The following is a 108,004-nucleotide window of genomic DNA, read 5'->3' on the forward strand; positions in this document are numbered from 1 at the left end:
TATGAGTTTGCAAGCAACCCCAGCGCCTGCAATGAAGAATTCCATGTGCAGGCTACTGAAGGTATAATCAGCTGCGTAGCCGAGTGGTGAGATCTCTGGTTTGAAAGGGAGCCGGTTCGACACCGCATAAAAGCTTGTTTGTCTTTGGCAAGAAACTTGAAGGCATGCTGTGGAGTGTAGCCTTCGACTACTATAGCCCTTGATTTTTCTCATGATTATGAACAGTTTGCTGCTTTAAAGAGAGATGTCTACGGCCCTCCTGAAGGCAATAGCGTACTGAAATGAAAGCACAATTGATTATAACCTCGAACAAACCACAATCCATTGAGCTATTTAACCAGACAATTTATGGAACATATAGAGTAACGTAAGTATGACTCCACAAAAAGCTTTTTGTGGTGACGTTGTGTGTTCTTCAATTCCCCACCTCACTTGTATTTTAAACGCTAAGAACGAGAGACGAAGCCTCCCTGGACAAAGCTATCAAATGTTTTGGAGATGGTCTTAGTTTTGATTTCAGATTTTATTGAAGCTGAACAATTAAGCGACTGATTCAGGGTCAGGGATTCGTAGTAGGCTATATCCCTGGACTGATCTAATGCACTCACGCATTGAACCAAAGCTTCAATTATTTCATTAAAACTAACTGCTTTTATTTAAACGAAGTTGTTTTCAATTTTGATTTTGTTCATTTTTTGACCAAATCTTTTAGTTGAAAACACAGTTGCGAAAGCTCGTGAAAACCCGTTAGGCCTATTAGGCCTACACAGTGAATCGCAGCATTAGGCTGAAAAAAGTTTAACCTGTACTTGTAAAATACCCTGATATTGTTAATCCTGTACAAATGACGTAGGCCTAAATATCAGTCATATCCATGCTGCTGCTACATGAATGGATTATCTCCCCGCAATCAAATGCATTTCAATGGCAATCGGGAAGCAATAGAAAGAAGGTATTTTTACAGAACGACTTTGTTGTTATCTTGTGGTGGCAATGGTGGTGTTAGATTTTTTGAAGTTTTTGGGTATGTCCTCGTTGCCATATTTCCAAGTTGTAATGCCCACTAATTGGATTTCGGGAGGGGGGGAGGAGGGAGATGGTGCTCACACGGCTCTATCTACACGAATACTCTTATGGAAAGTGAGTCTAGAGTCTAGACCTATTGTGAAATACTGAAATTATTACTCAACAACTTGTTACTTTGGTCACTGTAGGTCCTATAATTGGCCTACGTCTCGCCTCTGCAACCGCCAACCAGAGTCAATATACGTTGTCGTTGTGTGTGTGTGTGTGTGTGTGTGTGTGTGTGTGTGTGTGTGTATGGGAGAAGGGAGGGAAGGAAGCTTGCGAGCGCGAGAAATCTGTCAGGCAAACAAGGTCATGAAACTTCCACACCTGATTTGACTACATAGGGGAGCTGCTCGTTGACTAGCCTACATAGAAGACGACAGTGGTAGCTTATTGATCTAACGTTTAAGCAATTTACTTATATAGGCTAATAGTTAATTTTCGGTTTTCTATAACGCGAAAGCAAATGTTTTCTTCTGAATTACTTTGATAATTTGCAGCTTTGCACTCGGGCTGCAATAGTCGAATCACCACACTTTGTTTTTTGTTTCACACTTGCGACGCTCATCTCGCGGGATGGCCGATCACGGCGATCAGTGTGCCGTGCCGTTGCATACACTTTAGGAAACTTTGGTCAAGATCAAGATTGATTTACTTCAGGCATCGTACCAAAGCTCGTACTACTGTACTGCGCAGCTATTATGATTGTTTATTTTTGTGAGCAAGTAAACTACGTATTTTTGTAAACCATCAGTCAACAACAATATTAATCAATGAAGCTTTACCTTGATTTTCATCACAAGATGCCGCTACAAATCTGGCTTAGATTTAAAAGGCGGGAATCCAGGTCCATCAGGGGTCAAAGAGGGGTCATTCATGCCAGTGTTGCCAAGTTGAAGTTAAATTAAATATCAAAATCAATAGACTTTATTGTCATTACAATGTCATCACTCATCAATCATCACACGATTGTTGAAGTGTTGTTGCCGGGGAATAAATTTCATCCATTATGTGTTGCTAAATGGAAAGCAGTTTCTAGAATGCGTTGCTCAAGCGTACACCCCGAAAGTCGAACCAGCGCAGCTTGATCTTGAAGCTTTTTTTTCACGAAGTCACGAGCTAACTAACTGAGTTATCGGGGCAGAGAATCAGGTTATAAACACGTGGTTACAAAGTTACTCTATTTCAATAATTTAAACCATATTACGAGCTTTATAGATTTTGAGCTACTTTGTACCCTTGTCACCACTCACCATACAAAAATACTGAACTAGACTTTGGCGTTTGTGCTTGTAATCTAAATAGTCTCTGGCAACACTGGTTTTAAGAAAATGTTTGTTGAGAAGAAACGATCATCTTCCTGGCGCCGGTCCTGCCTGACCACTCACTATCACTAGTCACTAATCACTATAGAACAGCGAGCAAGAAACGCGAAGAAAAAAAAAAACAGCGAGCATTGTGTTTCGCTAACCATACCGGTGTAGCCTCTCCAGTCTCCACACTAGCCATCAAGACTTTTCCAAAACACATGTGTTTCTCGGCAGTCGAGAAAAGATTTGTTGTATTTTAACCTAACAATTAACACGAGGACAGGAGTTTCACATACTTGCAGTGATTTGAGATTCAGTGATCACACTTTGACAATTTGAATTCTCAAAACTATCATTTCAAAGAGATATAGAGTATATTTAGCTTAGAGTGCAAAATCAAAGCTACATCGACCTCCAGTTTGCACGTTGACAAGGCGTTGCTGTAAACTTAGATGTAGTACGTAGTTTAGTTTTGATTGATTGAATCTTTATCCTCGGACTGGGAAAGTTTCTTGCAGAGCTTAATCCTGGCAGTTTCTCATACTTGTAGAGGCTTTGAATTACTGACACAGGCCCGGTTACCGAGATTGGCAGAGTGAAGTTTCCGATTGTTGAAGTCTTGTTGAAGTTTTTGTGAAATACTATAGCTTTCATGTACTTTGCACTAGCAGTGAGTAACCTAGCGCATTTTTAGCAAAACTATGTTAAGTGTTTTATTTGTAAATCTAATATAAAGGCTGCATTTTTTTTCACATTGATATTGCATTTTTTTGCAGTCTTCACGTGAATCAAATTCACATATCCTTTTGTTTTAGTTCTATTTTGGTTGAAAGTTGTATGCACAGAAGAGTGCAAAAGTATGAGATTAATATGGTTGCATGCAACTAACTATTTTCTCAGTGCTTTAAATGCATTTTTTTGTAAATTACCGGTACTATTTTGGTGCCTTTTTTCAGACGACTTTTACTACTATGCAGTAAAATAGAATTTAAAGTGTTTTCTACATGTTGAGAAAGTGTCACTTCCAATTACCTTGCAAATGGAAACATTTACTCTGCACCCAATTCTGCCTGACGTTGAAGTTGCTATTGGTCTATACAAGAATGTGAAAAACAGTGATAAATTAAAACAGATGTCGATTGATAGAAAAGTAAAAGCAGCATTAATAAAAGCGGAAGTGATTGTTGATGTGTTTCAACTACTGGTTGCTACAAACAAAGCGTTTTATCAGCAATCTATAAACAAACTTAAAACCAAGAGTGTATTTTCCGAAGTTTTGTTTGCTCTTTCTCCAAGCAATAGAATATCTGATTGTTATCAACTATTTGGTCTTGATAATGTATCAACAAATGTTGTGGTTGTGTGCCACAAAGTCGATGGCGCAACAGTTAATGATATTGTTGATGGCGAACCTGTAGATTTATCAATGTTGCATCAAGGTTATAGTGAAGAATTTTTGAAAAAATTGTATAAAATTACTGACTCAGAATTGAATACAACTTCTTTAGTAAATTGCATTGTTAGTCAAATGGCATCTAAAGAAATAAAGTAACATGCTAAAATGGAGTTTCCTAATTGACCATAATCTTTGTTAAACTGTTATGCATTTTTCAACGTTTTGTACGCCTTGTACGGTAGGCTATATAATAGACCTCCCCAATCCCCGGACTTTCTTTTGTTTTCATCTATATTGTGACTTTTCTGCATGGGTTTTCAATGCTGATTTCAAAAATATGCATAAAAATTTTTTTCGATCAACGTCTGGGAAGTTAATTACTTGAAACAAACCAACCAGCATCTCTTGGACCCTTTGATAGAAAGAGGTTGAAACGCTTCAAGAATTATGCATTGAAGAATCGAATAAAGTATGATGTATGTTTGTTCCCAGTATGTTTAACAGCCCAATGATTTTTAAAGTAACATACCTATTAATTTTTGATGCGGATGCATAAACAAGACATTTTTTACAGATAAATGCAGATTCTCAGCCATCTACCTCAGGATTTAATTTACTCTCCTCGTCATCTTCTGATATCATCTTCCCAATAAATTAAGTCGAATCTGCACTGAGAATCTAAAATGTTTTAAAGGCTGCAAATTACCAAGCAAACCACCATTGTTCATTTTACTCTTCCTCAGCTCTATGATGGATACATGAATACACATGGAATATTAGACAGTAGAAGTGTATACAATACGTTATATAATCATACAAGATACAAGTAGAAAATGCTAACTGATCAATAGTGAAACCTGAAATGCATTACAGAAGGTTATCGTTAAGTTCAGCTGACTTAATCCATTTTTTGCCACATGATTTAGATACATAGACTACATTATGCTGGGTAAGAGATGCTATTGAAATTGTGGCGGACCGTGACCATCTTGCACTTGATCAGAGCTCTTTCCGAGCAATGAAGCGTGTATTTTAACATCAAGTGCAATGGGTACCCAGATGTTAGCTACATTGAGATGATCGGTTCCACGTTATACTGTATATGACTCCAGGCATTTAACGTTTGTGGTGCCTAAGGAATACATCTCGTTGCAGGAATGAAGCGACAGCAACAAAATCATTCATGCATGACTGTTCGTATTAATTTTTTAATAACTTTTTTCTGTTGCTCTGAGACACTTTTTAATATATTTTTTGAACTCCTTACCCCCAAAAACCCCTTGACAGCAACTTTCACCATTTTTCTAGTATCATTTGGCAATAAATTAACAAAAATCAGTCATGCGTGACTGCATAATCTGGGTACTTACACGGTTATAACTCTGGTACCGATTGTCCAATTTTAATAATTTTTTTTTTTAGTTCTTCAGCAGAAGAAATGCTTTCAGATAATCTAGATATCAGCATACTAGGTTAAAAGTAAAGGGGTTTTAAAGGGGATTTTTGTAATTTTTTTGAAAAGTTGTTGCTAAGCAACAGCGAATAACTTCCCAGACGTTGATCGAAAAAAATTTTTATGCATATTTTTAAAATCAGCATTGAAAATCCATGCAGAAAAGTCACAATATAGATGAAAACAAAAGAAAGTCCGGGGATTGGGGAGGTCTACTATATAATATATTTTTCATATTTTGTTCAAAACTCATTGGTGTTTAGGTTAAAGCATTGTTGCTTTTGCATTGATTTATCCAATCCATTCATTTATGAAAGGCATAAATAGAGTGACATATTTCAGTGTAAAATGTCAATTGAATATGTCAGAACTTTTGTTGCATATCAATTCTTGCACCTCTGACTAGAACGTAACTTGCTGTAAACGTTTACTGCTATTTGACCATAAAACATGCAATAGATCCATTCTATGCTTACCAGCCACGGGAACAACTATCAGCACAATTGTGCCAAAATCTAGTCTGTTATTTGAATTGTAGCAATACGATAGCATGAAAGAAACTCAAAATCATGCAAAATACACACAAAGACTATAGGCTAGTTATTAACTAATATTGAAACCATCAACTTATACTAGCGATTTTGGCTACTAACAGATCGACCTTGAGTCAAATTTTAAGCTGCATGTTGTCATATTCTGTGTACAAAGGGCGCCATGATGTAATGCTTGCTAGTGTTATGTTTGATCAAATATATATAATTGAGTTTTTGTGAAAAAAGTACTGCAACTTTTAGTCATTTGATCGTTATTTTACCACAAATTTGCTTTTGTGGGACATAGTATGATACAAATAATATTAATGATGTATATAACGATTCACTTATCAACAGAAGTGAATATCTGGTAATTAATTCTGTTCATGTACCATCAAGGTTTCTTTGTTTACTTTGCTTGTTTTTAGTTTCGGCATATGTAACATAAAACAAATTGCAAACCTTGATTATGACTAGCACTCCAACTGCTGTTAATAATGGGCAACAACGGCCCCCTCTTGAAGTTCTGGTGTCACCCCAATCCGGTCATCACAGAAGAATTCAAAAACGTTTGAGCAGTGGATTTACTGCACTGCGTCAGTCACCTAACCTTCCTGAGGTGGTGGAAAATGATTCAAAGTCTGCTCGTCAAAGAAGACATTCTCGAAACTTTACTGCTATTTTGCATTCGTCTAAAACTCCATCAAAATCTTCTACGGTAAACTACAACTTTAGTAGTCTATATTGGATAGAAAGAAACGGTCATGCCAAATTAAAGCTTATTCTTACGATTAAAAGAATTGAATACGTAAATTTAAGAAGAGCCCAATTCCAAGAAAGGTGTTTTTTAGATAAATAATTTTTAATTAGTTTGGCCATTCACTTTTGTGGAAGTATTTCCGTTGTGATTATATATATGCCTAGCTAGATATACCGTTAAGTAGTATTATGCTTGAAAATGTCACTCAGTAAAGATTTTGTGAAAAAACTATGGAAAAGCTGAAGCTCAATTGCTAGAATTTAGCCTTTCTTAAAATCAACGGAAATATTGAGGCAGGTGTTTTTCATGTTTAGACTTGAAACATTTTGCATTTTTAATATTTTTCATCTTACTGTCATCATAGTTGTTTATTGTTGGTTTTTAGAATGATGATGCCTCAGAAGCAAGATCTGGTTTTCGCTGGTCGAAAGATCAGTTGCTTCAGCATTACTCTCAATGTATGAAGCTTTCCCAGGAGAACAAAATCAATGTAAATCATCCGTTCTTCTGACTGTTCTGTGGTTTGTCATTATTTGGATTTAAATTTGTTTGGATATAGTCTGGATTTAAGTCATTATTTGCATTTAAATCTGTTTGGATATAGTCTGCATGTTGGTGGGTTGCTATTTTCTTATCCATGTGGTTAAGTATGTTCGATAAAACATTCAGCTTTAATGCTATTGGTATGCAAAATTGAGTGTTTTATTTTTCTACTTTTTACAGCATAAGAATGCATTTGACCTCCAGTTGATTGAGCATATGGGTGAGATGATTCGTCAAGATGGTGCTCTCAACTTTCGAGTAGCTGGTGGGACCATTTTTGCTGGTGCCAAAATTTATGCGTCTCGTGTAGACGCGATTCACTCGGAAATATACAGGTAATCAACTTAATAAGCTGTCTATTCAATCTATTTCAATGAACTGTAAAAACCAACCGGCAATAATAGTTTTTTTATATAAAATTTCACCTTTTTACGTTAGTTCAAGAACTAGTGAGATCCTTCTGAAGATCACAATTTAAGGTGAAATTGGCTGCCGAGATTTCGTTACTTGATGTTGATTGTTGAATGAATATATAAATGAGCTAATTTGGCAGTTGAATTGTGTCTTCTCTGTTTCTAAGAACATCAATACACTCATTACTAGAGATGTACCGATATATCGGTATCGGTAATATCGGCCATTTTTTGAGTATCGGTATCGGCATCGGCAAAATTTGGCCGGTACTGTGGCCGATACTAAACATGTAAAAAGAACATTTTCTGCAGAAGCAAAGATATAGATTTTTTAAAGTTCTAACTAACGTCACATTGATCAAAAGTGAGAAAAACTAACTGGTAAAGGTGATCAGGTACTATGACACTTCCTCAAATGGGCGATCAACCTAACACAGAAAGCAATCATTAAGAAAATAAATCAATAGTTTTTTTTTCAAGTCTAAACCTTAAACCATTTGACCAGGTTAACACTCACAATAGTATTTCAAAATTTTTCTTAGTATAATTTATGTTGTGGAACCGGTTTTCTTCCTGTAGGATTCATCAGCACAACTGGATAGAAACAAAAAAAAAATTTTTCGAAAAAAAAATTTTTTTCTGGAAATAAACGAAAAAAAAATTTTTTTCGTTTCGATCCAGTTGTGCTGATGAATCCTATAGGAAGAAAACCGGTTCCACAACATAAATTATACTAAGAAAATTTTTGAAATACTATTGTGAGTGTTAACCTGGTCAAATGGTTTAAGGTTTAGACTTGAAAAAAAACTATTGATTTATTTTCTTAACGTCACATTGATGTAGAAAAATAAAAACTTGTTCAAATTTTTGATACCTCACACTCCCATGACTTCATGGGCGCACCTTTTGGCATTGGTTGCTTACAGTGATTCTTTCACTCAAACAAAACGTTTTGTTTCAGCAGTTTTTGCGTTATTTGATTCTTAAGTTGTTAAGGAGACTCAATTTCTCCAATATTTATCATTTGTGTTTCTCTTTTACTCTTAACAGAGGATAAAACCAGGCCAGGACTGCCCAGGTGGCGGAAATGTGTAATTTTGCACCATTTTTGCGTTGCTGGACGTTCGGGGGACCCGTGTAACTTGGTTGTTTTTGGTGGTCTGGTTCTGTCGGTTTGTGATTTGGTTTCCACCTTTCGTTGTGATGGAGTGGGTGGGCTCAGGGTGGGAGCTGTGGGTCCTCACTGGGCTGGTCAATAAGTGGTCTTGTTGCGCCTGGGATGGCAGCCTCGTTGTGGGGGGGAGCGTTCTTCCCGGCTGTCGGCGCTCACTGGTGCGGCGGGCTGTTGCGGTTCGCTGGCCATAGCGGTGTGGCTTCCACGCTAGCCATTTAGACCATCCAATCAACTATATGTTTCTCGGCAGCCGTTTTGTAGCAAGAATTGACATCGACATAAATTGAAATGGCTAGTGTGGAAGCTGCACCGTTGTGGTTGGCGGTCGCGGCTGCTTGCTGTGCTGGTGGATGCTCGGCCTTGTGCTGGTGGCCGGGAGGGTTGCTCCTTTCTTCGCAATGGGGTTGTCGTATTGGGTGCGGCAGGATCGTTTTGATCGGTTTGGTGAGGATTTGTGGTCCCATTGCTTTCGTTTTGGACCTGCTTGTTCTGCCGTGGCATTGTTTGAGGTTGGTGGGTTTGTTGCAGCGAGGGGGGAAAGTTGGGTCGCGGACTGGTGAAGCCGGGTTGCACAAGTTTTTTTTGACCTTTAGCAGCGGGGGGCGATGCGGGATTGTGCATTTTTGATGCCTGGGTGGTCTTGGCCTGGCAAAAGCTTTTTAACCAAACGACAAGCGCCCTTAGGTTGCACATTACTTGTCGAATAGTTTTTGTACGACTACACAAATCGCTTGGTTTACATTTTACATCTTATTATCAATTATGATAGCCTATTTGGAGAGTTTGTGCAAACACTTTATTTAATTTTTCAGAAACCCCAATTATGATGTAATGCTTCTTCCCTTATACCCCAGTCCTCAATTATGGTGGCCTTTCATTACTAAAACCTACTATTATGACACAAAATGTGCGGTTGAGATTGGATTCTTGAATCTTTAATAAATTATGCCAATTGAAAGCATTTTTAATAGTTTTATGCAAATAAGGTAAAACTTAGCATTTGATATATATAATTCCTTGCGATGACCAAAATTGCTTCTTTTTGTAACACCAAACTATCGGCCAAAATATCGGTATCGGCCTAAAAAAGTGATATCGGTATCGGCCAAAATATTGGTATCGGTACATCTCTACTCATTACTGCGTTTATGTGCGGAATGGCCCGTTTCGGTGAGTCCGATCCCTTAACGGGAGATTTTTTCAATTTTTTTTTTTAAATTATCGGGTACCGTAGCCTAATTATCATTGCCGTTTTAGGGTTAGGGGTTAGAAGTTAGGAACTCACCGAATAGTAGCAGACCCGTTTATGTGGTGTTTGTTGTAGTTTCCTTTTGAGAATCGTCACGTGATTACGCCCAGTGTGTTATTTTTCTTCTGCAGAGTCTTGAGCAGCCTTGGAAGTGGAGATAATGATGGCAATGCACTTGGTCAGGAACAAGATAACGAGGATCCAGAAAAAAAGACAAGGAAGCGAAAGAAAGCATCAAAGGTTTGTTTGATACTCCATGTTTTCATGACGCATTGCTCCATTCAATTCAATAACTAATATTGTTATTGACTTGTTATTGCATTACAAACCAAGTGAGCTAAACTGCATGAGTTGATGTTGTCCAACATTGCATTGCTATTAAAATGCTTTTCATGCTTTCCTTTCCATGCTACAATGTGATATGAAGCTCCTATGAGAGACAGTTGTGCCGAAATAGACACACAGATTTGTGAAATGGGTCAAAAGTTGCCCATATTCGTTATTCTTCAGTAAAAATATTATTTTATAGTGGGGTCATTCCATGCCAAATGAGCAAATTTTTTGGAAAAATTACACCACATGTCATAGCTTTTATTGAAATTTGGCATACTTGTAGATGTCGAAGAAATATAAAGAATGCAAAAAAAATTTTTGAAAAATTTCAAACATTGGTGGAGTTATGGGCATTGGAAAAATCACCATTTTTGCCTGTTTTACTTCAGTGATTTTGTCCAATTTCTTGTCATATTTCTAATTTCTTATCCTATGATCATACAATATGGCTGAAAATTGCTAAACAGACATTTTAAGATCCAAGGAATCCAAAAATGTAAACTAAAAAGTTGACAGAGAACTTCTTGATATGATTATAAAGGTTTCAACTTGCTACATGCATTTTTCGGAGGCCAAACTTTGGGGGCCTACAAAAAAAATGAGTATAAAAATTAAGAACTGAAATTCACATGTTTTATACTTATACCAATACACTTTCATGTCAAATAAAAAAATTGAATTAATTTTGATAACTACTATAATAAAAGTTAGATTTTCTGACTTGCAAATTTTGACCTTTTTTACACTCATTGTTTAAGATTTTTGTCTATGACATCACAATTTACATTATTGCTTGTTGATGACATCACAATTTACATATTGTTTGTCATGACAATTGTTATGTAGCTCATGAATGAATTGAATACTGGTAATACACTAAGGTTTAGTGCAGTAGGCCATGCACCATAGTAGTGGTAACTTGTAGAGTTATTGAGTTAATTACTCTTTTAACTGTGATTTCAATTTTAGGTTGTCCTATTAGCAATGTATTATTCCTAACATGCTCCACAGATCTTGCAACCAGAAAAGATACTTTTCCCACTGTTCAAGTGTTCAAAGCCCGTCTACCTGCTTGAAGCAGAGAAATGTCAAGGTTCATAATAAACATGTTCATCTGTTTCTGCAAGTCCACCAATGTCCAAAAACCCAATGCTTCTAGCCATGGGCTCTATCCAAGGGGGGGTGAGGGGGGTGATCACCCCCCCACTAATTGGAGTGGGGGGGTGATCAATGCAAAATCACCCCCCCACTCATTTGGCTCTGAAAAGGTTTTGTGATATTTTATTGATCAAATTTTGAAAAATATATTTTCGCTGTTAGCACATTTTGAATTTTTTATTAATATGAATATATATTTCATTTCAATATGATTTTTTGGTTTGGCAACCCTGAACTACGAGCCAGGCGTTTACACTGTGTTCTTAGTTTGCTTGGCAGTCACTTTAACAAGAAAAAATTCTGCCACTGCAAATGACTAGAATGACACCGCCAACCAATCAGAACATGTTATAAGAGGCTACCGTCCAATTGTGACCTTTCTCGCACTTAGCCAGAGAGTTAATCTTTGTTTTGAACTTTATTTGGTAAATACAGAAGAAAAAAGAGCAATAGCAGTTGTGAGAATCGAACCCACGTCAATGAAATAACTACTTTCTAACCCTAACCCCTAAACAGCCAACTAGCTGCCAACTTAGTCGGCAGCAGTGGCAGAGTGGTTAGCGCGTTGGGCTCGCAGTCGAGAGCCTGCATGTTCGACTCCACCCCCCCGCACTTGCTGTTGTTTCTCTGGGGAAAAAACTTCACTATGAGTATAATTGCCTCTACTCAGTGATCGATTTCGAGTAATGGGTAGTACCAAATTTAAGTCATAAGTAGAGTAGACAACCGGAAACAGACATTGTCGTCGGCTGCAGCGTGGGTCAGGTGTACGTCGGAAGGCGTACACCGATGCATAGCGTTCAAGTCCGCTTTCTCGCAATGCAGGGTAAAAATATGAAAAACAAATAAACAAACAAACAAACAGCTGATAGAAAATCCAGCACTTGATTTGCTTTGTATCATCTTCTTTTCGCCCTTTTTCACGTCACGGAAAACGTAGTTTATAATTGGTTCGAGTTTTCATTTGCAGTGCCAGAAATATTTCTTGTTAAGTGACTACCAGTTTGCTTACCCAAAAATGCGCTTTCCGAAACATACTTTGTGAAACGACTTGGAAACCCTATGCTTCGATCAGAAAGAAGCTGATGCAGCAATGGGGGGTCTGGGGGGCGCAGCCCCCCAGAAGTTGAAATGACTATGACGATTTTAGCCCACTGTCCAAAAATCACCCCCCCGAATTCTAAAAGTGGATAGAGCCCCTGCTTCTAGCAAAGTGAATTTTTATGGTACAATACCTTATTTTTTTCCAATGTCATAATGCTGTGATGAATCCATAACAATTGTGTTATTGTAAAACTAATGTAGTATATACTAATAATATGATAACTACTATAGTGCATGGCCTACAACGTTAAACCTTAGTGTATTACCAGTATTCAATTCATTCATGAGCTGCATTATGACAAACAATATGTACATTGTGATGTCATCCACAAGCAATAATGTAAATTGTGATGTCATAGACAAAAATCTTGAACAATGAGTGTAAAAAAGGTCAAAATTTGCAAGTCAGAAAATCTAGCTTTTATCATAGTAGTTATCAAAATTAATTCAATTTTTTTATTTGACATGAAAGAGTATTGGTATAAGTCCAATACATGTGAATTTCAGTTCTTAATTTTTATACCCATTTTTTTTGTAGGCCCTCAAAGTTTGGCCTCCGAAAAATGCATGTAGCAAGTTGAAACCTTTATAATCATATCAAGAAGTTCTCTGTCAACTTTTTAATTTACATTTTTGGTTTCCTTGGATCTTAAAATGTCTGTCTAGCAATTTTCAGCCATTTTGTTTGATCATAGGTTAAGAAATTAGAAATACTATAGGAAATTGGACAACATCACTGAAGCGGAACAGGCAAAAATGGTGATTTTACTAATGACCATAACTCTGCTAATATTTAAACTTTTTCAAAATTTTTTTTTGTATTCTTCATATTTCTTTGACATCTACAAGTATGCCAAATTTCAAAAAAATGTATGACATGTGGTGTAACCCATTTGCTCATTTGGCATGGAATGACCCAGTGGCATCTTTATGTCTTCAGTTATTCATTCTTTCTAGCATATATATATATTTGCTCATACTGTGTTCGGAAAACTATTACAAGATGCATTTCTGTAGTGTGCAAATGTACAGTACATGTATGTGTTTGCTCAGATAAGGCTGCATTTACTCATTGTACTCAGATTGTTTCGATCTCAGCAACAGCCTGCCAATCACGTGATCATCATATTCATCAACCACTGACGTTTGAAGTGAAATGTTTTCTCTCCGCTACAGATTCTTGAAACTAATGAAGCCTCTCTTCGTGTGCCCCTCATTAACTCGTATGGCCCCATGGACTCGGCTGGGAGGTCACGTGGGAATGCGATAGACGCAGCGAGCTGCGACAGCGTCATGGCGAATCAAATCGAATTATGCGACAACGAAGCAATTCTGCAGCACGATTCAAACTTAAAGCTTAAACAAGTATCTGGTAATTGAAGACACCTTGCTCTGTCGACATTTTGAATTACACAGTGGTTTTGATTCTGGTAACTTTTCATTCTAGTTTAACTTACTAACTATCATATTTATAACATTTGATGTTAGTTTTACACTTGCAAAATGTTTTTATAAGTTCCGGCTATTTCGTCTTAATAACGCTAGAAAGATATTGCTTGGAATTTTCGATGAGTTTTCATCTTTAAATGATAAAGCCATTGTCACCACTACCAGCACAGGATGTGTCTGATCCAGAGGGTCCTCATCCCACGCCATGACAGCATCCAAAGATACAGATCCTGAGAGTACTGTAGTACTGTACTGTACATAGGGCAGCTAAACTCATATCCAGAACTGCTCGTTGCAAAAGGAATTTCAAACGCAAACCTACACTCCCTTCCACTGGCAATTTTACTGTTATGACATAGTGCGATTTGCAAGTCATACTTTGTGACATGTGTGTCTAATGTAAAGTTGCCTAATTGGTTTAATGTTACCTAAAATTTGTGACCTTGTGAATCCATTGATTGTTTGTAGACAGCAAAAGTGGAGAGACTTCGGAATTTCACAGCATGTCCTCTGCTTACAAAACCGGGAGAAAATCCTCGTCATCCAAGTTGATATGTGATGCTTTCAACGATTTGTGCTTTGATGTAGTAAGTTGTTCTAGTCTTAGCAAATTTATTGTTAATGTTATTCACTGAGATAAACGTTTAATGTTACGAAAGAGATTGCTGTGTCTTTATTTTGATTCCAAGCTTGTAACCAAAGTTCTTGATTCCGCTGAAAAACACGATCTTGTCTCAGTCAGTGAAACAGTTCTCGTAAACTTTTTTTGCTTACTCGTCACAGAACTCCTCGGAGTTAGATTTTGTCGACGCAGCATCCTCTTCAGAAGAAGCATCCCCATTGCAAACTGAACCAATAATTCGAAATTTAGAAGAAGCTTTTGAAGACACTATCCCTGATAACGGTGAGAAGAGTGTATCTTACCTGTGTAATGTGTATTCTTATTATTAGTTTCATGTCATTATTTTTGAGCTAAACGTAAAATGACAGCAGTGTGTTTCAACTTGCAGTAGTTTTACTAACTTATTTTGTAGGTTCAATAATTTCGTCCTTTTGTTGCTTTCATAGAAGATCTTCCTGATTGCGACATTCCCACCTGTGATGTTGATGACGACTCGGCTTTTTGCGCTCTCCCTGGACCCGCCTCGCATCCTGCTATGAACTTAGATATGTCCCATGCTCTAGACATTGCCCAGTTGGTTGCCGCAGCCCCCCACGGGGAATATTCTTACTTCAAACCCGGCGTGTTATCTGTATGTGATGGTCCCGGCCATTGGCTGAGGCACAAAAGTGCAAGAACAGTGTCATCCGTTTGTCAAACTCAAGGTATATACTTTGTTACATTTTCTAATCGGTGAAAGTAGCCTCTTTCATATCATCCAGACTTTAAATTAAGGTAAAAAGAGACTAATTTTTCCCCTTCAAGTAATGTTTTTGTCTAAGGTGGCGATTTTCTTCGTCGAATTTCGGTGAGCAATGGTGCTGACAAAAATTACTATAAATGATGATGTTGACAACATCAAAAAGATGTTCGCAACGGGTTCATCAAATTAAATTTAGGACAGATCAGTTTAGTACTTATTGTTTCTTTAATTTGAAGTTCGTTTTGTTTGTTTGTTTGTTTTTCATATCTTTATCCTGCATTGCGGGAAAGCGGACTTGAGCGCTATGCATCGGTGTACGTCTTCTGACGTACACCTGACCCACGCTGCAGCCGACGGCAATGTCTGTTTCCGGTTGTCTACTCTACTTATGACTTAAATTTGGTACTACCCATTACTCGAAATCGATCACTGGGTAGAGTATGGTTACCATATTTGAAAAAGCAAAATTCCGGATAGTGCATGACTATTTTCATGAGACCATATATATGCGCTACCGAAATGCTAAAGCTGCAAACGTTGTACAATACTCATGCTAAAGCGCCAGCTACCGAAATGAAAAGTATTGTCTTCTGTCACGAGCAGAATCTCACACCAGGCAGGGTAAGCACTCTCTAAATATAGCTACGGACCGTCACTGAAAAAAATCTCAACTTCAGAGTGAAAAATAATAATGAGAATTAGGTTGTGCCGAAAAAGGAAGAACAGCAATTACATGCAACAAATTAAAGACACGCTTGTAAGTCAAGTCACTACAAATTTACTCTTCTGACCATGCATATTTTTCTGAAGATCTAATTCTTTTCAATAGGGCCTTGTGTGATTTCAAAAATGAGAAAAATTCATTACAGCACATATCTTTGAAATTATATTGAAGAGTCAATATGCCTTTCATAGTCGCAACGCTCAACTTGTTTCTTTCTTTAGTCCACTGACTTTGCATCAGTGAAAAGAGTCTCTCTACATTGGCATTGTGGGATGTAACAGCAAAGAAAAACTGAACAATCCTTAAAATTTCTGAGTGGCATGTGATGTTCATAGACTGATCGAAATATTTGCACCATTTCTTATGCGTTGACAATTTAATAAATTCTTCGTCCTGTAGGTAACTTTCCACAAACTGCTTCAAGTTGCAGATTTGGTCGAAGCACTTTGCATCGTCCACATCAACCCCTTTACCAATCAGATATTCCAGGCAAGGCTCTACATCCTTCCAACTTGGTATCTCGTTCAAGGTCATTCATTTGAAACAAGCAAACTCTTCCATTGGTTTCATCCATTTGCACAGGTACTCCAAGCATCTCTCATAGAGGTTTGCAACTTCGGAAAGAAAATTGTTACATTCATCTTCATATCCCTCTTCTCTTTTTTCAACTAAAAGCCTTTTAACTTTCAAGGACATAAAGCTTTCATTCTTCCTTTCCACAAGCACCTTATGAACCAGCTCCAAATTTTCTAGCACTTCTGCAACGGAATTGTTTTCTCTCTCAACTACTTGAATACGTCCATGAAACACGGACATTAGTGAGTGCATATGCCAAAGGTATAACTCGCTCATTTCATTCTCAAAGAACCGTTTAATAACTATTGGTGGATGTTTTTGTGACAAAAAGTAGGACTTCAGGGGTGAAAACATTTCTAACAATCTTGGAATTCCAGGAAACAAGGAGAGCCAGCGAGTCTTGCTATGAGAGAGAAGTCTCTTGTATTCACAATTTGCAAATTCACAGTATTCTTTCAGTTGTTCAGTTCTAATTGTGTAAATAGAAAAATATTGATATATCTTATTGATATTATTTTTAATATCGATGTTTATTCTTTCAGCCCCATGATGGATACAATTGTTCAAAACGTGTGCTGAACAGTCAACCCCAATCAATGATGGGTTTAACATTTTCTTCAACTTTGCAAACACATTGTTTCCTTGCTCATTACGCCGAAGTCCTCCAAACATAGGATTGCAGTTGTCTCCTGTAAATGCCACACATTTTTTCAAAAGCATCCTTTTTTCTAAGGTGTCTTTTACATAAGTGGCTATTGTGTCGGCAGTCTCGTTTGCCTTGTTTGTAAACTCAATCAATTTTGATTGCAAACCACCTTTCCTCCAGTCAAAATATTGAATAACTATAGGAAATACTTTCAGTTCATTGTGATTGCTGCCATCTGTTGCAACGCCAAAATACGCGATATCGTTTTCTTCAAAACTTTTCAGAACAGCATCAATAGAATCATTGACATCATTGATAAGGAAAACGCTCTGTTACATCATAATTACGTACAACTTCGTAGTAAAAAAAATGCACACGGTACGAAATAACAATGTTCTGGATTGGCAGTGTGCACAGTACGATTGCAGATGCAGTAAAATGAGCTGGCTGAGCGAATTTTCTGGGACACCCCTAATTTACAGGATTATTCCCGCAATTTTAATTTCCCCAAAACGCCCATCATAAAATTCCGGACATTTCAGCATTTTTTTAAATTCCTCCCGGACGCAAAATTTAACCCTAAATTCCGGACATGTCCGGACGGTATGGCAACCCTAGTAGAGGCAATTATCGTAAAGTTTCTTGCCCAGAGAAACAACAGCAAGTGCGGATGGCTGGAGTCGAACATTCAGGCTCTCGACTGCGAGTCCAACGCGCTAACCACTCGGCCACTAAATTCAAGAATTTAATATCTCGTCTTTTTTCGATCATTCAATAAACCCGTTATGGTTTAAATCACTGGCCGTATTTCATTCACCACTTCAGTAGTGAAATGCAAACTTCAAACAAATCACTGCGCTCTGTGCGAATATCTGCTGGAAGTTCTGAGCTAGCCTACTTTGAAAGCAAAATTGGCGTTTTGTTTATTAATTTCCGTTTTTTTGTGGCCAGCAGATCCTCAGAATGCCGAAGAATCGCAGCCGAAGAAAAGAAAAACTGCAGAAAAGAGCAAGAAGCTTAAGGCCGAAAAATTGGCAAAGGACAAGAAAGTGCAGCCTCAGAAAATGTCAAAAGCGAAGATTGAATCCCTCAGACTTTGCGTCCAGGATCAGTTGTTCTTGGAAGGCAGTAGCCTCAGCTCTGAAGCGATCCAACGGTGCGTCAAGAAGCCATTTCTTATATTATAAGTTTTCGGTACAAACTGTGATGCTTCATTAGTACATTAGTAGAGTTCCTAAGTTGTACTGCCGCTGCAAGTATACAAAACGAAATAATTCCTCAAAATTTGTCATTTCAATTTAACACAAAGCAAAAAACTACCTGGTGGCCATTACACTGTTCCATGGTGGGATTTCCATCGCACGTCAGTTGGTCGCTGATTAGAAGCCAAACGTGAATAGTTTGTGGTGTGATTAGAGTCAAGCGCACAACTGTTAAAGAATGTTCTACTTAGCTGCACAACATGATTATTAATCTTATGTGATTACTAGAGCAAGTTTTTATTGACCTAAAAATCCAAAAAAATAATTTTCTTAACCTAACGAAAATTTAACTTAGTGAACCGTTGTTTCTTGTCTTTTATTTTAAAAAGAAGGCTACATCAACGAAAAACAGACATTTTAAACCAACGAATAAACATTGAAACCTTCAACAGAACATATTAGGGTCTCCTGAAGGCAATATTAGCAGGCAACTACTGTAACTCCACAATGAACATCACAAGAAACATCGTTCACTGACAACAAGAGTTGAAATGTGACATAATGCCGTAGGAAGCACCGTAGTCATTTCTCCTTAGAGCAGCTTACTATTGATAATCACGAGAAAAATCAAGAGCTATGATCGAAGGGACGCCACTGCGCAATCCACGGCACGCCTTTCAGTGTCTTGCCAAAGACACATCCACAATCCACATGCTCTTGAGCGGTGTTGAACGGGCGCCTGATTAACTTTCTGATCTTTCAATGTTCGTTATTTTAGAAATGTCGTCATTGTTATGCAGTGTTTTTAATTTTAAGATGCTGAACGAAGCACAAATGGAGATTGATGAACAAGAAGTTGTTAAAATATCATTTTTTCTCAGCATTTAAATGAAAACATTTGAACTGAACATGTTAATTACATAAACTTGGCTGTATTGATCTAACATTGACCAAACGATAAAAACTTGACTTTTTATTGACCTATCAAATTAAGATTTGAAACCTATTCCTTATGTCCAGAGCAGAACTAACTACTTAAAACCGCAACGCAATAAGTTACTGAAAAAACTTAACTTTATTGACTTTACTTGCCCGAGTTATTAATGTGGTAATAGGAATAATTTTCTAGTCATCCGCTTAATTTGTTATACATTGACCATAGCTTTTTTCTGTTGCTATTTCAAAACTACTAACTAACTTTAAACTTTTCTGAACAGAGCCATGGCGGTAAAAGTTCTCTTGAGGCAGCTGAACTCCGCCTTGATAAAGCAAGCCAGCGTCACTGTCAGCAATGAGCCTGACGTCATGAACTTCAATTACAACAACGATGATTTCTGTCCAGCCAGCAGGGATAGCGATTACGATGATGGTGAGTTGTACAACAGTGCCACGTATTTGTCATCTTAACTTTGAAAGTTTTGCCAGTTAGAGGTTCGAGGGGGTCTGCCTTTTACCCCCTGAAACATCGGCGGTAGTCTGTGGTGGATGTAAGAGCAGTATCGAACAGCGTTTGCATTAGTTTGTTGTCAAACCACGCAAACTACTGCTTCTGGTCGAAATCCGGTGTGGATTCAATTCACCTGACGGAGTAACGCTGATTGTGTTTGCGTTGTTTCTTCTTTATTCTCCGTGACGTGACCCCGCCAGGTGCTTCACTCTGAATTGTCGCTTCTGCCGCGTGCAAGGAACAATTGTGTGTGGAGAGACCACACTTACCTGATGAAATTGAAGTCAGTAAATTGGTAAAACAAGCGAGAAGGATGCCAGGACGTCTTTACGATGTGTGTACTACTTTGGATTAGAGTTTAACCGTTGTGAGGTTCGTAAGTGTGTATACAAAAAAATCAGGTTTTTATACCCACCACTTCAGACACCATAAATTAAAATAAATAAAAGACTGCAAGTTATGGTTGTGGCAGAAAGAAGGGATTGTAGGTAACCAGCTCCTACTTGCAATACAAGAATGCAATGCTCCTATACAATGCACTCAATGCTCCTACTCTTGCAATACAATACAAGATTTGCAATACTTGCAATCCTACTGCAGCAATACAAGAATAAGCTACACAATACACATGTTGCCTGTAACATTGGTCAACCCGCAGCGGCCAAGAAAAAAAAAAAATCAAATTTTTAGATTTTTTTTCAAAAAGGTGTAACCTAGAATAACCAACACAGAATATGTAGCAGTACAACGTGTTGCAAATTTGCAACATTCAGCTGGTAAGGGTCAATTGAAAGTATTTTTTTGTTTCATTGTCTTCACAAACATTCTACTCTCCCAAAGTCATGTAGCCTTCTTCCCAAAGATCTTCGTTGTGCATATTCAACATACGGAGCTACGGGGAATGTAACATTGAAAAAGGATCAAGAAAGTCAGTCGAAAATCTTCAATATCACAAAAACAGTACCCCATCGGGTGTATAGAAAACATTGCCAAGTTTGAAATCTTCCCAAAAGTTTATTTCTGAATGGATCCTTTCAGAGGACCCTAAACAATAAACATTGCCATGAGGCATCTTTTAGAGCACTTGGTGAGAGTGGTGTGCAACCGCACGGTCGGAACATTGATTATATGAAGTAGATATTACCAAAGGCCGGAAGCTCCGGCCGGAGTTGCAATTTTCTGGCCGGAACATCCTGCCTCCGGTGGAAATGTTGCCTCCGGTGCATCACTAGTTACTTTCTATGAGTAGCTTTTGTCAAGGTGTATTCTTGCCTAATTTTCGTACTGTAAACCTAAGGTCTGTAATCTGTATGTATACACTTGACCATCTCACTAGAATCATAGGATTGTGGTCTCTCGCAGACGCTCAGAACGACAACAGTCGAGACATGTTCCAAAGCAGCGGTGGCTTCTTCCCTGACCTCACTCAGAACGTGACTGGGTTGGCTCCTGCTGCCGGTGAAGATGACTACAACGCTATGCTGGAAGGTGACCACCTCATATCACAGCCACGAAAGGTACGTCGTGATTCCGATAGCAACACTTTGCTGATTTGAATTTATTTTACGGTAATTCAACGTTTATAAGCATAGTTAGATACACGTTGTGCGCTTTACAATAATTTTTGCTTGGTTAATTTTTTGATCACTGAAGCACCAAATAATTTTTTTTATAAACTCATTAAAAGGATACAACGAGTGTAACTTTCTTGACATTCAATCTAGTGGAAAAACATCCAATTCTCCTTGACATTCGTGAAACTCTCGTTTCATTTGATACAACCGGTATTGTAAAGCGAGTGTTTGCTAAGTATCAAGTGACTAAAGTAGTGGACTTGAAGTCCTACTGTAAGGAATGCACTCGAGACCGCAGGTGATTTCAAAAAACCTTTCGAAACATTGGCTAAGAGCGACAATGCGACAACTCGTTGCAGCTTCCAATATTCATTATTGAAATGTAATTGTGATCAAAATAAAAATTTTTGATGCAGGTCGAGAAAATCCAAATTCACTTCGCAAAGCACGCCAAGCGCATTGACGTGCGCAAGCTAAAGAGTGCAATGTGGTCTATTATCAAGGTGGATGATGACGTCACCGAGAAAGCCGCCGGTGACGCAAGCGACGAAGCGCAGACGACAGAAGACTCGTCTTGTGGCAGCATGGTAGGCTACATTCAACGTTAGCATTTGTACTGGGCCGGCCTTACCCAGACAGCAAATCAGCCGTTTTTTTACATTGATTCAACGCCCGCAGACATTGTAAAATGTATAAAAAATGGCTAGTTTGCTGTCTGGGTAGTCAGTAATCTTCAAGGTCTGATCTATTACACCATAATATCATGATTTATTCCCTTAAATGCACAACGGTAAAGTCTTCAAGAGGAGCTCACATCATCACTCCAACTTTCAACTAAATAGTAAACAAAATGACCACGCAATTATGAAAATTCTTAAAGTACAGGGTGACCCAAAAAGATTCGTACCCATGAAAATTTCAATTGTGACTTTGATTGAAAAGCTATTTATTTCAAATTACAACCACACATTATTCAGTTTATGGAAGACCATTGACCAGAGTTTTAGCTTTTTCTGTCAATTTTTAGTCAATTTATGGCTTTACCAAGATATGTTACAAATGTGAAAAAATCGAATAAAACGTGGGTTCAAATCTTTTTGGGTCACCCTGTATGATGCTTTCTGCCCCGATAGTTCATTTGGTTAGCACGTGACTTAGTAAACGAAGAAGCTTCAAGATCAAGCGGCGCAGGTTCGACTCTCAGGGTGTGCGCTTGAGCAACGCATTCTAAGAACTGCTCTCCATTCAGCAGCACCTAATGGATGGAACAATTCCTCGGCAACAACACTTCAACAATCAGAAAACTTTACTCTGTCAATATCGGTAACCGCCCTGCGTCAAACCTACTTGAAACCTACTTATGGGGGCTTTTGAGGCAGGGCCGGTTACCGATATTGACAGAGTAAAGTTTTCCGATTGTTGAAGTGTTGTTGCCGAGGAATTGTTCCATCCATTAGGTGCCGCTGAATGGAGAGCAGTTCTTAGAATGTGTTGCTCAAGCGCACACCCTGAGAGTCGAACCTGCGCCGCTTGATCTTGAAGATTCTTTGTTTACGAAGTCATGCGCTAACCAAATGAGCTATCGGGGCAGAAAGCATCATACAGGGTGATCCAAAAAGATTTGAACCCATGTTTTATTCGATTTTTTCACATTTGGAACACATCTTGGGAAAGCTATAAATTGACTAAAAATTGACAGAAAAAGCTAAAACTCTGGTCAATGGTCTTCCCTAAACTGAATAATGTGTGGATGTAATTTGAAATAAATAGCTTTTCAATCAAAGTCACAATTGAAATTTTCATGGGTACGAATCTTTTTGGGTCACCCTGTACATGGCCTAAGCCACCGCAACACATTCCACTTCGACTGCATAGCCGAGTGGTGAGAGCCTTGGAACGGCAATCGAAAAGGCGCCGGTTCGACACCGCTCAAAAGCATGCGGCTGTGTATTTGGCAGGACACTTAAAGGCATGCCTGAAGGTGGACACGAAGATTGGCTTCCTTGCCTTTCAGTCTACTTAATCTAAATCATCAACCACCGGGTGTAAGCCTGGATACGACAAACAACGAAACAAACATTCCACTGCTTGAAGTTTCAGTCAAATTTGTTGCTGATTAACCACGCTCAAAGATGTTTACAGCACACTGATGCTCTTTTCAATGAAATTGAGTAACTCTCAGAGACTTTAGCGCTGCAATTAGTTCAATGTTAGTATTTTCCTCTTGATTTCGATTTCGCATCTTTGTCTAGTCCGGCAATGCCATGCGCTGAAGATTGAGGCCGTTTTGATCTACTACATTCTCTGTGTTTTTTGTTCAGAATGACGGCATGAATGAAGATCAGGGCAAAAGCTCCGACATTCCTGCTGGCAAAGAACCTCAACTGTTCTCCGACATGTACCAGACATTACCAAACAACATATCGAAGAACATGTGGAACAATATGTCTGTTCCTCTCGCATTCACTTGCCTTCTGCATTTAGCCAATGAAAAACAGCTAAAAATAGAAGGGACATCCACACTAAATGACTTGAAGATATCTCAAGGCTTGTAAAAGCAGTGGTGCCATTAAAGCTTGTGAGCTTTTCTTGTGTGGATCATTTAGCCTTTTAGATATTGTTCTTGTTTTATGTTTTTTTATTGTTAATCAATGAAAATTGCTTGATAGCAGGGTTAAATTTCTTGTCGTGACCGGAACTCGAACCTTAATCAGGCAATTTTTAAAGTTCCTATAATTTACTTGCTGGATCTGGCTAAGAATACACCGACTATTTAGCAACTGTCCAGTTGTTTAAAAGTTTTATTGTTAGAAGCCAAACACGGCTGAGTTCCATGTTTAGTTGACCATCAGTTGCATCGAGACAAGTCTACATTTTATTATAGTATATTTTCTTATCCGATTTTAGCTGATGAATATTGTAGCCTCTTTAGTCTTTACAAAATAAATTTGGAAAAATGGCGACTATTTTTTTTTCTTGTCATTGTTGATAGGGTATGAGTCACCTTTTCGCGTTGGTGTAAACTGCCATATAAATAGTTTATCACAAGCTAAAAGTGCTTTGCAATAGATTGAGTTTCGCTTTCAGCAGCATGATCGTTGCTTACTTCACAATGTAGTTATTAACGACCTGTTTATGCCTGATGCTGCGTGTTCGCTGCACATGGTAATGGCGAATTGCACTAGCTTTCGGAACACAGTTCCCTAGTCATGAGATAACGAATGGTGTTAAAGTCAGTGAGTCGTTGTTTGATGGGGCACCTTTGTTTGGCTTGAGGCTACTGAGTTTCCGCGCTGCCAGTTGCCATTGGTGTGAAATTTTGTTGAATCAGTTGATTAATAGATTAGGTGACGCAGTTCTCCCCCTTCAGCACGGCCGCTGATCCTTGTACTTTGTCTACCAATGAAAATGGCCTCTTTGAAGGGCAACTGTACCGCACCGCCCTCTCCGGCAACGATTGTAAATTCGAAGTAGGCGAGGCACTGCCGCCGATGATCAAAGACTGAACTTTCATCCCAGCCAAGGCGTTCCTCCATGTGGGAGTGGAACGGGCGGATCCGCCTACGATGTAGCTCCCGAAACGTCCTTCAGAAACGATGGAAATCCGAGCCTTGCCGGCTGCTGCCCACTGCGGAGCAATGACGTGTGTGCCACCACTGCATGGGTGGCGCTACGGGTATTCGCTATTACCACAGCGAACTCGCAGCATCAGGCTAAAACAGGCCGTTAATATCTACATTGTGAAGTAAAAGCGCTTTTATCAATGTTCATAATTTGTTTGTTTTGTTGGTTGTGCCAGCTAACAGACATCACCTTATCAGTACCACCAAATCAAATGTTTTGTCACTGTTCATGCACGTTTCAAACATTGCAAGTCTTTCCCTTCTTATCGGTGTGTTGTTGTATCAAATATTGCCGTTGGTGCGGTAGTTTTTATTTGAGACACGTTATTACTGTACTATTACTTACTAGTACGTTTTTACTGTACCACTGGATGCGAAGACGACTGTACCGGAAGTAAAAATTCTGAACAGCTTGTAAGTTTTAAAACTAATCCACGCTTCAAGTACAAGGCACACAACACTTGCCATTTTGTGAGGACGTCTTTTATGGACAGCCCCTTTCTTGCGTTTGGACACACATCTCTTTTCTCGCTTCTGCTGGCATCTCATGGAGTTCACAAAGATGACATGTCATTCCCCAAACCAGTCGTTTTTTTAGATAACGTTTGCAGACGTTGAATCAATTATTCAAGGAATGACTGATTTGCTGTCTGGGTATGTGTTCGCCTTCAGTATGAGCTAGCTCCTGAACCTCACTTTGCTTGCGACGTTCTGCTCTGCTTCATACGTTTCAGATTTCCTTTTTTGGTAATGCGTTGCTATGTTCGTTTCCAGCTTACGCGTTGTTCTTTTTACTTGGCTAGTAACATTGAATCGATCTAATAAGAGTATTTTCTGAACTGGGCTTGAGTGGAGTATTTAAGATTCTGTTGTCTGAATCTGAGTCGTTTTACTTTGTGTTAGCTTTTGTGTTTCATTCCAGTGCAAAACCAATTCACTGCCACACCTGAAAAAATTAGCTTTTGTGAATTACTGAACTTAGAAAAATGTATTAAACTGGTGTTCTTACGTTATTTTGCTTGGTTGGTTGCCTCAGAGCATGGACTTGTGCCAAAAGCAGTGTCCAAATCCCAGATTCATTTTTATTTGTTTTAGCACTACAGCTCGCATACATCAGTTAAGCTACACAGATATATAAATAAATGCTTTAAATATGGTGCTGGTACTGGGATGTCAACGAAGTCAGTTGCCTCCATAGCAGCTACGATCAGTCATAATAGCGATCCATCGAACAATAGGGCAATCGGTAGCCACTTAAATAGGGCAATTCCCAGTGAGATTCCAATGACGTCACCAACCAATCAGAACTTGTTTAGTGGCTACCTTTATTGTGACTCTTCAAGTACTCAGCCAGAGACTTGATCCTCGCTTTAAACTCTGCTAATTTCAGAAGTAAAAGCGCAATGGCAGGGGTGAGAATCGAATCCACGTCATCGAAATGCCTGTGCTCCCAAAACGGTCACTCAATGACTGCAATCAGCTGATTTCAATCTTGCCTTCTGATTGGTTAATAAATCTCATGTGCTGCAGGGACTTGCTAAGTACATATACGCCAACCAATGTCATGTGATCGGCTTCAGTTACCCCATATGACGCAATATGATTGTTCAAACCAGGGGTGGGCAACGTGCGGCCCTTTTCCATTTTTTGTGCGGCCCTTCATCTTCCAGCTATTTTCCTCTCGATTTACACAATTTCGAAGCTTGAGAAGTGATATGACCGTCTTTTCACTCCCCTGTACCTGTGAAATAAGTTTTGCGCCTGTAGAAATCCAGCTTGAATTGAATTCACTGCAGAAGGATGACATTCTTGTACAAAATTTCAATAAGATAAACTCCATTGCTGAAAATATCAATTAGTGTTTATTTGATGTGTGGCCCTCCTGTAAGCATTACATTTTCCTAAGTGGCCCTTGTGGTAAAAAGGTTGCCCACCCCTGGTTTAAACCAACTTTTCAGAGAGTGTCACAACTGGCTACATGCTCATCGCGCCTTCGATTTCCGACAATTTTTCTTGTCCTTGTTGGTCGGTAGCCTAATCCTGCACTTGAGTCAGCTTCTGCGCCTCTGACTGAAACTATTATCGAATTGTTCTCAGAAAGTCTGTAGGAATCCTGCCAAAGGGGCACACAACGCTGAAGCAATGTTGAGATTTTGCTGCTTTGGCTGAGGAGAGGCTTGAGTTGCCTGGAAGCGATCGAGTAAGCTACAGTACAGTAGAATTCGCCTATAACGGCTTCGTTTATAACGTCAATTCGCCTATTACGTCACATTTCGCTCGGTCCCGGCAGAATTCCTATCTTTTACATACATTGTAGTTCGGCTACAACAGCATCGCCTATAACGTCAATTTGTATGTAACAGCACCCTTTATTGGTCCCCAGACGTCTTTTGTTCGTTTATAACGTCACTTTAAGCCATCACCTTCACGAACGGTCAGTCTTTTAATCCAGATAGCGCTGCTGCTTGCAAAATGTCTTCCCTTTATTTTGCTACGTCGTTCGCAGCAGGGACTTTAACTGAATTAACTTTTTTCCCCTAGTGAAAAACTATCACGTGTAAAAAGCAGCTCTACAGCTGACCTTTAAACAACTCAAAGCAACAGTTGTACAATGTACGTGCAGTACTGTAGCCTATAAACTAATTAACTTTTTTTTCCCGCGTGAAAAACTATCACGTGTAGAAAGCAGCTCTACAGCTGTGTCAAATCCGTGTTAAAACCGAAACAGCTCAAGATCAATGCCTTTTTTGCTAATAAACAATGAACTTTTCTACTACTGTATGTAACGAGCTGTATTGCGTAAATTTCCTGTACCTTTCGCTGTAGGTTATTTTTTTTAAACAATTTTTTTGTTTAGTACTGTATTTTCTGCGTGCCTTTTGTCAGTTTGGTGGTGCACACTGCACAGTAACCCTGATTGGATTATACACCTCTTTCTTTAATCAAAAAACAGTTGTGGAATAGTTTGCGGTAGTTCGTCTATAACGTCAATTCGGCTATAACGTCAGTTTTTGCAAATCCCCTAGAGGTGCCGTTATAGGCGAATTCTACTGTATTTCTAAAAAACACTAAGATTACACTTTCGAGCAACTCTATTTTCTCGAGGAGTCCATTTGCCTGCTGTCGACATTCTGCCTTTTGCTCTTGAAAAGAAAACGTTCTTTAATAACGTTAATGTCATCAGCTCTTGCTGACCATCGTGTTGCGGAGACCTTCTTTAGCACTCCACCACCTGAACACTCCAGGAAGGACCATCGGTGTGATGAAGCAGCAAAGAATACATAGATATTTTCAACGAAGTCAAAGAGCTGAACTGTTTCTGGACACGATTGTGCAGCGCATACATCAACTAAATTCAACGAATGAGCATAGCATGGAACATATTCTGCAACAGCACAATTTTTTTTTGACTAGTGCCTGTCCTCCGTTATATTTCCCGCTCATGTTGGACGCGTTGTCATAACTCTGTCCAAGGCAATCGGCAAGATTGATACTCTTCTCACTGGTGTACAGTACAGTCGAATGTTCTCTCAAACAACTAGGACTAGCATCGTGGGCTCGTAGCACTCAGGCATCAGCCTCCAGTGGAAATTACCGATTTTTAAAGTTTAGAATAGCTAGGAAGGGATAAGGACTAAGTAATTTAATTCTACAACTGTAATATTCTCCCATGCCATTTCAGTTTGCAAACCAAAAATTACTTACCAGTTATGTTCAACATTTTTTTTGCAAAAAAATGTTTTGCTCACAAAGCGCGGGGCCCGTAGCAGCTGCTACTATGTTAATCTGGCGCTGGTTGTGTTCACTATCAAGCGTGTCATGAAGTGTCTTGTGAAAGTCACGCGATTTTAAGCGGTATCGAACCGGCGCCCTTTCGACTCTCACCACTCGGCTATATAGAAGTGGTAGCGTTGGCTAATCTTGCAGATCGGCCTGTTGTTAAGTCAGCCTACTTCTAGAAATTCCTGAGCCAGCCGCTCCTAATTCCGTGTCAAACAGCGTCATGTTAGCTTCCAGTTGGGACCAAAGAAACGAAGCTTGTTCAGATCCTCGTGTCAAGAGCAAATTCAACACCAATCAAAATGAATAATTTATTCGAATTGTGGCAAAAATGAAACGCTGAAATAACATCACACTTACAGTGGTTATATCTGTTCATAACAAAACATTAAAACTGCACTGCAAACGAGTAACTGCCTGAACGGAACACAAAAATTACACTGAAAGATACAGAGAAAGGTGCTACTGCCTGATAAAACACTGGAAATATGCGATGTAAAATACAAGGCATTCGCAAGGAGTTAATTCAATTATGTTTGCACAGTCGGTCGATATTTCAGCTAAACACACCATCTCCAGCGAAACGTATTTAAACAGCACAAATACAGCATTTTTATGTTTGAATACAGCTGACAGCCCTAATACATATAGTAGCCCTAATACAAGAAAGTAGCCCTAATACATATAAATGATATTGTAGTCTAGATTGCATCAGTACGCGTGATTGTTTGCGTCAGTACGCGTGATTGTTTGCGTCAGTACGCGTGATTGTTTGCGCCAGTACGCATGATCATTTGCGTGAGGAACGTGAGCTAGACTGGCGCGCAGCCTTGTGCCTTTCGTATCGAAGCCTTCCTTCTTCAAACAACATATGTTCTAGGTCTGACTTCAACTGCAACACAAAGGATAGAAATGTGGTTATCAAACTTTCGTCGAAGTATTGTCCGTATTAGTCTCGTTTACGCAAAGGACTTAAATCAGAGATAGACAAGGTCGACCCACATTTGTGTATACAAATTGAACGACAGAACAACGGGGAAGTGCTGTATTCCTTGCAGCACCAAACACTAAACAGTACGTTATCAGATAACGGTTATCTCACCTTCAATGGAGGGATAGGCAGCGTTTTCCTATCCGGCGAGAGAGAGACATAAGTGAAAAAGGCTGTGCAGGCGCGATACAGCGACGTAGGCGAGACCTGCAATCAAATTGTGGTCAAATCTTGAATTTCGCCGATAGTTGACAAACATGTATCTTGCCAGATGCCATCCCTCTAATCGACCAAACTCACATGAAAAAAAAACTCTCACCTCGGTTCTGATGAAGCCCTTCATGCACAGGGTTAGTCAAACATAACATGACGCGACCTTATCCTCCTCCTCCTCCCCCGTATGGCGGAAGGCCAACCCACATCATGGAAGTAATTGATTACAATTGTTTCTGAAGTCTCGTTTGTTCAAAAAAAAATATATATGCAGGGGGACAAATGGAAATGATGTAACTTTTCTGTCTATAAAATCTTACACTGGGTACATTTCAATTTATAACTGTTTAGCGCATCTGACCCCGAAAGTACTTCAGTTAAAGCTAACTCATAGGTGGATTGTTTAATGCTATGCCACGGTGAGAAGAGTCCGAGCAACACACATGTTGAGACGAACTTCTTGAAGATTGAGGATGTTAAACAGAGGGCATTGTATCGTAATAATGAATAATATTGTCAAATACAAAACAGTTTAAGCTTTGTGACAAATACCGAGTTTGTTGGCCGTTTCCTGGTGGATTCTACTAAAACAATGACTTGGATCAGCAAAGATTTATGGCTGTTGAATATCGGGCGACCTCGTATATGAAGGAGGCTACCTGCAATGTAGAAAGTAAAGTAATCAGTAAACGAGTAAACAACACTTAGTAACAACAATGAGACAAATAATTCGTTTTGTTGATTTCAGATTGACTTTGTTGTTAGACTTTTATGACATCCCTGCAGCAAATCGGTCATTTTATACATTGGTTTATCTTATGCATCGGTTATTTGCATACGTACGTCCATAGACGTTGGATCGGTGTAAAAAAGTGACTGATTTGCTGACACAGGAATGTGTTAACAACGTTCTACGTTACTGTAGTGAATTGCATGATGAAAAAATCACACTAGTCTCAGTAAATTGATAGTTTTTCGGCTAAAACAATGCTTTGCTGACGCTTTTTTGAATTTATGCGCGTCAGAATGTCGCGTATCCTTCAGCAATGGTATTCAAGAAAAAATTAAAGCATGCGGTGACCTGCTCTGCCTGTTGAGCAAACAAAAGATATGTTGGAACGGAAACCACTTGGCAAAATGACGAAACTAGGCCTAATTCACATGACGCCCAAAATCAAGTTGACCAACAAAGCATCTACGGGACAGAGTACTATTACAAAGTAACGTCTTCAATATCATGGCCGAACCATACGGTGGGAGTCCAGCTCACCTTTGTCGATGCTTTCATGGAAGTCAACAGTATCCAGTGATGCGGTGACAATGTTAGTCTTGCAATGTCTTGCCGCGCATATGCCCGCAACCTATTTACACGTTGAGGTCAGGTGATATACAGTCAAGCGTTTACAGTATTTGTATCAAAAATTTAACTTGTAAATTCCTTTTATGCGCACTTGGAAATGCACTTTCTGAACTGCTTCCACAGTCAGTACGGTATAAGGCCAACTAGTGAAAGGCAAAGACAAGGTTTACATGAAGAAGATTATTGTTTTGTCCAGGGCCAGGCTTAACAAACCAATCATATTGTTGTGCTCGAAAGCTGGAACAGTTGGTTTATAATCACACTACTCGGAAGGCGGATGATCTCAAACGTTCAAGGGACGCATCAACATGCCAAACGAAGAATGCAGTTGCGCAATTACGACTCTACTTTACAGAAACAAAATTAACAACCTACAACTACGGTAACAAGCAACAGTGACAACGTGAATTCAACTCAATTTGTTTAATTAAATCTCCCCACCATTTTAGTCACTACTAAGCGAAAGAAAAAATTGTCTTCGTGTAAAACTAGGTCGTAATTACCTCATCCATCAATTTCATGGTGACACCGCCGGTAGGGCGGCCGTGTGGACCACAGTCCTCAACGCCCACAAGGTGGATCAAAGCGGACTGAGCGCCAGCAACAGTATGCTCTTCGCTGCCTGGAAAAGCAAAAAAAAAAGAGAATTGGTTCGTAGGCCACGGTTCAGATCAATCAGGCAGCAGCTCAACTGTGACACTAGCTAGGCTTGATGGTGATTTGTGATATGTACTTTAAAGCACTGATTCTCAACGTGGTCCAGGTGGACCACTGGTGGTCAACCTGGAATTTCGGTTGGTCCACAGAGAGTTCTATGAATCCTTGATAAAAAAATGATTTATGAATGTCACATGTTATATTTTTTTAGACGCTAAATGAAGTAGGCTACTGTATTCCGCAGTGTTTTCAAATCAATAAAATGTCAGAAACTCCTGTTGCCAAGAAGGCAAAACTGAGACATTACCATTCTATTAAAACAATATGTGCATGATGTTTTGTTAGAATAAAATTTGAAATTAAAATTATGTGTATTCAAGTAGATAAGATTGAGTGTGCAAATTAAGAGGGTTTACTTAATTAGTTAATTACGTATTATTTTATTAAGGACTAAGATTGAACACGCCCTTGAGTTGTCTGACCGATGTGCAATACAGTTTCGAATAGTGGCGTTCATGAGACGTCAACATAGCAAAGTGGTCCATCGGATATTATTTTTAAAAATATGGTCCATGGGCCAAAAAAGGTTGAGAATCACTGCTTTAAAGCACTTAATTCAGCAAAACATAGGCTACACACTACACAGCACAAGAATTGAAGAAAAGTGGAACATAGAGGTGTTTTTTGATAGTGGAACAAGTTGCGCTTTTTACTAGTTGCTAGAGTTGACAATCAAGAAGCCAGGTTAATCCACAAGTCATGAATTGCGACATGCAACCGTACTTCTGACAGGAATATCGATCGATGAAACCCAGTCGTCGTTGAGGCTGGCCACGCCTATCGAATTTTTTCGTTCTTCTTTTTGCTTCATATAGCGCTCCCTAGCGACTACCTCAACCTCCTTTGAAGAGTAGGTCATCGGAGGCACCTTACAGACCTCGCCCCCCTCTTTGACAGGGACGTACCATAAAGTAGCCCGGTTCGTCAAGCGTTTCTCTCCTGTTGAAAATTTAATGATTTGTAGTCGATGTTGATTACTTCAGCAAAGAAAAACACTGTAAAACGCAACTGGTAATTGTAATCCTTGAAATATATATTTCCACATTCGAAAACTTTAGAAATGTATATTACTTATTATATTAAATATTATAAAGTGATATTCAACTGCCAAGTTTGTTTTTTCTAACCATTCATATCTCAACTTAAAAACGCCAATCTAAACTTAGCGCCACCTAACGGTAAAAGCCAATTTGTCGTGTCCTGGGTGAAGCCCCGTTGGTGCTTATTTAAATTAAGTATAATACACAGCAACAAAAGGATGTCAACTTTGGTGTCCACCTTCAAGCCTTTCTTAAAGTGCTTAGCCACAATTCACATGAACAATTGCAGCAGGCATATGCTGTTAATAGATGTCGAATCAAAGTCCTTTCAAACTTCGTACCAACGTGTCGACCATGTGGTATGACTTTGTACAGGTTACCCGACTCACCTGTCAATAAGTTCTCAGCGTTGACGTCTACTTTAACCTCGACTGAATGATCAGAGCAGAACGACACGAAGGCGTGAAGGTGGCCAATCTCTCCAACATACATCGGTTGAATGAAGTCAGTTCTTTCGACCCTGACAAGAGCGCAAATAACTCCATTGTGGTCAGGCTAGAAAGACAATGGTACACATCACCTCTGGTATGAAACTTTGGAGTTTAATACATGAACTTCTTAAGAGTTCAACTGATAGTATGCCAAAGTCCAAAGGTTATCACTGAGTGAACGTGGATTGTTTGTGAAAGGATATGACTTGCCTTAACTCGCCAAGTCGCCAATCTCTATTACCTATGTGGGTCGCAAGCGGCACTATGTAGATTTCAGTGCTAAAACTGCACTGAAAATACATCGGCCATGTGAGAAAATATGTGGTAACATGTAACTTTTAATTAGCAAAATTGTCAACGAAACTAAAAAAAGGTTAACAGACAGCTAATAACAGCAACATTACAAAGTACTATTAATAATTTCATTGCAGATTTGTCCGTTTTTAAGCATATATTGGCGAAAGATTGCGTAATGCCTAGTTTCAACAGTCTTCAGTAGACCGACTCCAACAGCACCAAAGGGTGCAAACTTATCCGTATGCTTTCGTTTTAGCCGTGTGCCATCACCATCAAAACAAAGTAGTAAGCTATTTCAAAATCTCTATATTCTGTATGTTTTGATACGAGCAAGAAAGGAAATGATCCTAGGTGGTAGAAAATGCGCTTATGGGAGAGTATCCGACTCACAATTTATCTGTTGGACATTGCTCCGTTAACTGAAGTATTGAAGTTTTCAGAAGTGATAACATTGAGTTGGATACGGTATAAAGAAACAACAAACTGCATTGGTCATAACAAACTTTAAAAGCAAAACTGTAAATTTGGTTGTCACTAGAAGTTTCTTTCACACGTCCAACAAAAGTGAAATTAGTGCAGCTATTCACACATTATATATTTCTGCCATATTCTACCCTTGAATCAAATAACTATGATGATGAAGTTCAACATAAGGACTAATTTTCACCAACCTGGTTAGTAGTATGATTGCAATGTCTTGTGCTGACGATCAATCCAGCTTCCTCAATCATCTTAAGAATAGTCCCACCATGAACATTTCCGGATATATTGGCATCATTAGGGTTCATTAAACTATAAAAGATAAATAGTATAATTACCGATGCCGCATCAAATATATATATTAAATAAATCAATGCAAATAAAGTTATTTGCATGCGAGACAGCTGAATCCTAGACAGCTAAGCAATCGGTTTTGGTTTGAGGTTGATTGAGTTTAGTGGTTCTTCACAGTGTCATTGGAGAGCATCGGTGAAAAATCTAGAGGGCTCCAGAAGAAAGTCAAGTGCTCTTTCATGATGTGTTGCATGGGGTTGAAAGATAAGAACTATTGCTAGATCACAGCAGACAACAATCGATGTTTTAGCTACCAGTATGTATGTAGGAAGATTAAACTGATTTGCATTACAAGTTACAACCAGAACCAGGTTGAAAGGATTGTTGTAAGTTGGATAAAGCAATCAGATTAATTTAAAAAAATAAAAGATATATATACTAATACATTTCAGTGAGATAGTGGATGACGATAGCTTTCTAAATATTCTGTATAGATTTCAATCATTGCACGACTGACTAAAGTAGCAGCATAACTGGGAACCACTACACTTAAAAAGGTGTTAGTAGGCCAATGCATTTTCTGCTTTCAAAATGAAGTATTTCCTCGAAGAAAAACTTACCGGCAAAGAGTAAGAGAATCTTCCATTCTGAAAGGTAGCTTTTGCTTGTGTGGAAGTGTTTTGAGTGATACGCCAAGCTTTTGTATGGTTGCAAATGTAAATTTATGTATCAAAACAAACGGACGAAAACAAACCATAATACTAACAAGCAATCTTAGTAACAAACATAATCAGAGCTGAGAAAAAATAACTTTACTTGGCATTCAAATAACATTTAGATGTAAATCAGTAATTTGAAGATAAAACCAGTGACCATTGAACCAGCTTTAGCTCATTTTTTGAAAGCGCTTATGAGTTTGGCTAGTATAACATAAATAGACAGACAATCGATAACAACTTAATAACATTGAATTGCATAATTCAAAATTAATACAGAAATGAAATAGATACATAATTTCAAACGTTTTCGGCGTTGAAAACGTTTGAAATTATGTATCTATTTCATTTCTGTATTAATTTTGACTTATGCAATTCAATGTTATTAAGTTGTTATCGATTGTCTGTCTATGGTTTTTAATAAGTACCTCTCTACCAAAGCTATATAACATAAATCTTTCACAAAAACTTATGTGAAATATTAGTAATTATACAAGCAACAAGCACTTCAATTTGCACTGAAATATAGCAACTTTTTGCAATAACACAATTCCAAAACAATTTTCCAATTTTAGGCTACAGTGAGCCTATTTGTATAAACTGTTACACATTGTTTAATACATGCAGGTGTAAATAAAAACTTAATACCATAAATAGTTCAATTAGTTCAGATAAAGTAGCATGGTTAACACAAATCAAGCCGTCGTTGTTCAATTCTACAACTAAAGCGTCAAGTCATCCAATTTTCTATGGAAAAAATTCCTGTGTTTTTCAAAATATATAAACTATTTAAACATATCCTAACCGATCACAAAACTTACGAATGAATTGACTAATTCAAGATCTCGATGTCTGAACATGTAAAAACATAGCATGATCATCAAAAGCTGTATTAAAACATAGAAAACATTCAAGTATATATATAATTTTGACATATTTATTCGTCACATCAACTAATCACTTCTCAAAACTGCCATACAAAGCGATTAAAGCACAGCAGAAGACGTTCCTGGTGCAAACAAATAAAGAGCTTTGTCAGTGACGCGGAATTGCATTTCTTTTTTAGTTAAGGTTTGTTTATAGTCTTTACTCTTCTTGGCTAATAATAAGCTACCATGAACATCTTTGCAGTAACCAGAATCTAAACCCTGGACCATTATTTCATAGGTTAAATACAGCTGGCAGTTTAAATAAAGAGAGGGTTTCACCTTTTGTGATGCAACATCTTGGTGGAAAAGTGTTACAAAGGAGAATTTTTTAGTGTGGCTTAATACTTTCATATAATGAACAAAGTTAGTTAAGTCATTTACACTGAACCCTAAACTTAAAAGCATAGAAGCGTCATCTAAAATTACCACGCTTGAAAAATCAGTACTGATACAACTTTTAATTTTTTCATAAAAATGCTTCATCGAATATTGTTCAAACCCTTGCAATAATGCATCAGTGTTTTTCACATCGTCTGACGTCAAACAAACTTTCAAGTTTGCATCCAGCAAGTCTAGAACATGTAATTTGTTTTCATTCTTGCTTCGTTCCAAGTTGACTCCCAATTTTGAGCAAGCCACATTGTAATGGCTGAAGGACTGTGCGACTGTTAAAAGAACCACATTAGCACCAGCTTTCAAGTACATTGATATAAAGTGATGCAGAAGAAAGGAGCCGTCTGTATTTTTATCTGATATTAAGATCAGTTCATTTTCAGGAAGGCATTTCAGAGACCATCCTATAAATCTATTCAATTCTTCAAACATGATTTCTAATGTGAACTTGCCTGAAAGGAAACATATGTTTAATTTTGACCATACCACAAAATTCATCAAATTATCTTTTAATGAGCTAAGTCAGGCCATATAGTACATCACCCTGTAACTGTAATGTTGCAAGTAATTCAAAACTCTCTTTAAACAAATTCTATTTCGGAACAGCTAAAATGAAATTGAACGAGAAGAAATATCATGCGAAGAACTATTATATACCTAATAAAGACGCCTAAATATGGGATCAGGTACCGATAGCTGAACAAAACTCAACATGAAAAACAAGAAATTGTTGAAGCTTAGAGGAAAGGCAGGGTTAGTTGATATATATATACTTTTTAGTTATAGTCAAAGTGGCAAATGCGCCCGCCGGTCTACTGAGTGGCTAATGCGCGCTTGCCCTCACAGAAATATTTTTCACTATTTTCTCAGCAAATAAAAATCACAACTATTTAATATATACTTCCTTGAATTCCCAAACGAAATTTCTATGCAAATGAACTTACGCTTTTGTCACAATCTGCTTTTTATTTTACGCTACTCAAAACCGCAACGCTAATGCGCGCCACAAACTTTCTAACTGACTTCGGCAATTTTGCTCAAATTTGTTTTAGAAAGACCGCATGAGATTAAATCTTTTTTTTAGTTTAAGGGGAGTTCTTCAGCTACGATTTGAGAGAAATAGAACAAAAAAAATCCATTCCAGCAAAGAGCAAGCCGAGAGTGTGCGCATTGAAGGTGTGATTAGAGGAGAGAGTTCAGTTGGAGCAAAATTATAAAGAATGTGATGTCAATTATTTATACAATAAATCATTATACATGCGACTAATACAGAAAGGAGTGGTAAATATAGGTTGCTAAAAATCACAGGAGATAGCTGGGTCGTATAAGACCGTGAAGTCACGTGATCAGCCACGAGGAAGATGATCAATCAATCAAATGATCTGTTATCTCAGGCAAGTAAAAGTAAAACGCAGTTCCAAACAGAATAATAGCATCAATTACGAATTGCACTTTGGTGAGCGTTTAATTAGGTGCCTTAAGTAACTGGACAGTGAAAGACTACACTGGAGGTCACCGATTCATCTTTTTTTGTAACTTTAAAGTTAAATCATTTTGAGTGCTTTATGTGAAGCTAGGCAGCTAAACAAAACTTTGAGGGTATAAAAATCTGATAAGTCGCTCCCAGCTAGGCGAGTTTTATTATAATTTTTTTTCAACAAACCCAACTTACTTACAATTAGAATGAATTCAATTATTTTTTTATTTGCAGCTTGATATTGTATTATTAATCAAAATTATCATTTTTAATTGCGACTAGCATCAAACAAGATGAGTAGAAACGTAGACTGGAGAATAGAAGACATGGAGAAAGCTTTGAATGAGATAAAAAATGGAAGTATTTCGATTAGAGGTGCTGGAAAAAAATTTGGAATTCCCCAAAATTTGGTCTGAAAAAGTGCTGTTTTTTTGTTAATATTTGATGATAATTAACTGTCAGTGACGTAGCCCAGTAAACCTATAAATTCTAACTTATTTTTAACTGTTTGCCTGTTCTTGTAACTAAAATAATACTGTTTTGAAATGAATGGTTTTTCCCTGTTGCTTACGGCTACGTCTCCGACTCGCAAATTATTTCCTGTGCTATTATGCTTTGCGTTTGTATTCATGCTTGAAATTTCAACACTCAATTAAATGACTGTTTTTATGGTTGTCATGATATAATGTGAAGGCAGCAAGTCAGACTGGGTCAACACAAAAGGGTAAACTAACCTAACGCTTTAACCATCTGAGCTTCACAGGGCCTATAGGCCTATTGGTTGAGCTTTACAGAGTGTTAACTTATGCTTTTAGTTTTTGTTTGTCGTATCCAGGCTTACACCCGGTGGTTGAGGATTTAGATTAAGTGGACAGGAAGGCAAGAAAGCCAATCATCGTGTCCACCTTCAAGCATGTCTTTAAGTGTCCTGCCACAGACACAGCCGCATGCTCTTGAGCGGTGTTGAACCGGTGCCCTTTCGATTGCCGTTCCAGTGTTCTCACCACTCGGCTATGCAGCCGACGCTAATCGTACGAATCACTCTATTTACAAACAAATAACAAGTGTTTGCACGCGGTTAGCTATACTTTTTTACTGTGCCACTCTCAGCCCTGCTGGAGATGCTAACCTGACAAGACCTCAACGATGACACCCTTCACTGGCTGCAACGATTGGAAGGAATCGCATAAACTGCCGTTTCATAAGCAAGAAGCTATACTTTTCATCACTACATCTTTGCTCAAAAAGCACTCAGTATATATATTTTCTATATCATACAATCTTTAATTTTTGAAAAACATAGCTCGCATCTTCCACTGGTATATATCTTGACTAAAAGAACGCTGCAATAGTCTTAGTAGTTATAAATAAGAATGTTGATACTCTGCACTCTTGCGATCGCTTCCATTTAATAAACTGAACAGGATAAAATTGCTTGCACTTCATCTTTCGCTGCAATTCTGGATTCTTGCTTGGAGTGGTCTATAAAAACAAGTTTGTGTAAATGGTGAAACATAATTATACGATGTAATAACAAGCAGGTCAAATTTTATTGTGCTACACACAGCCAACAAACAAATTTCTATAGGTTTGAACACTACGTGTTGCTTTATCTAATTCGGGTGCGCATTGTCTAATGCGAGCGCGCATTATCTAATGCGTTTTTTTCCATTTCCAGAAGCTGATACAATCTGCAGATTTTACTAGGAATAGCACCTAAATGACCGGGCACCACAGTGCTCCGCACCTAAATATCCTGACGCCACAGTGTGCGCGCCTATTTGACCGGCGCCTAGCTGTCTACGCCTAAAAGACGTGGACCCCTAAATAGTAATCCAGGTAGTGGGCTACATGTCTGTAGTTAGCATGGCCACAAAATCATGCGGATTACCCAAAAACATCACACTGACATGGAATTAGTGTTGGGCGATATTGAAGAAAACAAAACAATTAATTGAAAAAACAAACGAATATAACATCCCACTCTGCCTTGGACTAATAGATTATAAAAAAGCGTTTTGACTCTGTTGAAACATCAGCTGTCATTTCAGCACTGGAAAAACAGGGAATTGACCAATCATACACTCAACTTCTCAAAAACATTTACGCGAAAAATACATCTATAATTCGGCTGCACAAAGACTCTGAACCATTTCAGATTCAAAAATGGGTACGTCAAGGTGACACAATATCTCCAAAACTTTTTACAGCAACCTTAGAAGAAATTTTTAAGCAACTTAACTGGGAAGAAAAAGGAATCAAAATTGATGGTGAATAGTTGAATACATAAACCATTTACGTTTTGCTGATGACATTATCCTTATATCTGAGCAACCTAAACAACTACAAACAATGCTAAGTGAACTCAATACAGAAAGCAAAAAGATTGGCCTTCATAAGAACTTTAACAAAACGAAAGTTATGTTTAACAAACTGGCAGACACCGACAGCAATATTCTTTTGGACGGAGCGACTATCGAAAAAGTTGATCACTATATATATCTTGGCCAAAAAATTACAACCAACTCCAATAAAGAAGATGAAATCAAAAGACGAATATCACTTGGATGGCAAGTCTTCGGAAGAGCAAGTTCGATATTTAAGTCAAAACTGCCTCTTTCTCTCAAGAAACAAGTCTACGATCAATGCATCCTTCCAACCGCTACATATGGTGCAGAAACTTGGAATCTTACAAAGAAATTAACACTTAAACTAAGAACTATGCAGAGAGCACATGAACGAATCATGATGGGTTTAACATGGCGAGACAAAAAGACTGCCGAATGGATCAGAAATAAAACAAAATTACGAGATATATTGAGCACAATCAAGAAACTAAAATGGTCCTGGGCAGGTCATATAGCAAGATATCAGGACAGTAGATGGACTAAAAAATTAACAACATGGACACCACGAGAAACCAAAAGAAAGAAAGGAAAACCAAAAGTAAGATGGAGGGACGACATTGACAAACAATGCAATACTGGTACCAACTAGCACATGATCATGTAAATTGGCATGAAAAGGGGAAGGCTTACGCTCTGCAGTGGGCTCTCACAGGCTGAAAATGATGATGATGATATTGAAGAAAACAAAACGATACGATATTTCAAAAAATACTCGATATTTCGATACTTTTCGATATTTTTGTTCTAATTAAGAAAAGAGCTTCTCAGTCTTCGAAATTAGTGTCGGATTGCTGAGGTGATTGCCGGCGCAGATGCATGAGTGGCGCATTAGCGTTGGCAATAAAAATGCCGAGGCCACATGAGCGCTTGTAAAGTTAGGATTAGACAATTAGACATTCCTCCCAGTTGTTATGCCACATCCATAGATTTGCTCCTTAGTCAACACCCAGATGGAGCTCTGCGAAAGAGGCGTGTGAATGGGTATCAAAGCACGAAAGCGGCAAAACGTGGACGCTTCATTGTGAACGGCGAAGACAGTGTAGATTTACAGCCAAGTGATGAGCCTCTTAATTTGTCCGATTCCAGTGATGACACGACAAACTCATCCTCCGATACAGCATCTGATGATTCCGATTCTGACATCTAGTTCTTCATCAAACAGACTTTGTGTTCGCTAGACGTCGAATTAATGTAAAACAAACGTAAAATTCTTATTGGGCATTGTTGTTACGCAATATAACCCGCCGGGAAAATTAAATTGATTTGTGCCGACTCGAACGTTGAATCAACCCAAAATTAACTTACTTTTCCTGCCCGTGAGTTATTCAACGTGAATTACCGTAACAGCGTGCGTATCGCGTTGTTCGGTTTATCGCTACTTTTGATATTATTACATCACAACAAATCAAACAGTGCGGTCGTGATAGACTACTCCAGTATATTTTTCGCTTCTCATTTTACATGTTTTGGTACATTTTTTTTCATAATAAACGTTCACAGCAATTGCCGAGGCAATTTCAACTTTTGCCGTTTGGCCTCGGCAACGTTTTTGTAGGGGTTTGCAGTTACGAGGTAGGGCTGTAATAGTTAAAATATTGAACAATATTGAAATAAATATCGTATCGAAAATTCGATATATTGCCCAACACTACATGGAATCTGATTTTCATGAAAGTTAGTCTCTTCTCACATCAACTTTCATAAACTAGAAAGTTTTATCAAGCCAAGCGAGCTCTGTTAAAGAAGTTCTTCACAGATGTATTCGCCATCTTTGAGGCAATCTCTAAAAAAATGCCTTCACTTGTATATTATATATACAAAGTCATTTTCAAGAACAGTTAAATTTAAACTTACTACATTACAAAGATTATAAGGACATATTCTCAGTGTTCAATTGAATATTAATAAATCCAGACACATCAGAAAATCACTTCCCGCATGCAATTCCAAACCGACATTACTCGCTTAAGGTTTATAAAATTCCCCATCTGGTCTAATTATAACTCAAACTAGTGACATCACGAGAAGGAAAAATCTGTCTGCATAGCAAAAAATCTAGAAGCAATGCAGGGTACTTGCACAAGCACATGACAAATTTAATAGAATTCGGAGCTGGTATACAAGTCCCACCCCCTCCCCCCTTGGTAATTCATGACAAAGACAAAACTCAACCAAACATATAGGTGAAACTACTTTAAATTTGCTTTACTGTTCACATACTTCAATCCACATGTTTTGGTCAATTCTTCTTTGTCATGAGTTGCCAAGAGGGAGAGGGGGAGGGGACTTGTATATATACCAGCTCCTAGAATTCATATAATATATGTAAAAAGCAAATTTTGGACATTTTGGCTATGGTACCAGTACAGGAGTAACTTACAGCCATGGGCTCCGTTAAAGGGGGGCCGTGGGGGTGATTACCCCCCCACCAACTGGAGTGGGGGGTAACTAATGCAAAATTACCCCCCACTAATGTAGAGATAAAAATTCTATTTTTAATATTTTTTAAACTTTTGTGCTTTATTTTCATTTTGTTGCACAACTTTTGAGGTTTTTGCTTGGAAAGTTCAACTCGCAAGACAAAGCCAAACTACATATCCTGTCAAAAATATACGCATTACAATGCGCTATGTGTTGTCATAGTTTTTCACTGCTACAAACTGTTCAATTTCACTTTTACCACTCACGAACAAAACCCACTACAGTTGCGTTGTTTCAATGTTTTTTTATTTTCAGTTGTTGTAAAAGTTTATGCATTTTAGCTTTTATTTCATTTTTTTCTGAGTTGAATGTACCGGTAGGCCTAGACTCCAGATGCTGAAACTTTTCCTTTCACTGTGGATGTTATGGCACAGGTTATCGCGTTGTATTCGTGTAATTGTAAATTACGTAAGTTATAGAAAGCTTTGACCTTGACGCTTTTGACCTTTTAAATTTAACTTTTTAGCGTCTGAAGTGCAAAATTTGGAGGACTTGAGCCAAGGAAGAATAAAAAGAGGAATTTTTATGTACGTCCCTTCTTCCAGACAAAATTGTCTCAAAACCTCAAAAATGTGGCAAATGTTAAAGAGCTTTTGCTTGCGATTTTGGACTCGCTGAAATAAATTTTGATTTTAAATTGTGCTGAAAGGCAAAAATTTTGCGTCTTTGGCGCAAAACGTGCTGCCTAAGACGCTGTATAAGAAATTGAAGCTTTCAGTATTGCGAAAGGGGTCTGGGGGGAGACCTCCCAGAAGTATATGTGATAATTAATCCAATAAGCCCCCTGTCGACGTCAAAACATCGTTCTCGCCCCCTGCTTAAATTACCCCCCCACTCTCAGGAAGTGTCCGGAGCCCTTGCTTGTAGCACTTATTATCCACCTTTGCACAACTCAGTTGACTTGCCTTTTCTTAAATGCCGGGTCCTGTAGCCTACTTCAAATGGAAATGTTTCTCCTTTTGATTAGATATACCGTATGCAGTATGCACATGACAAGCTTTCTACCTTTGAACACCTTACATCACATTTTACACTAAAATTACTGTCATCTAAATTCTAGTATATTCTTGCCTCTAACCTGTACTGTGGGCCTACTAGATTACAGTTACACTAAAAAATTTAATCCATTTGATTGCCCTAAAAAAAATAATAAAAGCTTTGCCTTTGAATGAAATCATGTTGAATAGCCTACAGCTAAAAACTGACACCCTTTTCACAACACTTGCACACTTTGCATCATGAGTCATGAAATAACGGCGTTACCATTACCAGGCAAAAAATAAGTTAACAAAAATAGTGTTGCCAGAAATAATTTTTTTTAATGTTTTGGGCACAGACATCTTATTATAATTATACTGTAGGGTTGCCAGAGGTTAATATAAAAAGAGCCCAAGCTTATGCAAAAAGTAGCCCAAAAGTAGCCCAATTTTTTGGGGGTTCTAAAATGGAGCCCAAATTGGAGCCCAAGCAAAGAGATGGGTTATTATACAAAATTCTTCCAGAGCGCTTGATCATCAGTCTCAAATTATAGGTGTTTTTCCAGTGATTCACATCTTTCAGACAGATTGGCAACCATGCATTCACTCAACTGTTTGTTAAAATAACTACAAACAAGTAGGCTACCGGTACCACACCAAGTAACACAAAAAATGGTTTAATTGCTTTTCGTGATGAACTAAAACCATCAACAGTTTTGAATGTTAATCCACCAATGACCAAGGTCGATCAATGTAGAAACTATCTTTTTTGTCTTTTTTTTTTTACTGATATAAATTGTTAAAAAAAATTCACTAGCCTTTTTTCTCATCTTTCTACATTTGCAAAAACTTTATTAAGGTGTTGCGACCATGCCATAACTGATTGTTTGTTTGTCATATATTTACCCTGCATTGCGGGAAAGCGGACTTGAGCGCTATGCATCGGTGTACGCCTTCCGACGTACACCTGACCCACGCTGCAGCCGACGGCAATGTCTGTTTCCGGTTATCTACTCTACTTATGACTTAAATTTGGTACTACCCATTACTCGAAATCGATCACTGGGTAGAGGCAATTATCGTAAAGTTTCTTGCCCAGAGAAACAACAGCAAGTGCGGGAGGCTGGAGTCGAACATGCAGGCTCTCGACTGCGAGCCCAACGCGCTAACCACTCGGCCACTGCTGCCGACAATGCTTTGGCTTCATGTACGTTGGCTTCACCTGGCCTCACCTTCACCTGCTTGGCTTCATGTACGTTATAGCGTCCGTGTTTTGTCGCTTCTACCTTTTTCTAAACCCCTGCTATATTTGAACTATATTGTTTTTCGTTGTGATGGTCAAAAATAAAAACAAACTGAAGTACTGAACTGATGTCCACTGCATTTTCATGAAAACTTGGATCGCTTAAATTGCCAGGATTGCCAGATATTAAAGCCTAAACATGCATATTTTTGAAAATTGGCATCTTAATACCAAATTGGTAACCCTGCCTGACCAAGGCCTCCAAAACGCTGCTCCTCAATGAAATAACTACGAATTAGGTAAAAATCTTAAACATGATACAATTTTTACATAAAAAGTTACATTATATTTTAAAAAAAAAGTAGCCCAATTGGGCTCCAGCCAAAAAAGCGCGCCCAACGCGAATTTTTGGCGCCTGGAGAAATCAAAAGTAGCCCAATTGGGCGTAAAAGCGCCCAATCTGGCAACCCTACTAGACTGCGGTTCTCGCATCTCGATTGAAGAAATTGAAAAAAGGCGTCGGCCATTGTTAGTGTCTCAAACTCGCGTGAAAGCTGCGCTGTTAACGATAACATTTCTAAGCTGGTTGCGCTTCTGCAGAAAACTAACTTGTTAACTATTATTTAGAACTTTGGTGTAATAGAGGTTTTATTCATCTATGAAATTAATAAAAGCATATGTTAAATTGCACAGAATTACATAGCCTACAGTCTGTAAGATAAAGCAAAAACACTGCGATGCGAGAGCACGTATATATTATGATACACTGAATTCATTATTTCCAGCAGTTCTGCAGAACTCTTATTCAATTTGGCGTTACAGCTGAGCTGATGATTATTGTAAAAATAGCAACAAACAGTTTATTACATCAAACCTAAGCGAATGATACGCTATATTATAGCGGTTATAACGTAGCCTATAGCTCAACAAAATCAAAACAAATTAAATATTCACCAATACTGATGTGATGTCGAAAGGAAGTGGCTTATTGGTGTTTAAAAGTACTGTTTTGTTAAGAGTTTTACGAACCAATTTACCTTGTATTTGCTTGCAGGTTTTCTTACCAATGCGGTAAAACCTAATTTTTAAATAACATTTGGACACAGTTTTGACTAGCGTAAAAATGTGATTATCGGTAACGGTGCATTCAAACACATGATCCGTGAGATTAGTAAATATCTTGGAATGATTTATATTTCCAAGCACAGCTACCGCAATATAGCTTCCACAATGCCTGGACGAAGAGATAATTTCCCAGCTGTGGTAGTTAGGAACCGTTTAATACATAATTCAGTTTCCTCACAAATATAATAGGTTACAACACTGAAAGAAGGTTTAAAAAGTCCACTTCTATGTTTAAACGATAAGAAGCTGGGTTGAACAGGTAAAGTGTGTGAACTCAGTTTAAAGCGGCACCTTGCGCATAACGTTATCTTTACGCACATTTTGGCAGCATAACCAGCAATGTACGAAATTGCAGCTTTTTTGTAAACTGACAAAACGGAAATGTTTGGAATGTCAGCATAATCATGATCCATTTGAGCGGGTGTCCTCTTCTGCAGATCGTACTTTTTCACCAAAGATGTTGTGGTTAAAGAAAGTTCTCCCTGGTCTGTATTGCATGTGTCAGTCAAGCAATACAAAATGTCAGTATTCTCTTGACTGACACAGTTTCCTTTTCCACCTTTAATGACTTCTCACTAGGAGTCGCTTGAAAGCAGCAGTGAATTGCTGGCACGTTGGATTGTTGTTGCAACCACCTGCTGATCGAACTGCACCAAAAAAAAGTTCCAAGTGGTCCTGGCTGAACTTATAAGTCAATAGATATTTTAAGGGTAGCTCGTTGTCCCCAACCAAATCTGCAAAAAGACCTTTCACTGCTTCAATACAAATTAGGAAACCTAAGAAACCTGTTTTTCGACGAAAATTGCACAACGGGGTACCGTTTGCACATTTCAATTGCAGGATGTAGCCTAATTGTAACACTCATAAAAAAATGGAATCCAAATGTTTTTGTTTCCTTTGCGCAAAGGCGATTTAAAACCTTTTGCTATAGGATTGCGGGAGTACAGCATGTCAAATAAAGGTTTTTATTGAAATTTTATTAGCCTAACCCCAGAATTTGAAACACTAATTTTTGAACTAGCGTTTTTTAGAATGAATAGAGTTTTTGAATTTGTAAGTAAGAATTATCGTAATGTTTATAATAATGATGTAAAACTTGTTTGTGCGGAGGCATATAAACAGGCCCGTAGCCAGCCGGGGGCCAGGGGGGGCCTCGCCCCCCCTGGCAAAATCTCAACATTCTCGAGCAACAGCTACAATTATAATGATTTTGCCCATCTTTCCCGTTGCAGAGCTCCAACTTAGGCCCAATTAACTACAATTGTTTTGTTTAGTTAACAGCTGAGATGATTAAACAATTTCGCTCCCCACCCCCTCCTTTGGCAACCTCAACATGTTCAATTCAACCAAGACCAACACGTGTTAGGTTGGTAGAAAAATTGTCAGAAACTGTGCAAAATGAAAATGTTTTGGGAAAGAATGATAACCTAACAAAGAGGGAATGGTTTTCCAGCAGACCTACAAACCGGTACAAATTAGGCTATTTGATATCAGCTGTCGCTATTCTCGGTACCATACCTAATTCTAAGGGTCAGTGATAACCAATTTGTGCAGTGATAAACCAAATTTGTGCAGTGATAAATCGCAAAATGTGCAGTGGTAAAGCAAGTGGTTTTTGAAGACAACGCATACAAAATATAAACCGTAATCTTTTAAGCAGTGTTTATTTTTTCTCTTCAATCCAATCAGTGTAAATAAATTTTGTTTCTACTTTTCTGATCTGTGAAGTGTTCAACCTTGCAGCAGATATTGCTACATTTGGATCTAGCACTGTCGTTTGTAAGTGTGGATTCTCAGTGTTAACAAGGGTTTGTCGTATCCAGGCTTACACCCGGTGGTTGAAGATTTAGATTAAGTGAACGGGAAGGCAAGGAAGCCAATCTTCGTGTCCACCTTCAAGCATGCCTTTAAGTCTCCTGCTACAGACACATGCTCTTGAGCGGTGTCGAACCGGCGCCCTTTCGATTGCCGTTCCAGTGTTCTCACCACTCGGCTATGCAGCCGACCACAAGGGTTGACGCTCAGTGTTTCTTAACCTTTTTAGCGCTCGTACCCTTTGAGCTTTCATGAAATTTTCTCGTACCCCCTGTCTACAATGGCCGACGGAAGCAAATAAAATTGTAATAATAGGAATTAAACTCGGTGTTTTTATAACTTAGCCTACGTGTTAAATGTATGCATTAAAAACAGTCTTGTAAGTTCAACAAGATTTATCAGTCAATCTACGAATGGCTTTTTTGTTGCAGCTTTTCGTCAATGATTGTGTTGAAACGAGGTACTTTCTTTGAGATAGACACACGCATAGGCCTATTATCAGAGGTGGGCAGTAGCGCGCTACTTTTGTAGCGGCGCTACTAGCGGCGCTACTTTTTTGGTAAAAGTAGCGGTAGCGGCGCTACTTTTTAGTTGGATTAGCGGCTGCAGTAGCGGCGCTATTTTTATTCCAAAGTAGCGGTAGCGGGAGAGGCGCTACTTTTTTTCAGTCGCACTCCCGCTACCGCTACTTTTTAATTTAAATTGAAAAAAATGCTTGATTTTTTTGCAATACTGGCGTGGTCAAGCAGCTATATAATCGGCTTGGTTGCAAAGTTTCGGTCTTTTCTAGCTGACGTCAATTTCTTCCGGGAATATCTCCGTGTGATGAAGCCTATCTGCCAGGCTTTAGACATTCTCTAGGGCGAGTCCAAGGCTTATGACGAAGTCTTGCTTCCAACCATTACAATTTGCGCGAAGAAGTTGACCAAGATCAGTGATCTTGTGACCTGTGAGGAGTTGAAAGTGAAAGTCCTTGAAGGGGTGAAGAAACGATTCAATAAGTGCTTCAACAACATGAAATGCGTTATGGCATCATGTCTTCATCCCTCCTTCAAGACATCGTGGCTACAACTACGTTTTCACGGATGATACTGACGCACTGCGAGAAAAAGTCAAGACAGATGCAATTCGACTGTTACGGGAGACATCAAGCCAGGTTGATACCGAGAAGAGTGACATCAACACCAGTCATGACTCGAGAATGTATTTTTTGGAGTGTTTGCGCCATCCCGTGAAACGTCGGTGCAGAAGGAAGCAACAATAATTGTGGACGCCTTTTTTTCGGACAAGAGCAAGTCCTTGAGCTTTTCGAATGCCGAGTTAAAACATCTGTTCATTAAATACAACACCCCCATTCCTTCAAGTGCTGCGGTGGAGAGACTTTTCTCTGTTGGAAAAGATGTGCTTAAGCGAAAGTGCGGGTAGGACTAATACAAGTTTCAGGGAATGCTGGAGTAGCTGACATTGTATAGGTTCCTGTATTTTTACTGATAATATCATATTAAATAATTCAAAAAGAAGAAAATATTGAAATATTTGAACTGCAACATGACTACTGAGGACAAGGCAAAGATGGATGAGATACTGAAAGGAATGGCAGAGATTATGGAAAGTCAAAAAAGGTATGAGAAAAAGTATGATAATGTCCAAACCACTGCTGCACCCCCTGCTGCTGCTGTGTCTTCATCTTTTACAGATGGACTTCAGCAGGCCCAACGCTCGGAGCTGACGGAGCTATCAAAACAAGTTTATGCTCTGCAAGAACAAGTTTGGGAACTCCAGCACTCTGTATACAGAACAGAGCGCAAGCTGGATGACTTGGAGCAGTATGGGCGAAGCAATTGCCTCATACTTCATGGATGTACTGACAGCCCAAACAAGGGAAGTAATGTTGATTACTCTGAATATGTGGTAAATAAAATTAATCAAGTAGTTAAACCAACTAACTGCCTTGCTTTGAGTGACATAGATGCATGCCACCCCCTGCCATCTAAAAAACTAAACAAACCAATAATTATTAAATTTGTTAGAAGGATGACAAGGGATGAAATTTTTTATTCAAAAAGCAAGTTAAAAACTGATGATGGTCCTAAACTATCGATTACAGAGTCCTTGACCAAACGACGTCTGTCATTACTTCGTCAAGCGAGAGATGCTTTTGGTTTCAAGGACGTCTGGACATCCAAAGGAATAGTGTGGTGCTTCTGGAATAACAAAAGGCAAGTGATAGATGATTTTTCAGATATTCCAAAAATTTTAAACCATAAGGCATAAAAATTTTAAACCTAACTGCTTAACTTATTTTGTTAGGCTGTAACATTATGCAGTTTTCATTTATCCTTTTGAAGCTAAACAAACCATCTCACATGATATATTATTACCGATGACAAAAAAAAAAAAAAAAACTCAGGAACCTTTTTACTTTATCCATTCTCTTAATCCTTAGCTTAGCTTTCAACCAACCCTATTTTATACATACCTTTTTGTTTTTCAATTCTACGTTTAAATAATACATGTTATTAAAACCAAAATGTAACTATTGCATGAAAACAATCAGAAAAAATCAAAAATTTATTAAATGTTTAACTTGTCCCATTGAAGTTCATGTTAAATGTTGTAAAAAAAGTGCAAATTATCATGACACACAAAATTGGACATGTACCTTGTGCAGTGACTGGATTCCCCCTTTTGTCCATCTATCCAACACCGAATTAGCTACACTGGTTGGAAGCCACAGTGTATCAAATCTTACCTTCAAGCCTGACTATCTGAATGATATGTTTGCTAGCACATCTTACACAAGCAACAATGACATAGATGACCTTTTTATGCCTAATATATCTGAAACATATGTAGACTCAACAACTGTCAATAAACTAAAAATGGACTGCTCACTAGGGCCAGTCTTCACTTCATTATGTATCAATGCTCGGTCTATTGTTAATGTAAAAAATTTCACCAAACTTGAGGCCCTGTTGATGTCTATAAATATCAGTCCTGATTTAATTTCTGTAGTTGAAACATGGGTTCAGCCTAATTCAAAAGGTCCTTACTTAAACCTACCGGGCTATACATTCATATCAAATGCTCGAATTAACAGTCGCGGTGGAGGAGTAGGAATATACTTAAAAAGTGATATTATGTATACCAAGCGTGATGACCTAACCATTATGAAAGAAAAAGTATTTGAGTCTATTTTTATTGATATTTTTGTTGGTGGTAAACAAGTGACCTGTGGTAGCATTTATCGAGCACCTGCATTGGATGCTAAGTCAAATTTGGAATTTCTTGATATGCTTAGTGAGTGCATGAATAACATAGGTACATCAAAACAATGCTACATAATGGGAGATTTTAATTATAATTTATTGGATTATGAAAACATCAATGTAGGCAATTTTACAGACTTGATGTTCTCAAATTCTTTTTACCCACTAATTAATAAACCTACTAGAATAACTGACACCAGTGCAACAGTCTTAGATCAAATATGGTCCAATGTGCAAACAGGTAATGAAAGTCGGTGTGGAATTCTAATTAATGCAATCTCAGACCACTTTCCAGTTATGCATTGTACAAATATTGGAAAACCCTCAGTTACATGTCATCAATATACCAGATCATTTAATCTCTCAAACATACAAAATTTCTCAAATGCTCTGGAAAATATGGACATCACTTGTTGCTTAAATCAAACTGATGCTGATGAAGCTTATGAGTCATTCATAGGAGAATATACTAGTCAATTTAATAAGCATTTTCCTTTACAAAAAACACCTTTAAAAAAGAATAATTCTTGGTTTGATAGAGAACTACTACATCTATTACGAAGAAAAGAGCGTTTGTTTAAAAAGTACATAGCAAATAAAACTGTTCACTCCAAAAAGAACTACACCTCTGCAAGAAACTTATACTTCCATACAGTTCAACAAAAAAAGAAGGAATTTTATAAATCTAAATTTGAAAAGCAAAAGTTTAATATGAAAGCTACTTGGCAAACAATCAACAATCTATTAGGTAAATCCCAGTCTAAGACTAACCATGGCATCAAAATAAATGATAGTACAGTCATTGACAGATTAACTATTGCAAATCACTTTAATGATCACTTTTCCTGTGCTGCCCATTCCCTTACGAAAAAAATTCCCAAATCAAATACAATATTTTCAACATATCTCGATTCTCCATGCTCTGAGACAATTTATATTTATCAAACTACTTTGAATGAAATTAACAATATTATTCATGCTATGCCAGCAAAAACTAGCAGTGGCATCGATGAAATACCATCCATAGTTGTAAAGTCAACCCCAAACAATATACTGCATGCTTTAACTCATATATTTAACTTATCTTTAACGAGTGGAAAATTCATAAATACATTTAAGTTGGGGAAGGTGATACCTATCTTTAAAAAGGGTAGCTGCAAAGATTCAAACAACTACAGACCAGTCAGCCTACTTCCTGTCTTTTCAAAGATATTAGAAAGAATCATGTACAACAGATTATACTCGTTTTTAATTAGACATAAATTTTTCTATAACAATCAATTTGGTTTCAGAAAAAATCATTCCACAAGCCATGCTGCTTCAATGCTAATAGAAAGTATCACCAGTATACTAAACGACAACCATCTTGCATTAGGAATCTTTCTTGATTTATCTAAAGCATTTGACACCATCGACCATAAAATATTGCTAGCTAAATTATATCATTTCGGAATAAGAGGCGTGGCCTATGATTGGTTCATGAGTTACCTGAGTAATAGAAAACAAAGAGTTGTTTTCAATGGCACACTATCTTCTAACGTTAACAACATATCTTTGGGTGTCCCACAAGGGTCTATCTTAGGCCCTCTTCTATTCCTGATTTATGTAAATGACTTCCCTAACTGCCTTCAACACGGAACTGCAATTATGTTTGCAGATGACACCACCATTATATATAAAAATAAAACCGTTTCTGCTGTATATGATATTGCAAATCAAGAGCTTGTATCCATAGATCAATGGCTATCAACAAATCGATTGTCTCTAAATGTCACCAAAACCAAACATATATTATTTTCAAGTCAAGGAAGCAAGACACTATCAAACAACCCACCCTTAAATATTCGAAAAAACAACATAGAACAAGTTGCCTCAATAAAGTTTCTGGGAATAATTGTAAACGAGCATTTGTCATGGAAATCTCATATGGAAATCTTGCTTCAAAAAATAAGATCAACACTCTGCGTGACAAAAAAAATTAAGCCTTTCCTAAACAAACAAGCACTTCTCTCCATTTACCATTCCTTAGTTGAGAGCCAGATATTATATTGTATCTCAACATGGTGTCATGAAAACAAAACTACATTGCAAAAGCTACAACGTACATGCAATAACTTTCTTCGTACTGTATTTAACATTGACCGCAGAGAAAGCGTAAAAGGTGTGATGGAACTCAATAATTTAAAATCAATTAACCACATGAAAACTACAGAGATTGCAACTTTCATGTTTAAATATTCAAAAAGGCTACTTCCCACAACATTCAATGATATACTTATGTGTAAACAATCAAGTAGCCTAACAACAAGAAGTAATTCTCCTTATATTCCGATATATTGTAGAATTAACACTTGCAAACAATCAATACGGTACATGGGGCCAACAGTTTGGAACAAGCTTCCCCCCACTATAAGAAATGAATGTAAAACTGTAAAAGGCTTTAAATCAAAAATGAACAAGTTAAATCTTTCTTAAAATGATCCTATCTAAGTATTACTTGCACCAAACATACTAATATTTTTTTTTGCCCAGAAATGATAGGCCAATGTGTGTAGATTCATTAGCAAAATAGTATGGTTGTAAGTACTCCTACTGGCCTTCTGGTTCTTGTGTTTTTTGTCCACAGAAGTTCTACAGAGTCTTCAGAAGTTTTTCCATCCTCTTCGACCAATCGCCATCTTTCGGTGAAGCGGTGGCCATGTGCTCCAACCAGTTGCTTTTATATATATCAATATCTTGGACTGGATCGTCATGCTATTGTCTGATTATTTATCTATTTTTCTAACATGCCAAATTGGATTTCTTTATCACTTTTGTTATGGTTTAACGTGTAAAACATATACACGGTAACCCAAATTTATCATATTACTGTGACATGCCACTACTACATCCCAGCTGGCGATCCCTGACGTTTTTGCATTAATTCAACGTTTGCTAACGTTGGATCAGTGTGGAAGTGACGAGTTTAGCTGACTGGGGTTTAAAATTATCGCTTTATCAACGCAACTTTTATCAAAGCACGCTTGATATCTGCAAGACATAACTTCCTTGGGTAAAATTGAATTTCCGCAAGATGATGATGTTGTTTTTGCTAGTTTGTTTTATTTGTTTTTGTCATTGTTTTCAGTGTCGTCAAGTTATAGCCTATCTATTTTGTGAGTCGTGCAAGGCCTATGGTGCGTTGCGCTTGAAATGGCTTTGCCCGTGGTAGGATTTCTTTGTGGGGTTTTCTTTGCCTGCCTTGCTCTTCTTGCTATGAGCTAAACGCATCAAGACGTGTTCCCCTTAAGACCATCAGCACTCTTGATAACGCACCATGGCCGATCTTCATAGCAACTGTCCATACTGATCTTAAATATATCAGCTAAAGCCATGTGGGCTAATAAAGCTATAGCCTAAATTTATTTGTTTTTGTTTTTTTAACATTTTCTTTTTTTTTTATTTTCTTTGTATATCTTAAATTTTTCTGAAGGTGTTGCGACCGTGCCAAATTTTTTTTCAACTCAATAACTTACTTCGGTCACAAGCACGTTTTTAACGTTCGCGTTTTGTCGCTTCTACCTTTTTCTCGACCTTTGCTATGTTGACGTGTATTGTTTTGATATGATGGTCAGAAATAAAAAAACAACTGAACTGAACTGAACTGACTCTCATTTTGAAATGCTCGTATTTTTGAAAGATGCGTAACAATAAATTTCCCTTAGAATGTGTTTTCTATAACGACGTCAAAATGACAGCGTAAACGAATGATAACATTCGTTTTCAAGGTCATTTTTGCGTCACTAGAGACTTGAGTGTTTCCTAGTGTCATTTTAGACAAAAGTAGCGGAAGAAGTAGCGGTAGCGCGCGCTACTTTAGCCCGAGTAGCGGTAGCGGGTAGCGCGCTACTTTTGTAAATTGGTAGCGGGTAGCGGTAGCGCGCGCTACTTTGGCTAAAGTAGCGGTAGCGGGTAGCGCGCTACTTTAAAAGTAGCGGGTGCCCACCTCTGCCTATTATTATCTCTTGGATCATGTTTCACATGGGTAGGTTGTCGCAAAAAGCACAAGGATTTCTAAAGCTTTTTTCTAACCTGGGAAATGTGTTGAGTTGTGCACACCAGAAAGCATCCAACTGCTTTGGATCAAACTCCATTTCGCTTTTACTACTAGCTTTCATTTCAATAAGATAGTCTTTCATTTGGTCATTATCATCCATAGAATGTAGGCTGAAAATAAATGGGTCTTGCATCCATCCCTGAAAAGTAGAAACCTCTCCAGTATATAGACATACGGTATATAAAAGTGACTTGTTACGCATTCTTCACACAATACCTAAATAGCGTATACTTTCACACTGCACGTCGTACCCCCTGCTTTGGTGCTTCGTACCCCCAAGGGGTACATGTACTCCTGGTTAAGAACCACTGCCTAGACGGAGCATGTTACAACCAAGACAGGCAAACTTGGTGCTCATGGCCTTTGAACATTCTGTATCGAAATCTATCGATTAAGACTTGTTTGTGAGACGGTTTGCATCCAAACATCCGCGACTGCAATTGCAATAGACTAGCTCACGGGTGTGTACAGGCGGAATGTAATCATGTATATAAAAATCCTCGGCACTAGCTTCTTCGAGCCAGTTAAACTTTTTGCTCATAACAAGTACCGCTATTTATACAACAAGTCAACAATTGCTGTGTTATGTTGGTCATTGTAATATGGTTGCCTATTTAACTAGCGGATAAAATAAGAGACCAGTGTTGGTCTTAACACTAATCTGATATATTGCAATTTTTGTGGATACGGGTATTTAAAAGTAAAATGCCAAAATTATTTAAATTTTTCGGCCCCCCCTGACAAAAATCTGGCCCCCCCTTGCTCTGCGGTCTGGCTACGGCCCTGCATATAAAGCACTTTTAAAATAAAAGAAAAAACAAGCAATTACGTAATTTAAAATTGGCAAATTCCAACAATATGTTTGCGATTGTAGAACAGCAAAGGTGAAAGATTTCGTCATAGAGGTGAATTGCGAAGATATTTATTAGTTGTTATTTCACAGCAACTTGGAACTGAAGCTATTTGATGTTGATGAAATCACGCCAATTTACGTCATAATGCAACGTTTTGCTACAACAGAGAAAATTGAAAGCAATCAATCTCTATTGAACAGAATCCTGGTAAAAGCTGCGGTTGTGTTGTTGCATAGAAAACTATTTGTTTTGTTAATTATTTGTTCACAACAACTGAGTTTTTTAAGAAACGCAAATATTATGGGAAATTAGATTTGTAGAAAGTTAAGTTGTGTTCAGTCGTGTTCTCATTGCTTTAAGAATTGGCGCTCCAGTTGTTTCAGGAACGAGGAGGCGACTGATTCTTAACTAATTCATCAACTTGTTTTAAAGTATCAGGTTTGGTGGCCGTGCTTAACTACTGTATATTTATCGATTCATATACCGCAATATTAGATCCTTTCATGCACGTCTTAAACCAGCGTTTCTCAAAGTGGGCGAAATCGCCCCCCTGGGGGCGATTTTGAGCGCCAGGGGGGCGAAAAAATCAAAGGGGGCGATCGGGTGGCGAAAACACTCGAAGGGGGCGAATTTATCAAACCACCAATTACAGTCCAACGCGCTAACAACATTCCAACGCGCAAACCATTTAGCCTACTGCAAATAGATGATTCCACCTTGACTGACTATGTATCGCTGCTGCTTGGATATGTGCGTTTTGTTCATAATATGAGAACAAGAAGAAATAATTTTTGCGCTCAGTCTTCCTACAGATATTCGGGCATCAAGCATCTTTAATGCACAGTGAAAAACTTCTACGAAGAGAAGGGGATTTCACTGAAAAATATTCTACAATACGCAACTGATGGTGTTCGGGCAGTGGTTGGAAAGCATCGAGGGTTCATTGCACTGATGAAAAGAGCAATTCCTGGACTTATTGCAATGCATTGTGTAATTCACCGTGAGCATTTGGTTGCCCGCAAGCTCAGTCCTAAACTGCATGAATCACTGATAATTGTGATGAAATGCGTCAACAAGATAAAAGCGCAGGTCAAAATGTCTTAACTCAGTTTCTCAATTGGAGCGATAATATTATTCCAGAAAAACGGAAAAATACTGCTCACATTTACACATGCTTCATAAAGACATGAAACTTCGCTTTCCAGATCTCGTGGACCTCCATGTTCCAAACTGAGTGGAACAACCATTTTCTACCGAACCTACAGACATACCGTAGAAGTGGAACTTTAAGAGCAGTTCATTGATATGCAAACAGATGATGAGTCAAGAGTGAAGTTCAGAAATGATCGATACGATTTGTTTTGGTGCCAGGTTGCTGGCAAATATGAGCTTCTCTGGAAAGAATGTGGATTTTGTCGTTTCCTACTTCATATATGGTTGAAAAGGGGTTTTCAGCTGTGGCACTTATGCTTTCAAAGCAAAGAAATCGCTTGCTAGTTCATAAATGGGATGATCTTCGGCTCTATCTTACGAAGATGTCGCCAAACATTTCAAAACTTTGTAAAAGTCGCCAAGATCATCCATCCCATTGAACAGTAGGCTATCATGTTACTGTCAATTTCGTTGATTAAATTCCCAAAACTAAATTTGTCTATCACTCTATTATCAATGTTTATTTTACTTGACAGAATTAGGGGGGCGAAATTTTATTTCAATAACGAAAAGGGGGCGATGTACTAAAAAAGTTTGAGAAACACTGTCTTAAACCATTATGGTTTTACCACCTTTTCCTTTTGTTGGTTTTGTTACTGTATTTCTTTTTCACAATATCATTTCTTTTGCATTCTGACAAGGAAAAATAAATTGAATTGAAATAAAAACAATGAAAATTCATTACGGGTCCCTACAAAAGCATTGACAAACGCGCGGAATAGGTACACTAACAATGGCTGACGTCTGAACGTGCTTTCTTCAAAAATCGTGAACGAGAGAAGTGCGATGCGCGGTCTAGTTATAAAAAGATGTCTATGGTTTTGGGTCATATTCTTACATTTTTTTCTGCACAATGCGGTTCCAAGAGTGAAAATTTCGCCCCGTTGCATTACCGCGTACACTGCGCGGTTGACATCACTATCTCAAACGTTTTTTTTTTCTCTGTCTGTAAGGAAGTGCTGCCAGTATTGCTCCGAAAAACACAACAACTTCACGTTGGATTGGTATGATTTATGGGTGTTTGCAGGCCAAAACTAACATATTGCAACAGGCACGCGCCATTTAAAAATGCATTTCGGCCATAAGCGTCCGGCAAGTCAAACTTTAAACACTCCTGGTCTACGTAGTCAATCACGAGAAATAACAATAAATGAGCAGTATAGAAGTGGCGATTAGCAATAGCATAGACGGGCAGTTCGATAGAGCCGTCTATCCGATAGACAATGACTGTACGGACGTAAATCAAAGAATGTGGTAAAATCGAATATCAAATGTTGGTTGGATTGTTAGAAAAAGTAAGAACTATTCACATGGAAGCCAATTGCACATTGAAATGAAAAATCATTAAGACAAATAATAGTTTATAGGCTACCAACCAAAAATACAGTATCGGTACTTTCAGTTTATATCACCTTCCCACAAGGACTTCAAAAGACATTCTTCTTTGTATGCTTTGTTAGCACCTTTTAAGCTTTAACAACTGCATAGCTTGAGGCTGTAGCCATGGAAAAACAAAGCTAAAATGAGTCCCGATCAGGTCTTCGATGCAAAACGTATTATTGTCGAAAAATATAAGCGAACAGAGGATTCAGATATATCTTGTCAAAGGGCGTTGACCTTTGCCCTCAACAACCAAATGCTACATTATAGTGTTGGTGCGACGTTCAGGCAAACGACCGCCATCGGTGAGGTTGTGTTGCCGTCAGATATCTCCAGCACAGGAATGCAACTGATACTTGGCAAGATACCGAAATGAGCAGTCAACTTTTGAAGAACATCTGAAAAAGAAGGTTGTAGAAATGGGATCATCAAGAAAGGGGTAGTGTTTGATTGATGAAATCTTTATCCTCGGACTGATAAACAGTCCTAGCAGATAACAACGCTATAATAATGTAATTTGAATTTTGAAAGATCTTAAAACACAATTTTTGTACCATTACAAAGCATTATCAAGCTACAAAAGTAAAAAAAAAAAGTTATTTTAAATTTGAAGCGCAAATACTAAATAGTCTCGCGCCAAGTCGGCCGGGCCAGAATGTGCCGACCCTTTTCACGTTAATCGACGAAACACATACAAACAAATGGGCAAGTTCGCAACGAAGTCTGCGAAATGATAATTTTCACCAAGAAACTTCATTTGAATCAAACAAAACGTCTGCCACTGTGACACCAACCTTGGCAATCCAGAGATGTTATGTTCTTCTTGGTATAAAACAAACGAACCATCAAGATCTCATCCCACTTGGATCCGGATTTCTCCAGCCGGTTCCTCAGTTTCTCAAACAAATCCAACGCAACGTCAGAAATAACCAATTTTCCGGATTTTTCTACGTAAAAGTAACAACATTTAAGATTGTTTATAGGCAGTTGAGTGTAGCAAGAATTGACAACGATAGACTGTCAAAGCTTTCACGTAGTCATAGGTAAGTTATAACAAAGAAGCGGTATAACAAAGAAGCGGTACGGAAAAAAAACAACACTTTCTAAAATATTAGTCTCTCTTTTTTGTAAACCACACTTTTTTTCCTTGTCACTTATGCTTTTCTTTGCTAAATCTTTTATTATGTTAAGCTTTTACCACAATAGACACGATAGTTAGCTCTCTATTCTATGGTGAGCACCCAACCTTATGCTGACGCCAGGTAGACCTTTCTATGTAACGTTTGAGATGGTTCAGATAATGCAAAGATATTACAAATTCCCAGTTAGACAAATCCCAACTGTTGCAGCACATTGTCATTGCCAAATATTGAAGCGATGGACATTGGACAAGTGGCGACTTTCACTGCTTAGTGTGCTTACGGTGATGTGTGGGAAAATCCAACAATGGCAGTTGGAAGGGGCGTGCCACACGTGAAAAACAACCTATCGATAACTGGAACATTTCATTGCAAAAAACAAAGGTCTACACTTGAGTGGCTCAATCTTTTAAGTATAGGCATAATTGCATAGGAAGAAAACGGGGTGTGAAGAAAAGAACACTGCAGAATGTCGTATTGGTCATAACTCATAACCATTGTTAACTATAGCACAGTAGAATATTCTTATGGTTTGGCCATGACATGACAGGTACGACGACAGCTTGAAAATAATTTCCCTCTCTTTGTTTGCCAAAGTACTCTAGCGTAAATACCAAACATTGTTTAGCTCACCTGAACAGAGAGTAAGAGTAGATACAGTTTTAACTCTCGCGCTCTCTTCGTCGTTAGAGACCGTTTGCGCATGCGTCAAGGCGATTGTTTGCCATTCGATCAACGCTGCACGCGGTAGAGCTGGCACAGTGACATATACTATCCTTTCAAGTAACTCTGTAATGACAAAGCTCGTTTTGAAATGAGCAACACTGCAATAAAAAAGCACTTGGCGAGTTGAAGCGTGAATCAGCAATAGTATTCGAAACCTTTAGGCGTAGATTCATTGCCAAACCCTTTGTTTGAATGGTTGTGTGATGAAGACGATCCACCACTTGAACGGAGCAGTGCCATTGACACAATATCATTCTCGATGATATATGAACGACATAAAGTCGGACTCTAAGCCACCAGCGTGGCAAGACAGCAGTGGTGTCAGCACTGAAATATGGTAGAGAGGGCATATAAACGATTGCACATCAAATATAGTTAAACAATAATAAATACTCTTAACACTACAAAAAGTGCTCAATGCCAAGCAAAAAGCCAAGCAGAGCAAATTACATCAAATATAGTATTAGTTACTATTCACTAAAAACCTCTACAGTCTGTTTCACCCTAAAAGGAGGATCATCAAAAGGTCCTTATTCAAATAGAATCTATTTATCATTTGTATATATTTAAATAAGGACCTTGTGATGATCCCTCTTTTAGGGTGAAACATGCTGTGGAGGTTTTTAGTGAATAGTGAAGTAGTAATATATTTGATGTAATTTGCTTTGTTTGGCATTGAGCACTTTTTGTAGTATTAAAAGTATTTTTTGTTTAAACTACTCCAGAAATGCACATGCAGCACCTTTATCACCACCAGTAGCTGACTTCCAAATAGCATGAGCTATTTCAATATTCTTGCTGTCGCTGACATAACAAACACATTGCATTATGTTTTTCATATCAAGTTTGGACCCCATCACGTTGACAATGCTCTGCAACATATAAAAAAGATCACGTTTTTTGCAAAAAGTATATTCTATATTGTAAATGCATGTGATACAAAACAAACAACTAATATCACAGTGTTGATTTTAACGATCTGTTTTAGCCTGATGCTAGCATCAGGATAAAACAGGCGATCAGGCGTCAGTCAAACATCAGGCGATCTGTTTTAGTCTGATGTTAGCATCAGACTAAAACAGGTCGTTAAAATCTACACTGTGAAGTAAGCAACGATCATGCTGCTAAAAGCGAAACTTAATTAAACAACAAATAGTCTTACAAATTGTAGAAATTAAGTGATAAGTACTGAAACAAACATGCAAAAAAATAATGTTTACACTGTATGCATTGAGATAATCCAAATCGGAATTGGTATTTCACATACATTCCAGTCTACTAACACCTTTTAAGCATTTACACCCTTATTCAATTACATTAAAAGACCAAGATTTTTTTTTCACAACGCAAAAAAACATTTCAGTATTGAAAAAGAGACATTCTACTTACTTTAACATGCTTAATGGACAACCTTCCTTCACCGGATATACCTCCTTCAGTTATTAGCATGCTACCGGGCACTAGCGCTATCTGTCCCGCTACAAACGCTGTATCTTTCACCATAATGCACTGACTGTATGGTCCTGAAAACATTATTTTGATGTAAAATCAACAGAAATGATTGAAAGGGGGTTAATTTATAGAGATTAAATTTACATTGAAAGTACGTCTTTGGAACAAACTTAGTAACTTTAAATCCAAAAAAACGAGTTTAAAAATACTCTCAGACGCACATTTCTTGATAAAAGCGTACCAATGTAACCACAATAAGATACAGAGATGTACGATTGTACGTATACGCCGCAAATTCTACGCCGTAGACTTGCGGCGTAGAATTTTTGTTTACGCTAACGCTTACGGCCACATTTTTTTGGATAGTTGTCGCTTGAGGCTACGCCGTAAAGTTTTCGCGGTTTTTTAGCGAATAGCGTCAACGCATACTTTTTAATGTCTTAGCTGTTGTTTGCATTATTTTTGTATCAAACTTTCCAAATTTTGAATAAGTTGAAAGAATGTTTTCAATGGGCAAAAACATATTGAAACCAAAACGTAGCGAAATGTCAGATGAACACTTTCAGATGCTTGTGTTTCTTCGTAGAAATTCAATATAAAACTTGTTTGTTTCGAGTGGTATATACGTGTGACTGTTTGGTACCTAGCAAACAAAACGAGTTTACGCTAGTGTATGCGCTGACGCTGACGCCGCCAAATTTGTTTACAAATTGCGTTGACGCATACGGCGTATGGTTTTTCGAACGTTTGCGTTTACGCTGACGGCGTCAATATTTTTGTATGCGCGTTAGGGTGTTCCATTTTGACAAAAATTTTTGAAATTACACTTGTAATAGTGATTATGAGATGGGATTTTTGGTCAAACGAAGTATCCTTTTTAAATTTTTGACCAACTCCAACTTTTTGAGGTCCCACGACCCCCTTGAAATTTAGAGAAATACCCCCTCGGTAGACATAAATTTCAAATGTTTGAATGATCATAAGTTCTGGTTAGAATGTAGTAGAACCCTTATCTTTTCATAATTCTGCATGGTTTTTCATGCTGAACAAGATTACATGGTTTTTAAGGTGTTAGAGTAATTTTAAAAAATTTTTTTTTTTCAAATTTTCAAAAAAAATTACAATACCGTATTTCGCGGCATATAAGACGACCCCTGACTTTACAAGCAAAAATCTGTGATTTAAGGTACGTTCGCCAGATAAAACGACCCCCCACTTCCATCTGTTGCTATGCCGTAGGTGACACTGCAAGTCACTAGTGATATATACTGCTCCAAGTTGATCGCTTCTTTGCTGTATTTCACGTAATTAATGTTACAATTGCATAACACCGAAATCCTGGCATTGCACTGTTGGACGTGCACCTTCTATTTATCCAATGAAAACTCGGTTATAATCCCTTCGTTAAATAGGTCCTTCCCGCTGTGAACAGCCGCTTACTATTTCCATTATCTGCCCAGCTGAGTTACACGTTGATTTACTGTCTCAAGACGTAGCTCTACCAAGTCCGACTTTGGATTCTCAGTTACAATTGCGCAACGCATACTGGTAGTCTTATTATTCCAATCAGCACCATCAGCAATGACAAGTCATTCAACATGGCATCGCAATGCCATTGCATATAGAAAGAAGATCACTGATGATGGTTTGTTGAAATTGAGGAATGCTGTTATCCATCAGCTTTGTTTCGATGGAAAAAAGCTATTCAATCGGGAAAGACTGGCAGTGGCTGTTATTTCCAATTTTATATATGGTTGCTTTTTCATTGCCCTCAAAATGTTCAGGGAAAAGGAAAGTGCTAGGGGGAGGCAAGTTTTACATCTATAAAATAAAGCTTGTTGCAATCGATGACATGCAAAATATCTTGTGAGTAATTTCTGACAGTACTGCAGTTACCACAGGCTCAAAAAAAGGAATAGTGACAATAATCGTGAAATATTGCAATCTGAAATACGGCCACGATGTAATATCACTTGAATGTTTGTATCATTGCATTGAGCTGCTGTTAGGAGATGTCATAACAGCTATTGATGGCAATACAAAATCACCGGATCTTTTAAGTAATGGAGCTGTGTTTAATTTCATTAGCCAACTAACAAAAAATCACTTAATGGTTGATGAACTGCAAAATTACAGAGATACTTTAATTAAGCCATCAGAGAAAACCAAAAAAATTCTTCTTTGGGAAAGATAGCAACATCAACTCCAGGCAACAAATTCATAAGAGCTGACCAAGCTTTACTCTTAAGGTGCGTCTACACGAGAAAGTGTTCTTGCTTAGAAATTCTTGCTTAAGCTAGTTTTTAAGCTTGTTTCGTCTACACTCACAATCTCAAAAAAAGATTTTGCTTGCTTGAACGCGGTCACGTGAGTATTTCAACCGCAATGACGTCACGTTTCAAAAAGTTCGCGCCAAAGCAAGAAGTAAACCAACTGTTTTTTAACAATTAGTCGGCAGTCGCAGTGAGCTGGCACTTTATAATAAATAAATGTTAACGTGTGTTATTTTTGTTGTGATGATCATGGTCAGAAATAAAAGCAACTGAACTCAACTTGTGTAAAAAATGCTGCAAAAAGATAAGGTTGCAAACACGCAATTTACTTCAGAAAGAAGTGTTCCGACACCTTAGTGAAGTTAAAAAGTTAGAAACAGGCGTGGCCAGAGAACACTGGAAGCATCAACTACAATACAACAACTACAAACTTCCTAGTTGCTTGACTAGCAGCCAGACTACTGAGTGTAGACCTGAGGTTTTGCCGCGAAAAGATTTCTAAGCAAGAGAACTCACTTAAGCGCCCAGTTTTTCGCTCTAGGAGCGTATTTTTTCTCGGGCACTCGCTTACTCGCTCAGTTTCTTAAAAGTAAGCGGCACAAAGTGCGATTAACTTAAACCAGTGGTTCTTAACCTGGGCGCTACCGCCCCCTAGTGGGCGCTGTTAACTTTTAGAGGGGCGGAAATATTCAGGGGGCGTTATAGGGGGCGCTACATTCAGAAGGTGTAACGTTATTTTCCTCACTGCAAATTTGCTTTAGTAGTTCTGCTGGGGGTACGAGAATCCACCGAGGATGAGGAGCTATATACAGTATAGAGATTGTGTTTAACAAGGGAAGTAGTGATTCTCTCTCAGAGCATTCTATGTTGACCTATACAGCACAATGCACAACACCATCCGACAAGCGTGGACGTCGCTATAGGAAGCCAAACGCTAGGCCTCATCTTGGACGGCAAAGAGGATTACAGGAAAACCAAACCGATGATTCATGTTTGTCAGACACTGATCTAGACTGCTATTCCTCTCATCTTCAAGCATTGAAAGAAGATTTGGTGATCAGATTTAAAGATCTCAAAGAATTAAAAATACCAGAGTGGGTTGTGAATCCATTTCAGGCTGATGCAAACAATTCTGATCCAAATCTAGTTGAAGAACTTATAGACTTGCAAAACGACTTTGAAAGTGAAGTGTTGTTTCAGCAGATTGGCTATGAAGCTTTCTGGCCAAAGGAACACGTTAAATATCCTCATCTTTGGGAAAAAATCAAGTTATTGCTGTTAGCGTTTCCTTCATCATACCTGGTAGAGAAGGGATTCAGTTCAGTCTTGCAACTCTTAACTAAGCAGAGAAATAGACTGCAAATATGTAAAAGGGGTGATCTGAGGCTCTGTTTATCAAATATTGAACCTGATATAATTAAGTTAGCAAATTCTCACCAGGCCCAAGGTAGTCATTAAATACAATGTATTTAATACATTTTTCCTGCTTTTTCAAAGTGCATTTTTTTATATATATCTTATTATTAGCCTACGGTTATTATTTTGAGTTTTTTGTTTGGGGCACATGCATGTTGTAAATGAGAACTGAGTGAAATACTGCCCCTATTTCCTTGAAGTAATAATAAATGTGAATGTGTTTCTTTAAGTAAATTTACCATATTCTCACAAGCTAAGTTTTCATTTTCTAATTGCACAGCGCTACAATGCAGAATCCGATATAGCTTCACTGTATCACGCATCATCTTTAGTAGGCTACAGCCCTTATATTATGGTGGGCGCCAGACTATGGAAATCTCTGAAAAGGGGCGCTGGGGAAAAAAAGGTTAAGAACCACTGACTTAAACAAACAAGAAGTTTTGCTAGCTTAAGCAAGAAAACAGTCGTCGTGTAGACGCACCTTTAGTCCCAAGTTGTGCAACATTCCAGGACATTCCTGATGAGTTGAAACAATATAATTGTTCGTTGCACAGGAGGCTGCCCAGTGTCCATCATACTCGCTGTTTGACCAACGGCTATCTTCGTATTCTACTTTTTAAGCCATTTGCACTCAATGTCACCTAACTTGCTGGATTGTCTACCAGCCAATTTATAGTTGATGTGTATGCTCCAATGTTTATTTCAATTTTTTCCCACCTTAGTGCTGTAAACGGACCAGCCATTACACTTCCCAATAGAGATTTGATGGCAGCGTCTGATCATGCTATTGTAAAGTATGCAATTGAATTCCAAGCTTTATAAGGAATGGAAGCTTGTGGGTTTCCCCAAAAATGTCACCCTGGCATCTCATTCTGATAAACCACCAATTTTGCCACAAAACGTCAGCAAGATTGCAACAAAGCCAATAGATACCAAAAAAACTGAGTCAATGCTTGCGCTATCAGGTAAAAAGACACTCATTTCATTTTATGATGTCACCAGTCAGTGTTCTCCATGTCTTTCATTGGGCACACCGGCTGCATGGAGATCGTTCAAAAACAGTCAGATGAACAATGAAAGAGTCATTGGACTGCTGAAACGATGTGTCATCGAAAAACGAGTCAAGGATAGCACAGATGCCAATGATGATGATATACAATTGAAAAGACTGACAATGATATTCGCCAATATGTGGTTGCAATGATGCAATAAGAATGCATGTTTAGTTATGGTTTAGCATGTTACAAGTTTATTACGAAAATTTAGTAGGCTACGTTATCGTGAATGTTTTACATAAACTTTGGTTAGCCTTTTGTGTTTTCCTATCTTGTATTTTCTAAGTTACCTCTGGAGTGTATTGAAATTCTTTGTATTATTTTCTAAGTAGTGAATGCCATTATCAAGTTTTGTTTCAAAAAAAGTATCAAAATCTAATTTTTTTGCAATTTTTAAATTTTTTTTTTATTTTTTATTTTACGATTTTAAAAACCATGTAATCTTGTTTAGCATGAAAAATTATGCAGAATTAATGAAAAGATGATGGTTTTATTACATTCTAACCAGAAGTTATGACCATTCAAACATTTGACTTTAATGTCTAATAGGGGGGTATTTCTCTATTTTTCAAGGGGGGTGTGGGACCTCAAAAAATTGGAGTTGGTCAAAAATTAAAAAAGGATACTTCGTTTGACCAAAAATCCCATCTCATAATCACTATTACAAAAAAACTTTTTTGAAATGGAACACCCTAATGCGCGTACATTACTGCAGAGTTTTAGAAATTCAAACAAATGGCCCAACCAACAACCGATACGATAGGCTTCTTAACAAATTCTTTACATTATATATCAATTTGAAAAAATCTAGCAATGTAAGGCAATGAAATTCAAAGTGATATGTTAGGTTAAACTAGCAACGTGAATGAAGAATAGTCCACACTGTAGTGTAGACTCTACAGACGGTGAATCAGTGATAAAAGACGCTGATCAGTTTTATTCTACTCACCTACATTTGCTGGGGCCCAATGAGATATACCTTGGACGTGTAAATTCTTGACGTCGGTTTTAGACTTTTCGGAATACGACACGCAGTCAAGTTGAAATAGAACAATTTTGTTATCCGAACTGGAAACACTGGCAGGGAATGGAGACGAAATACAGACTCTTGCTGGGGGATTGGTGGGGAAGAATGTCTTGTAAACAGAGTTGATTACTCCAAAATGAGACATGTTGGAAAGAAACAAATGAATATAAACCAGGTCCGATGGTGCATGGCCTTGTTTTTGAAGCAGCCCTGAAACCAAATAAATTTTATTGCAAAACGTAAATGAACAACTCGACGAATTTTAGTAAAACCTCATTGTTGTTGAACAACTTGGGGTATTTTGAAGAAATTAGCACCAAACATCTTAAAATTCAAACAATGCAAATCAAGTCTCCAGTGGGAATCGAACCAGTATCTTCCAAACGTTGGTCAGACGTTGTTGCGACTCCACCACGTTGTGTATTCAGTTAGGAGGAGACTTTTTGTCGTATCCAGGCTTCCCGATGTTGGTGGTTGAAGATTTAAATTGGACGGGAAGGCAAGGAAGCCAATCTTTGTGTCCACCTTCAAGCATGCCTTTAAGTATCCTGCCGAAGACACAGCCGCATACTCATGAGCGGTATCGAACCGGCGTCCTTTCGAGTGCCGCTCCATGGCTCAGCTATGCAGCTGATATATTGAAATCACTTGTATGACAATTATCTTCAACTCAAACGTGTAACGCCTTACCTAGCAGATGAGTGAAAGTGCTTTTTGTGCATGCTTGTATCTCATCGTTTGAAGCGTTGGCACAGGCAAGACATACAAGATTCCCAACGCTGGAATAGAAGCCACGACTGGTTATAGATGCCAACTGAAAAGGAGTGGAAGTCTCTTCTTTTTTCTTCCGGGATGTTTCCTCTAGTATCCATTCAAACGCCGGCTGAAATACAACAGAGTCTCTTACAACAAGAACAACCCAGACACCAAATCAGTCGTTTTTTACATTGATTCAACCTCTGTAGACGTCTACAGACGTTGAATCAATGTAAAAAACGACTGATTTGGTGTCTGGGAAGAAAGCTGGCAGCCAACAATTATCGTCTTGAACTTTATATAAAAGATTAAAAAGTGCTTTGATTGCTCGAAGTCAATGAATTGAGAAAAAGAAACAAAACTCCAAGTACCTGAGAGACACTTTGAATGTCCAAGTCACTGTCATCATGACTTTGTTGCAATGAAGCTACAGCGGAGGCGGGTTTGGTCGGCTTCAATTCAACTGTAGAAGCTGGCTTGTCTTCGAGATGCAACGATTTGAGATGAAGATACGCTACTTGAGTGACTCCATCATTTGAATGCATTACAGTCTCACTGTCATCGCTGAAAATGTTAACCTCAATTAAAATGTTTGGTTTATCATGTACTATTTAGCAATTAAGCTTTTACAAGCTTTGTTCAACGGAGAGTTTTTCACATCACCAAACAAATGAGGACGTACCGAGACATTTTCTACCTTAAAATAAATCTGCAAAAAACATTTGACACAAAGTTATCTTATTTTGTATTTTGGTTAATTTGGATTTTATTTTAACTCCTGACGCTGCTTGAAAAACGCATGAAAAGATTGCAAATAATTAACTTGAATATAAAAAAGGAGAACGCTTTTAAACATCACTAAGCACACGCCCTGTCAAAGCTATAACGACTTATTGGTACAGTAAAAAGTTATGACTTATTGGTACAACAATGTTACAAACATCACAATCTTTTTCTTAAAAAGAGGGCAATCCAAGGTAAACGTTTCATACTCTCCACCTTCTCCACAAACATGGCTCCCGTATTTCTGTTCCTGCAAACAAAAGTATTTTCATCAAACTGAAACCCTCGCGCATGCACCAATTTGAAAGAGCAGTATCTGGCATAAAAAATATCTTGCCTTTTTTTTTTAACAAGGATGATCTTTGTCAAAATTTTATGATGCAGCTTTATTTGCTGTTGGCACTGGCTGTCACAAAAACTATTGTCGCTCTTACCAATGTAAGAAGATGATCTTGTAATTCTTTTATTGTTTTTCCCAAATGCAGTTTTGGAACAAGCCCAAGTGCAGCAGTTTTGATCAATATCGCTTCCACATTGTAGTCAATCATCTCCTGCAAATATCAAAACTGGTTGAAAACATTCAACAGTAAATTAATGGACATAGATACGTATATAGTCAATTTTATGATGAAAAGCTTGTGGTGCTAATTTTATTTGCGAGTCATAAGAGAAAATGAAGAGGGTTTTCGTCACTGGAGCTGTCTTTGAAGATCTATCTGCAGCGTATGACTGTCAACCATCGTCGTCGTCGTCGTCTGAGCTTCTGGGGCCGAGGGTCTATCCTTTTACCACCCCAGATTCACGATGTTCCCGGACTACACTGGAAGGCTGCTAGAGAGCAGCCAGTCTTTAGTTTCATCATCCATGACGCGCAGACCTTCCACTCCGTTAGGTGGCTTGAAGATGGTACAGTCATTGATGATGTGGTCTGCGGTCTGTTCCTCGGCACCACATTCACAGGAGGAGGAAGAAGCCATTCCCCATTGGTGCATGGTTGAGCGGAAAAGCCCGACGCCCGTACGGAGACGGTTGAGGCGCACCCATGCCTGTCTCTGCAGCGTCAGGCCGATGGGGCGTGTGTCGGCGTCGGGGATGAATGAATGGAGTCTGGTGGTGCTTGACCTCCATTCAGAATGCCATTTATGGTCCGCCCAAGTAGCCGCAGAGATGTCTTGTTCGTCAGCTTCGTTGATCAGAAGCCGAGCGGCTGGCACGAATGGGTGTCTTGATTTCAGTCGGCGGGGGTGCCCGTTTGGGAAGGCAGAGATCTTGTGGTGGAGAAGATGATTAGGCTCCAGTGCCCGTCGACCGAGGGACAGAGTGGCTTCTTCGCGACGAAGCTCAGCAGGTTGGATGCCAGCGAGAATAGGGAGATTGTCCAATGGTGTGGGACGCAGGCATCCGGTCACTGTGCGCAGGGCGCTGTTTATGGCAGTGTCGATGTTGTGGCAGTGAGCACTGCGGCACCAGACAGGTGCACAGTACTCTGCTGAAGAGTAGACAAGGGCTAAGGCTGCTATTCGCAAAGTGTCAGCCCTCGCCCCCCAGCTAGAGCCTGCCAGGCGCTTCAGTAATGCAGCGCGGGATGTCAGTTTCTTGCGCAGTGACACCAAATGGTGGCGGTATGTGAGCGATCTGTCTAATGTCACCCCAAGATACCTTGGCTCGGGGCAGAAGGACAGAGGTTTTCCGTTGTTGTGGACATGTAGCTCACGATCAGCTTCCCGATTGTGTAGGTGGAAAGCTGCCGCCACAGTTTTGGTTTCGCTGAGTTTCAGTCGCCAGTTCTGGAGATAAGCTGAGATGGTTTGCATGTCCTGGCTCGAGGTGTCTTCTAGATTTTCCCACGACTTTGTGGAGTGGAGAATTGCCAGATCGTCCGCATAAGCGTATTTTGTGGAGACCGTGGTTGGCAGGTCGTGGGTGTCGTGGCAGGTCGCAGGGTGTCGTGTCGTGGCAGGTGCGACGTGGCAGGTCGCAGGTCAACCATCGTCTCATCATGTCAAAGATCCTCAATATCACCAAAAACTTTTGATTCACTCAGCTGATACAATCGTTGCTTAGCAATCGTCGCTTCTAATGTTTATTTTTGTGGCAAAAATAGTAGAGACAGCAAAAAATGGTCTGCCACAAGGAGGTGTTTTAGCCCTCATCTCGTACAACATTTATACTAACGACCAACCAATCCATCCTGGTACAAGATTCTTTCTATACGCTAGCGATCTGTGTATAAATAAATACGCAACACAAACACTTCACTTTCACAAAGAGAGTACTCAGCGATGCTTTGGACGGGCTGACAACATACTACAAAGAGAACCACATGCATTGCGTACCAGCCCCAATAAACCCAAGATTGGGCATTCCACCTTAGATCCCGAGATCCATCACGCCAACTAAACATTTCCTGAAATGGAACCAAACTTGCACACTGTACCAATCCCACATACCTTGGTGTCAAACTAGACAGGTCCCTCACAAGCAAATCCCATATCAAAAAAGTAAGAGCTAAGGTGGCTTTTCGACATAAAATCTTACACAAACAAGGAAACTCTGATTAGGGTGGTGCCTTACCGGATACAATACGGTCTACTGCTTTAACCTTATGCTATTCAGTTGCAGAAAATGCCTGCCCAGTTTGGGGAACATGCACATTGCACATGCCAAGAGTGTCCACCACATATTGAACCAAAGCTGCTGTTTGATTACAGGCTGTCTCAAACCAACAATTCTGTCAGGAAGTGCTCCTCCCAACATAAGAAGCGTGACCAGCAGAGAGGAAAGATCTTGTCAGGACATGGATTTAAGACACCCACTATATGGCCAAACCCCAGTACGCGGGCGACTGAAGTCAAGAAAAAGTTTCCTTGCGACAGTTGTCCCACTGGGTCGCCCAACTAGAAGGAGGAGCTGCCAGCCGGGTCTACATCAGCCAATATGGAGGTCTCTCCTACAGTAGGCCTACCAGTACCTTCTGGAAAGCGTGAACCCTGGAAGTATTGGAAATGCTTCAACCGGCCAAGAACTGGTGTTGAAAGATGTAAAACGCTGATCAATGTGACACTGGGGTATTCCTTGGGAAGCACAAGCTGTAAAAGTGGACAGGAGCAAACGATACAACATCTACTCGAATGCCCTTTCCTAAAAGCAAAATGCCCTGGGCTACGGCTGTGTGACGCACGACAAACAAAAAGATAAGAAAACACACGTTACAATTGTATTGTCTCACCTTGAGCAGTTCTTTTTGGTCACGACGCCACAGGTAAGATAAACTAACCAAATTTAAACGAGCACAGACGTTTTCGACACGAATTCGTTGGTAATCTGACAACACTGCCCCACATGACACTCCGTTGAAGTCAATCTTGGCCTAAAGTAAACATTATTTTTCCTATTAAGTGTAAAAAAAAATATTTCTTTGCTTTTTTGAAGATAAAATACAAGGTTAATTAATGTACTGACTGTTGTATTGATGTCACTTTTCACATTAAACTGATCCTATGCTTAATCAAAACTTTGAAGTACAGTCAACTATGTTCAATTCGGCCATTTTAATTCCGATAAGTTTGGTCGAATTTAAGCGGAGAAAGTGAGTTGATCAACTTGAGTTAAAATTACATATGATAAAATACATTATCAATATCATATATATATAGTTGAAGTTATGTATTCTACTATATGATTATGCTAAATGAAAACAACACATTAAAAAATGGAGGTTCGAATACCAGGTATAAGCCACCGAATATATATTTCTCCAGTAAGAGCATTCATGAGAGTGCTGGTAACCTTTATTCTCGGACTGAGAAAGCTTCCTTGAGAGCTGGTAGTTTCGTACAGTACTTGTAGAATGTATAGGCTTTGAACCACTGACACCGCCCAAAAATGACAGAGTGAATTTTCGGTTGTTGAATTGTTGTCTAACTGCAATGCTTTGAACAAAAAGCTACATCCGCAAGTTGCAAACCTTACAACTTTTGCTTCATTTCCAGGCGTTACAGGCCAAATAAAGGAATTGTCCAGATCAACCAGTAAGCTGAATTAAGTTGCATTCGTCGTCATTGTGTAAGCTTCTGGGGATGAGGATCTATCCTTTTACCACCTCAGATTCACGATGTTCCCGTACTCAGCTACAAGGCTACTAGAAAGCAGCCAGTCTTGTGTTTCATCATCCGAGACACGCACAGTCACACACCTTTCACTCCATCAGATGGCTTGAAGATGGTGCAATTATAAATGACGTGGTCTGCGGTCTGTTCCTCAGCCACTACATTTACAACTAAAAAAAGAAGCCATTCCTCAGTGGAGCGAAAAATCCTGACTCCCGCACGGAGACGGTTGAGGCACACCAACGTCTGTCTTTGTAGGGTCAGGCTGGTGGGACAAGTGTCGGCGTCGGGGATGAACAAATGGAATCTGGTGGTGTTTGACTTCCATTGAGAGTTCCATTTATGGTCCCCCCATTACAGGGCCATTAGCCACAGAGATGTTTTGTCCATCAGCTTCGTTGATGAAGTTGAGTAGCTAGCAGGCATGGGTGTCTTGATTTCAGTTGATGGGGGTGCTATCTTGGTGGAGCAGAAATCTTGAAATAGAGAAGATGGTTGGGCTTCAATGCCCGTCGACCGAGAGACAGAGTGACTTCTTTGAGACGAAGCTCAGCAAGTTGGGTGCCAGCAAGATGGGAAGATTGTCCAATGGTGTGGGATGCAGACACCTGGTCCCTTTGCGCAGAGTGCTGTTGATGGCAGTGTTGATCTTGTGGTAGTGAGCACTAAGGCACCAAACAGGTGCACAGTACTCTGCTGAGGAGTAGACAAGGGTGAAGGCTGCTATACGCAAAGTATCCAGGATGGCCCGTTTCGGTGAGTCCGATCCCTTAATGGGGGATTTTTTCAATTTTTTTTTAAATTATCGGGTACCATAGCCTAATCATCATTGCCGTTTTCGGGTTAGGGGTTAGAGGTTAGGAACTCACCGAATGGGTCTCACCGAATAGTAGCAGACCCCAAAGTATCAGTACTCGCTCCCCAGCTGGAGCCTGCCGAGCAACAACAGTTTCTTGCGCAGTGACACCAAATGGTGGAAATACATGAGCAATCTGTCTAATATCACCCCGAGGTATTTTACTTCGGAGCAGGAGAATGATTTTTGTTGTTTGGGACATTCAGCCCATGATCAGCCTCCCGGTTATGTTGATGGGTAGCTGCAGCCACAGTTTTGGTTTCGCTGAGTTTCAGTCGCCATTTCTGGAGATTAGCTGAGAGGGTTTTTATGTCTTGACTCAGGGTGTCTTCAAGGTTTCCCCACGACTTTACGGAGTGAAGAATTGCCACGTCGTCTGCATATGTGTATTTTGTGGAGACTGTGCTGGGCAGGTTGTGAGTGAAGAAGAGAAGTGGAGCCAAGAATAATGCCTGTGGGATGCCATTTTTCAGGAGTCTCAGTCTGCTTCGCCGTAAGTTGCCGGTGGTGAGGGTGAAGCTTCGATTTCTGACAAGTTCCATGATCATATAAACCATCTGTCGGTTTGGAAGCAGGTGAAGCTGCTTGCTTGTAAGGCCATGGTGCCATATAGTGTCGTAGGCAGCTGTAAGATCTAAAAAGACAGCGTCGGCCTCCTTTTTTGCCTAAAAACAATCCTTGATGTCTTCGGTCAAGAGTGTGACTTGATCCACAGTGGATTTTCCTTGCCAGAAGCCAGCTTGCTCCTTTGGGAAGAGTGGGTTGATGATTGGATTGAGTTGTTGCGTTGATTGAACATGTTGACAGTTTCTTTATAGTTTCATTGACTTTATTTGTGAAAAACGAGGAAAGCTAAATTACTGAAAACTAACTTTAATACTTTGTAACAGTTGGAATAAATCCTCAACTTCGTCTTCATCGTCTTGAGTGTATGTCATTTGTTTTACTTTTGAATATCCCTTTATTGTTCTGAAATTGCATAAACACACTTGTGAACCGACCTAGATAAAGCAGAAATCCAACAAATACATTCAAACTAACTGGTCTTTGAAATTTTGAGTCTCAAACACTTTGTTTCCAAATAAGCACAACATGGCCCCTTGGTACACTCTAAAGCAGCTTAAAAAGTCACCCTGAGTGGCCACAATTTTTAAGTTCGATATATACATGCAATCTCATCTTCAACTACCACACTTAAACCTGGACACAACAAAAACGTATACAAATTCGTCATTATACACAATACAGTGCAAAAAAGTTACTTGCTTTCGATACAAAGGAAGGTCCATTGCTTGCGAGTACATATCCATAGCTTCACTTCCAACAGTCTGGTACATGTAACTGTCAATCTCACCTGAATCACATAGAATGAGCTTAAGCTTGATACATTCATGTCATTTGGCAAGGCAACTAATGCAAATTCAGTGAGAAAAAAATGTTGAGCTAGTTCAAGCTTGCATTTGAACTTTCTGTCAAAGCGAGAATCAAAATTTATATTATAATGGTTTGAATAGTATCTGGTTGTTCATCAAAGTGAGAGACTTTTGTAACAACAACAATTTAAAATAAATGATTAAACATATTATATATTTAAGAAACAGTTACTAAAAGGAAATAGTGTAGTTACATTTAGAGCATAGGTGTAAAGTTATTAAATGGTAGTTTAAACAAGTTAATAATTCACAATAAAAAATTAAATTGTAAGAGCAACGGAAGTACTTGAAATGTGATTTTTCACAGTGAAACATTAAGATGTTTGTACTACTGTACTAGCAATGATATTCAGGGGAATAATGGCAACAGAAGTACTTCTTGATTGAAGATACTCACCACTTTCTTGAGGCTGCAGATTAGCAAGAGCTACTATCTCGTGGCCCATGGCGACACACTCTGCCATGTTGTAGCAACTATCTTTTCCGCCACTATAAAAATACAAACACATAATTTCATTGCATTAATAAATATTAATAGTAATTATTTTGATGTTGTAAGCACTGAAGTGCTTTTTCATCATTCTGATATACATAACGCATTTGCTGTTAATTAGGTTAACAGCTAGTCTCATAACTAACAACTCTTACCATCAATAACATCTGATAACACAGATAAACCTTTAGAAGAGATATTAGTGGGAGCAGAAAATGAAAAAAATACGGTCATATATAATAAAACACTGGACAGTGGACTGGACACAAATGTGCAAAGACAGACAAAATTATAAAGATATGGGGAAGGCCTTCATCCTGCAGTGGAACAACAATGGCTGATAATGATGATGATATAATAAATACATGAAAAATACATATATACACAATAGTACTGTCATTTAATATATTATAATATATATATACACCATAAGATGATTCCAAGGTAAATTTCAATGGATCACTGCTGCAGTGCTTGTCAAGCCTTGCCTTGAATGCATTACAGCTAGGTGCATTTAAGACTGTTGGTGGTAAATTATTCTACGCATTTACTACACGTACTGTGAAAAAGTTACTTCTCAGCCTTGACATAGTTTGTGGCTTATGCAATTTTAAGTTATGTTCAATTGCATACAGACCATCCTTCTCATGCTTGGAAAAAACGTTTCTTAAAATAAATTCTTTATGCGAGTATTGTGAAAAATGTATATGATACCCTTGTGAGAAACAAACACATAAGGTCTCACCAAGACAGTGAAAAAAAGGCACAAAAATTGTCAACAGAGCAACCTTGAAAATATTTAAATAATATAAATATTTTATCACAGAGCAATAATTGATAAAGTGTAAAAGAATGAAATTTCTGAGATTTTATTAAACAGGCTGATATAAATTCAGCTCACCTGATTAGAGCAACCACCTTCATACCGGACTTATTAGATCTTACATTCAACTTATTAAGAAAATGAAATGGTGCTACCTGCACCAACCTTACACCTTGATATTTCAGCCTGCAAAAGAAAAATATAACTTCTTGATAAAAGCATAAAAGGTTGTTGTTGCTTTGCGAAGTGTAAATTGTGTTGTTAAAATTGCAGTTAATCACAACACATAGGCTCCATTACAAGCTCTTGTCTTCATTCAAAATGGAAAATTGAAAAGAACAACATATAACCAACTTTTGAAAAAAGCAGTTGAAGTGTTAGACCAGTGGTTCTTAACAGAATGCAGCCACATCAAATGCTGCATGTGCAGTGTGCACTGTGCGGTCACATCTTATAACTTTAACACACATGCGGGTTTCTTAACTTTTTTGCAAACCTTTGAATCAATTTTAAGAGATCTTGCTGTTACTGCATTGCTAATTTTCTAAACATGCATTGCATATTAAGATTGCTAAATTAATCTCAATTTCATTACAACCCTTACTACTATCAACTTTGGTTTACAACATCCCAAAACATAAATTAACGATTTAGACACAATTAATTATTCTAAATACATTTAAATAGTCAACAAATCAAAACTGCCTAATTTTAGTTGAAGTGTTAAAAACCCTGCAATGTTCTTACTATTATTACATTGTCAAACAATGCTCTGAGCCATGACCCAAAAAAAAAACTTTGCATGAGCATTTGGGAGCTGGTGTACAAGTCTCCACCCTGGTCATAAATGCTATGACAAAAATACATGTCTAAGATTGGAATCAACCAAGATATATATATAGGGCAAAGTGTGTGAACAGTAAAGCAAAGGTAAAGCAGTTTCACCCTATATTTTTGGTCAATTCCGATGTACAACTGAAAGGTATTTTTAACCAGGGTGGAGACTTGTATAGCATACCAGCTCCAGCTTTTGTTTATGTCAATCTAAATTTTCCAAAACATGATTATTGACACCCAGAGTTCGATCTTAACGCTAGTTAGTCCGCTAGCCAATGGCTAGTGAAAATTTGCGCGGACTAGTAGAAATATTGCAGTACTAGTCCGATTGGCTAGTGAAAATATTCGCCGGTGTCACTATGTAACATTAATACGTCTCCAAGCTTGAACATTTTTACAAACAATATTTTATTTGACTTTTATTTCGTTTTTTTCCCTCTTTGAATTGCTACCTTGTCGTAGTTGAAAAGCTCGTGTGCCTCCGTGACCTAAAGAGTTATGCTGATCCAACAAGCCAGACAGGTCTGACGGTAGGGGCCTAACCAAACGCAATCCATCCAATAGTCCACTTCTTTTGACAGTGAATGAATATTAGCCTATGTATTTACCACCCTGGCGAGTGGCGTGTCATCTCGTACTACAGATGCACACAATGTAATATTACAACATAAATAAATAATAAGCACACACCGCATGCCACATTTATTTTTTATGTTTTAAAATTACATTGTTTGCGTCTGTAGTACGAGAAGGTGTTTTTGTGCGTATTGTTGCTCTCTTGTGTGTACTGAAATCTGAAAGCCTTTACTTTAGTTAGTTTCAGTCTAAGCCAAAACACTTATCTTAATACGTCATCAGACAAGTGAAAAGTCAGTAAACTGGTCGGACTAGTGAAAAATCGTGCGGGCTAGTGAAAACGGGGAGCAACTAGTCCGGTGGGCTAGTGAAAAAAAAAGTTAAGACCGACCCCTGATACCACATAAATTATTCAGTATACAGCATGCTGTTTAATACATGCATGTATTCTTACAATGTAACATCTATCATAGCAATAAGCTGCTTTTCATGGAGACGCCATTTTTAACAAACTTTGGATTGGTATTGTGGGCTATACCAATGATCTTCAAATATCATACAAGCTTCACTCAGTCTAATTTTGCTTGAGTTTATATTTTAGTTAGCTTGCAACCCTATATGGACAAATTTATTGTTTAGTTAAAAAAAAAAATTTTTTTCTATTTTTTGAAAACATTTTAGTCCAGTCAAAAAATGTTGTATTTTAAAATTTTTTTTTTTTCAAGTACTTTAATTTTTTTTCAAACGTAGCAAATCTGTTACGTCAGGCACATTCGCACTACCTACAGAATTTTGAAACGTAGCAGATCTGTAACGTCAGGCGCTCTAGCAACAAAACCACACAATAAACAGTAACAAGCAACTAGTTTATTTTCACTCAAACAGCACAAAATTGTTCATTTTTTGTGGAATTTCAAAACAGTGTTTCGTTTTGTCTATGCAAAGGTGTTCTTCACACTTCTAACAAAAGTATAGGCAGCTTGTCCAGCCAGACATTTTGCATAATCCCCTTTTTTTGTAAATATATATGCAAACTTCTTAGCTGTTTTTCCGAGACGTTTGGAAGGGTCTAACTGGACCAAATACAAATAGGACTGCTCCACAATAGCTTCATCATATAACATTTTGAAGTAATTGGCTGGTGATGAAATGTGGGTCAGCTTGTTCACGCACAGTGGTCATCGAAGGGGTGTTTCTCATGGAAGGACTTTTTCTTACACAGCTCCAAATTGAACAGGATGGTTTGGTTGTCCTTGTTGGTGGATTGATGGATTCCATTATGCCTTCATCTAAAAATAACAAGTTGTAAAAGAGTAAGGAAAAATACTACAAAGCTGCAGTATAAAAGTAAATGACAAGAATCACCATTATTTTCCATTTATGAATTTGACATACATATGCAATTATGCATTGTACAAACATTACCTATTGTGGGACTGAGAAAAAAGTGAGACATTCTCAAACAAATACAAAACTCAATGTGGTTCAAGAGAGCATGGTGGAGAGTCCTTTTTACCATCAGAGTATATATCGAACACATCAGTTTGATAGTAGAGAGGTATGATTTATATTTTTAGTTGTCGTCGCCGTGTGGGCCACTGGTTATCATTACAACATGGAATGGATTTTTTTGCAGTACGTGTAAGTTTCTTTTGTGACAAAGTCCACTAAAGCTGAGTTAATGCTTGGTTATATGGAAGGCCAGCCATTATACGTGTTCACTGATAGTGTTTATTTGTATAAAACTTACCTGAATCACTAAAGCTGTCATCTGGCACATCAACAAAGGTAGAAGGGTCCACTACTGGAACATTCTTAGTGTCAGACTCCAAAATATCAAAACATTCATCTTTTCTTTTTCCACCAACTGGTCTTGTATACCGAGTTTTTCCACAAAAAGATCATGCCTTCATTTTGCACCTATGAAAATAAAACTTTATTGATTACAAATCTAACAAAACAAAAGTTTTGAGGTCAAAAAAACAGTTGCATGATGGACGAAGTCAACAGATTTGTTACGTTTGAACTTAGGATGACTGTAGCATATATAAACATCATTTATGAAATATTTTGTTATCAACTACTCCAACAGTCTTATTTTCAAATAAAACAAAAAATCCAACGCACCTGGGTGATCTGAAAATCCAAAACTTTACGAGAGAACAGCTAGGCTAAGCTGCTGTTGCTATGAACCTGACTCAAAGAACTTTGTGTTCGAAAAAATCAGTGAAGCGAGACCGCAGTGTTTCCAAAATGAAATAGCACTATAGTCAGATGCCACAGAATCAAATTCTTCAAAATTAAAACTTATGAATGCTTTTAAAGTAAAATAAATTGCGATAATTTGAAACGCAACAGATCTGTCACAAATGTCCATATAGGGTTAACGTGATCACTAGTGTAAGTCTGCCTCCAAGTTTGTTTCTTTTTTTGTGTGGTATGTTTTTCTCTCTGCAGTTATGACAACTGCTCACTCTAAGTTATAGCATCATAATAAGTTGTCTTTATCGTTTTTTTTTTTTTTTTAATTTTTTAGGCTGTAGCTATATTTACACTATATAGTGTAAGAATAGCCTCAATAGTAGGGTGGTCCTTATAAACTTTTTTTTCATTTTCACTAACCTGACCCTGCCAAAATGTTCCTTTTGGTTAAAAAACATCATGTGTAAAATTTCATTGAAATGCATTAATGTTTAGAGGTGGCTCAATGGATTTGAAATTTCCCTCAAATAAGGAGTCTCAGGAATATGTAATGATTACATGCCGTCTTTTTCTTCCACATTTGTTATTGATGGCTTATGAAAAACGTAAACATGTGCATTTAATTGAGAATTATGGGGAAGATATTAAAGGTTCCAAACTCCCCTCCAACATACAGGTTTTATGCTTCTTTCTGTATAACCATAACAAGCTGAATGAAACTGTCCATGCTTCTGCTACTAAGACTGTTGAGTGTTGAAAATGTAGAAGGGTTTTGGAATCGGGCAAAGATTCCCATTCGCTACAAGCAGGATAGTATTAAAAAAGTATGGTAACTGGACTTGTTAAAAAGTGGAAAGCTATCAAGAAAAACACCGGAAGACTGACATCAACTCAACAAGATAAGGAAGCAGCTTTCAAAAGTACATTCGGAGATTTATTTGATATTTCCCATGCCGATGCGCTGCAGATGATTTCAATTGAGGAAGAATGAAAGTTTCTGATTGCCCAACGCGAACCTAGATGCCGTGGAGTAATAACATCAATGGATGATACCTTGAAGAAGAAAGAATGCAGAAAAAGGAATATAGAGCAGTGACTTGAAAACCAGAGGAAGAAAGCTGCAGTGGATACGCACTTTCAACATTCTCTGGCGGTACTACAAAGCAGCACAAGTGGCAGTATTACCGAAGAGGAAGAAGATCCAGTCGCAGGCCCCGGTACCAGCTGCATGACACAAATGTCCTGAAAACGTGGGTGTAAACAAGTGGCTACACAAAACCTTGTGGCAACTTTGGACCGAAATAAGGTGTCAGACTGTATCAGCTGTAGCTGCAGACAAATCAGCTGTGATGGTAATTGGCGAAACTGTCCCAAGTCTTGGACAAGAAATCCAACCAATAGCCCTGAACTGATCCAGCATCAGGCGGCAACGACAGCAGCTTTGTAAAGCCATCTCAGAAAAAAATTAAATATCTGTTTGACCTACAGTTCCCAATCATTGTGCATTGGGATGGCAAGCTTAATCCAGATCTCACTGGAACTGAAACCGCGGACAGACTGCCTGTGCTAGTCACAAGTAATGGCCAATCACAGATCCAGGGATGTGCTTCGACATAACCAGCTGTAATACTGGTCGGCACAAAAGAGCCTACAATCCTACATTCTTTTAGAGCAGATGCTTGGCCATGAATTTCTGCATATTGGGTGTCACCACCATGTCTTGGAGCTGATTGTTGCTTGAGCCTTTCCTGAAGTCATGTGGACTTCATTAGCTTCTGATGTTCTCTTGTTCAAACGGTTCAAAACAAGATGGCAGTTTATTGACCAGACTACATTAGAAGACTCGTCAACTGATGATTATACAGCCAATGCTGTGGTTGACATCAACAATGAGATGGTGAAGGTCTTGGAGACGGCCCTATGAAAGTCACTCAGCTAAGAGATCACTACCTAGAACTACTGGAGCTGGCCATTATTTTTCTTTGAGCTGTTACTCCTCAAGGCATCCACTTTGGAGCTCCCAGAGCCATGCATCAATGAATGGAAAAAGTGGTCTACACTTTCAAAGTCTGGATGTTTTGTTCACAGTTCAAATTGACAGGGCGCCAGCATCGAGGATTGCGGAAACTCTACATATTCTTTTCACCCATCTACATAGAAGCAGCATGGGCAACAGCGAGCGTTGCTGTGAATTGCAGAAGTATCAAACGATTAATGCTGACATATCCAACGCTACAGCGAAGAAGATGGCGTTATGGATAATGGCACCAAGGACAAGATGATTGTGGCTAAGAAAGAGAAAGAAGGGGAAGAAGAGCCATTGAAGCATGCAACCATCGACTTAAACCTCATTCAAGAGAAGACTGTAATCGACTTTACGATGAGGAGCACTTCCTTCTAAGAACTTGCATCTTTCGGTTGGTTTCCTTGAATATCCGGCAGCTCCGTGGAAGGATCAGCCTAGCTTCATTGCTGCAAAAAGCTTCATCAGCACATTGGCTGTCACCAACGACCATGCTGAACGTGGCGCTGCCTTAGTTGAGGATTTCTCTGGCCCTCTCACAAAGGTCGAGGAGCAACTGCAGTTTGCATTGAGAGTAGTTGCTGACCACCGCAAAAAAGTTCCCTAACACCTTGAAGCAGACCTTACTGGGCAACAACAAGTGATATTGGTCATCATGACACCCTTTCTGATGAGCATTGAGCAGCTAATACCCACTGTTAAGGAACACAGTGGGGGACCCAGGCATGTGAGTGTTGGGCAAAGAGCATTAAAGCAACTATGGAAGTGCAGGCCTCGAAATTCACGGCGGACACGGCGGTCATGTCCGCCGTCACAGCATGTGATGTCCGCGGGAAGTACCATCTAGATCGGTCATATTTGTCCGCCGAGAAAGAACACAGGAACTAGCGATACAAATCGTCATTGCATACTACGAACAAATGTTGCGAGAATATAATTTCCCTCGCATTCTAGCACGCATCTAGAAAATGTGAATATTGTATCGTAACCCTTAGTTTCCATTCAATCAGGAAAACTTTCGATTTTTACGTTGCTTCAACGATTGATGACATTGAATCAGCGTAACAAAGGTGAATTCGTCGCCAAAAATCGATGGGAGTACGGTACTTCTACACTATTCACGCGCAACTTAGTTCACGTCTTACGTCACAATCTCTGGCTTTGATCTCCGAGTAATATTGACAAGGCAAGGTTGGTTACAAAATTTTTTAAGCTTTGATATTACAGTAAAGAAAAGGCCTAGGGAAAATTCACTTTCGCTCACATGACACGCAAAAATAAACTTAAATAAAAAGCCTAGTGAAACTTTGCACAGCAGAAAATAGTAGCGTTAGTGTAGAAGTTTTCCGATTCGTGCCCAGAGCATTGTGACGCAAAAAGCCACACGACGCTTTAGGGCGCTTTGGGCTCTTCAAGCGCAGGTCGTTGGTCTGATAAAAGCCTTTCAGAGTGACTTCACTGCAATTTTAACAAGCCTTCTAAACCGTAGCTATAGTTCTCAAATGGTGAAGAATTATCAAGATAAAGTGATTAAGCATGACGATCGACGCTAAAACTGGTGTGTCCGCCGTGAGACTTAATTTGTCCGCCGAGATAGCTGCTCAGACCGGACACGTTCGTCTGCCGTCAACAAAAACGAATTTCGAGGCCTGGAAGTGCTTACTACTTATGCATTCTATACTTCGTCTGGGAGGAATTTCGGATCTATTGAGCCACCTCTAAACATTAATGAATATCAATGAAATTTTACACATAGTGTTTTTTAACCAAAAGGAACATTTTGGCAGGGTCAGACCAACCAATTTCTAAAAAAAAATTTTTAGTGTACAACTAAGGACCACCCTACTCAATAGTGTTGCCAGATAAGAAATTCTGCCCTAATTTGAGTAAAGTTTAAAGCTGTTGAAAACAAAAACTTGTATTTGGATTTTTTTTAGTCCTGAGCAAAGATCAAAACCCTAAACTTATTCCTAACTCTAGCCCTTACCTTAACTCTTCCTGATTTTAATCCTAACTCTGGCAACACTTCATTGTGTAAAAATAGCCACTTCCATTTTTTATAGTACGGTAGTGACTGACCTTTGAAATTTAACTCCTAGCTTAATAAGTAAGTTGTAACTATTTTGTGAGTCGTGCAAGGCCTGGTGCGTTGCGCCTGAAATGGCTTTGCCCGTGGTAGGACTTCTTTGTGGGATTTTCTTTGCCTGCCTTGCTCTTCTTTGCTATGAGCTAATTGCATCAAGATGTGTTCCCCTCACGACCATCAGCACTCTTGATAACGTACCATGGCCGATCTTCATAGCAAATGTTTATTTATACAATTCTTGAAAATATCAGCTAAAGCTATAAGATTATTAGCTGTTGTTTTTATTTGTAACATTTTCTTTTATTTTTCTTTCTATCTTAAATTTTTCTGAAGGTGTTGCGACCGTGCCAAATTTCATTCAACTTAATAACTTACTTCCGTCACAAGCACATTATAACGTTCGTGTTTTGTCACTTCTACCTTTTTCTCAACCTTTGCTATGTTGACGTGTATTGTTTTGCTGTGATGGTCAGAAATAAAAACAACTGAACTAAACATTGGCGGCTGTGCAAATTAAAAATATTAATTTCCAAACACTGCTTCAGCGATGCATATTTTAAACCTTTTGGTTTTGTTATCTTTTCCTTTTGTTGGTGTCAAATTCATGTGTTTACTTTTGTCGCTCAGTTCAAACAACTGAACTCTTCGCTCTTTACATTTTCGTGCCAGCAATGAAAATAAAATTGAATAATGAATATGGATTATAAATTTTGCACTTCCATATGAAAAGAACATGCAATATCTCAGCCGATACGTAAACATAGCAAAAAAATTATGAATGCAAAAACTTACAACTGAATGGGGAACATTTGCTTGAAAAGCTAATAAGACTGAAGTTGTCTTTCGCTGGATCATTGGAATGATTGGATGAACATTTCAGAATCAGTTGATCATTTTCATTCTGTCTCTGTCAAGGCTGCCAGATGTTTTAAAAATTTGCATTCAATTTGAAGTTTAACTTGTTCCTATTTCTGACCATCACAAAGAAAAACAATATTAGCAGAGGTCTAGAATGTCAAGATTCTTTCTATCTCTTACCAGAAAAAAGACTTGGAAAGGTTCAATGACGTAGTTTAATGGGATATTACCGAAAGGCAGTCAATTAAATGTCGAATAATTCTACTAGTGAAATGATATATGAAAATTCTTGAAGGACTTTAACAAAGTTCACTCACAGTTTTTCATGTAACTCTAATTTCGATCACAATAGACCTTTTGCATAACAAACCAACAGAGCGTGAAGTTGGAGTCGTGAACGACTAGCCGCTGTTTACAATGCTGTGGGATAGGGTTAGTGGTGTAGTTTGCAGGCGAATTGTTTAACGTTTGCTTGAGCTGTTGTTTTGGGTAGCCACTTTAACAAGTCGAAATTCTGCCACTGCGAATGATTACAATGCAACCGCCAACCAATCAGAATATGTTATAAGAGGCTACTGTCCAATTGTGACCCTTCTAGCACTCATCCAGAGAGTTAATGCTTGTTTTGAACTTTATTTGGTAATTACAGAAGAAAAAGAGCAATAACAGTTGTGGGAATCGAACCTGCGTCAATGAAATGACTACTTTCTAGCCTTAACCCTAACCCATAAGCCAACCAGTTGACAAAAAATCCATCACTTAATTTGCTTTGTATCATCTTCTTTTCGCCATTTTTTACGTCACTTAAACCGTAGCTTATGATTGGTTGGCGGTTTCATTCTAGTCAAGTTTAGTGGCAGAATTTCGACTTCTTAAAGTGGCTCCCGTTGGCAACTTTCTAAAAGGTACCATTAAAAAATCCCCTTTTAGACGAGTCAATATACGGAAAAAAGGCACCTAACCCAAAAAAAATTGATACAAAAGGTTTTTCAACGGATTCTGTTACCAATGGGCATACTAAATAACATACTAAAAGTCTACCAAAATCGGACCCCCAGAAAGGGGTCATTTTCAAGGAAATATACGGCATATTTCTAAATAATTTTGCGTATTGGGTAGATGGTGGTATTCAAGTTGTTATTGTTCTTGTGTTTGTGACATCATAATCACATGAATGCATGCATAGCCGCATCACAATGCAAACGAAGTTATCGTTGTAGAAACGATTTATGCGATCCCTTTCTTATTTTGAATGTTCTTGTTTTGCGTTCATGCTTCAGTGAACTCCAGCCGCATGAATTTTGAATTTTCGTGTTTCATTTATCGAAAAGTTTCTTTTGCGTTTCGACTAGAGCGGTGGTCGGGCATATTTTTTCAATAATTTCTTTCTGATGATGGTTGACTTGTGTGCGGGGATTACAAGTAAGTGTTTTTGTGTACTTGAATAAACATTGGTCGGCTTGAGTCAGATGTGATGAATTGAGGCCTAAATGGTAGCCGTTCCTGTCGAGCAAAACAAGGACAGCTGTTGGATGCAGGGTCCGTTATTGACCTTACAAAAATCGGTTGTTACAATCGTTGTTAAAGTCAAAAAGATTTATTCAGGCAAAGTCACTCAGGGCTGCCAGAGCTTGTTTTTTTAATGCACTTCTGTGGTTTTATTTTTGAGTCTGGGGTTTTTAGACCATAATTTATAGGCTTTCATTTTGCTATTTTTATGATATTTTAGTGCTACAACGCTAATAGTGTTAAGAAAGTTAGTTATGAAAAAAAGCAACAGTTTTTCGCGCCATCGACGCGATATTTGCTGCATAGTTTTATTTTTATCTTCCTGGAGCAACATGCTAGTTGCAAGAGTTCTGCCAGGCGTGCTATTTTCCCGCCGACTTTGGCTAGTTTGGCGTTTTTTGTACAGAATCAAGCGGTATTTTCGGTTGTCGTTCCGTAGTGGGTGTTGTCACTGGTGTTGTAGCCGATGATGGTGTGAACGTGCACGAATATGAGACTGTTGGACAAAAAATGACAGGACAACCTGCATTCGCATACTCATTCAGTAGAAAGGATAAAGCCAGGACCCTTGGGCAAAAATCTGCTATCAAGGTCGCTTCTGATCGAACCATTGATACTGCACTTCTTTTTCAACGCTTCATGGTGGTCTCCCAAGCTGGACATCTATCACTGGAGGAAGTTATGTGTTACGAGATTAGTCCTTTCCCTCCTGCTCTCTTTGAATCGAGACATGTATTCCGAAAAGCTGATAAGCCACAGTTAGCACACACGATCTGTGATCACGCAAGTAATGCAATCCTACATTCTGTGCCAAAAACGGAGTGCCACGTACTTGATGGCGGTTCACTCCTTCACCGCATGCCATGGCAGCCTGGACAAAGCTATGGTGAAATAGCACGGTCATATGTTGATTTCACCATCCCGCAATATGGATCCGGTACGACCATTGTGTTTGACGGCTATGAAGAAGGGCCGACCATTAAAGACAACATGCATCAAAGAAGAGGACGTAATCTTCATCCCGTTGTCAACTTTACAGCTGAGACTATGTTCACAGGCAAGAAGGAGGAGTTCCTTTCACAAGATGCCAATAAACAAAATTTGATTTGGATGATAAGTGGTAAACTTCGGGAACAAAATTGCACCGTGGTAAATGCATCTGGGTATGCTGATGTAGAAATTGCGAAGGCCGCAGTGGAGACATCTCTTCTCCAGACAACAACGCTGATTGGAGAAGATACCGATCTCCTTGTGTTAATTGTTTACTATGCACAAGAAGATAGTAAGGGCCTTTATTTCAGGTCAGACAAGTCCAAAGCTGATGGCAGTACCAAAGTATACAACATCAACCGTTTGAAAAAAATCTTTGGACATGACATGTGTTCTGAGTTGATATTTATCCATGCCATGACTGGTTGTGACACTACGTCTCGGATATTTGGTGTTGGCAAGAAGACTGCTTTTCGGAAACTTGTGCACGGAGATCCTGTTCTTCGGTCTTGTGCTAAATCATTCACTGCCCCAAACCAGACCACAGAGATAATCGATGACCTTGGGTGCCAAGTAATGGCTGTCTTCTTTGATGGCCAGAGCACAGATTCCCTTACGACAATGCGATACAACACCTTCAGCAAGAAAGTTGTCTCTGCTTCATCATTTGTAACGCCCGAGAGTCAACCACCAACTGAATCTGCTACCCAATTTCACTGTCATCGAGTTTACTACCAGATAATAGTCTGGATGGGAAAAGCAGAGAGTATGGATGTCATGAATTGGGAGTAGAACCTGCAAAAGAATCGGCTCATCCTACTTATGTCAAAAATGAAGGCTGCTCCAGACAGTCTCTTGAAGGTCATTCATTGCAACTGCTCCACTGCCTGTAAAACACTCCGCTGCTCCTGTAGAGGATACGGACTACCATGTACCGCTGCATGTGGACCATGCCAACTGCAAGAATGCGACAATCCACATAACAAGTTTCTTCTAGACGAGTCGGAAGATGATGAATAGAGACAGCCTTAGGCAATAAGACAACAAACGGGCTGATCACCCTGGTTTACGATTTACCTTTGTAGCCTACTGTTGTAATTCCAATGATTTTCTGAATGTGTCTGTGTCCAGACTTTAATGGTACGCCATTCTTTAGAACAGATTAATCCCCTGTATTCATCTACTGTAGGAGGCCAAGTATGAGCCTCCTGTTGGTTGCAGTTTTTCTTAGATGCCTGTATTGATAGTAGGCCTACCCGTTATGCCGCATGTAATATGCTGTTATGATAATTCCATCTTATTAGGGGATATTCGAGATTGGGGATACTACGGACGGATTTTCGAGTGTTTTGTTGTCGAAAAAATGTTTTATTTTAAAGTGTACGGTACTGGAAACCGTTTTGCACCAATACATATGGAATTTATTCAGATGAAAAGTGAGGAGTTGTCGCTGAAATTTTTACCACTATTCGGCTTATCAAGCTGGCAAAAGTATAGAAACTGAAATGTTGGAAAACCACTTTTCTCAAGCTCGTGTTACATAATGGAAGTCAAGATGATTTTGTTTGCGGTTTATCTCAAGCCTCAAGTGAATTTGCTAATATCGCGCTCTGCTCTGTCTGATGTTGGCCTATCGCTGCGTCCGAAATGTCCCCGGGCTCCCCCAGGTCGTATATTATATACAAATCATACGTATCTCAGTAGATAATCAGCCTATCGTAATTTAACCTATTTAATTCGATTCATTGACCCCGAAAACCTAGGGATAGACATCTCAACCGCCTTTCTAGCTTAAATAGCAATTGAGATATAGGCAATGTAACATCCCCCCGCACAGCAAACAATGTCGGCTGATCGTTGGCCAACGGTCGCGAACGTCGCGGTCGGCTTTTCGCCGCAAAACAACCATTTGCCAACTAACATTATTTCTTTAACTGGACAAAGAATCAGTAAAAAAGGGTACAACATGTTATAATTTGGTGATATAAACCACATAAAACATTTTTTTTACCAAATATATATTGTGTAAAACTTGGTTGTGGACACAATGCTAAGACAATGGTGGGCCAACGTCGCATTTGTCGTCGTGGGCATTCAGTTGAAAACCAACCTCCAGCCACCGATTGTTTATTTTGATATTCCGGGTGAAATAATCTTACACAATGAAAAGTACCCATTACAATTCTGTGAATTGAAGCTTTTATAAATTTTTATTTCAACAAACGTCAATATCATAAATAGGTTGTTAACACAACGTTGAACCAACGAAGAACCAACGTCACGTACGTCACCGTGGGCATTCGGTTGTCAGCCAACCTTTTGAGAATAAATCTCAATTTTGGTGTTTCTGGCAAACGAATTAAGAGATATGGCAAGTATGTATTATAATTCTGTGAAATGAAGAATTTTTAAAGTTCATTTCAACAAAAATTTAATATGACTAATATAGTTGTTGACGCGACGTTGTGCCAATGGTGGACCCCACAGCGCGTTCGTCGCCGTGGGCATTCGGTTGTGAATCAACCTTTCTACAACAAATATCATTTTTCGTATTCACAACAAAATAATTCGAAGCATTGGCCAGTATATGTTACAATTTGACGAAATTAAAGTGAACAAAGGTTTATTCTAACAAAAACGCTATATAAAAAAATATTTTGTTGAAGCGACGTTGAGCCAATGGTGGGCCCCACAGCGCGTTCGTCGCCGTGGGCATTCGGTTGTGAATCAACCTTTCTACAACAAATATCATTTTTCGTATTCACAACAAAATAATTCGAAGTATTGGCCAGTATATGCTACAATTTGACAAAATTAAAGTGAACAAAGGTTTATTCTAACAAAAACGCTATGTAAAAAATAGTTTGTTGACGCGACGTTGAGCCAATGGTGGCCCCACGGCGCGTTCGTCGCCGTGGGCATTCGGTTGTGAACCAACCTTTCTACAACAAATATCATTTTTCGTATTCACAACAAAATAATTCGAAGTATTGGCCAGTATATGTTACAATTTGACGAAATTAAAGTGAACAAAGGCTTATTCTAACAAAAACGCTATATAAAAAATATTTTGTTGAAGTGACGTTGGGCCAATGGTGGGCCCCACGGCGCGTTCGTCGCCGTCGGCATTCGGTTGTGAATCAACCTTTCTACGACAAATATCATTTTTCGTATTCACAACAAAATAATTCGAAGCATTGGCCAGTATATGCTACAATTTGACGAAATTAAAGTGAACAAAGGTTTATTCTAACAAAAACGCTATATAAAAATATTTTGTTGACGCGGCGTTGAGCCAATGGTGGGCCCCACAGCGCGTTCGTCGCCGTGGGCATTCGGTTGTGAGCAAACCTTTTGCCAAAAAATCTTAATTTTATTTTATTTATTTATTTGCAATCAGACTCAAAGTCCATAGAATTCAAAATGCTTAGCCTACGCAATTGAATCAAATAGTTTTCAATTAGAGAAAACACAAGTCTCACGAAACAAAGTGTTACAATCACTCATACAAATAGCCTATATTAAAATGTTGCATGACCAAATGCTGCATAAATTTGATTAAAGAAATTCATCTTTTGATAAACGTTTTTTCAGCTTTTCAATAGTTTATAAGTCAGTAAATCGGTTGGATATCGGAAATTTTTGAAAATGAAATATAAGCCGTCGCCAAAAATTCATATAAAAATAATATTTTGTTGAAAATACAACCAAGAAAACTCAAAATGCAAAAATTTTGTCTTGTTTGAGGATAAGGATTTTCGTTAGCCTACATCTGCCGTATTTAACGTTTGACTAGAATTAACTACATCAAAATAAAATAATTTAATTTGGACCAAAAAATGATTTCATCATGTTTTTACAGTAACCGCAAATATCCCCCATAAAGTAGCCTACAAATGATCATATGAATGTTTGTGGTGGGCAAAACTATTTCTCAACCATTCAGACTTTTGAGTGTTCAATACAAATTACTTCCTTTAGCCACAAAACTTGTTGTTCTCATCTCGTTTGCTTCGAATTTTCGAAGTATTTCGTTTCGACCTAAAAGTTTCTATTGAAAAGCAAAGTCCAATTTTTTCACATTCATCCAATGTTTGAAGATGTTGAATCAATGTAAAATGCCTGATTTTGTTCGCCAGTGATTTAACCCAAATAGAATTGTGGTTTAATTAAATCCAAAGTTTGATTGAATTGAATTAAGTTTAACTACTAGATTCACCCGGACAACAGAGCAGAAATTGATTTTCATTGATTCAACGTTCACAGATGTTGATACAAAAGCATGCTTTGCTGGCTGGCAATAAACAGCTCTTTGTTAATTAGGTCATGCATTGGTGTTAATTAGGTCATCCTCTTCTTTTTTCATTTTTTTCCCATGCTGCCCTGCTTTCAAATTTATTCACAGTGAGTTGTGACGGCTTGAGGGCTTGTACGAATTACAAAGATAATATTGCGGTGCTTTGGTATGTCAGCAAGGTCCAACCAATGAAATTGCGAAAGATTTTAAGCCTACAAGCTCCAGCCTCGAATACTATCATTAGTCGCCTGGAAAAGCATTGGTGAGTGTATACTAGGTACTGCATATCGCTGTTTTTATTGTTGTTAGCATTTTTGATAAAGCATGAGATGGTTCAATTAGTTCAATGTAGTAGCCTACTATAATTAATTATAATGCAATACCGATACATAATTATTCATAAATTTAGATTTTAGGACACACCTGGGTGTGTACTGTGCAGTGTGCAGTGCATTGATTTTTGTGTTAGTTTCGATAATACTAAATAGCTTATCTCCTGTTTTTTCGATGAAGTCAACTTTTTGTAGCAAGCTTGCGCGGTGCGTTTTTTGTAAGGATTCTGAAAGTAACGAAAAGGTTCCAGATGCTTGTTTAATAGATCAATGAAAAGTCAATTCAATACCATTACTTATTTTAAGTCAGTTTGTTTTAAATGGACACTGGTAAGCAAAATGTTTCCTCCTACATTGATAAAAAAAGCTCACCCTCAATAATTTGTTTATTTTTATGTCGCCAGTTTTGTGGCTCAGACTACTGTCTTGTATCGCAATTTTGCAATTTTGGTACGATCTAATTGATTAAAAGCAATTAGTTTTAACATAAAATTTAAAAAAACACTAAATTATTGGGTCAAGTTTTTGTTAGGTCATTAAGGTCATTTTCACATTTTAAAGTAAATTGTTTTGAATATTCAGGTCGATGAAAACTTGCTCTATTTGTGAGGAATAGGCTGATGATGATGGATGATGGTGATGACGGATGATGATGAGGCTACATCAGATTTCGATAATCCTTTTTCACTACAAGCACAAGCATGGTCAGCTTAAGCATTTACCCCTTTACCTTATGTTCCTTTTTCAACAAACTCTCAGTTTTTAATGAATAATAACTACAGACAAAGCTTCTGTAGTTAATTTAATGCAAGGTTGCATGAAAAAGGTGTTTATTACAGTGACGAAAAATCATAATTTTGTATTTGTAATAGAAGTAATTCGCAAAATCTTTGAAGAAATGATTTCAAAGTTTATTTGTAGCAGGATAATTCTCATTTTCTTTTCCAGACTGTTGTAATCAATGTAATTCTGAGTTTATCCATGGGAGATACTTTCAGAACTTTTTCAGTGTGATTAGTTCATTGCTTTATGGGAAAAAGTTGCTTGTTAGAGTTAGTTACGTGGCTTCAGCAACCAACCTTTTCCACTAGACATATTGGTTTGGACCAGCTATTGGCAATTTATCCCAATGACATTATTATTTTTAGATGGAGTACGAAGAACCCATAACTTGTCCACAGCAACAAATTCAAATATCCATGCCGCTATTTCAGACTGGCTGAAATACGCAAGAGATGAGGACTGAGAAGTTTGAGAAGAGGAAGACAGGAAATTTGATTTAATTTGCCTCATGCCCTTTTCTAGACCGCTGTTATATTTAGCATGTTCTTTGTTTTTGCTGTGATGGTTAGAAATAAAAACAAACTTAACTGCTATCTGTCCTACTCTTTGCTTGTATGAGTGCCTTTTCTAGCAATGTTGTACCGAGTGGAATGCTAGTATGGTAAGTGATAAGGTTTACTGCGAATTGAGGCCTCGATCCCACGTCTTCGTGGTCATCATTTTCAGCACAGATTAACTCGAAAAAAGTGAGTTAACAACACGCCACCATGTGGTCAAAGTTAAGAAACGTTTTCGGTTTGGTGAGGTCGTAATGTCTAACCCTTGTCAGAGCAAAACGTGAGCGTTTGGTCGTAGATTAGCAAATGATGGCCAACGCTAGGCCCACGAGTAACCAAATCGTTTTCGCCAGAGGGGATGATAGTAACTTGTGTCTTCCACGTCGACCCAACGAAAGCGTTTGGTCGTAGGTTGGCCAACAGTGCACTAACGTTGGTTCTACGATTAAACAACTCTTTTTTGCCACAGTGAGGATAGTTGTAGGCTAAATCGCGTCGTGGATCCCACGTCGAACCAACGAAAGCGTTTGGTCGTCAGGTTGGCCAACAGTGCACCAAAGTTGGGTCTACGATTAGCCAAGCATTTTTTTTTCCACAGTGAGGATAGTTGTAAATTGCGTCGTGGATTCCACGTCGAACCGACGAAAGCGTTTGATCGTAGGTGGCAAATGGTCGGGAAAGGGTTGGCCAACAGTGCATCAATGTTGGGTCTACGATTAGCCAAGCCTTTTTTCGCCACAGTGAGGATAGTTGTAAATTGCGTCGTGGATTCCACGTCAAACCGACGAAAGCGTTTGGTCGTCAGGTTGGTCGTAGGTGGCAAATGGTCGGGAAAGGGTTGGCCAACAGTGCATCAACGTTGGGTCTACGATTAGCCAAGCCTTTTTTCGCCACAGTGAGGATAGTTGTAAATTGCGTCGTGGATCCCACGTCGAACCAACGAAAGTGTTTGGTCGCAGGTTGGTCGCAGGTGGCAAATGGTCGGGAAAGGGTTGGCCAACAGTGTGCCACCGGGGGATCGACGTTTAACCAACCGATTTTTGTGACTGACGATTCGCCCAAGGTGGCCCGCTGGCCAAATTTGTTACGCGCCAACGTCGGAAACCAACGGAGGGCCCACGGGACGTTTCCGATGGTCTAACGTTGGACCAACGACACGTTGTTGTGCGGGGCCGGCTGCCATCTTGGACGCCATCTTGAAAATGACCCCTTTCTGGAGGTCCGATTTTGGTAGACTTTTAGTATGTTATTTAGTAGGCCCATAGGTAACAGAATCCGTTGAAAAACCTTTTGTATCAATTTTTTTGGGGTTCAACCTTATATTGACTCGTCTATTTGAGCAACAAACGAAAAAGGCAAATAACAGCATAAATTAACTCATCGGTTTGCCACTGCCTGACTTAGCGCAGAGGGTTAGGGCGGTGGTAGTCATTGCATTGCATTGACGTGGGTTTGATTCCCACCACTGCTATGCTCATTTTTCTTCCGTAATTACCAAACAAACTTCGAAGGGGATTTTTTAATGGTACCTTTTCAAAACGTGCCTACCGTTGTTTTGTGGTCTTTACAGGCGTGTATCAGTGTTTCAGTATAATGTGCCAGAAAATAAAACTCTTTTAAGTTGTAAACTTAGGCTACAGAAGTGTCAACCTTCGACCAGTTCTTTGCTGTATTGGAAGCGATCTTGCCAGGCAAAGATAGGAAGAATTTCTTGTATTATACAGCTTCAAAAGCTATAAGCATGCAAATCAAAATATTGATGCAGAACTTAATGACGAGGCTATTTTCGAAATACCTCAAAATGCTACAGGAGCACTGCATCTACATAGATTAGCGGTGGAAGATTGAATTTTTGCTGGTGTTGAAGCTTTGCCTGGGTTTGTTTTATACAGACTTAAAGCACAAGGTTTGGTATTAGTTCTGCATTCGTACTGTAGCCTACAATGCACCTCATGTATTTAAGGTTGATTAGTTTGAACTATTCCCTCATCGTGACGTTATCATAGCAACCATGAAGCCAGACTTCAAAAAGGACTACCCAAGCACCATGATCATCATCGACTGCACTGAAGTACGTCTCGAAACGAACTATAAAAGTACGAACACTGCAAAGGCATTAGTCATTAGTGGGAGTTGATCCAAATGGGGGTAATATGTTTGTATTTCAGTTGTACACTGGTAATGTGAGTGACAAAGAAATATGTCAGAGGAGTAGATTTTTTCACCTTTTGAAGCAAAAAATAGCTGCTAATGAACTGCACTTCATGATGCTGTTATGGCCGATAAAGGGTTTCTTTTAAGAAAAAGACTTAGCCTACATGGTATTGGTCTACATTTGAATATCTCACCCTTCCTAGGTAGAAGGCCTCAAATGAGTGAGGACGAAGTGTTGAATAAACGAAGTATTGCACGCCATCTCATTCATGTAGAGAGGACCATAAAAAAATTCGTCAATTTCACATCTTCGACAGGAAAATACCAGTGACTTATGCATATCATCAATGAAGTGTGGTTGGTTCGTTGCATATTATGTTATGCAGAATGAAAATAAAATGTTGCAAAACAAGGTGCCACTATCGTGGTCCATAATTCCCGGTCAAAATGCACACGCTTCACAATGGCCGTCCTAAATTGCCTTTCCTAGTCTGTTAGCCAACACTATGATTAAAACGAACAAGAATTGAAGTGTACCGATAACCTACAACAATTCATAAACACAAAAAATTTACTTTCACCTGCCATCGACCTCACGCTTGCTTGCAATAACAAGAAACGCCTTCATAAACCGTAACAAACAAGCGATTCTCAACCCTCAGACTCCGCGTAACTCAAACGTCACGCTCTGGTGATTTTGAATGTGCAAAAGGTCTATTACTTCAACTCTCAATCAACAATAATCTCTGCATCTCTTACCCACTACCACAACAGCAACAAATCATAATGAATCATAATAATACATTTACGCAAATTACACCACTATTTATAGCAGGTTGTTCGGTCTAGTAACTTCGAGAAGGTTATGTAATGTTACATCATAAGAACTCATTGTTCTGTCAAGTTGCACTACACGTGAACAAGCAAGCTAAAGAAGCTTCCAGATTTGCACGTACGGTAAAATGTTCTAGAAATAGTCACATAATAAAGATTTCGCAATCAGAGGTTACTACTGGACAGTAATCGATAATAACATATAACATAAGAATTCCACAATCAAAACAGCACGTTCGGTCAAGATACAAAGCAGCCCGTCGCGAAGCCTTGCACATTGATTGTGACATACGCCCCCCTTATTAGAATATTGTTGCATATAGCCTACAACCCAGCCAGCAAGCCCATATGGGCCCCACATGGGGACCCATATGGGCTGATGTACGGACCCCATGTGAGCTGCCCATATGGGGCCCATACACATAGTGTCCGCGGGCATCACATTGCCCCCATATAGGCTGCTCATATTCATTTATCGGTTTCATGTGGGTTGCTCACACTCAACCTAAAAATCTAATATGGGCTGCCCATATGTAACCCATAAATCAAATACAGGCTGCCCATATGTAGATCAGGTATATATATAACTGCAGACAGATGTCAAAGTGCTCCAACTGCAAGCAGTGAGCTTTGCGCAATGCATAGCAAGGTGCCCCCAGTAATTTTGCTTGTTCAATTTCATTTTGTGTTTGTTTAAAAGATCAATAAAAGTCGTTTGAGACAACTAAAAAATCTCAAAGTCTAGACAAATGCTGATCGAGGTGTATATCATATTAGTATGGGTTGCCCATAAACCTTTGAATCACCGTGTGGGTAGCCCATGGTCTGCCCATAAAAAATGTGGGCAGCCCATGGTCTGCCCATAAAAAATGTGGGCAATCCATGATCTGCCCATGAAAAATGTGGGTAGCCCATGGTCTGCCCATAAAAAATATGGGCAGCCCATGGTCTGCCCATAAAAAATGTGGGCAGCCCATGGCCTGCCCATGAAAAATGTGGGCAGCCCATGGTCTGCCCATAAAAAATGTGGGCAGCCATGGTCTGCCCATAAAAAATGTGGGCAGCCCATGTTCTGCCCATAAAAAATGTGGGAAGCCCATGGTCTGCCCATAAACAAAGTGGGAAACCCATCAATATTTCATGCTTAGCCCATGATCAATAATTTTATGTGGCTAAATTTATTAAAATGCATTTATATGATCACGCATTTGAAGATTGGAAGTTTTATATTCCACCTTGTCATTTAGCAACACATTCTGCAAGAAAGCCCATATTGGGCACATATGGCAAAAACACAAAAACCCACATAGAACCCACATGCCCACAAGCCCATTGAAATAGTATATGGGGCCCATATGGGCTTGCTGGCTGGGAATATTACAACACAATCAATAAAAAACAATTAATTGCTCAATAAAACAGTTCTCATAAGTTATCTCCAACGACTCATTAGTCCATCGTTGCATGATCTACCAACGACAGCGTTTCTCGAAACAATAATTAGGCTATCACGTTTACTGCGAAAGTTTCCACCGTCCTCAATGACTTCAGTGCATCGGCGAGCAAGATGACCCATCTTCTTACATCGGAAACACGTCCTCTCCGGATAGTCCTTGGCCAGATGACCTTCTTTGTGACAGTTGTAGCAAGCCTTTTCATCAAAAGGGCAGCTCCTGGCCAGGGCCGGTTTTAGGCCGATTTTAGGCCGATTTGACCGATTAGATCAAATTGGGCCCCGCACCTTGAAGGGGCCCCGCGCTAGCGGGGGTCTTTCTGTATTACGAGGTTTAAAATACTACTGAAACGTAAAATAAAAATTGAAATAATATTCTTTCTCATAACATCAATTTGTTATGCATCGTAACTAAATCAAAGTTATATTTCTGTGTCTGCCTGTTACGTCATAATGAATATGGTTGCTTGCTTGCAATCATTCGCAGAGTTGCCAGATTGGGCTACTTATCAAGCCATTTTGCTACTTTTTTGCTACTTTTTGTGTCAAAAATCTGGCAGCTCTGATCATTCGTTCTTTTAAAGTGTGTCGTATTAAGACTTGAAGCAAGCTTAATCTTAAATGTAGTTCTTTTGTATGCTTAATCGTTTAACTAAGTTATAGTTGCAGGTCTAGTTGTGTTAAGTCGTACAGTATTAAAGAAATAGTCTCTTTATTTCGGTAAGTGATAGGTGCTACAGTAATTTTAGTAAATTATCGTTATGTCACCATTAGCAATAATAAATAAAAATACTGGTATGGTATGTATATATATAATACTATAAAATACTGGTATGTATTTTATGATATATAAACACCCATAAATTTTGCTATGAAGAGTAGGGGCCCCGTCATCACATTTCTAATTGGGCCCCGCGGTTCCTAGCACCGGGCCTGCTCCTGGCTATGTGTCCAATCTGACAATCTCCCCAGTCCCCACATCGGTAGCCTAGCTAGTGGCGGCTGGTGAGTTGTAGAAATGGGGGTGCTGCGTGTTCGCCGAAGGCTAATTCAACATCGGGAGGCCTCCCCCAGAAAATTTTGAAACATCACATTTGATTAGGTGCATTCTGAGCGTATTTTCAGCTCTAAATTGTGATAAAAGTTTAAGATAAAACTGGCTTATTTAAAAGTTTCACAAATGTGTAGGCTAATATTTTAAAGGGGACGATCAACAAACAAATGTGAATAACACGTTCTAGCTATTGAGCTGTCACATCATCTGAGCACGACAGGGTAATGTAATTCACATGGTGAAACAATGTTAGTATTAGTAAAATATTAATATTCATTACAGTAACAGGCAACAGGCCTGACTGGTCAGTCATAAACAACAGCTGCAAAGCTTAAAACCAAACAAGTGGTAAGTCATGAGAACAACGTTTAAAAGGCCAAATTAAAAAATGCCAAACAAAATTTTCTTGGCAAAAAAACAACAAAAAAGGCCAAAAAACTTCCAAATGTTGAGAAAATGCCAAACAGGATTTTTTCATGCCAAACAGCATAAAAAAATGCCAACCTGGCAACTCTGAATTGTTTTGCTTGTTTCGGTAGCCACTTTAACAAGTCGAAATTCTGCCACTAAAAATGACTAGAATGAAACCGCCAACCAATCATAAGCTACGGTTTAAGTGACGTAAAAAAATGGCGAAAAGAAGATGATACAAAGCAAATTAAGTGATGGATTTTTTGTCAACTGGTTGGCTTATGGGTTAGGGTTAAGGCTAGAAAGTAGTCATTTCATTGACGCAGGTTCGATTCCCACAACTGTTATTGCTCTTTTTCTTCTGTAATTACCAAATAAAGTTCAAAACAAGCATTAACTCTCTGGATGAGTGCTCGAAGGATCACAATTGGACAGTAGCCTCTTATAACATGTTCTGATTGGTTGGCGGTTGCATTGTAGTCATTCGCAGTGGCAGAATTTCGACTTGAGTGGCTACCGTTTGTATCACAGCACAAACGTTTGCTATTCGTTTGCATAGGCAACTCAAGAAAACACGCGGCTTGCTGACGTCACCATCGAGTGTTTGTTTTATTATTGTAACCTTGCGCAAAATATTTCACAGCACACAGAGTTGCCAAATATAATTTACACAGTCAGCAATTCTGTGAACAGAAAACACAAACTACATTTTGGGCAGAAGAAACGCTAAGATATTTGAAAAACTTTTCGTGAAAACTTTTGTGGGAGTGCTGCAGCACCGCAGCACACACTAGCGAGCCGCCCCTGTCGGTAGCAATGGTTACGGCAACGCCTGTTTTCCGAATGTCAGCCGTAGGCTATCCGTGATCGTGAGATCGTCGCTGATTATCTTCAGAACAATCTCGAGCAAAGTGACCATTCTTGCCACAAGAATAACAAGTAGGCTAATATCAGAATCTCTCTCAGTAACATTTCCGATTATATAAGATCAACTAAAGGGTTTTGTAAACATAATGCTTTCACAGTCTCACTACAATACGAAGTTTCGATATATATCCTTGCTAACGGACCTTAGATTGAAGTGTTATTTATCGACATCACATGGCCAGTTTTTCCCGTTAACTGACTTTCTTTAACCAAATCTCTCCGCATCATTATATCCGTAGAACCAGAATCACGTAAAACTTTTACCTTTTTGTTTCCAACTGTCCCAGTCACTACTGACAGGTAATCTTTAGGTATTATTTTTTCGCAAGCATCTTTTTTTTGTCTTCTTTCCCGTTTTCTTCTCCAACTGATCATTTTCATCCGGTCTCTCCTCCTCAAGCGGTGGTTCATATGAATAATTATCGCACAACCGCATTGATAAACGCAGTGATGTACGCGCAGTGCTGTATTCGAGGATATACGGTGGTACACGCAGTATACTCTCTGCTTTTTCGAGCAACTAATAGTAGGCTATACCCTTTGGTTTTCCTAAGAGAGTGCTTATGCTATCCTACTGATTCCTAATGTATGATGTTCTGCAAGAATTATCCATGTTATCCATTGAAATTCAGTTTTGAAGTATAACTTTAACTAGAGCCGAACTTTTAATAAAAAGGACAATACGAATTATTGAGAGTTTCAAGGAAAATCGTTTCAAAAAACACAGTTGGCTTTAGCAGCGAACAATAATTTAATGTTCAAAAATATTCCTCTCATACAGAATTCTAAAATGGTGCCAATTAACGCGAATCCATTCATTCAGAGCATTGTTAGCAGAATGCAAATGAGACTTTGCACTAATGCCGACACTGACAATGGTCAGCTACTGGTTGATATTGCTAACTTGCAACCTGAAAAAATATAGCCTACAAGAAAATTTGCATCATGGAGTAGGCTAGTCATGGAGAAGCAGAAGTGAGAAGAATTTGTAAACGCTTTGACATTGATGCCATGCAGTCAATCCAAGGATTAAGAGGTTTTAGTGAAAAAGTTGAAATTGTGCCCAATAATTTGGAGTCTCTCGACAGCTATTTCAACTTTAGCTTGTTCGACAGCAGAATGTGAATGTGGTTTCAATTTAATGAAAAATATTATCACAGGTTTAAGAGCATTTTTGCTCATTGATAATGTGAGCTGTTTGATGTTTATTAATTGCAATGGACTACCTGTGGCTCAATTTACCGCTAAAAGTATGTAAGATCCTGGCTGCTAAACCACCGATCAGCTAAGGATACTAGATCCCAAATTTGTAAAGAGGATAAAGATGTAGATTCCTTTCGGCAGGTTGTTTGGAATGTATTCAGAGAAAATTAAACAATTTGGTACCTCTTGTCCAATTTTGATGTTGATAATTCATGTTATGAAAGAATAAAAATTAGTATTTTGCAAGTTGTGTATTATTTATCATTTTGGCAAATCTGACAGTAGCCTATACCCTGTGCTTTTTTTACGAATACAGCACTGTGTACGCGTATACAAAAAATATTGACGCCGTCAGCGTAAACGCAAACGTTTGAAAAGCATACGCCGCGTATGTGTCAACGTAACTTGTAAAAAAAGTTGACGACGTCAGCGTCAGCGCATACACTAGTGCAAACTCATTTTGTTTGCTAGGTGCCAAACATTCACACGGTATAAACCACTTGAAACAAACAAGTTTTATTTTGAATTTCCACGAAGAATCACAAGCATCTGAAAGTGTTCATCTGACATTTTGCTGCGTTTTGGTTTCAATATGTCTTTGCCCATTGAAAACATTCTTTCAACTGCAGCGCTAGAAGGTATTGGCGTGTTGTAGCGAAAAAAAGACATTAAAAGTATGCGTTGATGCTATGCGTTAAAAAATCGCGAAAACTTTACGGCGTAGCCTCAAGCGACAACTATCCAAAAAAATGTGGCCGTAAGCGTTAGCGCAAACAAAAAGTCTACGCCGCAAGTCTACGGCGTAGAATTTGCGGCGTAAGCTATACGTAGCCTACATCTCTGGATAAACGTCCGTGTTTTTCACGTTCTTCCCAGACTGATTGGATAGGGAAAACGACTTGTCCTTGCATTCCTTCGCTTCGTGTCCTTGACTATTGCAACGATTGCACCACTTCCTTGCATCTTGATGATTTCTGTTAGGCTTACTCCGGCAGTTGACAGCATTATGACCTAAAGCCATTAGGCTACAGTTAAAACAACGTATTCTCTTGGAACATCACCTCCTTTAAAATTATTTGTTTGCCCCTCATCATTATCGCATGACAACGTCTCTTCGGTCGACAACTTCTCATCATGGGCAACTAAATACTGTTCTGCCACATTGCTTATATCTTCTAGAGTCTTTGGACTTCTCTCCATTAAATAAACAGAAAGATCTTTTGAACACGATTCTGTAAATTGCTCCTTAACTATAAGGTTTTGCCGACCCGTCCAATGATTGTTCAGCCCCAGAAAGTTCAAACCATTTTAACAAAAGGTTTCTTAAACGTTCAATAAACTGACCTGGGCTTCCATTTAGTTCAGGCTTTGCCTCGCGGAATCTTTGACGGTATCCATGCTCGGTAAAATTGTATCGCTTTAACAGAGCTAACTTCAATCTGTCGTAGTTCATGGCATCTTCTTGTGAAAGTCTTGAATATACATCAAGAGCTTGTCCAGATAACAACATGCTTAACTGGGTAGCCTACGTCGACTTCTCCAATAGAGGGATTCCACGGTGAACCAACAGACTGTGACGGGTTGAAGCTTGCGCTGAAAGTCTAGACGAACTACAGTACTGCACACTGCACAGATTGTTCCGTTCATATTAAAACCAGTTTAAAACCATCTTTCTGATTTATTTTTAAGTCATCAACACAGAATAGGTTACATAACCACATTATCACCATAAAAAACAATTATTCAGCCAAATATGGTAACGCATAACTAAAATAAAAGTTTGCAAGAGAAGGTAGCCTACCATTTTTGTAGTCCAGAACATTATATCGAAGTGTATTTGCTCAATAAATAAAGACTTTGAAGTATAGACAACTAAGTCACACCAAGGGAGACCACTGAGGGCTATTTGCCCCTGAATTTGATAGAAATGTAGTTGTGTGTACTTTTCAGGTTTAGTTCATCAACAACGAAATGGAGACAAAAGTCATCATTAAGACCTGCTTCTTGCACACAGTTGTTTCTATATTTGAATTGACACTTTACTTCCAAGAGTCCAAAAATTTTCCCGGTTTCGTCTTGTCAAACACTTTTTCATCTGAAGAAGCTCCAAAAAAAATTAACCCAGAATTGACTAGGCCATTAGACCGCTGTCAAAAATCTCTACGTCTCTGTTTAGTTGTTTTTCCATCTCTTCGCGATGTAACCAAACTGCATGCTTCTTCTTTGTCAAACCGTGGCGAACAGCTGTAACATGGTGTGCATTGGTGGTTTAAAACTTAATTTAAAAAAGGAAGTAGATACCTAATTAGTCTTCGCTTAATAATTGTTCCAAAATTTGAGGAGGTTAGTCGTCGTTTTCGGCTATTGTGATTGAGACTGCAAAGTTGTTGCCTCCTCAAGAGCATGTAGTAATAATAATAATAATCGTGTTTATATTTGCGCCAATTGGAATAACATACCGTACACTGCGATCACAGATGCGATACAACACACGACAGGAAGCAGCAAAGTGACATATAGTCTTCGAGTCAGCTGCTTCCTTTATTTTGGCTTGCCATTAAGTGTCTTTGCAGAGACACAGCCGCAGCTCTGGAGCGGTGTCGAACCCACGTTCTTTCGAACGTCGCGCAGACGTCCTCACCACTCGGCTACACAGCCGACGATGTGCTTCCTGTAAGCTCATGTACAAGCATGTCTTCATTTGATGCATCATGATGTTTCAAAAGGTAGGAAAATGGTGCATTTGAAGCAGAGCATGCTGCAAAGGCTTCAATTTCGCTTTCAAGCAAGGGACGTTTAAGGTCATTGCATATGGCATCAAATCTGCGTGATGTGATGGTGCTTTTCACCCTGCGTTTGGTCCTTGCGGTCTCCGCTCTTGTAGGCCAAAAGATGTAATTTGTGACTGGTTCTGCAAAAATGGCATAGCCTCTTGGTTTGTGCCACTGTTGCTCTGTGTTGGTGCAGGATAAAGCTCCTGGGCTCTTTTTACATCACGAATGTGAAAATGATGCATCTTGTATAGCAATGCAGTAATGTGACTGCATCTACCACCAAGTCTGCAACACAAAGAAATGCAAATTATTACCAAACAAAAGTTTATACACGGTAACAAAACAATAGTATATATACTATGTAACCAAACGTGGTAGGCCTAGTTTTAGTTATCCATGTTAGTACCCTACTGCTGATAGTAGGCTAGCATAAACTGCTTCATATTACAGTAGGTAGGATACATAAACCGCATATAGACTTAGCTGTAATATCAAATGGCTTATGCTACAAGCTGCTAGTGCTAGCAATAATATAGTTAATAAAATAATATTCCTCAAAAGTGTAAAAAGACTAATTTGCAACTACATTACAAGTTAATGTCACCCATCCAAACTTTCCCATCACATAGAAAGAAATATTTAGCATTATTCAATTCAATTTTTTTTTGCGGCTGGCGCTATAGATTGCCTACAACCATTTACTTACCCTGCCTTACAAGACCACTTTGCTTTCTGTATTAGGCTACTGGAGTCGGTTGCTTCACCTGAAGTGTGAGTTCATGCGGTTTATCAGTTTTTCTATGACTTGGACAACATTTTGCCTTGCAGATAAAACTTTTAGAATCTCCACGTTTAGTAAAAATTTCATGCAAATAATCTTCAATGAAAAACTGGTAACCTCCTTTGAGAGGTCTTGCAGATGATCCAATCCAGTCTGACATTGATCTTATATCAAACGATGGTAATTGTTGTAAAGATTTTGACCAGTTATTCACTTCCATCATAGATATTTAGCATCGAAGCAACTAACTTGACTTGACTGGTAACAGATGGTTTCGTAATACAGTAGCCTACCTGGTTTCCATGCAACGCTTCAACCTCTCAGTGCGCATTAGGGTGGGCCGTTTTTGACTTTTTTTCGAAATTCAAAAACGGCTAGTCATAAAATGTGGCACATGCATGAAAAAATTACGTGTGCAAAATTTCATCAGTTTGGGGGTGCATCTTCTGCCCCCGCAGGGGGGTCAAATTTTCAATTTTTTGAAAAAAAAATAGGAAATTTCACTTTCCGTTTTGACATCATTTTTTTTATAATTTTTCTACTGGCTAGTTATAAATTGTAAGTGGGATGTTATCAGAACTTTCCTATGTAAAGGCATGTTCGAAGCTTAAGGTTTACTGCCCCCGCATCGACGACCAAAATGCTGAATTTTCACCAATTTGAGATGCTATTTTGTCATTGCTCAATAAACAAACTTGTCGCAAAAGGGCGAGATGGTGTTAACGCTGTACGCTCATTTATGTTCTGTCCACTAACTTTGCAGGATGATACGAACTGACAAACCATAAGACGTAGTCTTGCTTAAACTAAAAGCAATAGTAGCCTACGTTTGATCAGTTGCAGCTATAAAACGCAACCCATAATTTACTTCAGAATAAAAGCAATATGATCTGCAGGTAAATGGAATGTAAATGGAATGTAAATGGAATGTAAATGGAATGTAAATGGAATGTAAATGGAATGTAAATGGAATGTAAATGGAATGTAAATGGAATGTAAATGGAATGTACTGTACAGTTCCACGTGAATTGTTATCATGATTTTGTTTATAGCTTCTGAGCAGAGTGTAGACTTTTAAAGAAATGTTTTTGGCCATTAGTGAAATTGCTTTCCTTTATAATGGCAAACCATACTGGAATATAAACATTCATAATGGCCTATAGTCCACACATTCCACCAATACAGCTGACGCGTTAGATGCAACATATAAACGTAGAATTCTATTGGCTGTGTTCAACCATCTTGAGTGGTTCATCATACCTGGACTCCTCTATGCGAAATGAATTGATATATCTACAATTTTCACTGCTCTGTGCATGTGTAGAAGATATTTTTGGTCAGTGCTGAGGTCATTTTCATCAATTTCAATCTCTGGTGCAGGAATTGCTTTATATTTTACAACATCTAGTTGTGTGACTGTGGCTAGCTGCTTTATAATGGGCCTAGTGAAGCTATCAGGTCTGCTAGTATTGCCATATCTTTTATAAGATGCCTAAGAGGCAATTCATTACTATGGAGTAGGCATATTAACCATTGAAGTAGCTTTTGGAAATGATCTTCCAGGAGCTTTATCACGACGCCTTTTTGACCTGTGTTTATTGCGGTTCCATCGCATCCAAATGCCATTACATTATCGTAGCTAATTTTATTGGATCCAAGATATTCAAGAATCCCAGTAGCTATTGACACATTAGATCAGTTGGCTGCAGTAAAATGATCAATGAAATGAAAACTTGGCTTCTCAAGTAAAGTAATGTGTTCTTCAACTGCGAAATGTTTTCGAAGTCGCCCAGCAATTTCATTTTGTTTGATGGTTTAATCTTTTCGGCCATCAAAATATATGCTTTGCCAATTTATGCAAATGATAGGCCTACTTTCCATTTGA

The 108,004-nt window shown here is 38.6% G+C and overlaps 6 protein-coding genes across 8 annotated transcripts; 2 read left to right on the forward strand and 4 right to left on the reverse strand.

Annotated features, from left to right (window-relative positions):
* The first annotated feature begins 3,417 nt into the window (after positions 1-3,417).
* On the forward strand, positions 3,418-6,159 carry LOC145780856 (EKC/KEOPS complex subunit TPRKB-like). Its single transcript, XM_082592505.1, has one exon. The coding sequence runs from the start codon at positions 3,418-3,420 to the stop codon at positions 3,928-3,930; it is 513 nt and encodes a 170-aa protein (XP_082448631.1). The 3' UTR covers positions 3,931-6,159.
* A 28-nt stretch (positions 6,160-6,187) lies between these two features.
* On the forward strand, positions 6,188-26,200 carry LOC145780854 (condensin complex subunit 2-like). Of its 2 annotated transcripts, none has more exons than XM_082592502.1 (13): positions 6,188-6,478; positions 6,906-7,010; positions 7,244-7,398; positions 10,031-10,139; positions 13,671-13,866; positions 14,412-14,530; positions 14,727-14,847; positions 15,012-15,269; positions 18,205-18,409; positions 19,673-19,824; positions 21,265-21,419; positions 21,893-22,063; positions 23,798-26,200. In XM_082592502.1, the coding sequence occupies exons 1-13, from the start codon at positions 6,230-6,232 to the stop codon at positions 24,029-24,031; spliced, it is 2,229 nt and encodes a 742-aa protein (XP_082448628.1). In that variant the 5' UTR covers positions 6,188-6,229; the 3' UTR covers positions 24,032-26,200. The 2 variants fall into 2 exon arrangements, with proteins under 2 accessions (XP_082448628.1, XP_082448629.1); XM_082592503.1 differs by having other exon boundaries at positions 18,208-18,409.
* LOC145780855 (uncharacterized) lies at positions 16,481-17,547 on the reverse strand. The gene has a single exon (XM_082592504.1). It carries the CDS (start codon positions 17,325-17,327, stop codon positions 16,566-16,568), a length of 762 nt encoding a protein of 253 aa, XP_082448630.1. The 5' UTR covers positions 17,328-17,547; the 3' UTR covers positions 16,481-16,565.
* A 2,976-nt stretch (positions 26,201-29,176) lies between the features above and the next one.
* Positions 29,177-35,554, reverse strand: LOC145780762 (cytosolic acyl coenzyme A thioester hydrolase-like). Its single transcript, XM_082592390.1, has 9 exons — positions 35,383-35,554; positions 34,660-34,780; positions 33,590-33,755; positions 32,884-33,099; positions 31,947-32,065; positions 31,354-31,444; positions 30,636-30,742; positions 29,982-30,077; positions 29,177-29,771 (listed from the first exon to the last, which is right to left on the reverse strand). Exons 1-9 carry the CDS (start codon positions 35,517-35,519, stop codon positions 29,670-29,672), a joined length of 1,155 nt encoding a protein of 384 aa, XP_082448516.1. The 5' UTR covers positions 35,520-35,554; the 3' UTR covers positions 29,177-29,669.
* A 36-nt stretch (positions 35,555-35,590) lies between these two features.
* LOC145781117 (elongator complex protein 6-like) lies at positions 35,591-37,247 on the reverse strand. Its single transcript, XM_082592872.1, has one exon. It carries the CDS (start codon positions 37,230-37,232, stop codon positions 36,465-36,467), a length of 768 nt encoding a protein of 255 aa, XP_082448998.1. The 5' UTR covers positions 37,233-37,247; the 3' UTR covers positions 35,591-36,464.
* A 21,500-nt stretch (positions 37,248-58,747) lies between these two features.
* Positions 58,748-86,112, reverse strand: LOC145780877 (uncharacterized). 2 transcript variants are annotated; one of them, XM_082592528.1, is made up of 16 exons: positions 85,995-86,112; positions 77,557-77,664; positions 76,560-76,651; positions 75,996-76,083; positions 75,602-75,698; positions 72,994-73,134; positions 70,199-70,315; positions 69,923-70,014; positions 69,353-69,545; positions 68,916-69,108; positions 68,148-68,435; positions 62,392-62,525; positions 61,745-61,874; positions 60,910-61,065; positions 59,932-60,084; positions 58,748-59,535 (listed from the first exon to the last, which is right to left on the reverse strand). In XM_082592528.1, the coding sequence occupies exons 1-16, from the start codon at positions 86,009-86,011 to the stop codon at positions 59,402-59,404; spliced, it is 2,133 nt and encodes a 710-aa protein (XP_082448654.1). In that variant the 5' UTR covers positions 86,012-86,112; the 3' UTR covers positions 58,748-59,401. The 2 variants fall into 2 exon arrangements, with proteins under 2 accessions (XP_082448654.1, XP_082448655.1); XM_082592529.1 differs by lacking the exons at positions 76,560-76,651; positions 77,557-77,664; positions 85,995-86,112 and having other exon boundaries at positions 75,610-75,698.
* Between the last annotated feature and the right edge of the window lie 21,892 nt (positions 86,113-108,004).

The sequence above is a fragment of the Aplidium turbinatum genome, chromosome 12, assembly GCF_918807975.1.
Source record: "Aplidium turbinatum chromosome 12, kaAplTurb1.1, whole genome shotgun sequence".
NCBI lineage: Eukaryota > Metazoa > Chordata > Ascidiacea > Aplousobranchia > Polyclinidae > Aplidium > Aplidium turbinatum.

Excerpts from the sequence above, each read along its gene's own strand:
- LOC145780856 (XM_082592505.1), top strand. The coding sequence starts at position 3,418 with ATGGAAACATTTACTCTGCACCCAATTCTGCCTGACGTTGAAGTTGCT.
- LOC145780854 (XM_082592502.1), top strand. The coding sequence starts at position 6,230 with ATGACTAGCACTCCAACTGCTGTTAATAATGGGCAACAACGGCCCCCT. Across the intron at positions 6,479-6,905 it reads CTCCATCAAAATCTTCTACG|AATGATGATGCCTCAGAAGC; the intron begins GTAAACTACAAC and ends GTTGGTTTTTAG. Across the intron at positions 19,825-21,264 it reads GGATAGCGATTACGATGATG|ACGCTCAGAACGACAACAGT; the intron begins GTGAGTTGTACA and ends GGTCTCTCGCAG.
- LOC145780855 (XM_082592504.1), bottom strand. The coding sequence starts at position 17,327 with ATGCTTTTGAAAAAATGTGTGGCATTTACAGGAGACAACTGCAATCCT.
- LOC145780762 (XM_082592390.1), bottom strand. The coding sequence starts at position 35,519 with ATGGTTTGTTTTCGTCCGTTTGTTTTGATACATAAATTTACATTTGCA. Across the intron at positions 34,781-35,382 it reads GATTCTCTTACTCTTTGCCG|TTTAATGAACCCTAATGATG; the intron begins GTAAGTTTTTCT and ends TATCTTTTATAG. Across the intron at positions 33,100-33,589 it reads CGCTGAGAACTTATTGACAG|GAGAGAAACGCTTGACGAAC; the intron begins GTGAGTCGGGTA and ends AATTTTCAACAG.
- LOC145781117 (XM_082592872.1), bottom strand. The coding sequence starts at position 37,232 with ATGTTTGAAGAATTGAATAGATTTATAGGATGGTCTCTGAAATGCCTT.
- LOC145780877 (XM_082592528.1), bottom strand. Across the intron at positions 69,546-69,922 it reads TTTAAGAAAAAGATTGTGAT|CGATGACAGTGAGACTGTAA; the intron begins GTTTGTAACATT and ends TAACATTTTCAG. Across the intron at positions 59,536-59,931 it reads AACATCTCTGGATTGCCAAG|ATGTTCTTCAAAAGTTGACT; the intron begins GTTGGTGTCACA and ends CTTCTTTTTCAG.